Genomic DNA, 110,164 nt, shown 5'->3' on the forward strand with positions numbered 1-110,164 from the left:
AAATTATAACAAAACTTCCTCGGTACCTAGAGTAATCATTGGGAAAAAAGAAAAGAAAGAGGTTTAACAAGAGGTCTAACTTCTTTTCCCATCCCTTTATATCTAATTAATGTGTTTTTCTTATTAGAAATATTTTCTTTGTCAAAACCTTATTGCACCAAGTCTTACATTTCACGTGAAGATGTATTTTTAGAAAGAGAGATCTTCCTCACAGCTTCTCTCTGTGTTTCACTCTGTCAGGTCTCCAGCAGGAGGGAAAGACAAAAATCAGAGTGGAGCCTGGATTGTTTGAATGGACCAAGTGGGTTTCAGGCACATGTTTACCGACCTGGATCCCCCCAGCTGATCTGGCTGCTGCTAACCTAAGTGTGGACACAACATACAGGTACACAGCAACACCAACGCCATACGTTTTTATCTGTGATGCTGCAATTTTACAATAACCTTCTCTACCTATTGTTTTGTCCATAGACCTCATATTCCCATAAGTAAGTTGGCGGTGTCAGAGTCTTATGACACCTACATCAGCAGGAGCTTCCAAGTGACCCAAGAGATCCTGGCAGGGTGCAAGAGTCTGGGTAAAGTGGGACTGGCCTCATGTAGCAAAGGGTTTTGAATTAATACCAGTTTTCTTAAGCACAAAATGCTGTCAACATTGACTGGCTATATTGTCTACTTGCTTTTCAAGATGATTAAATTTTAAAGCTTCTTGTTAACTGATTTGAAATTGAATCTGTGGTGGCTACTGTACACTGAGCATGCTAGTAAAATTGAAATTAAACAATGGTAGCTACTCTACACAAAGAAAGTGTACCTGACTCCACAGACACACCCTAAAACCTTGAACTCGAAGAGGGTGACACAATTGTATAAAAATAATTGAGTTTTTGATAAGCACTTTGTTCTTGGCTTGCTGGCCTTCTTAGTCAAATGTTTACTTTGGATGTTGTCCCAGCCTCTATGTAAATGTGTTAAAGAGCCTGAACGCCTCAAGCTGCATATTATCAACTACTGAGTGTCCATAAACATTATAGCAAGCTAATGCTATCTGTGGAATGTGGTTCTATACTTCTTTCACACAGGAAACACAGTCCTGATTGTGGCCCATGCCTCTTCCCTGGAGGCCTGCACTCGCCAGATACAAGGCCTGAGCCCCCAAAACTCCAAGGACTTTGTCCAAGTTGTCCGAAAGGTCAGTCTGCTCCTTTAGTTACAACGCTTCTTTTAGTTTTATCTTCTACTTGTGTTTTTCTTTGATAATATTTACAGCTATCTCTTTTTTGTGCAGATTCCTTACTTGGGTTTTTGTGCTTGTGAAGAAATGGGAGAGACTGGGGTGTGGCAGCTGGTCGACCCACCCATCTTGCCTCTGACACATGGACCCAATCACAGTTTCAACTGGAGGGAAATGCTAATGCAAGACTGAAAGATTTGCTGTTTGGCTTTTGGCTGCCCTGAACTGCTGAAAAGTATTTATTTTTAACCCACACTGCTATAAATCCAGCCCAATTACCAAAAAAAAAAAGAAAAAAAGTCTGGCTTCCGTCAAAGACATCATGCAAAAAAAATGTGCATTCACTGATACAAATGTTTTCAGATGTACTGCTCAGGAAAGAGAAAATACCGTTTGTGTAGGGATCACAGCAGAAATGGGCTACAGATTGGGCAGCAGTTTGTTGAATTTCCCTCAACATTCCACTTCTTTTCCCAAAATGTGGAGGTGCTACGAGAAATCAGGATATTTCTTGATGGTTGCTGATGAATCAGGTTTTGTGCCTCGAGAAGGTGTGTCATTAAGCTCTGCCTGTGGTTCCTCCTCAGGTGGGGCAGTGAAGACTTTGTGTTCTGCTGCCTTCTCACACACTGTGACAAGAATTAGATGAGGAGACTTGTGCCACAGAAGTATTTTTCCACGTCAGAAAATATTATTTAATTTATAGCTATGACCCTCCTGCGAAAAAGCACAAAAGAAATGTTGACAATCAGACATGGGAGAACTGATATTCATTATTTCTGGTGCCGAGGTGGGTAGTTAATTATACATGTTTTATTCCTGTAAATGTCATATCATTAAGTGAGTCTTCTAATTTAACATTTATGTGCCCTCATGAATTCTTTTAAGCTTCCTGTAAGGCCATGGTCCACAGGCATTATGTGGAGGCAATGCAGTTTTTGATTACCACCACAGGAGCAACCAAGTCAATATAACAAAAGAAGATTATTATAATGAAATGGAGGCTGTTGTTGGGTTGTTAATTATGTCCAGGTGTATTGACTAAAACTTTTGCTTGTTTATCATGACCCTGAAACTTTGTAAGCCTGATAACCACACTGCTTTTCAAACACTTGTTGCATTTAATTTTTTTGGTTATCTCAGATGATTTACATGCTTACTGCCTATACCAGTTATTTGTTGTATGACTCAGAAAATCTATTGATACTCTCAAAAATGAATAAAGCATAGTCGGGGAGTTATGTAGGCACATATCACCCTGTGCCACGTGCTCTGTCAAAACATTACTTCTTCACGCTGGTTAGCAGTTGGTTGTTCTTAATTTTTGATTCTGTTTTACACAAACTGCAGCGAGGCTGTTCTCATTCAAAGAAAATAAGCATGAGTGGATATTGGAATGGACAGATAACAATTAAACAGTTACTCTCTGTCTTGCAGCAGTATTATTTTGCTGTTGATGCCATTTCCCCTTACAGTAAACTGGTCTGTAAGCACAAGTGAGAAAATATACATGCAGATATGTTTTATTGACTAAAACGTTTTACTTTACTTAGCCCCATTTGCAATATCTGCCACATGCAGTGCAAAATTGAAAAATAATTAGGGACAGGGAGCTTTTTGACTTGACATGGCAGGAAAAGCACAGGTGGAATAAATAACATAAAAGATGGCTCCATTCCATTAAGTGCCCCAGTAAGCTATCCCAGTGAGCCAGGAGGCACAGCACCGGGACCTCCACTAATTGGAATGCAGCCATCATTAAGCGTATTAAATACACCTGTGTTCGCCCTGCTGCGTGAGTCAGCATGGCTCCCTCGAAAAAAAAACATTTTAGTCCTGAGACTCTGGTAAGTAAATAATTAAATTAAAGAATTTAGATGTTTAAGATTAATTTCAGAATAGTGGCTAATTTCTTGGTATTGTGAGTGTTCATTTAAGTCTGACTGTTTTTCTGAGAATTTGGCCTCTTGTCAGACTTCTTTATATAGACATACTCACTAATGTCTCAACTAGCGCCATGAAGGAAAAGTGGCCGAAAAGGACCGTCTGGTTGAAGAAGCACTTTTGGATAGTTTGGATACTAAAGTGGAGTCATTGCTACTTTAATAAGTGTTCAATGCGTCACCGGGAAATAGAGAGCGGTTATAAATACTATATGAAGCACTGACTTGTGTGATAAAGTAGCAGACAAGCCTAATAGAGTAATGTAGTAACAGTTACTAGCTAAAAGCTAGTCAATGCTAGCTGGCTGTTTTTTTTCTTCTTATGCAAACACAGGTGAGACATTTTGTGTGTTTTTTTTTTTCAATCCTTAGATATGAGAATAAACTGCATATAACTAATGGCTGCAGTGAAAAGCAATATCTAATTGAGCCTCAATCATCGGTTAACGTAAGGTTTACCTTAAAGAAAATTTAGTTCAGTCTTTTATATCTTCACACCAAATACTAAGGGATACAACATCATTTCAAGATAGCAAGTGATGCCTTTAATACTTTTGATACTTTTATTTTGATGTTATTGCATTAGTGATTGTATATTATCACTTCAATGTATGTAAATCAAATAATAATTATAATGATAATACATTTTATTTATAAGCGCCTTTCAGGACACCCAAGGACACTTTACACAGCAAATAAAAAAATTCTGAAACATAAACAATGTATGAATGAAAGAATTATATACACACACGCACACACAGACACACACACACAGACACACACACACACACACACACACACACACACACACTGAGGATTTGAGAATTCTCTGACAGAGGATTTGAACCTTGGATCTCACTGTTTGTGGTAAACACAGATCATGTGATGAGTACAGAACTACATTTAGCACTGCCTTAATTTTGAACTTACAGTTGGTGCACTTTGCAGAATAATAGCTGCATAACACCAAACCATCCAAAAAATAGTAAATGATGAATTTCAAAGGTAATGCCTAGCCAAACTTAGATATGTCATTAATACTTTGCCTGAAATGCAACTTAATGTTGACAGTGTAAGCTGTAAAAAAAACAAAAAAAACCCAGAATCTCTCTTACAGGATTTGGAGTCCTCTAGAAAAAGGTAACTTTATGCTCTGATAGTATAATTTATTAAATTTTCTTATTTGGTAAGCAGGGTCCTTCGATAACAGTCGAATGAAAGCCAACTTAAGATATACAGTACTATATCTTACACTATATTAGTAACTATATTCGAACGTGTGTCTCAAAATAGTGTGAAAAGAAATAAAAGAGAATTAATTATCACCTACATAAATTGCCAACGGGCTTTTGATATTGAGACCGAGTGCCTTTGATGTTCAAAGATGTCTCACTCCCGAATTGGTACATTCTCAGACGCAGACCTAGTGTGAGACAAACACTAGATGGTGGTGTTTGATGGCCAATATCAGCAGCAGATATTCACAATGCAACCCAACACTTGGACTGTGGGTCAGCAGTTTCTGGTTTTCGTATTTCAATGTGCAATATGTCCACAAAATTTCTAGAGGTTCTTTATTTTATCAGCTTTTACCAAAACATATTTTATAAAACATTTAGACGCATTCCTCATAAATAGCATAAGTAAAAGAAGATGCTTGGTGTTTACAGATTGTGTTGGTTTATACTTTATCCAGGTATTTACCTGCGTGGTTCAGACTGCAGGGGCAGTGAAGTCCAGCATCCCTGCAGGTAGCAGGTAGGCCTTCAGTGACTCACTCGTCTATGTATTTGAACATTTTGAGGTTGGTTCTTGTCTCTGTTTCCACTGTTCTTGAGGAACAATGAAAGTTAAGAAATATGAAAAACACTGAAAATATGACAATTTTCTAGCATAGATTTATATTTACTCTATATTATATACTCTAAGTTAATGAACTTGAGAAATCTCAAATCTCATTTTATTAATTGATTAAATTGATTTGTAATTTCAGTTTCACTGTTCAATCTTTGAATTATAAATACATTTATATTTACAAATTTAATAAAATATTTTATTACATTTTCTTTTCAAAGTATAAAACTTTTTCCTCTGAAAAACTGTTTGTAGTTTCCCTTTTATCCACACTAAAAAATTTGAATATACCTTATTTCATTTTGAAGCTATCCAGCTACTCTGCCACGCTTAAAATTAAACAATCAATCCTCAGACAAGTAATTGGAGGAATCGTTGGCAGGCCATTATTTTCAATGTCATAGGATAGGACAAAAATAATCTTTCTTGTCTCCCCTCATGCACTTATTTTCTATCATCTGAGTCGTGGGCATTGAGCTTTGTGTCAGAGATCGACCAGGAGCTGTATTTAGCCCCAGTATTACTACTTAAAACCACAAATGTATGATTTTTTTTCTAAATCTGGCTTGTTAGTTTGTCGGTTTTTACTTTGGTTGCATAGGGAAACTGATACAGGAAGATGGCCCCCTCAGCCATGCAACTGTTTTGCAGTATGATCTACATTATAACCAATGTCGCTGTGCTCTGGCATTAAACCAAGGCCACTTTGGGGCAGTGGAGCATGCTGTTAACACATTCACGTTTATAAAGTTGATGGGTGACTGTAATACTAAACAGAAACAGATCAACACTAGCATTCATTTGAAGTCATGCTGCTCGATACCTGATGAATTTAAGTCCAATAATAATTTCACTTTTAGCTCTGTTTTAGTCTCCACCAACTCCTGTGGGAAGTATCTGGTTCTTTATTTGCTAGGTGCTTTACTATTTTCACTAGGAAGGTGCTTATTTTGTCTGTCTGCTGTTTGAGCAGGTAATGTACAGTGAGTTCAGTTTTTATGAACAGTTCTGAAAGCAGCTGACTGCTGTGGCAGGACACAAGATTGATGAGAACGGTGACAGTGAATCAAAACAACCATCTCAGAGACCTTAAAATCCTTTGTGGAGCTGAGGGGAACTGCAGAGTCCGGCAGTAATTCTGTTGTTTGAATGTTTCAGAAACTCTGACTTAGACCCATTGTCACCTTCTGAGGAGGGCTGAAACTCGGTTGTGGAGCCTTATCCATTGGGTCACAACAATTTTGAGTTGGGATGGCTTCTGTGTTCTGACAAAGCATATGGCTGCTGTCCCTTTGCTGAACCTTTGGAGGGTCTTCAGACACATTACAGAGCAGCTTGACAGTCTGAAAGTAAGAAGTATCTTAACTGTTGTGTAAGACTGCTACACTTTCTGTTGGGAATGACATCAACTAGGACACTCAGGGAACTGAAATCTTTCTTTCCTTTAAGGCCGTGTGGAAAGAGTCAGAGGTGTCACCTTACTCTACATAATGTTAAGGTCAGGTAATGGCAAAACCTAAATGACCCAAGTGGACCATAACGTAAAAGGTATGACCCAGCTGTCATGCAAGGGTTTGAGCTTTGTGTGATAGTTCTCAGGATAAGGAGACTGCTGTGAAACATGAACTTGTTTTGTTTCCTTCAAAGAGATTCAGCCATGTGGCAGTTTATGTGCACTCTCTCCTGAATTTGTGTGAATGCTGCACTTAATGTGGTAAAGTAATGTAAGGTGTAGGAAGTAATGAGGAGACATATATACAACAAGCTTGTAAACAACCCTGGAACTCTTAATTATGCCATCTCGTTGCGCCCTCTTCTTCTACAATGGCTTAATGGCTCCCAACTCGAGAATCAGCGCCACCAGCTGTCCTCAATGTGCTCAACTCCCAATATTTGCATAATGGCAGTGGATGGAAACACATTAATTTGCGTTTTCTTTTGCCAACAAAATTTGATTAAAATCTGCACTACATTTCGATGGGAAACTATGATTGAACTCTGATAGAAAACAGATTAATTCCATAAGGCTTTAAGATCGGAAGACAGTGCGTATTTCTAGAGTAAAAAGGCTCTTGAATGTTTAGATCATAAACTTTGCTTGACTGTGGCTATAGATAGAAAAATCTAGGATAGGATCAAGGCAAGCTGTTTGCTGACTTTAAAAATGCAACTGACTTACAGTAAAAATACTGTAGGGGGGGCAGCAGAGTCAAATTAATGGAACAAGGATTAGGCTACATTGATTGAATAATGTAGTAGTTTCTCATTTGGTCAAAGTTGATTTTTTTACTTACCTAATATCAAATATAAATATATGTAAAAATGGTCAAATGGTTTTAGATCGAGGGTTTCTTTGTAATTACACATTTAGCCTTTTCCCTTTAAACGACAGAGCTAATCATCCTGACCACTAATAGGGTTTGACAGAGTTGTCATGAGTTAATGAGGCTTCTACATAAACTGCATTATAGAAGTTGTACAATATAAACATTTTCAATACTGGAAAACATTTCAGTTCTGCTTTGGCCCCTGTAAACACTACTTGGTGTTTCTGAAATTAGAAAAGTGAGAGCTAGCATGAGCTGTTTGAGGCCAGCTTTTGCCCAAGGGAGGCACTGAGTGATGTTTCCAAAAGTCTCCTCGAACCCTCCCCCTTTCCTCTTTTTATGAAGCTGACATTTCAACACTATTGTTATAGGCATTCTTAGCCTGCCTTGCCAGGCTGACAGCCACTAACACATAGTTACTGTATTTATAATGAATTTCTTAATGAGGGTCAGTTAAATTAATGTATTCTTTAGAATTTGGCCATTGTGTATCAGGGCATTTTATGTGAAAGATATGACATTCAATGCTCACTGACCTTTGTTTGCATAGAACTACATTTTGCATTTCAGTTCTGTATAGGTTTGACTCTAAATGAGTCAGAAGGAGCATGCTTTCTAAATGGAACAGGTAAGCAAGTGTTTTGCAATGAAAACAACATCTAAACATCTTTATTGTGTTGCATAACTTAAATGTATATACATGTAAAAACATGTAAAAAATGAATGCTTTCATCTCCTTTCTAATATCTGTGCCACTGGCCTCAAAGATATTAGTAACAAGTAGCTGAAGGTCTTGTTATGGTTATGAATGGCTTATCTCTTGGACAGTGGAAAATACTAACTTGGTCTGAAATGCTTAATTTTGAAATGAGCTCCATGTGAAGAAAGAAATGCTATTGCTGTTGTTCTGTAAGTTATGCAAGCAAAAAGAAAAGCTTCTGTACTGTACTCACAGCTGTCCACAGGAAGAAGCAAGAAACAGCAACCTCTGAGTTGTCCTTTCTTTTCTGTTCTGTCTTGGAGCTGTTTGGGAGAGAGGGAGGGGAGGTGCAGGGAGGAGGAGGAGGAGGAGGAGGAGGAGGGAGGTGGAGAAAGGTTGGACACACAAGGGGAACCACTGGCAAAGGAGCCGTTTCATACTGTGCTCCTCTGAGCTGTCTGTGCCTCTCTCTGTTTGTATTCGCTGGGAGTCAGCATGCACCTGTGTTTCAGTGGTCTCTCTCATTCCAACTGGTTGTTTATGAATGCTGTCATGTTAGCAGCTCGTGCAGCAATCAGCAGGAGAGAAGCAGAACTGGACCTGGTAGACTCAAAATAACAAAAACTCAGAGCAAAGGAATTGTGTTTGGAGAGTTTCTGCCTCCATTTTGAGACAAAAGAAATCTGAGGAACAAACTTGCCTAGCTGGAATGAAGGACTGACAACAAGCAGACCTTTGTGGAAAGGGGTAAGTTACTCACAAACAGCTGAAGTTAGTCTAGGTTGTTTGGTTAAAACCAGGATCAGTATAAAAGTTTTTACCTTCTTGTACAACTGCTCGAAAACCCTTCTGTAAACTGTACAATATTGTAGCTGTGTGCACACGCGTGTGTGGGGGCGTGTTGTGTTTTTGAATTTCAACATGCGTTGGTTGGTCTGTGGTTCTTCTTTGGATTAGACTCAGCTGCTCTGGTTCTCTCAGGGTATGTCTTGTTTTCTCTTGTTCATTTGTTCAGACATCTCACATGTCCAGAAATAAACACGCGCACACTCTTTCATACACAGGAAGCAACTGGACAGTGTGATGTCTTCACTCTAGGCCAGACAGGATTTACTCCTGCTGGTTCAAATAACAGCAGTCTAGTTGTAAACCAATCATCTGTAGTACTTACTTCAGTTATAACAACATTGTAAACAACTCAGTCTGCAGTGTTGGTAGATTATCTCTGACTCTGGAGAGTTCAACATTGTGGGTGAGATTGCTAGTTTGTTACAGTCGTTCAATAAATTTGTGTTCATCATCAATCATTGCTTTATCCCATTCGTCGTCGTGTGTGATCAGAGCTACTGTCCTCGTACAAAATTCGAATATTTGTAAATATGAACAGAAAGCCACTCATGCACATTGGTGAATGTAGTAGAGAGAATTTTGTGCTTAATATGTTGCATAACTAGCCTGCTTACTAGGGCTGGGTGATATGGCCAAAAATGTTATCGCGATAACAATTTTCATATCAGTTGATATAGATAATTATTGATCATTTTTGATAAAGACCAGGAGAAAAATGTTGACTTCACCATTTTCTGAAGCCAGACTTTTCAACCACGCTGAGTGGTAGCATATCCTTAGCAATGTAGTAGGCTACTGTGTGTATTGTGTCCTTGTACCGTTTGGATGTTTTGTTATACGGTGTTGTTGCTGGGTAGAGAAGTGGAAGTGGCTAAGGTGATAAATACGTTTTGTTGTATTCCCGCTCTTGTTTGGGAAGGTTTTCCTGCACAGTTTACATATGATATAGGTTAGACTTAAAGAAACAAAAAAACTGCCATACTGGTGAGCTACCTGTCCTTTTTTGTGAACAATTTCCTCACTGGCTGCACTTATATTCTCACTCCACACTTGGTGCAACCAAACAACACACCTGTTAAATGATTGGCTGTTTGCGTTTCACTCGTAGCAACCTCCATTATCAAGGATATGATAGGCTGCATTCATGAGCCAGGGAGGAAGCAACCACGGGGTTTGTTCACGCAACCATGAGACTATCGGACTTCGTATCAAACTATTTTCTTATTGCTATTGATGACGTGTCTGTCACCGATACATATCGCTATTGTTTTATTGCTCCAGCCTACTGCTTGTTTGAGGGCAGTAATGTTGAACATTGCAACTGAAAGGATCAGTGTGTAGGATTTAGATTTAAAACAATATTCATAATTATGTTTTCATTAGTGCATAATCACTTGAAAATAAGAGTCATATCTAGGGAGGGAGGTTCTTTTCCACAGAGCCCATCATGTTGCACCGCCATGTTTCTGCAATAGCCAAGAACAGACAAACCAATCATTGGCTCTTGAGAGGGCCTTTCGCATTTTTACGTTACACACTTTTAAAAGGAGGGGTGAGGAGAGGGGTATTCAGTTGGTTACACTCGACAACCTCACTACGATGCCACTAAATCCTACACACTGGTCCTTGAAATGGAAGTTGACAAATGTGGGCAGAATTGGTCAATCTGGCTGGAAAAAAACAGCAGAATTAAATAAGCATCCTGGACTCTTTACATGAGCATCATGGATTTTTCATCTGTTCATGGTTTGAGTGTTCATCAGAACGAAACATAACATCATTTCCGATCAGAATGTTATCATTGGGACCCAGCAGCATCCACATACAACAAAATTTTACAGCCAATCGAAAAAAATCACTCAACCTACCAAACCCTGGTGTGCATAAATTAATTTCCTATAATAAAGAAATGTCCTTTACTCGGAATCAGTAATCTTTATCCGTAATATCTTACTTCTGTACAACATTTAGGTTGCATTAGTGAGGATTCGGACCAAAATCAGCCCCGTTGCGGGTGAAATACAATCCAGGAAGTTCAGTTTCAGTAACATTAATGTGTTTAAATGTTTATCAGATAGCAACACTCCACAGCGCTTTGTAATCCTCAAACGTAGGATTTTACAAAATAATCACAGTGAGGTATTTTATCTTTTGTTGTGATAATTGCAAGGTAAACAGTAGAAACACTAAGTTTACGTTACATTACGTTCCACCAAGAGTGTGGATGCACATTTATTTAATTGGATAACATTTTCTTGTGTTGCAGCAAAAGTTGAGTTTGGTTGAACTTTTTTGCGGGACAACCCTGCGTTGTTCGCTGGCACCTGCTGGTTTGGCTTCCCTGCTGTAGGTGGGTAAGTGGTTGCGTTTTTTCACACAGGGCTAAAGTCAGTCTGACCACAGCCTTATTCATCCAAAATGTAAAGAAGAGGTTGAAGTAAAATGGCTACAACTAATAAATAACCTTAAAACAGCTTTAATACATTTATAGCCACTAGTGGGCAGAAGAACCCAAAACAAGCTGACAGACACAATCTTTATATATTATTCACCTTAAATGGGGACTGTATTGGCAAACTATTGCCTGTTTACACAACTAGCAGACATGGAGCAACAGTAAGCATTTGCAAGCATTTGTAAGTGTTTCTTGTTAAGTGTCAAGGTCTGTTTTAGCCATGTTGTTGTCCCCACAAACTCCTGAGAAAAGCCTTTACACAAGAGCCTTTAGGTAACTAGATGTTTGGGTTTCTGCAAAAAGCGCTCACTAACTTTTTCTGTCTGCTGTTTGGTGCTGAAATTAAATTGACCGTTCTGTAGCACAACTAATTGCGTATATTCTGTATATAACTAACAAACCTTTGCCCTCCGTGGTTTTGTTGCTACAGTAGCTTTGTAATAAACAACCAATGTTTGGTATTTGGCAGATGGATGTCATTTTCTGGTATGCTTTCCTTGCAGTTTACAGATACAGTGCAGTATCTACATGAAATTGATACAGATACATGATACAGTGCTTACTTTTAGGTGCTTCACAAAGCCAGTTTATTTTTCTGAAAAAGATTTCTTCATCTTGTCTAATTGCAGTCTGTAGCTTCGTATTATGTACAGTTTAACAAAGCAAATGCCCATGATGTTAAACACAGTAACAATGGCGGACCATTCTTGGTGTGTGTGTGTGACTTGCATAAGGCAGTTAGGCAAAATCTACATGCTATCCTGCAGGGAAAAAGATTAAAATAGCTCTCCTATTTTCCACAGGTCTCTCCAATGATTACTGCTCTTGGAAATACTGACCAACATCATTATGACACCATATTTAGTGACCTAGCTCACGATGCTACAAACGTAGGAAGTTAAAAGTGAGGGACAGGCACAGCACAAGACGGGACATGGACATACAGAATAACGGCGTGACCTTAGTGTATGCTTCAAAACGTACGTTAATTTTAAATCAACAGTAGTGGAGGTAATGTATACTAATAGCACCAAAAATTATTTACAAAAAAAGTGGTGGGGGTTGTTGGGAAGAGAAAGGCATGTTTCAGACTCCACATGCTTCACATTCTTAGCTGCTGACCTCTATGGAAAATAACAACAGCCGGGGCTTGAAGGTCACTCTGCTGTGGCCAGTGGCTGAGTTTGATTCGTTACTGGTAGCAAACTTGATATTTGTAAGGTGCTGTTCTTCGCTGTAATTATATCATCTGTGAGGGGAGATATTGCAAACTGATGATAAAAATGATAGAAGCAGACCAGACCCAAGTGATGTAGGCGTTTGCTTCAAGTGTTATCAATTATTTTTGTCCTTATCACTCAGATTTACCGTCGAAGACTAAAGTGTTTGGGATGCTTGTGTGACTTTTTAATGTCCATCTCTAATATATGTTAATAGTGTGGACTATTACATTCACAATAGGATTTAAGTTATTGGGAGTTATTGTTGTTTGGCTGCAAAAGCACCATGAAGTGCTAAGAGTACTGTACCTGTTAATCCATATGGTATGTGGTTTGTTCAGAAGAGAGAAATATATTTCAGAGAATGACCAAGGTATAAATTACAGAAATATATGTTTGGTTGTGAGGTGTCATTAGTTTGAAGTGGATTATTGCAATCTGGAAATCAGACAGAAATGAAAGCGCTGAGGTCACTGACACAGGCTAAAGTTAATCTCAGGCAGCTGGTGAAGGGATGTGACAGAAAACTGTTTTCCTGCAGTAATTGGCATGAGGCTTAGGGCTGAAAAGACAGTATCATTGCAGTGATCACACACCATTCGACTAAACGGTTTAGAGTAATCCCTAAACAAACCAAAGACCAAGGCATTAGTGGCAGTGAAAACCTCGCTTGACTGATTACATATAAAAGAAATATCTCTTAATAAAAATATCCATGTTCTTCTTTGACAGAGGGTTTTTGAGTTGATGCCACTGCCATGGTGATGCACCCATGTGACAAAGTTCAGCCCAAACAGTACAATCAGATTTTGGTATGATGCTTTCACATGGATTTGAATATGTGTAGGCCTTGTGTCTGTACTGTTTTATGCACATTTATGCAACAAACTACTGGAGCATCATTGGAAGCAAAGTTTAATTTTAGTATCATCCACAATAGTACAATATAGCAGATACATAAACTATAATGCTTCTTTTTGTGAACATATGAGCTTAAATCAATATTTGTCAGTTAATATTTGCAGTAATTGTAGACATTTTATTACTGGATGACCTTTCACCCACTTGTCCCACTTTCCCTGCTCCTGGTGTTTCCTAATAACACAAAGTAATGTCCACATTTCCAAAGGAACTGCAGTAACTTGACCATTTCATATTTTCAGCTAAGGTGATTTGATTGTGGTATTTCATAGAGTTGTTTCATTTTCAAAATCTTTATAATAATTTCTTCTTTCATGTATGAAAATGGTGGTGGACAAAATATTAGAAAGTATCTGTGTCAAAACAACAAGACAGCATATTTTTGTTTGAAAAAATTAAATAGTTAGGGTAACAGTCTTATTTTTTCCAAATAGTGCAGCTTTATCATTAAACCAATAAGATTAAGAACATTATTAAGCAATATTTTTTGTTAAGATACCCTCAGCTGCTTTCAACTCCTTGTTCTAATTTACTGGTGTGTATCTTTTAATCCCACAGCTTAGTGTGGCAGTATAAGTTTATGCAAATCTGCTTGAAATTTAAGTGTTTACCTAACCACTTTATATAATTGAGCTGTGAACTGTTGGGTATAAAGTGATAAAGTCTGTGATATTTGCCTTCAAATGTGCTTGAAACCTGATGGCCCCCACATAAGTGTCATGCAGCCTTGTGACACATCGTATGAGTACATTTATCAGGATTTATGGGTATCTGTGCATCTTTACAGGTGGATCTGTGGTTCTGTGTGGATGGTATGGATAAGGTATCTGAGGAGAGAATCAGTATAGTGCTTTAAGGATCCATAGGGTAAAGACAGGGAGTAGAGATGACTGGTCTGAACCTGCTCAATTTTTTTTTTCCGGAAGGACAGTCCCTCGTAAATGAAATGACTGTAATAAACAAACTCCTGGTGCGCCTGCCAGACCGCACGCTTTCGGCTGTAAAATATGACCATGCTGCTTCCCTCTTTCTACCCTCTCTCTCTTTCTTCCTTTTCTGTCTGTTGCTGTTCGGCTTCTCTCTTCCTTTGTCAACAACCTGCCTGCCTTTACTGTAGGCTGTTGCACTGTCTTCCCTTTGTCTGGTTTCAGCACTATGTGTTATTGTTAACTAACATAAGGTCAATACTAGGGAAGTGTAATAGATGCCATACCTTAGCCTACATAAACCCAAATTTAAATCCAAAAGTTTTATTTATAATGGAAAGCAGAGGCTGGTCCTTGACACTTCAATCTATCATAATTTACACATTGAATAAGTAATTCAGCAATACATCCTTGCAGTAAAGTCATACTGTATTTAATATATTCAATTCATTCAATCATCTAGTGGCAAAAACAATAGATTGAGTGACTTTTGCACTTGAAGTCTGTTTTTTGACTCTCTACTCCTGTCAAACAGTCCTTCTGCCTGTAAAACCAGAATGCCCAATTGTGTAACAAAGTTGAAAATCCTCCACTACATAGTTAAATGATGATGTCAGTCAGGAGACAGCATGCATGAAGACTAATGAAACCATTTTTTACTTTGTCCCTCTAGAATGACTTTTAGTGATCCCCATCTCTGCACTGCTTCAAAGAAAACGACTGACCTTTTCTGTTTTCAGTACACTTACATTCAAGCTAGAAAAGCTTGCTGAGGGTAGATATTAATTTTTATATCTTTGGCAGTCAGGTTGAAGTCAGCTCCACAACCTGATTGTCACAGAAATAAAAACAGATATTGCATCACAGGAAAAACAGATAAATTTGGATGTTGTACTGAGGTCAACTGCTTTTCCTGGAATGCAAACAAAACTGCTGCACACAGAAAAAATGTCAGCTCATGATGTAGAATGAAGCAGGCATAAAGTGCCTTGACAAATATGCCTATTGACCGGTTGTTAACTTTTTATGGGAAAGATGGCTGTTTGCACTGTACTTGAAATGTGCTTCCATACCAGCCAGATCTTTTTCTACTTTGTAGGGCCTCACCGTGTCAATCCCAGTAACCTGGTGGTTGCTTCTAAGAAATCTGGCTATTGACCAGAGAACAGGACCAAAATAAACAACATACTGTGAGGGGATTAAGAGTGTTAGAGAGCTTCTAAAATTACAGCCCTCAGAACATATCCAGATGTTGCCTTTCTGATCCTCCTCAGGTAACACACGTGACAGAGCTGGAGTGTGCAGAGGAGTTAAGAGTGGCGCGAGTGGCTCATGTACAGCAACCCTCTGGGTGAACCTCTTAACATTCTTTTGCCGTCCTGGACTCCAGCCGGTGTGATCAACCTGCTAAAAAGGCAGAGGGTCTCACAGTATGGAGCCGGCTCTGTGTCTGCAGCAGATCCCGTACTGAGCCAGTGAGAGAAACACAGGAGAGGGCTTACTGTAAAGACAGGTTATTAACTTTAAGTCACTCACTTGTTCATCTTCACACAGTATTTAACCTTTAAAGTTATTGTGAGTTTTACTTTCACTTGTTAGAGAAAAGGATTAAAAAATGCAGGTGATGCTGCAATATTCTTTGTTTTTGTGTGCTTTCCTACAAAGCTAAGAAGCAGCAGGCAAATTTTAACCATTGCTTAAGATCAGATGCTTACTAAATACCTAAATTTGAAGCACTGTTGTAGTAACTAAGAAAAACATTAGACCTAAATCTTACAAGAAATTTTTTTTCAGTGCATGCATATAAATTTTTTTCCAAGTAAAACAAGTATACAACAACACTGACGTATAATATATATAAAAGTTGTAATCAAATATTCATTCATCAATTATATGTTTTCTAATATTTTGACCTATACATACATATTAAAAATACCTGTTCAAAAGTGTATGAATAATTGAAGACGCATTTCTTTTTTTATAATTTATTAGGGAAACCTGTAAGAGCCAGTTGTGCTTAGATCAGTAGGGGAAATTAGGCCGGTTTGTATAGCTGGGTGGCATAAAAATGAAAGGACAGCCTGTTAAGTTTGTAAAGAGGAATAAATTAACATGGAGAATGAATAGGACAGTCAGTCAGTACGTCAGTCTGCTTCTAACCCTGTAACAGGCGGTAGGAGACATGAGAAACGGCTGTATTCCCACAACATTGCCCAGCACCCTGCCGTGTACTGCCTCCAAAAAGCTCAGCCAATCAGCTGCTTATGTTAATGTTAGGGTTTGGGGTTGTGGTTGGAGTTTGGCTATGATAATTCTGGTAAAGGATTTATGGAGTTTTAAAGAATGTGTTTCCTTAGTGAATTGTAACATGGCAGCAAAATATCTTGTTCAGCAAAAAGGATTCGTTTGAAACATTTTCAGTGATTTTTATTAATTCAAAACTCTGCCAGATAGTTGAATGACAGCAATTAAGGGTTTGATTAATCTGGATTAAACACAGAAACCAGCAATAGTTTAAAGATGCAATTTTGAAGGTGAACTCCAGTGATTTTACACATCAACGTCTGTTTGCAGTTCTTGGGGAGTGCAAGTACAGATGTGGAAAAAAGTTGTATGTTGTAGTGTTCTGTGGATTCACAGGGAGTTCATTTTGTTTGGGTCTGAAAGTCTGACAATGAAAAAATAATTCTGGAGGTGTAGAAACGAGTGAGCATAGGTCTCTGTAACATACTCCTCATCTCTGTTTGAGGCTAGTAGCTTGAGGCTACATAAGCCACGTTTAGCTCAACACACCTGACTCTCTGTCCAAAGTGTCAGTGAGCAAGTTTCATTGTGGGCATGTAAGTGCCAGGTTTTTACAAGGAGAACAAGAATGCACAGTATAAAAAATATATCTGGTTCTTTTGCATCAATTTTGATTGTGTTTTTAAAATAAACTATCCACCATGAATCCGACAACATTATTGGAGTGTGTTGCTAAATTGTCAATGTAGGAAAAGCACAGGTTTTCGTAATAACATTAACAATGAATCCTTTCTGTTCATGTGTCCCAGTGAGCCATGATAGTGTGGTAGTGAGCCAGCATGCACAATAATAGACATTATTAATTTAGTCATTTATACCTTTGCATTTCCTGTGGTAGCAAACAACTGCTTTTGTACATATATGACCAAAAACAAAGCAACACCACATCTCATTTGAGTCCTTTGTCTTGGCAGTGGTTGAATGCAATTCTAAGAGTCACTGGCATTTTAGCTTTTCTCTTGGTTTTGTTTTTCTACCCCCTCTTGTGAACAGTAGTCTCTTCAGTGTGCTACATGTTGATCGCTCTTAACCAGCTTCATGTCTGTGTTGCTGCCTATGGTTTTAGGGGTTAGAAAACACAAAATAATAAGAATAGAACTTCAGCTTGGCCTCTTGATTGACAGTGGGATCAGTGGTACTTGCAAGTTTGTCATACTACAAGGACTGATTTAATTTGTTCTTCTGAAAAGGTTGACTGTAGGTTTAAAAATGTACAAACACAATATTTTCGAACATCTTTTAAACCTGATGTAATTCACGTTATCTAGTGTAGAAATAAGATTTTTGATGATCTTGTATTCTGAATGTGTGTACTGAATTAAAGCCTCACCAATACTGGACTTTACAGGCAGATACCGACAAAGACCAAGATATGTACTGAGCATAACTTTTGAATTTGAAAATATACTTGAGTCAGTCCACTCTGGTAGAAAAGCTATGCAATCAAACATATCAACTCTGTACTGTTTCTGAATATCTGTTGGCTGCTGATATATATCTGCAATATGCCAATATATTGGTCCATCTAATTTATCAGTCTAGCTCTATATTGTAACTCGTGTCTGCATGAAAATATACAGTATGGAAACATTTATATCAATGCATGGGATGACCATCTGTGAGTATGGAAACTAAACACTGGGTTTTGTGCAACCCTGCTTTTCCTCTTGCTCTCTATCATCCCATAAGGATGGCTGCATTCAATTATCCCGTCACTCATCTCTTCTTTCTGCTTTCCACTTGCACTGGTGGTAACCTTTACTGTTAACTCTGAAACAGAGTCAGTTTAATGATTATTAGAATAAAGATATATTTGCATGAATCATGTGTGATTGTTACAGTTAAACTGATAGACATAGGAGAGACAATTCCACTTTTTAAACTATTCACATTACCACCTGACAGAACCACTTTCTTTCAGCATAAGCACCATAATGTTTCCACAGTCACACCATGAATTTTCTGCAAATCCTCACTGGTACTTCTCATCCTAATCCCACTTCTGATCTACGACTCAATACGTATCCAGAGTTACTGCATCTGAATGACTAACTCAACTAACTTTCTGCACATCCAGCACTGGTTCAGAACACAGGTCTCAGCTAAGTGGATATCCAGATCAAAAGATGTTTGCAGTGTACACATGAAAGACAGAGAGGTATTCTTGAAAGTGATGGGGCCAAACCAAATATCAATATATTTATACTGTCCAAAGGATGGCATGTGTTTCTGTCTCAGGAGAATGAGATGCAGCAGCTTTGTGAAACTAGTGACGAAAATGATAAAGTTTTTATCCAACAGCGACAGCTAGGGCCAGAGGCATTACGTATTTGGGTTGTACGTACATTTGTCTGTTCGTCTATTCCTTTCTCATGAATGTGATATCTCAGTATCCCTTGAGGGAATTTCTTCAAATTTGGCATAAACATTCAGTTGGACTCAAGGATGAACTGTTTAGAATTTTGTGGTCAAAGGTCAGGATCAATGTTACCTCACAAAACTGCATAACGCAGAAATTCATACACTAATTATGACACAATGTAACACAAATGTCTAATAGGATAAAATGATGAAGTGATGACATTATATATCCAAATGATCAAAGGTCGACTTCACTGTGACATCATAATGTTCTGCAAAAACACTTTTGGTCATTATTCAATGGTGTAACTTAGGTATAAGCGGTAATTCTAGTTGGATATGTTTGTTTTCAGCATGTAGAATAGGCTTGTTAGTAAAATAAATTGTATGCATAATTGCATTTGAACATTTGGGGAACTAAGATTTCAGTGCAATCATAAAACTATGCATTTCCTCAGAAAAGCCCCACACAGAGACTAATGAGTGTCATCCAACTTGCATAAAAAAAAATTGCAGGGCAGGCATTTTTCACCAAAATACTGCCCTAGAAATGGACATTCCTCTCATTGAGTATCCTAAAATTTTGTCAAATGCCGCATATTTCTGGGACCGGGTAATTTATCATGGGCTGAAGTAAATATCTATCACATAAAGAAAGTTAAAGATCTGTGTAATCTAAGTATTACTGTGCGTCTTTTTGCCTTGAACCTCAGATTCCAGGGCTCCAGGTTATAAAATTTGATTTTTTTCCTCTTGCCTTTTCTATATTACTGCCAACAGTGCCAAGCATCCTTCTTTCTATCCTGCTATCCATTTCCCATAGAAGCCTCTACATTGTGGGCTGAATCAGCACCATGAGTGGAAATACAGACCCTTGGGCCAGAGAGAAGGCATTATATCTGCTTCCAGTATGTGAAATATCCTTGCTGAGCGTGCATTTTCTTTAGAGGCAAAAAGACAGAAGTGTACATTTCCCGAGTTTCTCCGTACCTTGGAGAATACCCATAGATGTTGCCAGATTTACTCTCAAATTCTTCATTCCTTATAATTGCAGTTTGATAGTTAAATAGGTTGCTGCTCAAATGAAGCAGAATATGAATAAAAGGCATGAAGCTAACAGTTACTTGTCTGCTTATTTGTTGTGATGGTGATCTGTCAGGCCAAACATGATGTCTGCACATCACACATCAACAGGTTAGACCTGTTCAAATGCTACGTCTGTCACAGGTAAAGTTATGGTAATTTGTGTTAGCAGAGACTCAATTTTGGATTGTAGTTAAATATACTTAACTCCTAAACTAAAGAATCAGTTACATAATTATCAAATAGGTTCAGTGTGGTCTTCTGTTGGAATTCAAACCAGGATGTTGCACTTATATGGTATGCGACCATCAGGACACCCCCTAACCATGCAGTTATTATAGTAACCCCTGTTCACTCATGCACACAAAAGCTTGCAATGGCAATCAAAAGTATTTTCAAGGTGCATGCTTTGACCAAAAAGGGGGTATTTGTGTGGTGTCTGGTTACCACATTATGTGAATCAGTGAGGCCTTTGATGAAGTAGACCTTGTCATTGCTCTAGTGTTTTTATGCATGACTATTGAGCCCCTTTTACACTGGACAAAAAACTTGACATCTGGCTTTTCACTCCTGGTCAAATGAATCTGCAGTAACAGGTAATCATCTTCAGCTCCGATTGGCAATGATGTAAACCTGGGTGAACACAGTAATTTTGCCCCTTTTCCATGCTGTGATGTCTTTAAGAGCACACAATCACTGTAAACAGATCTGCCACCTGCCCAGCATGGTGCTATTAAACCAGAAACACCATATCTACACCTTCCACTGACAGTGGTGTGCTTGGGGCTGCAATAGTGAGGGCAGCCCAGAAATAATTTTTTGAAACACACAATCACAGACTCAGGTACCTCACACAGATGCTCCGACACTTAGAGGAACCCGGGGAAACTAGCAGCTCACTTGTAACTGAGTCTGTGTGAGTGCACCGTAACTGCATGTGAAGATGTTGCTCCCTGCAGTTGTGTGTCTGTGTCCTCACAGTCTGAACAGATAGACAAACTCATCAGGTGGTGATGGCCTTTTTGTTTTATGAGTTTAAGCCACGTTTTAAAAAAAAAAAACCCAGTCATATGCAATCATTTTGGTGTAAAAAGGTACAGATTCCACAAGACATTTAGTTAAGTAGCCAATACTCAAATCAGTAATTTTGTCATGAATGTGTCAAAGTCACTGGAAGTAAGTGAATGAGAATTTATGTAGAATGTGACAGCTTGTTTTAGTCATTATCATAGTACCTTTACAATAACTGAATTAAGGGCAATACAGATGTTGCATTCCTTTTAGCATTGTTATGAAACATGGACAAAGACTGAAAATAAAATATACAGTATATATATATATATATATATATATATATATATATATATATATATATATATGTTTGTTTTTTTTTCACTGCCATGAAGCAAGTAAGGAGAAAATAATATAGGTCTACCTAGCTTACAACAAATAACTTTTTTACATTTTTGGATGTTTACAAGAGTCAAAGATAGTCGGAATGGATCAAAATGGAAGTAGTTGTCAATTTTCTAGTTTGTTTGTTTTTGTTTTTGTTTTCTTGTTTGCGTTAAAATCCGATTTTACTCGATCAGTTCAATGTGGAGATTCCAGATAATGTAATTCAGACACAGACAGTTGTTGTGTTTGTGTCTGACAGATAATTAAAAAAAAAAATGCAGAGATGCAAACCAAATTAACATTCCAGAAACATCCACAAATGCATTCTACTGTTTGTGCCTCAGGGCAACGCTCTACCCGTATCAACTGAAAACTGCATACTTCATGTCCCATACGCTGAAGACCATACTTTCATATCACTCTTTTCCACTTTGTTCTGCTTTAGCTGAACTTGTAATGCTGTAAACCACAAATTCAGTCTGCTACTAAATTAAGTCCACCTGGAATCACATTTAGTTATTAGTCAGAAATCATGTCAAAGTTATTTTTGAATTTATTGTTAATATGTTTTCATTGTTAAAAAGGAAGAAAAGTACTCCAGGGAAGTATCAGATCATTTTGCTCTTGACTGAAATGCTCACATGTCCTCTCCACTCACATACTGAGGCCTGTTAGGGGCAAGGAGAAACAAAGTACACAAACTTGTGCTGGGAAGTGTAGCTAACAAGCCATGGACATGTTTTTTTAGCAGTGGTATTGTTAGCAGTTGTATTGATGAGTAAAGCCCACACAGCATCAAGTTAACGGAAGAACCATTTGCAGTTTTTAGAAATGCTATCAATGTGGGTCTGTCCGGCCAGCTCTCCACATGTCTTCGATGGATTAGCATGACATTTTTGTACAAACATTCATGATCCCCAGAGAATGAATCGTAATGGCTTTGGTGATTTCCTGACCTTTCCTCTAGTGCCACCATGACATTTTCATTTTTGGTTTTTCATGTACTATCTTCAAAAATATTCAATGGATTGTCATAAAATTTGGTGCATGATAGTGTGCCATCATCATATCAAGCCTCAGCCTCAGGTGTACTTTGTGCTTAGAGATAATTAGCAAAAGTTAGCATGCTAGCATGTTAAAGAGGAACTTAACACCCCAGTTAAGCTTGAGCGCTACCTCACAGATTTCAGGTCTTTTAATGCCTAAATATATTGTCTGATTGTCACCTAGAATTCATAGAACCATAACCAACCAGAACCATCTATGCTGGCCCATAATAGCTTGGCTCCAAACTCTCCACTTTCTCTGATAGCTATGACGGTTCAGAGCTCATTGACATGCGAGTTGAGCCAAGTCAGGAGGCGACAGAGGTACCAACAGAGGTAGTGGAGAATGAATAGTACGAAGGCTGCAAATTTGTCACAAAACTTAAACACAGATCAACACTTTAATCTACTAGCTTACAAGTAGTAGAGGCAGTAATTCTACTACTGTACTATTGCTATTAATCCTACTCTCAGTTGCATGCTTGCAATCTTTCCATACGCCATCCTGTCCACACTGCTGACAGTTGACTGCTGTATTTATATGGTGGTGAGGTGCGTGAGGGATGCAGGTGGGGTTGAATGTGACATAGCCTTTTGGTTTTGGGGCAGTGTCCTGAAGTATGTCATTTCTCAGATTTTTTGGGGGGGTTTCAAGTGAACAGAATTACTAGTGTTTCTTTGAGAAAAGGAAAATAACATGGGTTGCAGTAAACACTATAAAATTGTTACTCTTTAAAGTAAGATTGCAAACATGTTGAGCATTACACTTGCTAAACATCGGCGTTATCAAAGTGAGCATGTAATCATGCTGACATAAGCATTTAGCACAATGATGTCATGTTGCTGCCTTTTTCCCTCTGCCTCCGTTCTTCATCTTTTCTCTTCAGTTTTAATGAGGCTCCTCCTCTGTGTATGAATATGGCTGACTAATGACTGGCAATCATCCTTATAATAGTTCACTCACAGCATAGTTTGATTAGTTTGGTTATAAGTTGTTTTGTCAGAGCCGTGTTTGCCAAATGTCTACACTGGCGGTGGCAAGTGCAAAGTTGTTATGACCCATAGTCACAATGGCCATAATTATGAGAACAAGACACAGGTTGAAAAATACCAGAATGTCCCTTCAAGAGAGCAACGTTGTACCTGATAAATTACCTTGCACTATTTGCATTTAATTGGCTGCAGCTGTTTCACACTCCACAGAAGATATGTGCCTCTTGTGTTCTGAATCTGTGTGTGTGTGTGTGTGTGTGTGTATGTGTGCACTTTTCATTCTGTGCTATGTGTACAGAGCTGAATCAAAAATCTCATCTTAGATTTCACCTTATTTCTTACAGATTTGTTTAAAATGCAATTGTCCATGTATATGCATTCTGCTTTTCCCCCACACATGTAAACAAATACATTTGAGCACACACATGCTTATGCACGCTCTACCTAAATAGCAGTAAATTGAACAGAGAATGGCCACCTGGTTCCTGAGTGTTTCAGAGAGCTTTACTTTTAGGGCGAGCCTCACTACATAGTTAAACAAAAGGGCCTCCGTGTTGGTCCTCTAGATAAACACACTTTCCTGAGAAAACATGGACATGGTTACACTTTAACTTTCTCAGGGAGGCCACAGCTACATCCTCCTGGACAGTTTAGGTCAGACTGGGCTAGAGTTCAGACCCGCAGCGAGAATCATGCGCTGCACGTGAAACCATGCTGGCCTGTCAAACAATGGAGCCTTTGACAGCCACAACCCCCCCACCCAGTCCACAGTACAGTCAGAGCACTGTCTCTCTAGGGCTTGGGTGTCACTCCCCATCTCTGTTGTGCTCCCCTGGAGCTGACCAGCTGGCTTGTAGGCTCTGGGATGTGAAAGCAGCAGCACAGAGGAGGTACAGTCAAAGTTCAGCCCAGATTAGCCCAGCAGAGAGGTCAGCAGCATCTCAGCCCAGCTATGTCCAAGCTATTCCTGCATAAATAACCTGATAAGATGGGCCAGTTTAGAGGTTTAACGGTTGAGCTGGTCTCAACTCTATTCTGGTTTATTTTGGCTAAAAGCGAAACATTTTTTTGTGCTGTGTATTTTGCATATATTTGAGTATACACAAGCAATGTGATTTCATAACATCTTTACAGAAATATATAAAATATCAGAATGGCTTTGAAAATAAAATAAAATAAAATGTATTTACTTATTGCAATAATAGTGTAGCCTTCTAGTACACGTATTGACAAGGGTACAACTGAAAGGTGAGATATTTGTTAGGGGTGCATTAAAGGTACTGCCAGCTATGTTTAGGTTGTACTGAGTTCATACAATCATATCAGAGGGTTTTACTCAGTATCTCTGTGCATGTAAAACACAAAGGAGAAAGAATGAACAGTTACGGTATATCACTATGCCTTTATCACCGCATAAACTAAGTGTTGACTGGTGATATGCAGAGACACAAATTCTGTTTCTTTGGCTAAGTCTACTCTGAGGCCATTGTGAGTGGTAGGATTTATGTACAGTAAAAATACATGGATTAAATGAAGTAAAAAGCCTGAACAATTGTCAACATTTGAAACAATGAAAAGGGATCGTTATCTCCCTGGTAGATGATGAACATAAATGCAAGCAATAAGTGTTATCTGATGGTGTAGTTATGCAGAACTGCCACCTCCCCCCAGCCCAGCGGCAGTCGTGTAAACAGACAGCGCTCTAGAGGAATGCTGGACTCTGTGACCTCCTGCCCCGAGTGCTGTTACAGTGCACTGAGTTCAGCTGAAACAGCCCGCCCCATGCTGCGCCTCCCCAAAGCTCCGCCTTGCCCTACCCCAGCCTGAGGCCCCTCAGGGTGGAAAAAAACACACCTCTTTCACCCAACACCACAGCCTCCTCACATACACACATATGTGAACATGAACAGACACACACACACACACACACACACAGGGACAAGTGCTCACGTGCTCCCTTTCTTTACCACCCCAGCTGTCAGAGCAGCAAGGTCTTGTAGTTTTGACAGTTTCACGTTTTCTTTGTTTGAAAGATCTCTAACAAGTTAATTTTTTTTACTGACCCCTTCTATAAGCATTTTATCTTGTTCAGTAAAGAACGATATGTATTGCTGTTTGAAATATTTTATGAGATTTAGACATTTTTCAGGGAAAACACATTATTTCAACCCATTGTGAATAAATTTGTGTCTGGCATTAAGAGGCGCCTTTACTTTCACTCTTTATTTTCTCTTGTCAGTCAGTATTTGATATTTGCTAACCTCCTGACATGCTGAGGTACTGAGCTTGGTTGTGGATGAAAAATAATAGCACACATGTTTTTAAGCACTTTTTTTTCATCATAAAAGTCAAATATGTGTTTTCTGAGAAATTCATCTATTTCACTGCTTAGAATGTTGTGGATATAGTTTGGGAGAGGCATAGTATAGTGTCAAGCAGACACTGCCCTCTGCTGGAGTGCAAACAGAGGAGAGAGGGCAGGTCAACAATGAAAGGAGCCCTAAGATGTGAGTTTCTGAAGTCACACACATTCACACTTTACAAAGTACAGAAAAAGAGCAGAGGCAAGGCAGAAGCTTCTCCAATAGTTGCATGCCAGCTGTAACCCCATTCACATCTCATGCATAAATCAACTAAGTCATTAGATGGAAGACCTATTTAAAACATAGCATGAAGTTGAGGTGCAGCTGCTTAGCTGTCATGGATTATGAATCTTAAGTGGATTTTGTCACTGATTGCGGTAAAGACACAGTAAACCAGACACTGCACTGATGATTATCACTTTGCTGCACCTCATCACATTAAACACAAGGGGCCTTACACATATTTGCATTGGTTGTGCACACAATTAGACATGTGGAGGCACACACACACGAACACAAACACACACACACATGTACATGCACGTGCACAGGCACACATGCACACACAGACACACAATCGCAGTTAGCCGTTGTCTGAGGAAACGAGGAACTGTCTGGTGCCATAGCAACCAATGCGGATATCCCACCCTTCTAGAGCAAGAAAGAAAAAAACAGAAGTGGCAATGACAGATTGACAAGACCCTAATGAGATCCTTGATACAGAGATGAACAGAGACTATCTATGTATTTATCTGTCTTTCTGTCTTTCTGTCCATCTGTCTGATTTATCTGTCTCTGTCTTTCTATCTGTCTGGCTGGTTGTCTGCCAGTTTGTCAGAATGAGACTAAATGGGGAAGTAGAAACATTAAAGTGTGGCAATGGTGACATCAGGGAATTTGAGAAAAGAAAATGTAAGAAAAAGAACAGCAGAGTGTGGGCGACAAAAGGGGAGAGCGCAAACTGATGGGGAAGAAGAGAAATGAAACGAGGCAAGAAGAAAAAGATTTAGACTACTCTCTGGGGCATGTCTGTTATGAGCACAGAGCCACAGCCTGAAAACACAGACACTGCCGCAGTCTGCATCAGCCTGCCTTTTACCACTGTGACTCCCATTTGAACTGCAATCTCATATGTAATACTATTATTCTGGCCCATATACCAGGTTACATAACACTCCGAGCCAAATCCTGACCTCATTCTGCAAAACAGCCACTCTTGCTCTGATCAAAATGTTAGACTCCATATCAGCACTGAAGTACGTGGAGCACCAGAACGACAACAAGTCAGACATTACAGCTTTGGTATTAGCCAATATCTGATGATTTGGACAGCTACTTGCTCTACATGTGATCTATTCATCATTGTTTTTTCTTCCTTAGGTGGCTGTATGAAGCTCTGTAATGGATGGAAAGCAGCAACCATGTTCCCACCGGTAAGTTGAGTCTTTACTTAGCCTCACTTCCTGGGCTGGCCTGCAGGTGGAAGTCACACCCACTGCTGTGTGCTCTACACACAGTACAATACCAGCACTAACACTGTTGGAAAAAAAAACCTCCACTCTCATTTCACCGTTTCTATCTGCCAAGTTTGGTGTGATGTGACAAAGCGACAGATTGTTGATGGTCACTTCACCTTAGTAGTACGCTGTGCATGTCTGTGTTTTTGTTTTGTCTGTTTGGTGTTGCTGCTGTTTATGTCAATGGTTTATGGCAGAAGACCACATGAAGTGACTCATAGCACTAGCGTGACCTAAATTTTTTTTTGGTCCTCCATGCTGGTGACAGCCGTGGCCAGAGGCTTTATGTTTTCGGGTTGTCTGTCCCATTTTTATGAACACGATATCTCAGGAACACCTTGACAGAATTTCTTCAAATTTGGCACAAACCTTCACTTGGACTCAAAGATGAACTGATTAGCTTTTGGTGGTCAAAGGTCACAGGTCAAGGTCACTGTGACCTCACGATCGTCCCATTCTTGTTACCTCGCCTGGAGGTAATTTCATTACATCTGGCACAAACATCCACTTAGACTCAAGGATTAAATGAATAGAATTTGGCGGTCAAAGGTCAAGGTCACTGTGACCTCGAAAAACATGTTTATCACCATAACTCAAGAATTCAAATGCTAATCATGATACAATTAAACACAAATATCGCATTGAATAAAATGATGAAATGACAGCATTTTATATAAAAAAGGTCAAAGTCAACTTCACTCTTGCATCATTATGTTATAAATAATACACGTAATCTCTTTTATTAAAGTGGCAATCGAGAAGATTTTTATTAAGTAAATGTAAAGTCACTATCTATCACACAATTAGCGAACACAATGGTGATTGAGCCTCTGGACCATGGATGAAAGTATTGCAATATTTATATTTTTTCAGTATTAAAAACTGGGTGTCTGTAGCGACATTCCCAGAAAAAATGCTGCATTAAGTTCCTGCTAATACAAACTGAACATTTCCTACTGCTGCAGCTTCACATTAAGAACATTTAACTAATACGAGTCTTTATGACGTACTCAAAGGAAATACAGTGAGTTGGTCAGTGAGCTCAGCACTTACCGCTATCATTCACCAAAAATACACCTACAAAACAAGACAACAGTCATGTTCTGCATTTTTTGACAGCGGATCAGTTTGGATTATTGCAGAGAGTAATGGAACAAGAAGGAGCTGCCACAATGAGCTGTTAGATGAAGAGCTGCAGGCTAAAGGCTGCACACCTCCAACTTCTCAGCTAGGTTACCAATTACTTTCACTGTGCCTTGCTGTTTGCAGACTCATGCTGTGGGCAGTATAAAATCAGACCATGGTTGCTCACAGAATGATGGAAAAGTCCAATTATTGCCTGATTTCTTTAATGAAACGACAATAATTTGTTTTCTGCCGCCAGAATTCTGTGACTTGTATTAAACCAAATTTGCTTTTACCACACGTAAGGTGTCACCAAATCAACCAGGACTGAAATCTAAGTGATTTTCACTTTACATTATTCCTTCAAAGTCTGCCCTTCATATGTTATATGAGTCTGGACAGACATGAATGTAAACTGCATGGATGTAAACATACAACGTGGTGTATGTGGGATACTAATGCTGTTGAGATTTGATGTGCTGTTCTGATGTGAGCTTCGAATGACGGTTGAATGAGACTCGAGAGAGCTCACGACTCTATCTTTATAGATTCTAGTCTGTGATCATCATAAAGCACATAACCTTTCATATAAGTCGAAATGAACAGCTTTTTTATAAATCCCTTTTCCTTGAAATACTTTTCCTTTAGAATTTTTCACTCTGGGTGAATGCAGCCCTGCATAAACTAAAACAGGTGCATTAGTCCTCCATTGCATCCCTGCACTCTGCCCTCTGTGAATGAAAATTTATCAAGGGCAGTGAAAAGCATCCAGTTGCTCCACTGTCCCCATGCTGGTGCTCTGTTACCTTGGGTGGCCTCGAGTGCCTCCTCCTCCTCCTCCCTAGGAGTGCAGCCCCACCTGATGCACGCATCTGCTTGCCTACTCATCTACGCCATGGCTTGAGGAGGTGGGTGGTTGGTGAGGGTGGAGTGGGGTTGGAGCATCAGCCAATAACACTCTTTATCCAGACAGCATTGAAGTGACTTGACACATGTATTCAACCAATCACAGAGCACTGCAGCAAAGAAAGCAGCAGTAGTAAAAAAAAAAAAAAAAAGAAAGAAAGAAAGAGTAAATACAGTGAGAATTTATTCAAAAGGGGCATCTTTGCTGTTCTGTATTTTCGCACAGTCACAGTGTTCTGTATTTAACTGAGATGACAAAATTAGCAGTTAATCCATTATTAGATGATAATTATTCATATAATTATGCAATTATTCCTTATTATAAGATATTCATAGTTAATATCATATATTAATATTCTTCTGTTCACTGTTAAGAAAAGACAAAAGAAGACAAATATGAGTGGGGTCCCTGTCTGAATACCATCTCCTTTGAATTTCAACTTTGGATTGCCCCTCAACTCACCTTGATCTGAAACAGGATCATATAATTGTTTGGTATAATAACTATGGGTCACAACAATTCATTAATACAAGATTAAAACAAGATAAATGTAACAACAATCAGTGCCTTTTATTGAGGAGAGGAAGAGTAGAGTTTTGTCTGGGCATTCTCAAAGAGGGAAGCTCTTTTTCTGTTCATACAGCCATAAACCTCCATATACCCCATTAGGTATATATACTTGCCACCTGCCTTGTTATCACTGTACTGAACTCCCACCTCAGCCCCTGTCAATTCTTAAAGAATCAACCCCCAGGATTTGGCTTGTCAGCTTCAGTGTCTGTCAAGTCAGTCACAGCAGAAAAACAGCCCATTACCTTGTCTGACACAGTGTGGCAGTACAATCTTAACGGCTGCAGATGTATGCCAGACATCAGTGGTCAGCCAGCACAGGACCTCTCTATCTGTGTCCACTTTACTATACTTGTCATCGTTCCCTTGGTGCTGTCATTTCTGTGTTTAATGAGTGAATTAGGGGAGAGCTTAGCTGAATGGTGAATGTCTACAGGTTTTACTTGCGGTGCTTGTTGTTGGTTGTGTTTTAATGACGTGTATCTGTCATTTTTCATGGTGTTGACGTCACAAAAAGCAAGTGGATACAAGTTTATATTTCACCATTATGATTCAAGTCGGATACAGTCTCTGGTTGGCAACCATCTTTCTGTCCATCTGTGGGTAGATGCACACTCTTGTAAATGTGCTAACTCATGAACAATACATGGCAAATACCTCATACAGCGATAGAGTAGATGATCTCAGCAGATGCCTGAGCTTTTAGGGTTACCTGAGAAATATACACATAAAAGAAAAAAAAGGACTTCTGCAGCATATAGTCTCAATGTTTATTTTCATACAGATCCTCATCCATCTGCTCATTAAACATTTCGAAACATTTGATCCTATTGAAATAAAAAAAAAAAAATTGCAGAATTTAGCAGAGATATGCTCCCTCTAAGAGCTCTGTAATGTTTATTACAATACGATGATGATGTCTAGCATTTTAAGCACCTTTTTAATCTCTGAAAAAAGTCCTTTCTGAAGAATCCGTCTTCAATTCAGCACAGAAGTAGCCACTTGGATAAAGGATTAAATTTTCTCAACTTCTCAAAAACCTGTTCACTGAATTTCCTTAAAATCCGGGGGAACCAATTTCTCTGAGGTAGGGTCCAATGCACTGGATTTAGTGTGTATTTGTAACATAACTTGACAAATAATCCACATATTTGTGTGTGAAGAAGTTGAAATGAAGAGTAAGGCTGTTGTGAAGTTGATGCCACTGCAATGATTACTCACCCGCATTATGTTTGGGCTTTCTACTGCCAAGACAAAGCCGAATATAATATAATGTCTGCAGTCCCCATAGTCTGTTCCTCAAATTATGGCAAAAACACAGACAGATTGATTGACATTATAGAGAAGACCATATCTCACTGTAAATATTGTCATTTCTGTCTCCAAAAAGCAACAGAAATTCATCATTTGGACTATTCTTTATGTTTGTACAAGTCTTTTATAGATCTTATATGATTTACTCTCAATGGAAGGTTCTAAAATTAAGCTTTGATGTTTTGAATAAGCAGTAATTTTAACTGATATTTTTACATGTACTGTAGTCGCACAAAAAATTATTTTTTTTAATTATTAATTTGGTAAAACTAAATTTTACATGTTTAACTGATTTATAACCATTGTTTTTATACATTAGTTACATTACAGTCAAATAATGTATTAATATATAGTGGCACGCACTGTATGCATTTGAGAACAATAACAACTTATTTCTGTACTTTTACAGTAGAATAACACAACTCTGCATGTTTTGCCCAGTAGTTGGTAAAGTTATAATAACTGTCAGTTTTTGAAGTGTGCATCATGATGCTGTACTTTCTGTCTGCATTTGATTCAATAATTTTAGTGTTGGTCAAGTCCCTGCTGGGATTGCAGCCACATACCTGAGATTCTTACTGTTTTTTTACTGGGCATGATAGGAATGTCTCTTAATTCTCATTTAACCACCTCAACGCACGAAGACCTGAACAAGTCAAAGAAAAAAGCCAACCACATATTCCCTCTAACCAAAGTTAAACTGAAACATGAGAAAATCTGCCTCTCAATCAGGATGAACTGGCATTACCTTTCACTTTACTATTTAAATCACTGAAATGGTTGGAGATGTGAAATTATACAGATGTCTGAAACTGGGAGATCTTGAATTGTAATTCAATAGATCTCTATTATTTTGAGTTGATCCGTTATGACGTAGCTTATATTTGTATTCTCTGGTCTTAAAATCTGCATTACAGATTTATTTTTTTTTAACCAATGTCAAGTTGTTTCAAGTAGTTTATGAATTTTTTTATTAAACACTCCATGCTCTGAGGCTGAGTGTGATGACAGTGTCATACAGGTCCATGCATAATGAGGGAATTAGGAATGTGACTGTCAGGTGCAACTTCTGTTGTAGCTACACTAAGGAGAGAGACTGACGTCTACCTGCTGTCTGTATCTGTCCCTCCCTCCCTCCCTCCCAGCTATAGTTCATGACTCACTAGATAGAGTTTGTACGTGCGTGCGTGTGTGTGTGTGTGTGGAAAGTCTAAGGAGGATACAGCACAGTGTAGACTTGGGTGGATCTCTGCTTCATAGTGATCGACTACTGCACAAAACTATGTGAAAGACATATATTCTTCATTATTCCAGATTGTGGGTGTGTGGGTGTGTGGGTGTGTGTGTGTGTGGTAGAGGATATGATTCAGTTTTGGTGGTGGAATTCTAGTTCTTACCGCAAGTGAAAGTGCAACTGAGTCATCAGAGAAACACAGACACAATAGTGCAGGAAACCACAGTGGTGTCTACACACCCTAGTGCCATAAACACACACTCACTTGATTGCAGGAACTTTTTGCTTGTTCATGATGGATTTCCACTGTTGTGAATCATGTCCCTATTGGTATTGGAAAGACACACCCAACAAAGTTGTTTGATTTATTGATTTTAAAACAAAAGCATTTATTCAACAGAGAGACACAGACAGTGTTGAGTCATCTGAACTACTGACCCAAAGTTGAAGAACAGTACAGTGACACTAATGGCGCTCTTTTCGTAGCGCAACTACAGTTGAATACATGTACACAAAGGACATGATTCCACAAGAATAAGGTGAATTTGTAGTATATGTATATATACTGTAAGTGAAACACACTATTACAGCATATGCTGTAATAGTTTTTCTGTTTAATATATTATTATTAATTACTTGTTGTTGAAAACGTAAAACTTGAACAGGCACTAAGACTAAGATTATTTGGTTAATTAATAAGGAAGCATTTGTTGTAATTAGCTTATAACTTGTATTTATTTAAGAGGGCTTTCTTGAATAGACTCTTCTCCCTTCCTTGTCTCCTTTTTAAGCTTTGTCTTTACAGAAACACATGCTGAAACTTGGTGGAATCCAGTGCAAATTATTCCACCAAGTCAGTTAGTGTTAAGTTATTTTTCACATTTGAATATCTCATCACTTATAGTAGTGATGGTCTTTTTGTTGTAAAAACATTCACAGGCGAACAGAAACAAACTGCAGATTCTGCAGTGTACCTAATTCTTGTGGAATATTAGAGCCTACTTTTAACAGAATTATCCTCTCAGCTTTGTTATACCAATTATACATCAAATCTCCTTATCCAGTGTTTGCAAACATTACAAAAGCAAATTCGCTGCTGTATTATATTACAACTGAGCTCTATAATTTTCCCACACTCCAAAGAAAACTTCTAACCAGAATTAAAAAAGAAAATAATTACCAAACTTACCATGGATCACAATGAGAAAAGATAAAGGGGGCCCAGCTCATGTTATGCCCTGTCTCGAGGTGCCTGAGCTGCGATATGAAATAGACCCATCTTCCCCAAGGTCCCAAACGACCACAGGGACAGATTGCAGAATATATTGTATTTATTTATGATGTCATTGAAAAAGAGATAGAGCTAAGTTTGGCTTCAGGGTGGTCAAGACCAAAACAACTAACAAAACAAAAAATTAAATAAAGAAAATCAAAGAAAGCAAATGAAAACAACTTAACCTTGCCAACTAATATATATATATAAAAAATTATATTAACAAAACTGGCATCCCACTCCTAAACTCCATAAGGACAGAGGCATCAGCAGGAAAGAGAGTATAGCTTACAAATCACAGGTAGAATGCAAACAAGTTTGGCTGGTTGGGGACAGAGGGGGATGAGTGTTGCACTGATGCCATTTCTGCGTTTTATAAAGTTCGTTTACATGTGGGAGGAGAAATCACCTGTGGAAGCCGTCATCCTGTTGATCAATAGCATTTGCGGCCTGTTAACCTCCTCATATCGGCTTCAGTCACCATATCTCCTTGGTGATGCATTTAAGGGATAATGGCCTTTACTGCACCTCATCAAGAATCTGAGGCTCAGACATATGTAAATTTTTAGAATTAATAACTAAATGAAATCAACATTGCTAGTGAGCCTGCCACTGACTGTTTGCATGATGTAGGTACAGTAGCTCAAGTCAATGAACTGTTATTGCCTGAGAAAAGCTTGTTGCAAACTTTAATTGCCACTTGTTTGCTGTTGCTGACTGCGACTCATTCTTTCAAACTAATTACTGCCATCTCTCAGATTCAGATGATTGGCTGTCCTGTTCCTCCTCCACAGCAGACATGTGTAACAGTCTAGTAATGTCGGTGTAATGTTTGGTATTTTCCAAACCAGAGAGCTCCGTAAATGACTTCAAGAAAGCGATGTCCAAAATGAAAAAGAAGAACTTGTTAGAGGTGAAGGGTGTGACCACAGACTGTAGACACTACAAGGATACAGTGTCTGTGACATCACCCACAGGTTTTCTGAAGGGAGGTTTTCAAGCCTGGGTTTGGGTTTGCCAATCCAAATTTGGGCAAAGGAGAGGTGGTCTGCTGTGAAAAGCAAGTGTAAACTATCATGACTTACTGTGAGAGGCTGAGAGGCCTGTCAATCAAACAAAGACATTCTCAAACAAGGGATCCTGCTGTGGATTGCTTAGCTTCCAGTAATCTTCATTAAAATAAGGAAAGTGTTTTAAATGTGTGTGACAGCTCAACAGCTCTGCATTAAGAAAATATAACCTCACCTTTCCTTTGATGGTTTCCTGTAATACTGTATATTGTATCTTGGATACTGGCTGATTGTGTAATTAACTGTATATTTGTGGAGCGAGTTCCTGTGGATCTGTTATGGCAGTCTTCACTTTCTTGGACCAGCTTTGGGAACATTGCCGCTGTTCTATGGCTTCACCACTTAGCAGTATTGGTTGTTGTTTGGGCTTTTTACCTGTAATTATGATTTTGCGGTTCACATGATAATTTTTTATAATTTTTACTTTAAGATTATGATTTCATGCAATTACATACTATTAGAAACTACAGTGGATAACTATGGTGTTGTAGTTGTGCTATCTTTTCCTTCTCTGCTTTGCTTCATTTCATTATTATTACTTTTAAGCGTTGCCCGGATAGCCCTCAGTTGCACAAACTTTCTGCATGATTCACTGAGATGTTAATGGAAATCAAATCGTGGCAAAATATGCCCCCTAAAATAGTAGTTGAACAGACCAATCCAAATTCAATCACAGTTCAACCATACTTTGCACACAGATGGAATGGCCTCTCCCTCACATGCTTGGTTCGTTGGCTGCTTTTCCTGCTGAGGTCCTGCAGCAATAATCACATCCAAATGGAGCAAACAGAACAGTCTTTTGAATGACCTGCAACTTTAAAAAAAAAAAAATGTTGTGCTTCAATAACCGACAGAGCTGACAGTACACAAAATTTTGTGCAACTGGATATAACAGAGCCCCTCCTTCAGTGTCTTAATTAGATACAGGTATACATGTATGGGCAAAGCTTCACTATATTTACCTTGCAGTCAGTTCATATTAATTCAAATGACAAATTATGGCCTTATAAATTGGAAAAGTGCATCACATTTTGCTCAAATTTTATTATTTTTGTATGCCTCCTTTTCTCAGAGAAGATTTGATCATTCTACACAATAATATTGTTCATTTAAAAATAAATCAAACAATTTAAATGTCTTTTGAGATGCTTTTGTAGACTATCCCTTGTCAGCTGAAGACTATCTATTAGGCCAGCCTCTCTGTAAAGCTGGCATGGGTCTTGCGGCCAAGCACACCATTAACTGGGGAATTAGAAACCCTGAGAAGTTGTTAATCACCACAGTCATTCACATTCCACATAGACTCTACTCTGCTCAGGACCTCTATGAGCTGCGGAAGGGGCATGGTCTGGGGGAAGCTGGGCCAATGCTATTGGACCCAGTGGTCTTTAATTAGAGGGAGAGCTTGGCAGGGACTGATGGAGGAGAAAGGCTCTCAGGATGTGAGTCCAGGGTGAGAGGGTTCACACACAAAACACTGGCTTTTCATCACTGCATGACTCACTCAGTTTGTGTGTAAAGTGTGGTGGATGTGTGTGTGTGTGTGTGTAAGGCAGAAAAAGTGAGAAAATGTGTGTGCACTCGTACTGTATGCTTGTGTGTGTGTGTGTGTGTGTGTGTGTGTGTGTGTGTGTGTGTGTGTGTGTGTGTGCACGTGACTGTGCGCGCATGTGTTTCTTACCTCACTGCTCAGGCATTCCAGTAGAGAAAGTGGTGTGAAGTGAAAGAGCGGCTCTCACAGTGTGGGTATTCATGGATCTGGCCCCCGTGGGCCGGTCCGGGCTCCAGTGTTCACAGACAAAGCCTCTCCAGCAGGACCCAGACACACTCACACAGAAAGGGGAGCAACAGAAGGAGAGGAACGCAGGAGAGGGGGAGACAAGGTAACAAGGGGAGAAGAAAATGGAGAAGGGTTGGGAGAGGGCAGTAGGAGGAGGTCTGTGTGGCAGCTCCCATTCCTCCAAGAATGCAGGTGTGATGAGTTGTCATGTATAACTGGAGAACCCAAACCTGCTCTGCTTTGATCCAGAATCTGGAGTTTTGTTTGAAAATCCTGATGACACTTGTATATTAAGGCCTTATCTTTCAGACTTGTCGGTTGCTAATAGAGATTCTTTGTAGTGCCTCTCATCTGTACTGTAACTTTACAATAAGAAAATGTCATGTTTGAATACACTTGTGAATCCCCACCCCCCACGGCCTTTATTCTTTTTTCTCCTTACTGCTGGCAGAGTCCATGAATCTATCCTACTCTCCTCCTGGGGAACAGGCCCCTCCCTCTCTTTTTACATCAGCCAATCCCGTCTCTCTCTTCCAGCGCTCTCTACTCCCTCTAGCATTAAGCCAGCAGCTTGAGCTCTTAGGATTCCATGAGAATTTCTTCCACTTGGCCGTCCCGTCACTGTTCCCCCTGCCTGGCCCCTTCCCTAGATCGGGTAGCCTGGTTCACTGTGTCCTTAAACAACCCGTGTGCATGTACAGGAAAGGGGCCCCAAAGTGGGGAGGCCCATCTCTAACCCTTAGTTTTCGAAGAGACAGACTCGCACTGGAAAATCTCTTTACCAGCCTTTCTTTATTGATGAACTCAAGGGTGTCATAAATACCACAGTCTTGATTGATATCAATATATAGACATACATAGTGTATGTACATATACTGTATGTATTCAAAAAGTTTACAGTATGTGTCATAGGTTCTCAGCAATAGACAGAAAGCTTTTAAAAAAGTAATAGACTAATATAAAAAAACATTCATATCCTAAAGATTAGCATTTCAGGGTATTATCTGGGATATGTGGATGTACAGCTTTGGTGATTTTGACAATATTTATTATAATCTTACCTTCGTGGGGTATTTTCTTTTTGCACAGTTTGAGAGAATTTAGTGAAGTACTTAATTCTGAAGTCTTTGTCTAATTGAAAAATATTTGTGATACTTGGTGAAAATATGTTGACCATTAAAGATTTTGTATTGTTATAAGGCCCTGCTGCGTCACTGGGTAGGTACACTGGATTCTTTATTGAGTTTTGCACTTAGGTTTGGCAGATAACAATGGGTTTATGAAGTGGACTAATTGTAAATGTTCTATTTTACAAGTATCTTAAATAGTAGCACTCTTTATTCAGATACAAGTTAACTCATGTAGAACTTGGGCCTCCTATCCCTCTCTCTATAGATAATGTGCTCCTTAACATGGAGCACCTGTCTGTTTTAAGATGGATGGGTGGGTGGATGGATGAAATTGATGGCCTGCGCCTGAAGGTGCAGTCAATAGGCAAGATTGTGCAGCAGCCAAGAAATGGACAGAAGACGAATTATGTCCCTTTTGAAGTTAAATTAATGTTTTAGGTAGCAATGTGCATAGTTGGTTTTACACTGAAAGGAAGCAAGTCACAAAGTAACTGCAGATACAACTGACTCCTTTTTAATTATTGATAATTCCCTGCAATGTCTATATAAATCAAATACATTTTTTTTCAGTTTTCTATTTGTTAAGAATCGTGTAAAATTAAAAAAATATTCATATTCAATATTCTGAATGTGACTTGATTTTGCAAACCAAAACCATGAAAGCAGAGGTTAATATGTAGTAAGACCTGATCTAAAGAAAAGGAGGCACAAGCTTCATATTTTCTACTGAAATACACTGAAGTGCACCTGATTTGTTAGAATTCCTCTCTAGTGGAGTTTCTCCCTCCATTTCCACACAAGTAATGTCTCTGTGAGCCATGAAATTACCAAACTTGTGCAGGCAAAAAAAGAAGAGAGAAACCATTTCACCAAGGTCACCACACTGGCACAAATTAAGATTTACAATCTTATATTACAGTACATGTTGCAGCTTACCTCTGTGCTCACTTTCTCCACCAATCCAACAGTATGTTTGCATCCTAAAAGTTATATTTACTGATATAAGTACAATAGAGGTTTACAACAACACATGTATATAAAGCAGATATGGCTTATTTTGCAACAAGTGCACAGGAGAGTCAGTGAACACGCCGATTGTAAAGAAAGATTGTGACACTTATACAAGTTATAAAGAAAAAAAACACAAAGCCCAGTTAGCAGTAGAAGGTGATACTAGGGCAGCAGCTGAATGATGTATTTGTCCCCAGTCTGATGGCTTTGTAAAATTCATTTTTCAAGATGACAGTGATAAATGTCTTGGCTATACTCTGTCACTAGATTGTCCCACAATTTTCCTTAGAAAGTAAGTAAAAAATAAATATGGCCAACATGTTCTTAATTTATCTGTAGATATGTACATTATCTGCTTAGTCCCCCTGCTGCTTGAAAACTCTCAAAATCATTTCTAAAGGCTGAATCTCAAATTAAGTGCATGAAGCTCTAAAATGAGTCAAAGAGCACCTTGATTGAGTTTGATTTGCAGATGTTTTGCACTGATTAGATTTAGTCTAGTCTTTGGTAAGTAATGCATGTTTCAGTGAAGCTGGATATTTTCAGAATGGCAATGCAGCTATTCGAAAGGGTGCATGTTTAGTAGACATGTACTTGGCATGGTATTTAATACTCTGTTATATCCTGTTTATAGTTGAATACCGGTACCATAAAATAGATTATATCATATTTAAATAATCTTCCCGGTATGAATGTGCTTCACTGACTTGAAAAATCTGTAAATGATGACCATACATGTTGTGGCTCCGTCTTCATTCTTAACATATCTCAGTCAGCCAACTCACATGGAATGGATTTAATATAATGATACAGTTTAGAGTTTACTTTGGCTCTGACCTACTCTCACTAAACTAAGCAAAAGTCAGAATGGGGATTGAAAGGGGGAGAACTTAACACAGAGCTCACAGGTGGATGTAGGGGTGGAGGTAGGGTTTATGAAATCCTTGCTTGAGCGGCTACAGCAGCACTGGTGGTGGTGCATGCAAACAAGCAATGGATACATAGGATATTTGTCACAGTAAGTAATGTAAGGTATTCTCTGCCTGAACTAGAAAGTATTGCTACACTCAATATTTAAAGATGCATTGTATAAATTTAGGAAAGCCTGAAACCATGACTATAAATCATTCATCTGTCACTGTTGGACAACTCTGCAAACTGCAGATGAACTATTGTAGGTCAATAACCCCCCCCCCCCCCCCCCCCCAGGATAATCTGCTTTCTACACTTTTAACTGGATCATGAATGAATGGCTCTTGAATATGAGGATATTGAAAGGACATTATACACACTGTCATATAGCTTTATGATCCCTTTGAATCCTGATCCTCTCAAATCCCCGCTGACCTCAAGGCCACGACCCCAGCATCTGCCAACAGTGGCAGGAGGAGAAGCGAGCTACAACTGTCAGAGTCCCACCTAGACAGATGCTCTGTACGTTTTTCAGTGAACCTGCCCTGAAGGTCTCATAGGGCAAGATGAGTCATTAGACATTGATCCTGACTTGTAGCAGACACTTTAGATGTTAGGAACGCCCAATTAAGATTATGTTTGGTCTAAAACTGTAATGAAATGTGTGTCAGTGTAAGATATGAAAAGTCCAAAGCCAAACACCTTAATCCTTCAGTGTTTGCTTAATATTGGCTCATAAAGGATGCCATTTAAAAGTCAGTAACAACATTATTTGTTGTTGTTGTGTGTGAACTTACACCAGAGTCAAAATTCTGTCACTGTGTACAATCAAGTGCCTGCAACTACCTCAAGGGGACATGGTGACTTGGCCTTTCAACACACCATTGTGCAAGTACTTGTGAGTCCAGATGTGATTTTGTGGAAGATTTTGTTGATATTGGCGCCAACATTCAAAATTTACTGTAATTGATAGTGTATGTGTCACAGATGGAAGTATCAAGCCCAATAAGTATCATGCTCATACTTAACGATACTTGAAGTGATAAGGACCAGAAGTTGCACTGTGCAAAGTCCTGAAAAATGCAAAATCGCAGGGGTGAGTAGTAAACCCAAACCCATGCTTCAAAACATCCCTTCACAAACCTACTGGTGTCTTAGGCGCTATGTCCATGTTTTTAATGGTTTGTCAGTTCATCTTGTTGGGTTGGTCAGGCTTCATGTACCTGGCTTTAGAAAAATAAATCCTAATCATAAAATGCCTCTAAATGGCCAATAACAATTGAAATTACACTGCCACAGGTTATTGATCAAAAGGGAAAATCAAAAATACCAAACACAAGACAAATCTGATACCTGGTGGCACCCGTTACATATAAATGTATAAATAACTTGATAATAATAATACTAGATAAAGTTTTCTTTGTGAATAATGTCTTATAATGTCTTACATATGTCTACAGCTTCCTCAAGCAGCGTTCTTTTATTATTTTTTCAAATATTTATGACAACATACCATCATAATTTGCAGTGTCATTGGTGACACTTTTTTGCAACCGAGTTTGGTTTCTACTCGCTCACTGCTCATCTCTTTATCCCTGAAAAACACATTTTCAGTCACGTCCACTAGAATTTAGATGATTTTGGTCTTTTGAGGAATGTTCAATTAAAGATTCAATTTCTTCGTCTTAATAGGATCTATATTTAATCTCCAGATCCTTGGATTTGATAAATAGGTAACAGTAACTGTAGACATTATTGCTGGAATGTTTCACGTGTTCTTTGATCATCTTAACCTTTTAATACAATTCTGGTGCTGCAGCTACACTGACTTGTACACTGTATGTAGGCTGGGTTTATAACAGTGGTTAAATATAGTGCACATTTCTCCGTGTACTATTTATGTGAGTTAGTATTGGATTTATTTGTTTGTGCTCTTATTGTGTGCAGCGGTGCATGAATGCGAGCTAAGTTTGATGTATGTAAGTGAAGCTGTTTGCCTCTTTCCTTCCTGTGTGTTCTGAAATCTCCTTTGCTGCAGACAGTCTGGGGTGCAGAGATGGTGGGTGGTGTAGGGTGTGGGGTGTGGGGGAGGTAGGCAGCGGACATGGCGGCAGGCCAGAATCAATTGGCAGTGTAATGAGATGGCCTGGTGCCAGGTAACCATGGAGCTACCCTCTTTGCCTGTCTACCAGTGCAGAGTTCAATATTAAACTGAATGAATGAGAGAGAGAGGAGGGAGGGGAACGAGGGCAGGAAAATAAGGGTCTTAAATGGCAGGAGTGGAGGGTGAGAGAAAGAAAGAAATGGCAAGAGAGGAGGGTGGCTGATGAGGCGCTGTGGGCTATTTCTAAGCACTGCTGCAGAATTTCACTTGAGAAGGAAGATGGCAGGAGTAAACTCAAGATCCACCCAGGGTTTTTGTACTCTGGAATATCTGGAAATATTGTGTCTATCCATCCACATCTGTCCGTGCACTGCCACATAAAAGAAGACAGTTAAGACAAAAAATAAGTGCACTTCACAAAGAAGGAAAAAAACTCCCTGAGTTTTCTTCCTTTATGTCGACGTTGAGCTGCTTCATTGCTTTAATTTCCATGTAAATCTCTGCATATTTCTTCATCCCCATTCTCCTCGACCCGCACTCTTCCTCCTGTCACGGAAGATGTGTTAATATTGAGTATTTGGCCGCATTCTTAAAGTGATTAGTACAAGCCAGTGGATCCTGTAGATGAATAGAAATTAAGTAATTAATACAGTAATTAGATCTTTTTCTCCTTCCTAGAGCCTTACCCCTGCTATGTCATTGTGCTGCCTCCTTGCTCAGCTCATTCTGCAAAGCATCTTTAAGAAGCTGTTGTACTGAAGCTGTTAAGTTGTACTTTGTTCTTTGTCTGTGGTTGATGAATACTATTTACTGGTATGTTGTCAAACACTGCAGTACAGTCTAGCCATGATTAGTAATACTTAAAGCAAAGCATCAGATTAAGATTATAATAATGATGAAAGAAAATATGTAACATTTCAGATGATTAAAAGTTTATAAATTGAATATATCAATAATTTACATAATTTAAGTGTGTGAAGAGGAAACCAACAGTTAACTTAAATGTTTATTGATATGGTTGAAGTGAGATTAAAACGGACTGAAGCAGGCTTTTTTGTGGTGCTTTTTCTGTAGTGGTGAAAGTAAATGTTAAACATGGCTGAACATACAGGTTGCATACTGTGTTGTGTGAGTAACGATTGAAGTCCTGCGTATCCTGATATGACCTTTGCTTTGACTAGGATGCTGTCTTACTCTTCTTAATCAGTGGTGTTAAGAGGGAGGGAGAGTGTGATATATTACCCGTCTGTACAGTAACAAGAATGTTCAGCAGTGGGCCTCATGGCCTGTGAAAAATGCTCAGGCACTCTCTGCTGAAACGGCCCAGACTTTGAGAGTTTTGAGTGCACGTTAAGAGAGAGACGAGACAGTGGGCCAAGATGTCTGTGGTGTGGATTAATGGGGAGGACTGGAGAAAGGGTGCCGCAGTTGTGCGTGAGCAGAATATTTGATGGGGGAAGCGAGAGGAGGGAACAGTGAGGGACAAGCAACTGCAAGAGATGGGTGAGATGAAAGGAGGAAAAGAGATAAAAATGGACTGAAACATCAAGAAGCAAAGATGTATGAGCGTGAATGAAAATGTACAGTAATAAATACTGCTGCTGTCTCGTGTCTCCCACTGGCGCTTTATCCTGCTCTCTTGTCTGATTGCAGTCTACAGTGCAGGCTTTTTACACATTCATTCTGTTACACTGGGCTGAATATCTACATGAAGGCCTTCTTCACAGACAACTGAAACACCTCAATCAAGTTCAGTTAAAGATATCTCCAAAGACAACACATGTAGGACACAAAACCAGGGAGAGAATGAACAAAGCAAGTGAATGTTTATGTGAGCACACTGAGGTCAGTCAAGTATGCTTTAGTGAGTATGCAAAGACAATTGTTTACAATTACAGGCAATTTTACTTTCTTATATGATACTTCAAGTCCCAATGAGACAAACTGTCGGCACACCTGTACCCATTAGAAAGTCAGTTTCTTATTTTATGTGACTCGTGCTTCTTCTCTTTTTGTTCCTCTAGCAAGTCCCTGGCAGACAGATGGGTACATCTAATGTCCTTATGTCTGCTTTTGGTTGGAGTGAGCAGCAACATTTGAGTAGACAAAAACATTAATCGGTAGATGAAATGTTCCAGCGGCTTTAAATATACACCATTACTTAGATGTTAATGCTTTCATGATCCTGAATGTACAGTATGTAATGTGGTGCTGTAATTAAGCAAACTGAGCAACTGAAGATTAATGTCCCAGTATTGAGTCATTTAAATATGAACTACTAACCACTATCCAGCATATATGTTTTACAGCTTTTACCTACATCCAGTCTTTGTGTTTCTGAGCTCTGAACAATGGTGGATTTCAGAGGTGTTACTGTAGGTTTAAGTTGCTTACGCAAGTTCCTCAGATAATATAGCAGACAGGCGTGACTGTGGGCAGTTATGTCATGTTTTGACTGCTGTATCCAAACAATTAAAATCAGCCATTTTCAGTACCTGTCCCCTGGGATGCTAAATTTTGCCTCTGGGTAGCTACTCAGAAAAGGATTTAGATTTTCATTAAAATGCAACTAGACAAGAGCCATGTCTGAAAGAGGAACATAACTGGACATATTTGTACTATGAGAAGCACCAACTGTCCAGCAGTCACTTGGTACCAATGGCTTCCAATGACAGCATAAACACAAATAATGAATTACCAAAGAAGTAAAATAATTGATCAATAATTGAGGAGGGTAAATTATTGCTTCTGGTTGTCTTCCTTGTATGAATATCAATATAATTTTTCCTTTAGGCATTTGAACATGTATTATACATAATATACTTAGTTGTACTAAATACTTTAATGTCCACATACAAATTAAGACATTTGTGGGTTTTAATCCAATATTGTAATGAAGATTTAAAAGTATTAGCAGTATTGTTCAAGTTCAAATGTACACTTTATTCCAAATTTAAAAATGACAATTGAAATGAAAATTTTCTTTCTTCAATCGAGATTTTAATAACAGACAAAACATGAAAGCATCTCATTTGTATGATTGCATCAAAATCCTGAGTGCTATAACAGATCTGGGTAATAAATTAATCATGTGAAACAACAGTGTGAAGACATTTAAGTTACTTTATTAGGTTTAGTGTACCTAGTCTGGTGATGAGATTGAACTCCCACAGTCTGTTATGTGTCTGTCTAAAGAACGCGACAGACCCACATATGGGCAAAGACTGAACCCACAAAATAGGGTTTGCCTCACAGAAAAACAAGCAAGGTGAGATTTTGTGTGCAAAGTTGTGCTGCAGTGACACCTCATTGATAATGCTGAACAATGTTTTAAGACCATTTCATGTCAAGAAATGCAACAATATTATATCATCTGACACTTGCTTTAAAAGGTCATTTTGCACCAATAAAGGTCAATTCCTAGAATGTCTCTCACGCATCAATCAGACAAAAAGGCGTGGGTGGATTTTTAATACAGCCTGCCATTAAAGGTGGTTCTCAAATGTAAGATTTAGGCCACCACACTGATGGGAGGAGTTAACATTTCATTTCTTTGCCAACAACTGTAACAGTGACACTGCAGTAATAAATCTTTCACTCGAACACTAGTATATCCCAGGAATTTACACCGAAATTTTGTTAGTGAGCATAAGGAGGAGATAATCCATGTTTATGATTGGGTAGATGTACAATACTTATACTGTGAGGCCCAAAATGGACAATAATGAGGACACATTCTGTAAGAAGATAGTAAACAAACCAAAAAATATAACTAGAACAATCAAATACAATGATAACCTATGTAACTCAGGCCTGAATTTTTCAGCTCAGTTGTCACTGCATTTTCTTATGTTATGTTACTGTACGAAAAAATGTGGTACTGATTTTTACCCATTGTTGGCAGCCCACTTTTTCTTCTACACTTTCCCAGGCTCTGAGAGTGGCTTTAAGGGGTTACCTTGTTAGAGGTTTGGGGTTATGCCCATGTTGGTCACTCTGTTTTCTTCAACCTTCTGTTTTTGTAGAGGCCCTTCTCTGTGTCGGCACTGTGACAGGGTTCTTGGCAATATCCTGAAAGTCAAATCTGTTCATTTAGATTCAAGTGGTGACCATGGAGCAGACAGCAGCCCATTGGCATGCTGTGGCAAAACTAGTATCCAGGGCACTTAATATCCTGAACCCAACATTTGTTCTTTTTCATAACACTAACAAGCTGATATACATGGACAAATCTGTGTGTGAAGGCCGTTCTTATTTCTAAAATATAGCACATACTGTGGCTTCTTGCGCAGTTTGTAACTGCTTATAATTTGCTTATAAATGAGCTTATAGTTCTTCCAGGAATGAGAAGTCAGGGTTAGAAAGAGCAACACGCTGATGGGGATTTTCATGTCTTGCTTAAGGACACTTTAGTTGGCCAACTGCTTACTGGTACGTGGTTACAGTTGAACTGCACAAGTGTGTTTTGAACAACAACTTCAACATCTGAAATAATGGCCTCGCTGGTGGGTTAATTTGTCTGATTAAGAATTGGATAAGGAAATATTTTGTAAATTATATGTTTTGTGTGAAAACTGTGGAAACCCACATCTGAATTTTTTTAACAGAACCAAGTAGTGCACTGTATAAAACAAAAGGCTTATTGCCGTAAAGGAGGAACAACAGGATCAAGTGTATGGAAGTGGATTTCCCCCACCCTTGGGTTTTTGCAATGGGAAAAACCAGGATGGGCTCATGTAAAATAATCTCGCCCAGTTGCGTCACTTCTTTATTATATGGGAGTTTAAAAAATAAATTCCTTACACTTCTGAATGTTGCCATTTGTCTTTTAGCCCATTGTTGCTTTTTGTGGTTGAATCAATCAGTGGTGGTATTAGAGCAGAAGCACTACATTTCCTTATACAATGCAGTACACAGTCCTTATATCAATGATGTGTCAATTTAGGAATAGTACACACATTTTATTGCTTTTTTAAAGCTTTTTAGTGTGCAGTGTTTGGTCATATCTCAAATCTGCAGAGCTTTTCAAGGGACATGTGGGCAAAGAGACATTTAACAGAATCGGCCCGTGGATAGAGCCTTGAGATGCTCCACTATATAAGGATGTAGTACTACTGACTGCAGCGGCGCGGCTATTGAACTACGTACTGTACTGTTGTGATGTCAGAAGTGGTGCTGAGGTTAAATACAGAGAGAAGGACACATACTAAAGGAGTCCATTCAAATAATTTAGCCTTCATGATAAACATTGTACAATGATTTTGATAGAGAAGTTTATATATACAGTGTACATAATTGAGGACAACATGGCTATGCAAAGGACAACAAAGTGAGGACATTATTTACTGAAAAACCAAGGCACAGTTTGCAAGAATGGTAAACAGGAAATTTGAAATTGTAATGTTGACATACCATGCTGAAAATAAGCCACACAAAGATAAAATAATAATTCCTCAATCATGGATTTAAATTATTTTTTCTGTTTTGAAATACAAAATATATCATGGTCAAACAAGAGTCCTTTATCCTGTAATGCATTCTAGGCACATTAAGAAAAAAAACATAAAACATAGAGCATCAGGAGGACGACACATTAACACAGACGACAGTGGAGAACATCAGGATGTGGGCATATGGGAGACACACAATAAGCCATATCAGCCTTACTCGTTTACAGTTGTAGTCTTCCCCTGCATGGTGGGCCAAGTAGAGTTTCTTATGGACTGACAACACAGCTGTACACCATTTGTCCGGTCTGAAAGACGGCTAATGGGACAAAGGGCATGAGTGAGGAGAGGGAGACGAGGGAGAGATGCTCGCTGAATCGCCCAGCCCTCCCCTGAGCAGGACGGGGAGCACCACTCTTCCTCTCTGCTCAAAGCTGCTTTCCCCCGGCCCTCAGCCATTTTGGAGAGAGGAAAAAGTGGCTGCTTTCTCTCTCCCTCTCTCACTACGTGGCATATCTTTGGAAAGGCTTCGGCTGCTGTGTTGTAGCAGCAGAGAAGGCACACTTTGCAGCTCGCACTTGGGAGATAATATGTTTGCAGAGAAAAAATTCTGATGCGAAACAACCTTCTTCCATCTTGACTTTTTTTTTTTTTTTTTTTTTCTAATGAATTTTTTGTGTCCCTTGCACTCAACTGCTAAGCCTCTCTCCTCTTTGCTGTGCACTTTCACTCATGCTGTGTCCTTTTCTTCAATAACTTGCGCTTTAGTTTTGGTGACCGGTCCTTTCCCCTTGTCTCTTTTAAGTAATATCTTTTCTCATCTCTCAATTTGATTTTATGCAACAAAGTTTAAGACAAAGGGATATGTCCAAATTTTGGCAGCACTAAGAAGAGACAGAGCTGCAGCCAAGGATCCTGCTGAGATCCAAAAAAGCCAAGCAGAATGAAGCACCAAAAAAAAAAGAAAACACCACCCTTTCCTTTGCTTGTCACAAATTCCACTTTCTCTGTAGCCAGCCCTGCGCTGCGACTCCTCCTCATCCACATCTTACCGCATTCAACCTTTTGCCATTTCTCTCTTGCCGTACCTTTTTTTGAAAGGCGATTTGAGGTTTTTGTACCCCGGAAAATGGGGACTGGACAACGGGTTAGGAGGGCGTAACTGGGAGAGAACGAAGGGTTGTTATCTTCTTACTTTTGAATGTTATTTAGCTGTTTTTTTGTTTTTTTTACTGTTACTGTTATTGAATCGCTGTTGTAGTGCCTGTAGTTTTTAGTCTGTGTTTTAAGGGTGTGCTTGGATTACCACGTGTTTGTAAGAGTGTGGTGTTAGGAATGTGTGTACGGGTGTCTCATCTGTGAATGTTAGACTGTTCTCACTGTTCACAGTCAGTTTGTGATTATTTGTATTTTTGTTTTTATAGGTTTCTTGATTTATGCTGAAGCATTGGCCTACGCTAACCCTCAAGCCTGACTCCATTTGATTCCAGAGGATGTCTGACCATGAGATCCAGCATGTACCCCACTGGTATGTTGGCGATTTATAATATGTTTTTTCTCTGTTAGCTTGGTTCGATGTAGTTTCTAATCCGCACTTTATGATGTGTACTTGGTGACTTTTTTTCCTAGTGCATGTTTTTTTGACGGTGTTCGCTGTTCACACCAAATATTTGCTTGAGTTTATGGCAGGTCTTAAGGTCAAGAGAAACAGTGTTATTACACATTATGGAAATGCACAGATTATCAGATAATCGCACAGAAAGTATTTATATACGACCGCTTTTCTTTTCAAAATAAAACTGGTGTCATTTTATGTATCCATACAGGTGCAATTTACATATGATTTAACAGTATCACTTAGTCTTAGTTTAAAATATTTACCCAGAAATGTCAGATTTTATTGTGTACTTGTCCTTGGTCCTTTAGTTAAGACTACACATGGTTTCGTGATGGTCTTTGAACATTTTATTCATATTGTGGTATTTCATAAAAAAAAAAAAAAAAAAAAAAAAACTCATGCTAAAATGGTATTTTATACAGCACAAATTTATTTTCTAAAATCAAGTCATTCATTAGTAGCTGGCATTTTGCTTTTTTCTCTTCCAGATGTGAAACAACGTACAGTATATTTATTATTCTGTCTGACATTTCAAAAATAAATGTTGACCTCAAAAGAATGTGATCAGTAGGTTACACAAACACCACGTCCATCTCACAGTCATGTGCTCTGGCCTGCTCAGTGCACCATGGTTTAATTTCAAGGCTCACCTCGGTAAGATACAGAAACAGGAAATATGTTTTAAAGCCACACTGAAAATGTTTAATTAGATATAAAACATGAACAATATATGAAAGGATCACTTTTTTATTTTACTGTTCGGTACTATCAGGCAAAGATTTATTCCTTAAATATTATGAAGACAAAAGTTAAAGTGGACTGAACTCTTAGAAGATTCGACATAAATGTACAAAGTTATGAACATGATCAACTCTGGTTCTTGATAAATACAGTGTTCATTGTGATGCATTTGCTGAATGCCCACTGAGATGAGTTGGGTTTACAGGTTCAGACAGTAGACTGATTTGCTGTTTCCATGTTATGTGGGTTTCTGCTTCCTTATTTGCTCTTGAAGGGGTAATGCCAGCTGCCACAAACCCGTAGATCCGAACTTGTGGTGACTGGCTGCACAAGCTCGTATCTATAGGTATGTGTCTTCCTGGCAAACACAGCACCTGCCCTGTGCCAGTAAGAAAAATGACTAGCTCAGTGTAATTATCTTCAAAGCAGGTTTTGACTGGAAAGACATAAAGACGGGAACTGTCAGACTTCTTTAAACTCTTGTCTATAAAGTCATTTATAGCACCATGCTCTCCTTGCCTGTTTTCCCATGATTAAACGACACTGACCCTATCTGACCCTGAATCCTTGGATACACCATATTCTCTACCAAACCTATCCCACGTGTCCCTTCTTTACGCAGTGACCCCACCCAAACTAGTAAGGTTGGGCTGTATGACTATATGACATGAGATTACGAAAGTCCCTTTAATATTTCTGGCTGAATTAGGCCATTTGGTCAAACTAATGAACAGGACTGCTTCAAAGCAATGTTTGAATTTGCATAATATTGATTTGTCAGGTATGTAATTCGATGGATAATGGGTAAACGCATGTTCGCATCTGGTTATTTTAGCTGTAAACTTTTACTTAAATTTATGTACGAATTTCCAGATATCATAACATACATTGTTTGCTATCAGAGTGTACTGTAAAATTGCTTTAACCATGGTAGATTTGATCCACATGCCCACACCTACTAAACAGCCATCCTTCAGTCTCCTGCAGTGTTCCGCAGGTTGAGGTAGTAGGTTGTATAGTTCAGAGTGACACCACAGGAGATAACTGTACAGCCTCCTAGCTTTCCCTGAGGAAACACTACACACTCTGGACTCTGATGGATTTTTTTTTTTTTTACCAAACACCAACTCTTATGCTGTATTAGAATGGGATTGGAGTTTATCAGTTGGATGTAAATAAACTGTCTTTATAATCGGGTGGTTTTGTATCTGACCCTAAAATATTGATTTTGAATTTTCACAGATTCTTTTGTTTCGAACAGCGTTTCACATTTATAGTCAGAGGTAAACTCGCATGAACATGGTAAAATTGCCTTTCTGCCTTTCATACAGTATGACATTATTTGTAGCATAAATTAAAACCATCACAGAGTAGAAAACAATGATTGGGAAATTGTTTCAGATTTGTGGAGAAAGCTCCAAAATGCTGCAGCTAGGTCTGTGGCCCGCTCTAATGAAAGAGATGCCACTGTAGGGAAACACCATACAGCCGCAGGGGGAAGAACACGGTCTTGGCAGCCAATTATGTACAAAGTTCAGTTTCACTTAACCAAAACGATATATTTCCTCTGCACAGCCATGTGGTAAAGACACTGCTGTGATCAAAACAGCCAGTAACAACTTTCACTGCTTCAAACTTGGACCCTGACAGCAATGTAAAATACCCTGATTTATCGCTTTATTTGAGGCATATTCTAATGATTCTTTTGTGACTTTTAACTGCTCTTCTCAGGAACATTTTAGTTGCATAGTTTTGATCTCTGTTGGAGTCTACATTTTTCAAACCTCAGTTGAAGGTGTTGGAATTTCAGTTATGAGCTCCCATCAAAAGATGCTACTGCTGAATGTGGCATACAAATGAAATCAATGTTAAGCAAAAAAATAGATTTTCTTTTTGATAGATTGCATTATTTGTACGGGTTTTGATTAAAATGGAACATTATCAGCAATTTGCAGTAATTTATATCAGTTGCATTTCCTCCTTATTTCCCAAAGTAACTCACATGAAAATTTTTGTTCCTGCTACATCTTTTTTTAGTACGGCAATGTAACTATGTTCCTTATACAGTTTGTAGTCTGAACTAATCTTTGAAATAAAATGAGACAGTGGATACAGTCCTGTTAGGGATAGATGGTATCCCCGTAGTGTGGTGTGCTGCTGTGTGCAGATGTGTAGAGCAGGGAGTGGTGTGATGATGAAAGACTGTTTCCACTTAAACTCTTCGCTCTCTGTCCCAAGGCCACCGGGTTCGATGGAGGTGGGGTAAGGAGCTCTGTGGGCCAGAATGAATTAGGGGCCCTTGGTACGGGGCAGCTTCAGCAGTACAAGAGAGCGAGCAGTCAGATACAGTAGATACAACATGTTTCTACTGTGTTTTTTTCCCTTCTCATTGCATATTAGACTTGCTAGTCTGGTTTTTCCTGATACAAGAAAAGTGTTTTTTATTTACATCAACGCCTGTGTTAAATGTTCTTTTTTGTGGCCGTGGGGTAGTGTGTTACAGTATACGGCAGGAGGCATACAGGAGCTCTCACTTGTGAACCCCCCAGCACACACACCCCCTCCTCCTTGTGGAATCTAAGTGTAGGTTTTTGTCTTCATTGAAAATTTCTATAAATAGTCCTGTTTAGCTGTTCTAATGTGAGTTCTGTGTGTGCCCGACTTAAAGTGTCAACGTTGCGGTAGAGGAAGTGGAAGTAAAGAAAGGAACTTTGTAAAACTGAGATTATATGAACGGACACTTGCGCTGCACTGAAGTGCATGTGATGTGTTAATAAAACACAGCATGTGATTTCTGTGACCCAGAGAAATTTATTTGTTTTTAAAAAGTGATGCTATACAGTCAAAAAAAGATGATACTCAGGTCAGTAATAAAGGAAAATGCAGATTAGGCGAAAGCCTTTGTTTCTGAGTTTCAAATGACCTAGAAATTCAAAAGAGAATACACGCTCAGAGAAATACATTTTAACCAGTGGAGGGAAAGAGGCTGGTAGTGTGGGACCACACAGGCCATTTTTCTGCTGTCACTGATCTCAGCCCATTGTGTGTTGTCCGTCAGAGGAACCCTGTTCCTCTAATTCCCTCTTCTCCCCATTTGTCGCGCTTTCCTACAATCTTGTCTCTCTTCCTTTTTCACAACGCTTTTCTGCTGCTTTACAGCAACTAATGCTGATAAAATATAAGACTACCACACCACTAGGCTTCCAGTTACATTTCCTTTACCGCTTACCGCTTGTTCCCACCCTCCTTCTCTCCATGAAATGCACGCTGTAATACCCAGTCACTCTCACTGACAGAGGGAGAGAGAGACAGGAACAGAATACCGGACTTGCCGACTGGGGAAGGATTTTTTTTTTCTTCTCTTAAATGAAAAGGAGCTTGAAAGGAGACACTGTAAGATGAAAATGTGATTGCCTATCTTTGCCTTCTTTCATTCTCTCTTCTGCAACTGTATGCTCTTGCTCTTTTTTCCACTTTCTCCCTCCCTCTCTACCTTTCCTTATCTCTCCTTCTCTGCATATAGCAGGCCTTTAGAGTCTAAGTGATTTCAGCTGTGGGAGGAAATGAATGGATGATATTTATTTCTCTTTCCCCGCTCTGCTACTGCTGTTTCAATGCTGTATGTAACAGGCAGAGAGCGGCAAGCAGAGGCTCTACAGTTTCTCTGCCCTGGGGACTTGAGCCTGCAATCCATGAAGCATGCAAGGCAGAGGAGGGAAAGAAAATACAGAGGCACAGACACAGACAGAGAGGTGTGATATAGCGAGACTAAAGCACCGAGCAAGAGCAGAAAGAAAATGTGAGACAGATGGATCCGGGAGACAGACAGACAGACAGACAGACAGGGGAAGAAAAAGATAGGTAGTAATGTCACATGGAGAAAGAAGGGTGAGTAGCAGCAGGCAAAGGGACCACAGCAACAGGCGTTACACATTTTTTCCTATTATTCACTCCTGTGGCTGGTTTGGCGCTCTGCGTCTGAGCCTGTTTTCAGCTTTTAACCGTATCTACAAAAACCTGATGATAACAAGAATTTTTTTAAGGTCTGATCTAAAGCTGTGATTCATATGGAAAACTTTAGGGAATGCTGAAATTGTGGGTATATATCTACTTTATTAGATTGTATGTGGCATGCATGTGTGTCTTAGCGTGGTTCATTTGAATGGGCTTTTATTTTACTTATAATCAGTAACACATCTTACCTTAACTTACCTTAGTACTGCTTTTCTTCCATTCTTTCAATCCTGTTTTTTTCATTCTTTCTATCTCTCTGTCATTTGTCCGTGCTCTCCTGCACTAGTGAGCATGCATGTAGCGGTACAGGCCCATTGATCTGCTCTTTTTTTCTGTGTGCTTCGTTTTTCTACTGATTTCCTCTATAGTGCATTGTGCTGCATTCTTATTTTGTGACAGGATTTAAACAGCATTTCCCTTTTTTTGTCTATATTTTCTGTTGCTGCTTTACATTTTTATATCGTGGCTTCTTTACTCCCTAGTTTCCACATTTACTGTTGTGTCAGTCATTGGGACTTCTTTTCTGTTTAAACCCATCTCCTTCTATTTTTTTTGTTCACCTACTTTAACCCTTTAACCTCACACCTGCCCTCCCTTTCATCTCTCTTTCTGTCACTGTATCTCTCTCTCTCTCTCTCTCTTTCGCTCCCCCTCTCTCACTCTCGCACTCACTCTCGTTCTCACTCTCGCTCTCTCTGGCTGCACATGGTATAGTCTTGCATGTCTGAGCAGCAGACGGCTAGACAGCAGCAATCTGCTACAGCAGCCTCATGTGCTAGTCCGAATGATCCATTCAACAAAGCCTGAGCTAGCAGCACTAAATTCTCTCCCTCTACTTCTCTCTCTAGCTTTCTGTTTTTCCCACAGATCTCTCTCTTTCCATTTTGTCTGGCCACATCCTCTCCTCCTCTGTGCTAGGCTGATCGGTGCAGACATACAGAGAGGACTGCGGCAGACTCCGCCACCACAGTCAGCTGGGTGAGTTTTTCTTCTTTCCTTCCCCCCTTTCCTCGCATCTCATCTCATCACCTTCCCAACCTCCTATTCCTCCTCCTCTTTCATCTGGCGGGCAGTCAGATCTCATTCTGTCCACCTGACGAATGCGCTTTCCCTCCATAAAATCAGAGCCGCATGATTGACAGGTGTGGTCTCAGAGGACTGACAAGCCTGGCGTGTCTGGAGATGGGATATCTCATGGGGAGAATGTAAGCGGTAAGGAGCTTTGGCTTTTTTAGTGATGGGGAGGGATTTTTATCTGAGTGAGACACTGACAGCCCATTTTCAGTCTCTGCTGCTGTCCTTGTCGTCTGACTGGTGCTGCTGCGCATGTGCACAGTGCGGGATTATGGCATTTTAAGTGAAAAATCTATGATGTTTTACTGTCGATTATCATACCATTGTTCAGCCGAGCCAAGCTGTGGCAGCGACAGACAGGCCAAAATACGCTGAGGCAGAGCCATTCTTATGAACATCATGTGATAATAAAAAAAAGTGCAGTCTGTCTGGGTGTGTATGGCCATTCAATGCTGACTACAGTACAAGTGTGTACAGTATGTGTGTGTTCACTTGCAATAAGATGATATGTGATCAGTATTAGAGTCTTGCGTGATGTGATGTGCTTGTGATTTTCGGCATGTATCGGTATTTGACTCATGCACTGAATTGCATGATTATCTCGTACAGTATAAAATGTTATGGATCAACTAATACATGTGCTGTGCAGTCGTGCAGACGCCGACTTCTCAAAACCAGAGTGGACTTAGTGGCAAAACTGAGACTTAGGGTACAGCACAGCACAAAGCCAGGAGGAGAGGAAGCTGCCATTGTCTGCTCTAGTCTCAGCCATGGCGCTCCACCAGCTGATGATCTACTGTATGTCGCATAGGCAAGGCCAGACAAAAAGCAATCTGTACCTCTCTCATTCCCTGAGACCCTAACTTGTGACGTTTTGCTGTGATGTGCACGGGTTGGGTTCTTGGGAGCTGCGAGGGGCACTCACACATCTCTGTAACCTAAAAAAAAGGAAAAGACTAACATGGCGGAAAGACAGACAGCGCAGCAAAGAAGGGACGGCTCTGCTTTTTTAGCTAGGCGCGGTGACAGTGAATGTTCATTTGATCCACCCACACAGCGAAAATAGAGATAGAGGGAAACGAAAAGGGGGAACATTGGGTTTTTTTCAGGATATGTAGGGGTTTGGACCCAGAGGCAGGCACAGCGTGTGGGGCGTTGGGTGGGGGAGCGGGGGAGATGGATAGAGGAATGTGGCTATGAAGGGCATGTGACTGGGATGGAGGGATGTCCAGACAAGGTGGGGTGATGTGGCAAAACGCTGTCACATTTACAGTATTCCCATTTATTTTGAGGCAGGTACAATGAATCAAGGGTGAATTTGTGACTATGGTTACACCCACAGTGACTAATGTTAAACATGCTGAAATAGACGAAAAGCACAAGGACCTCACTCAGTCTGTAAAAGACAGTTGCACACACACTACTCTGTGGGTGAAGTATAAACAGTCACTCGTATGCAGAAACACGAGGACAACAATATATCAGAAACACGTATTCATTTACATGCAATAGAAAAATGTTGTAGTACACATATGAAGCACAAATCACATTTTTACGCTTTACTATATTACATTTCCCTCATTAAAAAGAGAAAAGAAGTTAAAATTCATCATGATTCTCCTTAATCCTGCCACTCAGGCTGTCCACGGGCTCTTCATGCCTTATCTTGAGAGCAGCACAAAGTACTGGTGAGAGCGTGACACTGAGAGCTCAGTACACTTGTGTTTGACCTCATGAAAATTCTCATCTTTCTTTTTCTATACCTGGTGTGTTTGCGTCTTTGTTACATGTGAATGTACTGAATACTGAACTGAATAGAGAAACTCAGTGCAGAGGTGAATGAGAATTGTAAGATACTTGAACATGTGCAGGAGGATGCCTCCCCCCTATGGGTGGCAAGTTATTAAACTTTGGATGATAGCAGGATTACAGCGAAATGAAAATGTTGTTATAAGGCAGAATGATTGTTTTTGTTCTTGTGTTGGGCCAATGCAGGTCCTCAGTTGCTGATGACCATACTATCATGTTAAGGACTGTCGTGTCAGTGCTCACAGTTCTCCTAAAACTACTGTTCAGTGTGTTGAAATGTGTCTGGTCTGTTACTATAATTGGTCGGTGATCTGTGATCACAGTAACGGCTTCATTTCTAGCGATCCCCTCCCTTTATCCACACCTACAGTTTGTAACCCTTTGCATGTCTCCTTTTCTTCTTCTTCAGCTACTCTGAAGTTGCTATCCGTCTTTCAAGGAGCTTCAACAGCATTTGAACAGCGATACTGTTTGATGTTTTGTCCTCATTCTTTCATTAGTTGGGATTGAATGTGATTATGCAGTTGAAGGACAGGTAGCTTTGAGCTCTGATTCTATTTTCAGCTTTGATTTGAAGGCATTTTTAGCCATATCAGATGAATGGTTGAAGAAACGGCTGCCATTTTGGTACGTTCTCTCCATGCTTAAGGAATTTAGAGATTCATTAAATAGGCATTTTTACAATGTGGTCAATTGCTTCTAATGAGCAATGACTTCTGTAAATCTGCAACTCATTTACATTGTCACGCACTTCATATCTTATTGGGAGCTTTGCTCCCCAGTCTGCTGCAGCTGTAAGAAAGGTTGTCTCAGAATGACTTCAGCAGCACATAATGCAGGTTAGCCAAATTGAGAGTAAAGAAGCATATCACATCTTAAATTGTCTCTAAACCTCCTGATCCTGCAGCAGAGCTTAATGAAAAACTGGAATCCACATTTTGTGTTGGCCTTGATCTTTGCATTGCCATGGTAAGAAATACTTATTGTTATTTTAATACTATCTTTCCATCTATCAGATTTGCATCTTAAATGCAATCAGTGATAGAAAGCAGGTGTTGTCAGTCAAATTACATTATCTGAACTTTTCTAATTTGTCATGCATCTACATACAGAGGGAAAAAATTCCTTGTTATTTTACATTCAGGTATTTGGTGGTAAAATATAAATGTAGTTGTGTTGTCTCAGTTCAGTGGGGTTTCCTACCCAGAGCAGCAGGTCTGAAGCAGTAGGTCATGGTGTCAGTGTTAGCCTTGTTCATCAAAACATGCAGAGACAGAGTACATCCAGACAGATTGAAAGGAAGAAGAAAGGAACATGAAATGTACTGAATATTTGTAGAGTGATCGCAGATATGATTTCTCTTTGGTTTTGAAATATCATTCTCTGCTCTGACAAAAGAAAAGTAATGACTCATTAACTTCCACATGTGCGATTCAATTCAAGCATTCACACTGTACTTTTATTTGTGTGTGTGTGTGTGTGTGTGTGTGTGCGTGTGTGCGCAACATTATTAAGACCTCCCACCACAGCCTTACCCCCCCGGCCTCTGCTGGATTTTTTCCAACCTGTGAAATGGCCGACCATTGAGAGAACTATAGATCTTTCAGGTCTCTCACTGACATCTTGCTTGGTGCTTGGTGCGGATGTTTTTTGTACAGGGTTACACTGTACACTCGGGTGTAGTGTACACAGCTGTACTTATAGTGGTGGAAATGACTTTGGATACGAGAATCTTTTGAATGGCAGTAACCAAGCAGATTAGAAACATCCAATTTTTAGGGGTGAAGGAAAAAATAGACTGCAGTACACCATTCTTATTATTTTTTCCTGTTTACTTATTTAGATCAATTAACCTCACAGTTAAGTGTATGTGCAGTAGTTTATTGCTGTCAGTCAATTGTGGACTCACCTGTGCCCATTATTTTCATTTAATTAAAAACAGATTTAAACAGGTTTCATTATAGGTTTTATAAATCTGTTTATATTATAAATTTGATCAGAAAACGTGACACTGTAACAGAAGATAACATGTCCTGGAGTTGAATATACATTTGATATACTAAACGAAGAGGTTATTCTAAAAAACACAAAGCAACCATCAGTGATTTTCCACATTTTCCACATTTAAGATGCAGCTTCTTTCTATATTATTTTTCATGTCTAAATGCATGAATAAACTCATCTGTGTTTTGTGAGTGTACAGCATATATCAGTGAGTGTGGTTTTGTCTTTGTCTCTTCCCCTGTGCTGTGATCTCACTCATGCTCTCACAGAGTCCTGAGATGCCCTCTGATCGCTGGATGAGAGGCTGGACTCGTGCTTGAATCCAGCTCAGGCTGTTGCAGTCTCTGTTGCTCCAGCGGCAGAAGCAGGTGTGTCTACCTCCTGTGCCACCCTCTCTGCCCCCTCCTTCCTGTTCCCTTATCACTGCAGTACGGCAGCTCTGTCTGGGAGGCAGCCATTCCATTGTTCTCGCGCCCCCCCTCACCTATCAATGCTCGTGTGGGTGCTGGCGCCGCTCTGCCCGACCCAACCCCTGGAAAGGACTGGCTCCAAATTACTGTGATACTTGGCACCTAGGTGCCCTGAGCGGGTTACGCTTATGGCTTTCTGACTCGTCTCTCCCTGGACAGAGCTCACTACACTCTCTGCTGCAGACCGCCGCCATCTTGTTACTGCTTGTGCTGCCGGTCTGCCTGCCTCTGCTGCACTCAAACCAAATCATCTTAACACAGCCTCAAGTGTTTGCCAGCATCTCTCCCCTGCTTCTCTCGGATCTTGCCTTAGCATAGCTTTATCGCAACACTTCCCCGCAGCCAGCGCATGGACACATATTATCGCTGCACAGAGGCAGACACACCTGGAACTTTGAGCAGTGCATTATACCTGAATGGATGTCATAGAGGTTGCAAACACTGTGATCAAGATCTCATGGCAAATTTATCCATATTTGTACCAATAGGATGCAGACTGTGTGGTCTCAACCAGATTAGGAAAACCAAGACGAAAACCTCAATGCTATTGTCACCAAAATAACTCATCTTAACTATAATAATTGACCAAATTATTTCATACTATGCCATACAATACCATACCATACAATACAATTAAAAGAAGCAAACTCTTTGTCATTTTACTGATTTACAAATTCTGTTATGAAAACGTGGCTTCTTCTTTTGGATATGATATATTTTGCTTTTCAATGGTGAATATGAACCACAGTCTGTCCTTGATCCTGCAGGCGTTTATGTATAGACAAGATGAGTGCATATATTTGCTATCTTCGTGTGTGTGTGTATGATATGTGTTGTAGACACAGAGAGAGAGAGAGGGAGAGAGGGAGAGAGAGAGAGAGAGAGAGAGAGAGAGGGTGGGAGAGAGAAATTGAGCAGTGGTAAGAAAGTCCTCCTAATTCTGTTTGGCAGGAACTGTGCCGTTTGACCATATGTCCTCAGAGCAGACTTCAAACATCATGAAATGACTGCTTCACACTCACTCACACTATTTTCACAGGACACGTACACATTACTGTACAGTGTAATTTTTCTTCATAGATAAAGGTATGAGTGAAGTACTTTTGCAGTGAGAGTGAAAGCAAAGGCTAAGAATTCAGAAAGCATATTTCAACTTATGGAAATCTTACTGCTGTATTGAACTGTGCTTTGGTGAAAAGCAAATGGATGTGTGTAGGTGGAGGCCAAAGATATATAGCTGTAAATTCAGAAGGTCTTCCATTCTCTCAGACACTCTGCCAGGAAGAAACTATTCTAATTAAATGATAAAGAACGTGAAGAAACAAAGTGTCCCTCGAGAACATATCCTTATATCTGAGGTTGCCAGTTTTATTTTTTTTACTTGTGTCTGTGGACGTATGTACACCGTACCTTTGCTGTGATACTGCATATGCAAGGTCAATGGCTGCCTTGCTTCAGGGTTAAATGTTGTCAGCTTTTATCTGATGTTCCCCTTTTTCAGGTCAGTGGAGATGGCCCTCTGTCGCACCAGCTGTTAGTCAGTCACAGAGCTATCCAATCACAGCTACTAGAATTATGCTAATCACAAGCATATTTAGTCTGAATGTGATGTGGGTCAAGAGGAAGCAAAGAAAAATGGACAGAATTTAACCCATTCTAGCCAGTTTTGTAAAAGCAATCAATCCTTCATTTACTTAAAATGCACAAGCTAAAAACATAAAATGTTGACTAATCATTTATACGCTTCCTATGAAAAATTTTCTTTGATTAAACCCTTATTCTGTACTGCTATTAACAAGTACTTGTGATTATTAACAGATGATATACAGTTATATTTTACCGACAGCTGAAATAATGTTGGGCATTTTTCTTTAGAGGGCAAATTATTGAGGCAGTACACACAACAATAAAACAAATAATGGTAAGACAGATACAAAATAATATGAGGTACTTATGATATAAAGCCAGCAAAACAACAAATGCTGCATTTAAAAGCCTCATAAATTAATTGACAGTACAGTCAATAAAAAGCAAGCACAAGCTTTAGAAATGTATTTTGATTATATTATATTGTACTATAAAGTATCCCTGTTTTGTCCGCTCCATGATGTACAGGAACTTACCTAATGGGGATTGAAATGTCAGTCTATTGGTCGGTTCGTCAGTTTACCACTTTGCTCCAGACTTAAATATCTCAACAATTATTGGACTGATTGCCATGAACTTTTGTGGAGACATTCATGGTCCCCAGACGATGAATCATAATGACAAATGACCCCCACACTAATTTTAAACCTATCCGGTGAAATATCAAATATGTCAGACAAACTGGCACAAAACTTACTACAGATGTTCATGGTACCTAGACGATATATCCTTATGACTTTTCATCTAATCTTTCCTATAGTGCCACCATGAGATTGATATTTGTGGTTTTCATGTAAATTTCTCAAGAACTACTGAATGGATGCCCTGAAATTTGGTGCAAACATTCATATCCTTTAGCGATTCACTAACATCAGAGTCAAAGTTTTAATTGTTCAGTACTTGGTTTGTAGTTAATCATCTATAAAACTAATGACATTTCCATCACTTTGTGATATATGCTTATTAGCAAACGTTAGTATGCTAAGACAGCAAACATATTTGCTAAACATCAGCATTTTAGCTATGTCAGTGCGAGCCTGTTAGCATGCTCATGTTAGCATTTAGCTCCTGCTGTGCCTACATACAGCCTCACAGAGCTGCTAGCATAACTATAGAGTCTATTTCTGTAGTGGCTAGGAAACTGAACTGTTTCACTGCACAAACATACTTCTGTTAACAGTTGATTTCATATTGAGCTGACAGCACTTGTACAAAACACTGCAAGAAAATATTGTTTTTTTAAATGTTGTATTGTTTTTTCATGTATATTGTCACATTTATCTGAAAAGTAGTGTAGTGCCTTTATGTGATATTCCACTGATACAGGTGACTAGAGAATACATCTCTGATGTAACTGTGACTCTACTGGGATTGTTTTTTTATTTGTTTTCTATTGTGTATGTTTCTTTTTATGCTCATACTGCATATTAGTTTGCCCTTGGTGATAATAAATTTATTCAATCAAAAGAGAAATTTTGTTATAAATGTGGAAAACATGCAGGAATGAACTATAATAACACTGCACAGCTATTTGACTGGTCACTGACATGTTCAAAGTACAACAAGCTATCCATTATCAAACGATTAATAGTTGCTACCTGTACTTTTACTGTAACTGTTATTGAGCTGCATTACTGTGATACTGTAGTCAGGAATAAGAGTGTAGTGAATTATTTTCACAGCAGCAGCAGAGTGGACATAGATTGCATGACATGGTGCAGTTTGCACATGGAATGTAGAAAGATTTCGGGCACTCTGTGATGAAGGCCAGATGTTTGAGTTATGCATAGGAAGTCAATTGTCTACAGTTGCTACTGGGTATGACAGTGATGCAGCCAGCACTGGTATCTGCTGCATAATCAAATTTAAGAAGGCCCCCTCACATATTACAGCTTGTATATAACCAGCACATGTGCTCAGTTTGAAAAACAGTCCTCAAAGAACATCATGTATACAGAAGTGCATAAATAAAAATAGAAACGGTATATGAGTGAGTAAGTAAGAGGAGTTGGTCATGAATTCCCTGGTTACAGTCTACATAGCAACTTATCCTGTTGCTCATACTGTAAAGCAATACTTTCTAAACCTTAACAGAGTCAGAGAGTGGTCGACAAGGGTGTTGATCACAGTGATTGGTTAAAAACTGAAAGAAAAGGAAGCATCATAATACTAATGCCAGGCAAAATAACATCGCTCAGATTCAGTTTTTTTTTTATATTCATGGAGTATGTTTCTTCATGGGGAAGGTTCCACAGTCGGTTGGCTCTTTAAAACTCTTTACACAAGCCGAGGAACAAAGAAAAGAAGGTTGATTTGCATGAAAATGTTTTGGATGGATAAAGTTTTCACCACAAAACAGTGATAGGAAATCAATCAACTGCTGAATTCTTCAAATGTTTTTGAATTTTGGAGGACATGGGGGTTACAATTTGCTTGAAGAGAAATGCAAATCTGTACACAGCAGGCAACAGCCCATTTATACTGAAACTCATCTCCTTCTACTGTAGCCCTTTTCCCTTGTTCCTTCTCCCTGCTTTTTTTCCTCCTCATCTTACACACAGTTACACACACACACACACTCCCAGCCTGTCTCTGTGTCTCACACAGGCACACACATACACACACCATCTTTTGTTTGGAGTCAGACGGCATTGAAGGCAGATCCTGTGGCCCTTCTGAGGAGAATGTTAATATGCCCGCTCTGGTCTCTCTGGGGACGCAGAGAATGGACTCTGGCTGCTAATGCACTGTCACACTAACCCTGCTCACTTTTCTCACACAGTTAGCAACAGCAGCTCTACTGCCAACACTGAAACACTATAATGTATTTAACTATACTCACAACTTAGTGGATCATTAAGAGTTACTCTAACTAAACTCTAACTACAGACAGCTGCTGGTGAGGAAGCAGTTCACCATGCTTTCTACACCTGATCTAAACACCATGTTTATGTTGGATGTTTTTGTGGGCATGTTACCATACAAGACAGTTCCTCCACAATTAATTCATGTATATTATAAAAACATTTTTACAATTATAAAATATTGAGTCACCAGAGTTGAAGTTGGCAAATGAATTTACCAAACCAAACTGGTCTGTGTATCATCTGTTCTCTTCATTCTTTCATTCAGGCTGGAAAATGGTTAAAAAAAACAACAAAAAAAACAAAAACAAAAACAGATCAATTTCCTCTTTCTGCTTTTTGTGTGTATCCAAAAATGGAAAATGCATCTTAAAGTGGGTTTCATAGTGAAGAAGAAAACTCTTATTTTCTAGCTCCTCATGAACAGATCCACTAATGGTTGAAGGTGAGGTTTTGTTTTGGAAAGCCCTTCAGAGTTGGTCATTCAACTCTCTCACCCTGTGATCAGTCATACAATAAGATCCAAATTATGTTAAAGGTGTTAAACAGAAGTACTTTGATGGTTTGTGGATACTGAATGTTTTTCATTAATATTTCAATTTTTTAGACATTGCAGTAATTCAACAAAATGGAAAAAACTCTTAACTCTATGAACTGTAAAACAATGAGTTCAAGCTTTGTAATATTGTTTCACAAACTGAATGTCTCTGTGTCTGCTTTCTTAATTAGCTACACGCATTTACTGTATTGTACTGTACATCTGTAGCTATAGGGCAAGTGAACACAGCTATTTATATAAACAGACTTTAATTCCCAGATGATCCTCCTGGGGTTGAGTACAAGAAATTAATGTGTACAAAAATTTTACCAAACAATCCCAAGTCAAGGTCCACTTACTTGCTTGTTCTGGAGCTTTGGACTGTATCACACAGTTTTCATCAGCAGTGGGTCAGGATATGCCAATATCCAGTGTCAACCAGCATCAGTATGCGCTCAACGCTTTACAAAAGCAGCAACATTTGCTCCCAGAATCTGTACACCTTGGTTCCAGGTTACTGAGGATTTCTCCATTTTGTCCGGTGTGTGTTTCACTTACTGTAATACTGTACTGTTGTTTTTCTAAAACAAATTAATGTGAAATAAAAACATGCAGAAGATTGTATTACAAAAACAGTTTGTGGAGGTGGATTTTTTTTGCATGGTTCCACCATAGTCATGGATTTTATTTAAGTATGGCTAATTATTATTCATGCAAAATCAAGGATCATTTTAAATTTCCTCTCAATTATTTTTGTAAAATATACCATTGGAAGAAAGAGAGTGTGGTTTTACAAAGTTAGCACTGAGCTACGGTCAAAAGTAGAGAGAAAGTGAGGCAGACAATCGACTTTCCTGCTGAAACAGGAAAAATAACACAATTTTAAACGTGCACAACCTTGCTGCTTCCCAAAATACAAAAATTGTCGAGCACAGATGACATTAAAGCACTAGCCACACAAAAGAATGCACATGTGGCCAACACTTCCTGCAGAGTTAAGATGCAGGGAATTTTCAAAGTACCCGGTAACAGTTCTGAAATTTGCATTGTCATTCAAATATACTTGTTCAGCAACATTTCACTGTCTTGAATTATCTATTTTATAATCTCTTGACTTATATTTAAATCCCTTGCATTAATAAACTGTTATACTGTAAGAGTCATTGAACTTTGCTGCACTATGCTGCATAGTGGAGTTTTTCCTTTTACTCATTCATTTCTCCTCAGTTTCCCAGCTGTGAGCAGGGGAAATGCACCGCACAGTCCTCAGCTGAAGTCTTTTCATAATGAATGGCAAGGTACGATAATGGCCTTCAGGTTGCCATAGAAATGAGACAGGGGCCCTGTATGTGATTTTTTTTTCTTTTTTTATCCAAGCGTAAATGACACAGGACTGTGTGGCAAACTCTTCTCCCCCACCCTCCCAGGCAGCTCTGCACTTGGCTCCCATATTTTCCTCTCCTCACATCTTTTCTTAATCAGCATTTCTTCTTTCTTCTACACCTCTTTCCACCTCATCTGATTAGTTGTGTTAATATAAGAATCATGACAGCTCAAAGAGATTAAGTTACCTTAAATTGAATAAAACAGAAAACTCAAGTGTATGATAATAATTTCAGTCCTGCACCATGCAGTGTTTGTTCATTCACATATCACTGATGCCACAACCAATCCATTCTAAGCTCTGAGGTGACTTGTGGTCAGTCCATGCACAATTAGATCACAAACAACTTTTCAAAATTAGTCTGATGCTTAACAACGATCCAAGATTTGAGGGAGCAGATGGAGCTTTATTACCACACGCGGCATCCGCCCAACTCAGGTCTCCTCCCTGCACTGAGCATCTCAGGGCAGCTGCTGGCATAGCCGTCTCAGTTCCCCGCTAACAGCTGCTCTCAAGCTAAACAAAGTATTGATCCACTCTATCATTTTCACACTTGTGTGTCTGAAGGTTGATGATGTTGGTGATGTGTTTATGTCATGTTTGTGGTGTCAAGAAATGGCTTGGTGAAAGTTATATGTGCTAGTACATGTGCATATTTCTCAAATACACAGTATGTGCACCTGTGAATATGTATGTTCTATATCAGTAATGAACTTTTAGCCATAAGCCAGTGTTGATTTGAACACACTGCAGAAATGTTAAATATCTGCAAATGCAAATACAGAAGTGTTGAAACTACAAGTTGATTATTGGCTTAAGTAAGTGACAGAAAATTAATCACCAATGAATTTGATAATTGTTTATCAAGCAAAAATACCAAACATTTGCTTTTTCTGGCTACTCGAATACGATGTTTTGACTCTTTTCCCGTATAGCTTTGTAACAAACTGTAACAAAGAGCAGCTGGTTTGTGGTACAGTGGAATCAATACATACCATCAGAGCATTGACATCCATACTGATTTGTTACAGCAAAAGCAGAATAGAGATATGTTAATATTTAAGACATAAACAATTTGCTAAAATAAATGTTACCGCCCCCTCTTTCACAGCGAACAAGTCTGATGCAACTTAAAACCCCTGAATGCTGTTCAGTTGTTTATGATTTCTCTTTAAGATTAAATATTCACAAAGTTGATGAACTGATGAACACCAAATTTTCTTTTTTTTTTGGCTGCTAGCTATAGCAGCTTCAGAAAGGAAGCTAAGACCATCAAAACAGAGTTATCCAGTTATCAGATTTTCTTTTTTTTTTTTTTTTTTTTTTTTTTTTTTTTTTTTTTGTTGTTGGTGTCTCTAGGCAGAGAAAAAGTTAGAAGTTCATAACCAGGCAGTAAACTAATCAGAACTTATAAAAAATGTTGTTTTGATCTGTGGAACCTTATGGACTAAAGGACTATAAATAACCGAGGAATAGACAGTCAACAGAAAGACTTCATGACCACTTTCAAGGTAGGGATCATCACCATTTAGCTGTCATGCTGGTTTACATGGCAGTAAATCTGAATTGATAACATACAATTTTAGACTTGTGGTATCTGTAAAATGAACTGAACAGTTGAATCATGGAGAATTTATCCGAGCTAACAACGTGTAACATCGAGCTAATGATGTCAAGCTAACAATGTTCAGTGTATTTCTATCTTTATGGTTGTTGTAAAGCTGCTTTGCATAAATGGTCTCCAGCGACCAGGTGGTTTTTAAGTGGACTCAGCCCCCTCAGTTGTATTCTTTGTTCCCTTACGCTCCCTGTAGAAAAATAGCAAAAAAACAACAAAATTATTGGCCGAGATACATTGTGCATGAGTCAGGACCACAATGTGCATTCTCTGTTTGGGTAGTGGATCAGGCTGAGGGAGAACAGGAGGGTTTCATTTTGTCTTACACAAATCGAGTTTTAAGAGTGTTACCAGTAATATACAGTATATCTTCTATAGGTTTGCACTGAACTGCGTCTCAAAAATAGGATACAAAGCACTTCCCTTATCAGTTCAATATGGAACTTGTGTTTTAGTTTCCAATAATGGGATGATTCTGTATTTTGCGGGACACTTTTATCCGTGAGTCTTCAACATAGTTTAATACAGGACAACAATTACCATGGTCCATGGATCTTTATTGACAAAACAGTTGATTGATTGAAAAATAGTGGCCAGATCAATCTATTATGCATGTTATCAGTTGCAGCCCCAGTTTGGTCCATTTGCTTGTTCTGCTGTGCATTGAGGTCTCCTCGAAGCTTCAATGCTCCTTAATTGAAGTGCAGTACTGTAGAAAGTGTTGTGCCAGTTCACACTTAAAAAGAAGTAGTTCAAAGTTCAGTTCATACAGATGAAAATTAACTAGTTCACCTTCATAGTTCATTTTTTTTAAATTTTTGAACTATGTTCACAGTTCCAAAAATGAACTAGTTCATATTCATTTGTTTGTTTTTTTTTTTTTTTAAATAAATAGGCTGCTTTTCTTTTTCAATAGAACCTCCTTCTACCCATCCATCACAAGCCCCAAATCATTGCCAATCCCAAACTAAATGGATTATTGTATACCACTGAAGAATCACAGACATGAGTTACATTTAAAATCCGTAAATATAATAGTCTTCACAAGTCTTCACTTGTTTGTTCATAAAACTGCTTCAACTTTTCAAACAAACTGGCTTCAGCAGTAGTAGATGCGTCTATCATCTGTACCATCTGTACCGCTAGCATCAGTCATGCTGGGCCGTGTTTATGAAGACGTCATGTGGCATGCTGTATAACTGTCGTGAAATGTGAGCAGCGTTCACGTTCATCTTCATCATTTGTAAACTGATTCATTCAGTTCAGTGTTCACGCTCAACACTGACTGTAGGAGTACTGTGGTCAATGCATTATACACTAATGCTGTAATGTCATCCACTGAGTATTTAATTCTCTTTACCTTGTAGATTATTATGTCTCCTAATCAATCCATAACAGATTTCACCCAGACAACTGGTGAAAATAGAAAATGTTTCTGGTAAAGTCTAGTAAATGTATATCTCTCAACAGCGTGCACTGTTGTGCAGTTAGATCTTGATGATGATGATGTTTGTTGATACACCACCACACAAGAGTTTAGAATTATACCAAATTGTTCAAATGTCAGTTGTTAATTTATCAACTTGTTTCTCTCATTAGTAAAGTCCCAATTCCAGGTTTTGATTCTATAGTTTTTCTGAATAAAATGTCACATTGATTTGGATCTGTGGTGTGACCACAAGTCTCACTGTGTCCACACCACAGCAGCTGTGAAACTGTTGCCCACATGATTCTCCTGTCACCTTTTGAAAAAGATGGGTTCATCCTCAGTGCTGCCAGCACCTGTTTCTTTCTTTTCTTTATATTCACGTCTCATCTTGTTTTTAAGTTAACCACTAAGTCCAGTCATTTACAGGATGCCCCTTCACTTTGCCCTGTAGTCTTTCCAGTGGTAGCTTTAAGATTCATTGCAATTTCACTGCTCAGTAGCAGTCTCAGTATCCTTTATGTTTTGTATGAAATAAGCAAACAGATAAGCAAAGTAATTAATTCATCTACTGTAGCAAGGTGAAGTATCCTTGATTATTTTCTGGCTCCAAGTTGAAGTGTCCCCTCTTTACAGCCACAAATAATTTTACTCTGAGTGAGTAAATGTCAGTTTCTTTGGTGGCTGGTGGTGTCTGTTTCTGACATTTCTTGATGAACTCTGTGGGATTGAAGGAAACTGTCTCCTGAAAGAACCGAAATAAAAGAAGAACTTAAATGTTTTCCATTTCTCTGATAAATCCCCTCTTTTACTAATGAGTTATCTTAAAGAAAAAAAAAACATATATACATACATATATATATATACAAATATATATATATATATATATATATATATATATATATATATATGTATGTATATGTATTTTTTTCTTTTATATATATATATATATAGCCTACATCAACAGATCATTTTTTCATATCCTCTCAGTAAAGTTTGCAGAGCACATTAGTGTTAATTTAGCTGTTCATTTTATAGAATGACTGAAAGCATTGATTGGCTGACAGTACTGATCGGTGTTGTGAAACTCTGCTCCCCTGCTTGCTGGAATTGGATGTTGGCTAAACAGCAGTGATCAGTCAAGTGAGCTGCAATCTGGTTTTCAAACAGGAAAAAAACAGACAGAAACTTTGATGTAATTTCACCTTAACAATCCACTAAAAACTCTTTCTGAAAATATTAGATTTTCTTTCATTTTTTATTTTTTGGCAGTTTTGTCTTATGTGACAGCCAATAGAGAGAGACAGGAAATATGGGGGTAGAGAGGGGTATGACATGCAACAAATGTCCCCCGGCTGAGAACTGAACTGTGGACATTGCGGTTATATGTGACTTAACCATTAAGTGACTTTTAAAATAAAATATTTTAAAACTAATGTAAGTCTTACTGACCTTACTGTTCTGTAATTACAGAAAGCAAAAGAAACATAATGCGAGTAGACATGAAGAAAACCAGTAGAAATCCAAATGTGTAAGACAAGGCTCATAAGGTTTTGGGCAAATGTTTGCCAGATAACAACCACAGGTTTGCCACATAATTGATTTGTGTTTGAAAATATGCATTTGCTGTAACGCTGCCAGAGCAACACTGAGGTTTGCCGCAACAGTTTGTCTGTGGGTCTGGATTTTAGCAATGCTGATTGTAATTGTAACTGCTGTGCTATATAGATCTGCACTATAAACATTTTACTGCCTTAGTGAGCCTTACTGAGCAGAATGACACATCTTTATATTATCATCTTATTCAGCCTCAACCAAGGCTGAAATATCTTCCATGTCGAGGTTCATCCTTTTGATAATTCGTCACCTCTTTGTAAACTCTGTTGCATGCTTTTTATTCATATGCCACAGTCGATGAAAACCAGAGAATTTAGATGAATGTAGTATGATGTAAAAATGAAATAAATAGAAGAATTTAGTCTGTGAATGTCTCACAGTACAAATGTCCAGTCTTTACCACGTCTTTTTATTCACCTAAACTATTTGTCTGAAACAAACTGTTTTGTGAAGGACTGTCACAAAAGAGAAGGTGGTTGAACACAAAAAAACACACAGGCAACTTCAGCCTTGAATATGCTACTTGCACAGAAAGTAGCCAGTTCACTTGAATAGAGGCAAAACTTGGATGTTTGTCAGTGATCAAGTGGTTGGCCTGTCATGCTGTTTGTTATTAAGTCTTATTACACAATCAGATGAGCATAGGCTTAGAAAAGTTCTATATTTTGTGTGTCTGTGTTGATAAAAACCTAAAGCTGCTTAAGTTTCAAAGGGGCTTAAACTGTTGCGACTGCTCAGCTTGAATCTCTGTATTTTAAGGATTAGATCACACTTCAGGTGTTCAGTGCATCTTTCTTTGATGGAAGTTTATTCATTGTTAAATAATGGTATGGTGTATTGTATGCTTTCCTGGATGATATTTTTATATGTTTGTTCTTAAATGGCATTATACAATTTGATTAGCTTCTTGTCATTTTCTTTTTAATACCCAGTGTAATAAATCATATGTCCTGTAAGTCAATTTTATGTCACAACTCATTTAGATCTCTGTGCAAAGATTTACACACACAGCTTGTAGCTGCACAAATACATTAACAACTGAGTGGGATGGCAGCATAGGAAAAAGATATTCAAACCGATCCTCCCTTAATCCTCTTCCTGCAAGGTCATGCTCATGTGTGGTCTCCTGACCTCAACCTGAAATGTAAAATAAGTCTGTGAAAATAACCCCAGTGCAGTGCGTTTGTCTTTTTTTTTTTTTTTTTTTATCAATATTTTTTTTTAAAGCTGACAAGTTTATAAAAGTTCATCAGGCTAATTAAGACATTTGTTTCAAGCAAGGAAATAAAAAGCTTCACACCTACACTCCACACATTTTACTGAAAAGAAGTCATGAAAACCTTGACCAGCAGTTTGCATTTGATACGTTTTCATCTTTTAGTTCTTTACTTTGCACTTAAATTTATGTAAACATTATTGAAAGACTTTTGAAAGATACTGAAGGACAGTAAACATTGAAGAACTTTTATTCTCCAATTTATTAAATGTCACTGTCAAACAATTAATACGATAAACTTGCCCCCATGAAACAGGTGAATCAGGTACAAGACAACCATTCCTTCTGTCACTGTCCACTTGACTAGCTGGCTAGCTAACATTAAGACGACCGCACTGAGGAGTGTCCATCTTTCTGTCATGGACCTGTTTTTCGCAGGTCTCTGTGGCCAGTGTAACCAAAGGCTTTTTTGGCCAAAGTCCACGTGGCACAAAAAGGCCGCGGCATTCCTGATGTCTGTGGCTAATCTGTGGTGTCAGCTTGTGTTAACGCCGCACCGCCAAATTTGAGGGCACACAGTGCCGGGGAATATTAAAAACTCCCATCAGCAGCATTCCTCCAGAGGAGGGCGGGTCTGATGAGAGCAAGGGTCACCTAAGGTTGAACAGTGGTTGTGTGTTAGAGCCGCTCGTACTGTAACGGTCTGATCCACTGGACAGGAGGTGGGGCCGGAGCAGAACGGAGGGAACACACTTCAAAGAGAGTGCGCTTTTTCCTTGTCTATCCTCATTGAAACTGGGCTAAATGAGCTTTGTGGGGGCTTTTGTTCCTGCTGTTAGACAATTCAGAGACTGGACGGAAGATGCCGAAAAGGACAGGAGGTCATATGGGCAGTTAATTATCTGCTTCTCAACCTGCCAGACGCTTTCTACATGCCACCCCGATTGACCTATAATGACCATGAGATATTGTTCTGCTAAATTTGAGAAGTCTAGCAAGTGTAAGGTCAGACTGTTCCTACAATTGCCACATGTCAAATTTCACACAGCCATGAGACAGAGACTTTGTACTTGAGTGCAGGCATTTCTCTTCAGATATCCAACCCTGCAACATCCTACTCTAAATTGAGTACACTAATATGCAGAGTGAGACAGCTAGATAGATTGCTTAGAAGCTCACAAAGACATAAAACATGGCTGCAAACGTGCTGTTTTTTTGCTTTACCACAGCAAACTGCGACCGTACCTGAGCTCACTGTGAGCAATATGATAGCCGAAAAATTCAGCATATTTCTGGTTGTCTCAGGCTGCTGTGCAGACAAGTAACATGTGCTCCACTCTCCCCAAGTCCCAGAGGGGCAAGGACAGGAATGCATTCAGGGTCAGGGGTCGGACAGCCATGTGCACGTGCACTGGTGTAGCCTGGCAACAGGTGCTGTGCAAGGGCCAGAGCAAAAAGTCATCTAAGATCGCAGCAAATCTTCAATCAAGCTACATTTTCCTCTATTTTATCTAACAGGACATTCCCATACTACTGCCTTTCGCCCGTTGTTTTTGTAATGTCTCTTTTAAAAGAGTACTGCATCTTATAATAGCCTACTTTTTTATTATAGTTTTGTTTTAAACTGTTAGATATTAAACAAGCTGAGCTGCGAGTGGAACATCTGCACAGGGAGAGAGAGAGGCTCATAGCTGAGAGGTTGGTAGTGTCTCGGGGAAATGATAGCTCTGTGCCAAGGTATTCCTTCTCCCTCCTGAGAGAGGCCCCGCCATTCAGCACTGTGAGGTCAACAAGTACAGACCATTACCCACAATGCCCCTGAACAGGAAAAAAAAGGAAAACTTAAATATGCAGGGCTGTTCCTTTAAGATGGTAAGACAGGAGCTGCCTGAATGCACTCAGAGACAGAGCTGCAGCCAAGATGGAGAGGAGGAGGGAGAGGGAGAGAACAGGCGGACAGAAAACAGATCTTCTAGTGATGTGCAGAAGAATAAACTTGTGTTTCCCTGCTTCTGCTGAAAAGCTGTTAAGTTGCAATTATTCATATCCTAAAATTATGGGTGTCAGTTTGCTGATTGCACCGCTCAGAGAAAAGGAGTCTTGTTGCTAGGAGAGGAGAGATTCAGCCTGCTCTTATTGGCCACTAGGATGCGTAAGATGGCCCAATGAGAGCCCTCCCCCTAACAGCAGCGCAATAGTAGAGCTACCCCCACATGCAGACCTGATTAATATGTCAGACATGTTTTATGGGTTAACGTGAATCGGGCTAGATGAATCGAAAAGACTGCAGCAGGGAGTTAGAGTGTGGATACTGTATGTGTATGTAAGTCTATACAGTATGCATGCCAGGGGACATATCACACACAGTACTTTGAGGTCAAACGATGCTCTCGATTCTGAAGAAGGCTTACATACACACATAAGCAGCTCTCGCACTGTAGTAGTGAACTAACTCAAAACAGACTAGTGTAGAGTTGAAATAGGAAATAGGATTCCTCACATGTACATGATTATCACGAGAATGCAGCGCACAAAAGAGAAACAGAAGCTAAAAACTTGACTCAGCTTTAGTAGTCTGATGTTACTTCAAAGAGGACTCATGTGCTGCATTATATTTAAAACATGCTGTACACACTGTAGTTGTTAACATGCTGCGGATCTTACAACAAATCTGTCAGAGATTTTTGATATACTTCGTGTCCGAAAGCTTTGCCACAGTGAGTCAAACTTCTCTGTATCTTTAAAGATTTGCTGTTTGTTGTTTTCCATTTTACCTGCTGTCAGAGAAGATTGACATCAGTTCCATCACGTCTTGTTCACTGTAGAGATGAAGTCCAGGACTAGTTTGGCCTTGCTAAGTTCAAAGACTGGAAAAACAGGGGTAAACATCTCACCTGTCAGATGTGAAAAATACCTTCAAAGTAGCTAGCTCGTATCTGCAAGCTGGTCAACAGTACAGTCACGATTCACCTCAGTTTGGTTTACAAAAATAAGGAAATACTTTTATTCACTGTTTTGTTGGGGCTTACATGAGAAGATCGATACCAGTCTCATATTTGTCTGCTACCTACTGACCTATAGCTAGGAGTTGATTAGCCTAGCTTAGCATAAAGAACAAAAAGAAATGCAAAAACAACATTTAACGTGGAAAAGAAGCAAATAAGTGTATTTTCCCAAATATCAAACTATTCCTTTAATATGAGAGGTATACAATCAGTTTGGGCAATCGGCAAACATTTTTTTTAGCGCTATTCTTTTGACATAGATTCACTGTATTGCTGTATATTCCACCATAGACCTTAGCTGCTGTAATGTACCTGACCTCTGATAGTGTCACAGTGAACCAACATGCACAATACCAGGACCCTGAAACCAGAGCAGCTAATTGGAATTCAGCCATCATTAATTTTTATTATTTAGACTTGTGCTGTTTCTACTCTGACATGCCTAAATGTCTTCTATTTAAATCATTAGGCCTCAGGTTAAGCCGGCAACAGTAAATGCTATCACATGCCAATAGTAGTCAGTAGATGTCTTTAAGTTTTTTTTTATCTTAATATTTGATGTGCAGACTTTATTCCAGAGGTTCAAGACTAAAACAAATCATATCATATATTAAGCTTCTGGGGCACCCAAATGAGCAAGTTGGATCTGTCTAAAAAGGACAATTTCAATGAATTACAATTGTGTGTTTATCTTACCCTACTGGCCAATGCCAGGGCAGTACATCATTTGTACAAGGAAACTGCTGCAATATAATTGTGTCTTAATTTCTGTCTGTGAAACACAATCACTCCTGCTTAAATTATTTTGTGGACTTACTGCCGTCTCTGCTATTAACTATCCTGGTGCAGACTGAGGCACAGTATGCTTTTGCATGCTATAAATTAAGTTGATTATTTCCCCATTTAAATGTGCTTTATGTTTCGATTACTGTCCGCAGAGTGGATTTTCCACACGGCCATGTTACAGTCAGCCACACAGGTGTTTTCACTTTCACTCATTAGACCTCTCATCAGGACTGTGTGGGTGTGTGCAGACTGCTTCACTGAAACGTCCCTCACTCCCCTGTTTGTTTCCTTGCAACTGTGAGGAGTCTGCGCTTTTACTTGAAAAGTGAATTAACTTTTGTGCAACTCTGTGCATGTCACAGCTCTTGTCAATCTAATGTATTTGTATTTTCATTTTGAATTTTATTTAATACTTCATCTTTGTTTGAGTAATTATCTTTGGGGAGGGGGGCTCACATTATTCTTGTCTTAGCTCCACCTTCTGTCAACCTGAGCAGATGTCCAATCAAGCCAGTATAATTGAAAACACCTGTGTGGGTGTGCAGGGACAATTAAGGTTTCATGTATATTAGCTCAATGAGGGAAAATATCAAATTAGATTAGGAGGGTAAATAATTTTGGTGGAGTGCCAGATTTGGCACATGGTGGCTGGTTTATGACCTCTGGTAGAGAATTTATATTTCCTGTAAGGTATGTTAAATTTATGTTTTCTTTAATGTCTCATTTTCTGATTTAATATAGACTGAGCTGACTCTGTGCTAATGATAATGGTGACCTACTGCACTGGATAGCACCTTTGTGTCTAATAGTTAAAGCTGCTCTAATCAATATTTTCATTAACAATGGATCTATTGACTGTGCAATGTGAAAGATTTGTCTGGTAGTGACAAACCATCGAGAACTTAAAGTGATGTTCACAAGTAATTCCAAAGTTTGTAGTTGTAAATTAACTTTTGTAAACCAGTTAAATACAGCTGCATGAGAAATGCACATGTAGAAAAGATTAGTATTATTATTTGTTCACTGTATTTTTTTTTTTTTTTTTGCAAATCTTTTCTACACGTTCAAAGTGTACATACAAATTTGAATTTCTGAATTATTTTACAGGTTTATAAAAGTTAAGTTACATCTACAAACAGATTTGTGAACATCACTTTAAAGGCTCAAAATCTTTATGACCTTAATTTGAGCCCATATACTTTTTACATTTTTAGTCTTTCAGCTCGTCGTTTTGGTTTGTGGTTTCCTGTTTTTGGTGAAAAGCTCCGAAGGCCCACCTTGCACTACCTGCTCAGCACCAAACAACAGAAAGGTAAAGTTGTGGAAAGCAAACCAGAGTGACTTTTTTCGACTAATCAGGTGGACACAAAATCTAAATGAATGCTAATGCTGCTCTATGTCTACTTGATGTGTAAAAACTTTCTCTATCAACTTTTAAATTGTGATATTAGGTCAGTGTTGTGCCCCCAAGTGGCTGACAGTCAATAATCGCAGGCTAGGAGCTCAGCTGTTAGCTTAAGGTGAATACAAGCAAGTAAGTAGTGCAGGCTCAATAACCAACTGCAGTGCCCTATTTATTGTTGCTAGAAAATTGTTCTGCCACTCTTCATTGAAGCTGAACTGAAAAGCAGAACATTTTAGAGTGGAGGTCTGCTGTCTGCTGTTAGCCTATATCTAGTATAAACAAATGTACCAGTATCAAAAGTATAATTCAATTTCACCATAATATAATATGTCTTAGCAGGGCACTGGTGACTGTGGCAGTACAGAAGTTCTCCATGGTTTCTGACTTCAAACCTTTCCTGAATTTACAAAAACAGGCAGCAGCTTTCAGAACTATTCATACCGCTAACAAGAAACAAACTAAAAATAAATGTGGTGCTTCTTATGCCACATCTGATCACAAACTATCATCCTGCCAAAAATTCCCAATTCCTGACCCGAGACACAGCTGACTGCTTCAATAGATATAACACAACTGCTTCCACAGAGCCTGTGCTAAATATGAAAATTAAAGCAGTGATGAGTAGTCCATGTGAAAATGGTTGTTCATACATCACTTCCTGCCTGGTACATGTTTATATTGTAGGTGGCTAAAATTAATTAAGCAAATAATTTAAAAAACAAATACAAATCTCTCGGTATATTTGGCATAAAAAAACAGCATATTCTGAATTGATAATAACAGGGATGTGTTTGCTTCCAAATTTGCTACAGGGAAGATACTTTTATCCGTCAGAATAAATAAATAACAAAAGAATCAGCTGGTGGATTCATCTTCAATGTTCTAACTGAAGTGGTTCAATGTAAAATCATAACAAATGACTGACTGATCAGAAATATTATTATTTTGATAGGTTTGCTTTGTCTTGTCCTGCCACATTCCTTCAGTTGGAGTATATCAGTATACTAATGATTGTGCAGCTTCCCTGTAGAGAATAAAGCACGCTCAAAGGCCGGTGATGCGTACTTGAAAGTTTCAGACAGAGAAAACAAGTGTACGGTTGTATTGTTCTTGAAATCCTTTTTGATTTTTTTTTTTTTTTTTTTAGAAATCACCATTGTTCTAACAAAAAGTACCATCTGCAGTCTGAGTTGTAACCATTACGAATTCATGTTCTGTACTGCAAAAGTATCCCTAAAAGTTTAAAAACTTAAATTGGCTAGAAAAAAACTGTTAGATTTAGAGGTTTCCTTTTAAGAGTTTGGTTCCTGTTGCTTTAACCGGCTGTAAGGAACACAGAGAGAGTTTTTTTCTTTTCCCCTTTGTTCACTCCTCTATGGAAATGCACATCTGTTCTGTGGCCACACACGCAGCCTAAAAAGTGAAATGGCAAGCTGCAGTTAGTCTTCTGCTTGAATCCACTGTTTTGATTTTGATTTATTCCAAGTCTTTATATTTTTTTGTTTCATTGTTGAATGAAGGTGTTCCTTTTCCTTTTCCTTTTTTTTTTTTTTTTTTTTTTTTTTTTTTTTTTTTTTTTTTTTTTTTTTTTTTTTTTTTTTCTTGCATCTTGTATTTTCTCTTTTTTTTTTTTCCAGTGGAGGCACTCGGTTTCAAGTGCCCTATAAATGCTGTTGTTAAGGTCACAGACTTGGAAATAACCCGTCTGAGATTCAAAGTCAGGCTTCTCTAGTGTTTGCAGTACGTTTTTGATGAGGCAGGGTTGGCTGGCGGTTAGAGACTGTCCCATTGTCAGAGGGTCACAGGTTTGATCCTTCTTATAGCCAATGTGGTTGTTTTGAGCCCGCCTCCTTCAGAGACGTTACTGCTGCCTCACTCCTTTGTTGAAACGGTTGTATGAGCCAGAAAGTGGATCCGTTAAGATTCACAAGCACACAACTGAAAGCAGAGAGCTTCTGCTCACAAGGGTTACAATACAGAGTACAACACGGTCACGTTGTATTGTTGCTGCTCACAAGCCCAAACGTCTGACTGTTGTCCAGTCTCACACAAATACAAGACAACATGCAAGAGACTTTCTTTCTGTCCTTTATTCATTCAGGGAAATTTTTATCAACAATTTCTGGTCAGGTAGTGACTTCAGGTCCTGACTCTGCATATTCATTATAGACTGAAGGTGCTCACAGTAAATGGCATCATGTGCTGCCCTCTGGTGGAAAATGTCAGAATTTCTTACGGCAGACAAAAAACCTGAGTCACAGCCATTTAGCATGTACTTTAGCATGTTTTTGTTGGCTTGGGGTCAAATAAAACAAGTGCAGCACTGGACTCAAATTTAAAATCAAAAGCTGGGAATACAATTACTTAGTGGAGATTTTAATAATAAACTCTTATATGAGAAAAATTAAGTACCTATGAAGTTTCCATGTGTGCATTACATTATATTGGCAGGCAGTTCTTTCTCTGTGACCACTGAGAGCATTAAAAGTTAATAATATTTACATTGATTTATGATCTGCTGCAGAGCCCATTTCTAGGCTTACAGCAGGAAAACCCATGTTGTAAAACAGAACAATTCCTTGCATGTGTTTTAACACTTAACCTGTGACACCCTTCATAATGAAAACACAATTATTTGCTCTGCTCTGAGCACTGACAATTTACAGATCATTTTTGTGAGACAAATCTAATAGGGTGAAATTGGATTTTATGACCTTTTTTCTGTCTTGATTGGAAGACTGGAGTTAGATAATTGAGAAAATTGCTAAGATTTATGGTGAGGCTGATCACTTTAGCTTTACACTTGTAAAAGTGTAAAGTACAAATATAAAACTTGATATAAATTAGTGTTAAAAAATAGCATGGAAAACCATCCAGAGCTATCCTGAACTTCAAAACATAATATATTGCTATCCATTGATATATTTTAATTATAAACCTATATATAAAATCATGTCAGCATATGAAACAGCTGTTTTAATATCTGAGCATATTTCTGAACATGACCTCGGAGATGTGTATTAAAGATGCACAAACAATGTAAATACTTGGCAGTTCACAGAAGTAAAAGTTTAATGGCAAACAGATTGTATAAAACACATCCAGCTTTTGAAAAATACTGTCAAAGAAAAAAAAAAAAAGAGTACAAAAGACTAGAGACCATCTTGTGATGGGATTACATCAGCTTCAATGCCCGTCAACATGTTGACGTTCTGACCCATGAGTACTCAGTAGTCAGACTACACCCATCTTCATACTCGACTCGTACCAACTGTATGTTTCACAGTTGCAGTTATGGTGGTGACACAATCTGTCCACAGACAGACAGACATAAACACCTGCCAAAGTATCCAAAACTGGCTCAGTGGTAGTTCCCTCTACAGTAAGTGTCTGGACCACATTTTGCTATGATGACACACATACACACACGCACACAGGCTCACAAGGTGAAAATAGTACCAGTCACGCTGTCACGACTGGTAAAAATGTTCATTTGGCACTTGTGGTGGTCTGAGAGTTGGAGCATCCTTCAACCTAAATATAACAGGCTGAATGCCGAGAGTACAATAACGCATGTACGATTAACACTGCATTTAGCATTCTTTGTATAATGTTATATATCAGAAACAGAATTAGATTTATGCCGAGGCATTAAAGGTACCATGGAAGCCATAAGGTATGTTAACAGGAACGTTGGCTCTTCCCAGCTCTTCAAATGTCTTGGCATCCAAAACCAGGAGGAATGTTCCTTTATCCTGGAGAGACAAATGTGGTGGAATTATTATTAAAAGCCAACGTGAACAACTTCCAAACCAGCTCCTGTGTGCTTCAGAGATACATGGTGTATTTGTTTCGAAGAGCAGCTCTGACAACAATGAAATCATGCTTTCAAGTGAAGTTGAAGTGAAATGCATGTGCCACAGAGTACCAAACATATCTTCGTTGACAGTTTGACACAAGTGGTGAGACAAATAAAGAAAGTGATAAATAAATATATAATTAAATCCATTTAGGAAATTTAATTTGCCATGTTAGATTAGACTTTCCATTTACATTGCACTCTCTGAAAGTCTTCCACAGTTGATTGACAGAATATATCAAACTGCTGCTGGTCACGACACAGTTTAATTTTAGCTTTAATTGTCCTTCAGCATCTCATTTGCTTCACAGCAACAGCACAGCTAAGAGAAAGGAGGAAATTAATAATATAGTGTAGCACAACTTAGACTCAAGATGCCAGAAATGGTGTCAGGAAGGAGCATAACAACACCTCAAGACAGTTCAAACTCTTCTCTCCTGTGCATCTTAAAGTAGAAATAACAGGATTTAACTCCAATTTCAATTAGAGGTGTGAAATATGTAGAACTAACTCATTTGCTGTAATTATTTCAGATGTCAAAAGCCCTGTTTGGAAAAAATGTCAGACATTGTAGTTCACATTAAAAAATTAAAGTTTTTACCTAAATCATAAACCCAAAGTAGCATTTGTTTTTGCTCCTATTTCCAATGAAAATCCCATGGACACAAATCTTTGTAAACTATAATTGTGTAATTCTATACATAGTATGTATTGTAATCCTCTTTTGATATACTTTATACCAGATATTGTTCACGTTACTGGCACCACTGACATGGCCAGAAACACATTTATTGCCATTAGGCTTCTACACTTGAGAAAGGTTTTATTTTCCTGTGTGTAATTTGAAACTTTCACTTCGTGTAAATTCATCGATGAATATTTATAACTCTGCTCATCTCACTTTATGCATATTTATGATGGATTATGTTCCCAGTTGATAAAAGACTTGGAAGAGACAATGAACTGAGCTCAGGTCAACTTACAGGCCAGCTGCATGGTGGTAACTAAAACTCAAGAGAGCCTCCACCAAAGACAACGATACAACAACCTGCAGTAGTTACACAGTGATGTGCAGATTATAAATGATTATTTCAGAGGCAAACGTAGATTAACTGAGACAGATGCTTGTTTCTCCAAAATTTCTCCAAAATGATTGATTACTGAACAACACTTTTACTGCTAAACCTTTGAAAAAATATTGTTTTCTTTTCACATCATGTGGGCTGTCCTACACCTCCTGCATATCCTTCAGTCTTTAATTAACAGTTTTACCTGTGAGGGGGTGAGAACCACAGAGAGGATGACACCATCATCTTCCTCCACGGCATCAGGTGACGGCACGAACACAGGCTCTGATGGGTAGAAACCCTTCTGGTACCAGACCTGCCAGATATCATATTCACAAATAGCAGCTTAGTGCTTCAGCATTTTACATTTACTACTGATTTATTTTAAAAGTAATCAGTGCAGTTCTTCAAGTCATGTCTCTTCATTACAAAGGACCTTAAAATGGAAATTGTATTTTGTACCAACTATTTCTAACTAAGTAACACTGTGCACACATTTTGGTAAATGTGCTTTTTCTGTTTTCTTGCCAAGAGTTACTTGAGATCAATACCTATCTCATGTCTTTAGGTAAACTAATGCCAGCAGCTGGTTAGCTTAGCATAAAGACTGCAAATGGGGGAACGGGTAGCTTGTCTCTGTCCCCACCAAGAAATAGTCTGGCACATAAAATGTATTTAGTGAGCTTTAGAGGCACTGCTAGGTGGATTTTGTTACCTTTGGACAAAGCTACACTAGCTGTTTAACTAGCATTCTTAATGCTAAGCTAAGCCAACCAGCTGTTGACTGCAGCCTTGTTGAACTACACCTTATATACTGGTTAAATGTGGTCAAAGTCAAGTTGTATTGTAATGCAGAAATAGAGAAGCTACATTAAGGCAGACAAAGAGGATGTTGACTAATTCTGACAAAAAAAAAAAAATACTGTTTCAGGATTATTATCCTCGAAATCAAAATAACAGTGGTAGCAGCTGTTTTTATTCACATGTCACACGTAAACCACACACACCTTGAGGGTCTTGTCCTTAAGATCCATCTTGAGCAGAGAGTCTCCCACCAGGTGTCTGAAGCCACAGCCGTAGAAATAACGATACGGTCGTGTGTTACATCTGCCGTAGTTGATCTGAGGGAACTCCAGGCCGCCGTACTCATGCAGGTCATCTCCATGGAGATCCTCATGCTGGCAGAACACCTGTTGACAAAGGGAGGATCAGAAGTCTATTGTTACTTATCGTCAACAGTTTTTGTCATCCAGCTCATCCGTTCACTGGGCATCAGTTTTAGTTTGGGATGCTCATGTGAAAAGGAAGAATTTTATCAGAGGCTGGCAGCAACTCTAAAATGTTTCCTATGATAGAGGAATTGTTAAAACTTGTCTTAAGGCTATGCTGCACAAGTGGCCTTTTTATACAACCCTGCAGAGGACAAGTAAACATGCTGACATTCCCAGACTTTTCTATCTCTGAATTTTGGAACATTTTAACTGGCAGAAAATTATTCCCATCCCTACAGTCTTTTTTGAAATGCACCAGTAACTCCCCTTTGCATATTATTCATACATCTCTGGAGAATGGAGTTAGTCCTGATGCCTTCAAAACAGCTGTTGTAAAGCCACTATCGAAGAGATCAAACCTAGAATCCAGAGTCTTAAATACTACAGACCCATATTCATTTTTACTGTTCATCAGAAAAATCCTTTAAAGAGTACTTTATAATCAGGTTAATAATGTCCTGGACAAATTTCTGTCTGGCTTCTGAGCCAACAACAGCACGGAAACTGTTCATGCCAAAATAGTGAGTGATTTAAGACTGAAGAAAGAAGAAATGTGCTATTTGAGAAACTCTGTAATCTGACGGCTCTGGTCAAATCAGAGGTAACAAGCCTTAGAGTCATGTTAGACCCTGATTTGAATTTTAAACATCATATAGACAAGGTGACCAAAACTTCTCTTTTAGTCTTAGGAATATCACAAGGGTACGGCCTACTTTGAGAAACTAATTCATGCCTTTATCTCTATAGCCGACTTGACTATTTTAATGCTTTTTTCATGGGTCTCCTTAAAAAAATTATTGATCCAGAATTCAACTTCCATGCCCATAACTAAAACACAGTACAGAGGACATACAGTTACTCCAGTCTTAGCTTCTCTGCACTGATTCCCATTTTCTTCTAGAATTAATTTTAAAGTGCCTTTACATGTTTTTTATACTATTAATGTGTTAGCACCACATTTCGACATATTATTGTCCCCCATGAGCCATTAGGTGGAGATTGACCAGCCACAACAATGAAATGCTGCTTACACATCAGTGCATCTGTAATATCAATTCAAAAATAATTATACAATTATACAACAGCAACTGGGGTCATTTTTTTACATTATGGTTTTGTTACTTCTATTCAAGTGAAGGAAAAGAGTACTTCCACCACATTTAAAATTAATATAGATTGATGTTATGTTTGTTGGGACTCAATCATTCAATAGACCAAATGTTTCTTTGCTCCACTGGACCGCTGAGACCACACTAGGTGGTCTCAGCGGTCATTTTAGAAGTTTCTTTGTTTACCGCCATCTTGTGTAGTCTTCTTAGTTCAGGTCATGTGGTCACAGTGACCACTTTGAGTCAGCCATCTTGCCTTTGTCTGTGTCTCCACAGACACACACACACACACACACACACACAAACACACACACACACACACACACACACACACACACACACACCTGTATATACTAGATTAGACATTGTATTTTACTCTGCTCCATTGTAAATAAATGCCTTTTTAAGTAACTACTGGTGTGTTTAATGTTGCACAAGCGTGAATATTGCCAACCTCTACTCGGTAGAATTCCAATCCTTCAACTGTAACTTAGTGTTGATTTGGTAATTTGGTAATAGTTAGTAAGCTAATGGTTAATCAGAGTTCCAGATTAATGGTAATAAATTGAGACTAAACCCATATTGGCTATTTTGCCTATTAGTTTAGGCTGGTGCCCCGTGAACTTTAATTCATTTTAAAGTTATTATTTAATATTAATATTTTTAATATTAATATTTTCTTAATTTATGATAGCCAATAAATTGATAAACAAACGTAATTTAACATATTTGGTGTCCAGCTCATGAGGTAGAGCTCAGACCCAACATGTTACACAGTCTCTTCTGATCTCCTGTAGAAAATGAATCTTAAGAGGTTATCATGTACAATTCATTTTCCAACTCACCTTATCTTTGCTGATTTTGACACACTTCGCTTCACTGGAGGGCCGTGTGTTCAGGGCCTGGTCTATTGGTGTTTCATTGGTCACATTAATGGGCAAAACAAAGCGCCTGGGGAAAACCCTGCACATGGTGTTGTACACCTGGGAGGTACAGGAACAATACAGTATGAGGGCATTTAATAAATTAATCTCACATAGCATGTCTTTTTTGTCTCTGGGTGCAAATAGACTGAAAACACGATATGCAAAAAGCAACAGTACCCTTGAAAATATGATTGATTATTTGATAAACAAATCTATGCACAAGGCAACACATTTTATAGCAGCTATTTATTACCCAAGACAAACTGAGTAAAAATAGATGCATTAGAAAGCTGAAGCCCAATGGGGAACGTTAAATGATCAAATCTATGTAACTGCTTAATAGTATCTGAGGGTGGATGTGTCCCTTAATAACTACACAGAGAGTGTTAATTTGTGTGTGTGTGAGTAATTCATTTCTGACCTCATCTAATGCGTCTCCTGACTTGCGTAAGTTCTGGATGAGATAGTTGTTGATGGCTTGGCCGTCATCTGAGCAGCACATGTCAAGCATCAAGAATCCATCTTCCTCGAAGGCGTTGATCTGGTGGAAGGTGGAGATGGCTTTGGTGTGGTACTTCACTGAGCTGACCTGTGGAACAGAGTGCATGATTAGACCACCCAAGATCTACGCATAATTTCCATGATGTTTTCTAGTGTAGATGGAAGTAAATCCTCACCCCTAACCGCCACTGTCACCCACCTCGCCTGTGTGCTTGTCGACAAGATGGAAGACAGTTTCCTGCTTAGGATCCCAGTAGATGCCCTCACTCAAAGCCTTCCCCCTTAGCTTACATGTCACTATCTTCAACAGGTCCATCTTAATCGGCTGCTCAATGAACACCACGTAGTTCTCAGACATGGCTGGAAGCAAGAGAAAAGTATCACTTGACTTTGTAGTTGAGGGCAACAGATTGAGGATACAGACCCCTCTAATGGTGAATCATATCCAGGAGAGCTGGCTTACCAAAGCTGTGGTAGTAGGAGGGATGGGACTTGTTTGCAGGCACAATTGAGCAGAGTATTTTGGCACCCTGTAGGGTTTCTTTGGCATCTGTCCTCTCAGGAGGCACTCTGATGATGTTGTACAGGGCTCCTGAAATAGCCGAGATTACAATGCATCTTTTAACACCTTTTATACACATTTGCTCTGAGATGACATGCAAGCAAAGTGATGGCAGGCTATGCAATGATCACAATTTAGTTGCTATCATAACGGAGCATGAGAAATGAATAATTCAGCTGGGAACCAAAATGAGGGTCTTGTGGGTGACGAGACAAAACCTTTGCTTCCATAGGAGTTGCCCATATTGTAGGTGGTACCGTCAGGGTCGTAGTGTGGGTGTGCAGTGGCTCCATTTACAGCAATGAACTTGCTCCAGTCCACCTACAAAACACAGCAGAGAATGAGAAGAGTCAGTGTGTGTTGACGCCGCTGTCAGAGTACAAATATGATGAGAATGACTGATTTAACTGGACTAATAGAAGAAAGAATAAACGTGTAATTAATGAAACTGATTTTAATATTAACATCTGTTACTCCATGACGATCATGTTTGTACCTTTTCCAATGTTTCTAGACTCTCTGGGTTCACTCTGTGCATGAAGTTTGTCTCTGTGCTGACATAATAGTCACCTTTGTATTTCACAAAGCTCACACTTGCATTGTCCGTGGGCTCTGTGACAAAGTAAAACACAGGATTACTGAGGCCCTTTAAATGACTGAAAGCATTTTTCTTTTAGAGAAAATTGTGTAAACCATTCTGCTTCATCATTTAAAGCTTGTAGTTACACTAAGTTGTTGGAAATGCTGGCTTCCCTCTCTGGTTCCCCCCTGTAGCTCATGTTGTTATGTAATCTTTGTGTATATTGAGTTCCACCCCTGGCCTCGTGACATAATTTAACAAAACAAAGTTTGAACACTGTGTTCTTTTCTCCCTCCAGTTGGACCTGGCTCTTCTGCTCCTTCTCAAATGACCAATCTGGTCAAACTGCATCACAAAGTCTGCTTGTTGTTGTTTTATTTATACTTCAGATCAAGACGGACATAGAACAAAACAACATTCATGTAGAATGAGTTGACAAGCCAACTTCTGATGATTGCCATGAGACCTCCTCTTTGTCAGACATTATCCATATTCTTCCACCCCTTCCTACTCACCCATCATCTCAAATCGAGAAAGGAAGCGTTGAAAGAAGTTTTTGCAGGGGTCGGGCATGGCGAGGGTACCGAATTCTGACATCATAATGCGGTTCCTTTCACTGTTCTTCTTGTAGGCATCACTGTGCAGGAACCGACTCATGTATGTCACCTGGCCTTTGTCCATCTTGAACTGGTGTAGCATAGCCATCCCGTCGAACCAGTGGTTGTAGCTGTAATGGTGAAGAACACACGTTAAGGCTTAATCCCATCCCCTTGGAAACGTTTTTGTTTGCGCTGTGCAGCAGTACATAGAGGTGTCTCCAAACTCACTGGGTGTTTCCAAACTCAAACTTCCCCGGGCCGTTGCGGAGGAGGTTGCCATTGATCCAGGAGGGAATGGTACCTTGTACTTCGGTAGAGATTGGCTCAGGGGTCTCTTCTACAGAGCCCACCAAAGGAGCAATTGTCTCCAGCCCCTTCAGTAGTGTGTTGATGCATTCCTTGACCTTGCCATTGTCAACAGGCTTGTTATCATCTGTGGGGAATATGTACATACACAGTATATGATACACAAATTGCTTTTACCTTGACAGACATTAGAGAGATGGCTGTCTACGGTGATGTTGCTCATTTTTTGGCTGCTGAGCCAGGGTCAGCTCTGGAAAAGGGTAATTTTTTCTTGTCTGATAAGAAAACAGGCAGCAACCTAAAAATTCCAATCAAAGGTTTTTACCATACCTCCGTTTAACCGCACTCTGAACGTTGCACCCAGTGTTATGTTTTACATTTGAAGAATATTTCTTAGAGCTGAGCAGCTTTTCTGAGGTAATTGGATGAGGCCCTGCGGCTTGTGGCAAAAAGAGGAAAGACGTATCTCTTGGAAGGTTTGAGCTGAGAGCAGCCTCGTCATAAACCTCTACTCAGGGAGTGTTGACATAAAAAAGGCTGGATATGATTAGTTTTTTTAAAAGATTACTTCTACACAGTTTCATGTCTAATATGTTCAAAAGTACAAGATGGTGATCAAATGCAACTTTCAACCTGGTCTTTGTTCATACATTTATTTAAAAATTTGCTTGTAACAAAAAAATCCTCTCTAAGCTTTACTTGCTGCTAATGGGCCAAACTGATACATTTAAAAAAAAAAAACAATCCTATCATGGTTTAGAGGGAATGGATACCAACATGAATTTTAATTAAAAAAACATTTGGGAACAGATCCTGATAAACAATGGAGGCCACAATAATTTGCAGTAATATACTTTGTATATTAGTAAGATTAGACTAAAAGTGGATGACTCCAACAAACACAATCAAAATTGTGAAAAAAAATCTGGTAATTAAATGAAGGAATTATGTTTGCTCAAAAAGAAAAGAAAAAAAGAAATAAAAAAAAGAAATCTCCAGCTATTTCACTTGGCTCTGAAGCAGTGCCTTGCAGCAAGCTTACATTTGGGGAAAAGTTTGACTGTGCTAAAGTTCAGTTCCTCAGTTGAAAAAAAAAAAATTCCTGCACACCGGCAGCTGGTCACAGTAACTGTGCTGTTTGATGTCACTGCAGTGTTTTACTGACTCGACCCTCTCTATAATTTGAAACATAGAACTGGAATGAATGGTGACTGCTCCCAAATGAGTCCAGTGTGTTTAAAGGCATCTGACTTAAATTATTGTCAACAGTCAGCTCCTGTTACCATGGACTGACGCCCTTCATTTACCCCAGCACTGCTGACAGGGAGTGGTTGTTTTTCTTAAAAAAAAATAGTGTTAAACGAATACATGGTATTTTTCAGGGAAAGGGACAAATATACAGATGTTTAGAAATGTTTAGTTTGATATGATAATCCAATTCCAAATAATTATCAGCATAATAATGAGTTTTCAATGAGGAAGAAGCAGTACATTTTTAATTAATTTTTAAGGTAGCCTAACTGTTTTTTTTTATTTTAATTTTTTTGTAAATATAGTACATAATATAAAATATCATATAATATAAAATACTACAGCGTATTATTTATAGTAGAGTATTTCTTTATGTCTTATAACATGCCTGATAGGGAAGTTTAAGTTCTTAACACAACACAAAGGTAATTACATCATGTCAACTAAGATATAATTTTTGTTTAAGAATAATGCAGTTTCCACGCCTTGTATATCACAATTACACTCAGGTATAAGTAATTAACCATCTGTGGAGCAACCTCTTCCGGTACCGGTAGCTGTGTGTGATACTCATGGCGTTGCGACTGTAGTTCAACAGTATTTAATCCTGCAAATGCAACCCTTTATTATAGTTGCTGAATAACAAAATAATCACTGCAGTCTTGTTCCTATGCAAAACAGATGTAGCCTGAAACCACACAGCAGGAGTTGAGCTGAAAGAACAGTTTGTACTGCCATCACACATCAGGCTTCCTCGCCCATCATCGCACTGTCAACTCCACCGCAACCAGCAGTCAACCCACACAGTAAACATGCATGAACAATCTAGTTCCAGCGCTTCGGCTACAGTATATCGTGCTTTTAAAGCGCACACGGCTCTGACAGTGTGCCCTTCGCTGCCCGCAGTAAGTGCTGCAGACATCAGCAGGTGAATGACGAACTGTTTCCTCTGTACAGTAAAACACCCTCAGAATGGAGGAGGGGGCTTACCTGAACTCTCGAGCTTCACAGGAGACATGGCAGCGGCTAACGTGGATGGATATAGCTCCTGCTATCTACATCTGCGTCCAGCTCCTGCGGTACGGCCAGCCTCCACTTCGTAAAACACGGTCAAGCCAACCGCATCTGTGTTTTGTGGTACGCTTTTTTACCAGCGATTACGGTAAGAAATTGAACTACTTGATTTCAAAATAAAAGCGACCTTCCCATTATCGTTTCCCCATTCACCTATTCATGATCAAATTAAAAACACAACATAACGAAATTATATAATATTAAATAATGATGATATTGAATTTCTGAATTAAAGTTCTCCAAAAAGTCATAAATTAAGAGGTTTCCCTATGATTTCAAATTAAAAGGAAACTAGCTGTTTCCACAGACTCATTTCATTTCAGAGTGATAGTACACAACCTCAGGATGACACTCACAAAATGTCAGGCCATTCTATTGTTGAATTTCTGAATTAAAGCCCTCTTAAATGTCACAAATGAGGAGTTTTCCCTATGATTTCAGATTGATACTAAAAGGAAACTACCTGTTTTGTGACATTTCAGAGGGCTTTGATTTACACATTCAATATCATCATTGTTATTTCATATTTATTCAATATTACGTTGTGTTTTTAATTTGACTAAGTGACTGCGAAAACGATAATGGGAAGGTCGCTTTTATTTTGAAATCAAGTCTTTCAAGCATTGCCCGTAATCGCTGGTAAAAAGCGTACCACAAAACACAGAGGCGGTAAACGCTCACCAGTGAACATGAAACCGCCACTAGAGCTGAGCGCAGCAGCGCTGTTATACAACCCGGTTATGTAATACAGTATGGACCGAAGAAAGAAAGAGAGAGCGGGAGGGAGGGAGTTAAGGAGAGAGAGAGAGAGAGAGAAAGAGAGAGGAGAGTAATGATAATAATAATCTTATAATTAAATCGTAGCTAATGCTTTGGTAATACACGTGGGATCAATAAAACATGCACTGCATAGACTTTGATTAAAATTTGAGAAAGAGAAATATAGAGATACATAGATAGATAGAGAGAGAGAGCGAGGGAAAGAGGGGGCGGGCTAACAGATGAAAAAAAGTTGTTTGCTTTTCCGTTGCGTTGTGTAAGAAATGTGGCACGAATGTAATCTTTCCCTATAGAACAGGCACTTATACCAGGCTCTGGTAACAACTGAGCAGTAGGCTGTCATAATAGATTCTTCTTTTTCTTCTTCTTCTTCTCCTTCTAAAATTATTAATCATCAATAAATAATGATAATAATAATTTATTTTATTTATTTCTCTTCATATTTGTACATTTAGATTTGTTTATTACTGTATTTCTACATTCATTGTTTTATTCATCACCAAATTTCTTCATTTAATATTTCTGTTTGTATAGGGATGGGTTTATTCTAATGATGTAGGAGTTAGAGAGTGAGCTAACTCTAAAGCAGGACCAGTCAGCTGGACAAACCAAGCAGAATAATGCAACCAATTTTCAAAGATATTAGTAACTTACTACCTTCTGCTGTACCTCAACTGAAGGTACAAGCACTACAAGGACAAAAAAATCAGAAAACAGGACAATGATGATGACATCAAATCTGGACACTCATTACCTGCTACACCTTGGGAACCTTTTTTTAAAATCAAGTATTCATGTACCCTATCCTCATTCTATCATATCGGTATTTTTTTGTGTTGTTTTGCCCCCCCCACCACCCCCACAAACTCCATGTGTTAACGTTTTAGTGTTGGGATGTCTGTCTTGTTGGCAGCTCAAGTGCACACCTAACAGCTAGTTATCTCTACATACGGGCTGTGTGTATCTAGCTTGACTGGCAGACTGATCCAGATAATCTTTGCTGGAGGATTAAAGCAGTGTCCCAGAGGAGGAGGACGTCCCATATGGCTTGTTTTCGTGCTATAAAGCTCCAATAACAACCTTTTGGGTAATGTATGCTTTACTGTCTCCTTGCTGGCTTTACAATGGGGATAAATATTCCTAATATATGCAGTCCCATGTCAGAACAACATAGACTACAGAGGACCTATGCTAGGTGTACATTAGCACAATCTGTGACCTCATCTTAGGGCTGTAGGTTTACATTAGGTTTGTAAACAGTTTTTCAAGTGGCATTTCTCTTAAGCTTTAGTCGAAGTGGCTAAAAAAACAATAAAGCAGTTTGATTATTTTAAGTACTTGTACTTGTGTTTTTCCATTTTCTGCTACTTCATGTACTTCACTATATTTCAGATGCAATTATTGTAGCCTAGCCCACGTCTTACTTCACTGCATTTATCTGATAACTTTAGCTACTAGTTACTTTGGCTATTAATGATACAAAAATATAATCAACATATATGTTAAGATGTATTATTATTATGTTATTAAGACTTGAGCTTGACTTGATTTACTAGCTGCAACATTAAACTAATGTACATATGAATGCATCAATAATTACATTCCAATAATACAATGTACTTTATTCTGAAATGGGCCGTTCCACCTTTTCCATTGTGATTATTAATGTTTTTGCTTGTTTATTTTGTTGTAAACTGAATATCTTAAAGCTTTAGACAGTTGTTTGGACAAAAAATGATTTTTTTTTTTGTCTTTTTGCTTTTTCTAACATTTTACCAACCAAATGACTAAACAGTAAATCAAGAAAATAGCCAGATTTATTAATAGTGAAAATATTTCTAACTTACAGCCCTGAACAATAGTGAAAATCTCATCAATATACTGAAACATTGTGCAACTAAGTTTTTGCACCCAAGAATTTCAACTGGCTTTGTCATATGATGATTTAAGCACTGTTGTTTGGGTATTATTTATTTATATTAGGTTTATAAAGCAATTAATGAAAGCAATCCAAAGCAACAATGTCTTATTCCTATTGCTTGTTATGTAACATCATGTGGCAATGTATTTTTTGAACAGGACACATTTCACCTGCTGACTGTGATGCCTTCCTCAAAGAGCTCTAATCACTGGACTTTATCAGAGTTATTTGGGCAGCGGCGACTCCTAGGGCTCGGAGCTCTGCTGGCATGGCTTGTCCTTTTCCATCTCCTTGTGAACGTTTGGCTTCTCTGCATCTTCACCAGTCTTTTGGTGGTCCTCGGGGGTTGGCTCGGGTCCCGTGCCGTACTGGATGCAAACAGCCTTCTCCACTTGGAACATTTCTTGCCTCTTGGCCCAATTAATCCCCCTCTGTTTTCACCTGAACATGAGTGGAGGTTGAACCATGAGATCGACAGTGCCGTCCACAAAGCAGTGCGTGACTTTGTGTCCTCATGGTATCGTACTCTGCTGCCAGAGGTGGAGGGGGAGTTTGAACGTGCAGTGCGTAATTCAATGTTGGAGTCAGTGATGGAGCTGAAGGAGCGTGCGCGGCGAGTGGACAGAAAAGCACTGGTTCAAAGGCTGTTGGAGCTGTACGGCCGTCACCTGCAGAGCTACATGACGGCAAGACAGATACAGTCAACACAGAGAGAGGGCATTAGTCTGTGGCAGCTGTACAGTGAAGTAGATGCCCCTCACCCAGCTGTGAGTAGTGCAGCCGCTGAGCTCAGCTGCTCAAGAGCTCTAGTTAACCTGGTCTTACATGTGCTTGTACCATACCCTCAGATGGAAACCAGGACTGGAGGTTACATGGTTACAGAACTAATCACGTGCAATGTGCTGTTGCCGCTCATAAGCAGGGTGTCTGATCCTGACTGGCTGAACCAGACCATTGTAGACATATTCACCAGGTCCAGAGAACCACAAGAAATCAATGTGAATGAGCACCAGGCAGCTGCACTGTACAGATGTCAGATCCAGCAGGAGTCCTGGACCACCTGCAGGTCCCTGTCGTCCTCTGAACAAGCAGGCCTCTCCAGCCAAAGCACCTCTGACCTTGATGATCTGCAGAGCAAGAGTCCGACCAGTGACAGAGACTCCTCACAGAGCAGCATGGTTAGCCTGACGTCTGTGGAGAAGTTAGAAAGTTGCCACCCAGGTTTGCTCACACCATGCAAAGTGAACTGCTGTTCACTCACATCTGGCCATTACTCCCAGTCGTCAGAGTCCAAAAGGATTTCATTGGACTCCCTAATTCAATCAGACTCGGAAGATGACCTGACAGGAGGCTTTTGTGACTGTGGTCCTCCAACAAACTTCTGTAACAGGAGCACTTTAAAGGACGACGAGGTCTTCGGCTGCTTTGGTCCTCTGAAAAATATTGGGCCGAAAGTGGTTGTGCCTGAGGACTCCCAGTGGCCGGCAGGTATAGCACAAGAGAAATCCCCATCTTGTCCTCAGAGAAGACTTTGTCTAACATCTTACAACTTTGATACTCCCAGCAACCAATCTTCACCTGTGCATATCCAGAATGTGCAAATTTCTGGTACCGTCACTGCAAAGGAGCAGCGTGGCACTGGCACACACCCCTATACTCTCTACACTGTAAAGGTAACACCACCTCCTACTGCCTTTTATGTTTGAATCTGTCCTATCGATCGTCACACGTTGCCCTCCACTTTCTGTTTTACAGTTTGAGACAGTGGCTGAAGCAGAGAACACTGCCTCTCTGCAATCTGCGGCCTGTCACGCCGTCAACCGGAGATACAGCGAGTTCCTCAACCTGCAGACACGTTTAGAGGAGAAGCCTGAAGTTAAGAAATTAATCAAGAGTAAGAAATTATAGTTTCTTTTAAAAGACAATTGAACTTTATTGTATCAAGACAGACACGTTGTTGAAAAACTCAACGTTCTGCATTTCAGATGTCAAAGGCCCGAAGAAAATGTTTCCTGACCTTCCATTTGGCAACGCAGACAGCGAGCGAGTTGAAGCTCGTAAAAGCCAACTGGATACGTTTCTTAAAGTAGGTGTTAGGATCGTAGCTTGACTCTGTACGATCGCTTATGTTTAGTGTGCTCCTGTAATTTTATTGATTTTTCTAGCAATTAAACAGCATTCCTGAGACGGCCAACAGTGAGGACATGCAGGAGTTCCTGTCGGTCAACACAGAGGTTTGCACATATTTTGGAAGAAAGCCTTTTGTCAAGTCAAGAATTGATAAGGTGAGAATACATCTGCATAATGTAGCTCTTATGAACACCATGTATTATGATTGTGAGAAAGTTTTAATGTAATTTTTAAGCATTTCTTTGATAACATGAGAAAAAAATTTACATAATCCAGATAAAACGAATCAAATCTTAAAGGAATCATTTTGGAAAATACACTTATTTGCTTTGAGTGTTAGATTAGAAAATTGGTACCTTGTCTATACACTAAATATGGAGCCGAAGCAAGCAGCCATTTAGCTTAGCTTAGCATAAAGCTCACTGATTAACACTGTGGAAAATATTGGGTGTTTGGTATTTTTTTCAATAAGGACGATTTAATTACCTTTTGTGTTCTCCAATTCTTGTCAATAAAGATGATGGAAAATGCATTAGACACATTGAAGACAGCTTTCCCTCATCCTGAGCCCCTCAGTCCAACAGAGGACCTTGAGGGAGATGTTGATGGAAGAACGATGGACAACAGGAAGTACAGGTGAGGGCTCTATATCAGCCCAACGCAGAGGTTACCAAAATGTTTGTCCTGTGGCCCCTCAATAACGAGTTTGCATTTGTATATGAGCAGTGCACAGTTCAACCAAAGAGCAATTTTCCCTTCTTAGACTGATTCATCAAGTACAACTAAAAGGAGGTAAAATGATCCAAGATTTAAAAAGAAAATAAATAAATAGAAAGACATTTGCCAAAAATAAATCAAATTTTGTGCAGCAGGAATGTTTGTCCTTTTGTTTTATTCCTTTAATGGTCTCATGACCCCTTAGATTTGGTTTGAGATCACTTGGGGGCTCCCAAACACACAGGCCCCTGATCATGCTTCTGCGTCTCTTATGATTAAACAGTCAGTTCAGTACAGTGTGAATCAGTGCAGGTTGTTCTGGTGCTCTGGTTTGTTTTTTGATTGTATGTGTAGACTTCTGGTTTTGTGTTTCATGCAACAGGAGGCTTATGTTCCCAAGCAAAATTTCCCCATCTCTCAATATACCTGACCTACATCCTAAGGTGACATACTGCTTCAGTGAAGGCAGCGCTGTAAGTTACTGGGTTACACCAGTTACAGTGTTTATCTTCTCTGATTGATTGATTGTTTTTGAAATGGGCACAGTTGACATTTTCACTTTGCTCATTGTGACTCTTTAGGTCCTCAATGGTATGTCTCTGTCTGGCCTGGAGAGCTTCGTCAAAGAGCAAGAGAGCCTTTTATGTGCGCAGAATGGGAAAGAAACGGCCAAGCGGAGCTGTGAGCAGCATGACAAAGACAAGAAGGCTTCAGGGAAAACTCACGGGACAGGTTGAGATTTACACAACACTTATGTCTCAGTTAGTTTTATCCTGTGTTGCATTCCAAGCGACTCTAGAGACGGAACATACAGTTACATAGCATCACCACTTGGGTGCAGCATAACTCCACTGTTTGTTAAAGCACAAGCTGAGGAGTCCTAGTAGTCACTCTCCAGCATTGATGGACTTGTATTTCATGTGTTTTTTGAGGCATCCATCTGTTCCCATTATTGTGTTATTCATTTATTGTTGATGTTTTTTTTATGTGTACTGCAGACACAGCTGTTGCAGATGTTGCTTTGAACATCTTGTGTCTGCTGATGAAGGACCAGTGGAGTTGGCTGTGCACTGAGAATATTCAGAAGACCATCAGACTGCTCTTTGGCACCTTCATTGAGAGGTCGCTGTTTCTTCCATCTTCTGTGTAGCAAGTATTTTCCTACTGCAGCTGTAACATGTAAATGACTGTGTGATGATAGGAATTGGTACATGGGGATAATACATTTATTTATATACATTTAAGTATGCATAAATGTATTTCCCAAACTATTCCTTTAAAACACAAATGTGCCTCAGTGTTCAGGTTAACTAAAAACATTAATCCATTATAATAGAGACACAGTTACACATAAATTGCAACTGATACTACTTATATATGAAAGTATGTGACTTCAGACTTGAGTTTCACTGGCAGGTGATATTGTGGCACTCAATTATTTTTCCTTCATACAGCTGAACATCCAGACGCTTGGTCCTTCTAGTATTAGGGGCGGCTTCATGAGGTACTAAATGGTTTGCAGCAAATGATCGCTGCATGAGATTCTCTCAGATTGCCCTTCAAAAAATGATTTTTCTTTTCCTCAAATGTTTATGTTTTACTGTGAACACAACTTTAAACAAAAACTTCTCTAGAATTACCACTGGCTTTGCTTCGCCACACAGTCTGTGGGAACTGTGCTTGTCTAATCTCTAGTGTTCTGCGGTCATTAACTGATTATACTGGCCTCCATTTTTGGACTTGACATATGCCTCTGGGAGTTTTATGGTTCACAAAGCATGTCAGTAAATAATGTTCATGTTTATGTTTCTTCCCCTTGTGTGCACATCTTTCACTCTGTCCTAATCAATTAGCATGTTTGCATGTATATGCAGTTATTTTCATTTGTTTCTTATACACAGGGGCTTTTATAAGCAGACAGTGTTGCACTAAAATACTGACTTTTGTCTCAGATGGTTGGACGTAGGAGTTGCCCACCTTACCAGTGCCCCCTGCTGGGTGATTTACCTGCAAGTGCTGCAGGAAGCTGTGTGGCCAGGAGGCACGCTACCTGCTCAACCAAGACCGGAGCGGAGTGCTGCAGAAAGAGAGGAAACTAAGGAGCAATGCCTGGACTGTCTAATACAGCTGCTTCCCGGTACGTAACATCTGTTAGATTCAGACCGTAGCTGTTTGATTGCGTGAAAAAAAAAATGCTGTTTTGATTTGCAATGCTCCTGAAATGATCTTGACCTTTTTGGTTTGTTTCATTATGTGTACTTGAACAGAGCTCATCACTGACATGCTGGGCAGTGAGAAGTACAGGCTGAGCTTGGAGACCATGCTGGAGTCTTTGCAGGACCATCAGATAAACAAGTGAGTCAACAACCAAAGTGTCGAGTAAATATATGTCTCATGCTGCTATTTTAAGATGGCAACAAACAATGAAACCAAGAGCTGAGAGCAGTGTGTCACTACTTACTGTGATTCTAACTGTAACTATACTATAATACACTACAATAAAAATAAAACGTTAATGTTCAAGATGGAAATGAATACATCTGCTGTATGAAATACTTTTCATATTTAAGCACCTATTTTAATAACAGTTGATGTCAGTCTGTCATTGACCCTGTTTGTATGATTATGTGCAGGCATCTGATCTACTGCATCTGTGACCTGCTGCTGGAGTTTCTGGTCCCTGAGTCGTGTGACGAGGCCTTCCAGAGGTCTCTGCTGCAGAGCCTGGCTAAAGACACAGAGAGGGACAATCCTCACATGAGATCAGCACGTGATTGACACTCTGGTGCGTCAGAGTTGGAGGCAATTGCTAGATGATATGCAATGCACCGCACGTATATCAGTGTTGTGATGAATTCATAATGGTCAGTAGTAAGTGGAAACTATGGGACGATGGCATAGAAAATCATTACCCAGTTGGTCAGCAGTAAAAGGCTGCCTGTTAGTCACGTGTCATGTGTCGATTATGTGCCTTACCTTGTGACTTACTGCAATAAAGATGTGATGATGTGTAGATTTCTGAAACATCCGGAGGAGACAGATCAGGAGGAAAATGAAGAATGGGCTCACAGTTATGATGTGAGCATCAGCAAACCGTCAATAGCACAATCAAATATCAGCTGTTGTTCTAATGAGCTGTTATCTAACGAGGTCAAACCAGATCAAATGTTAATAAATAGGCAATTAGGAAACCAGTACTTACATGCAACAGGCATGTGCTCTGTAACTATTGCTTGCTTATTATTTTTATTAATGCAATTATCAATTCACTGATTCAGATCTTTTTTCAAATGTTGCACAGGCTTTCCATAGAGCCTGGTCAAAATATATGTAACATATCTGTTTATGATTTTCTATCTTAAATATATATATTTTAAACTTTGTAGATTATCATGTTGAAGTATTTTGATGTATACTGTATATACACACGCACACACACACACACACACACATGCATATATATATATAAATATATACTGTATATATGTGTGTATTCAGAAGTGTGTTTGAAGTAGGGGAGGCTGGGTATGGTTGTACATGGGGAGAGTTGTAACACCACCATATGTCATATTGTCATATGATTATTTCAGTGTTTACCCACTTCCTCCCCAATCCCACATGGTGGTTGTCAAAGCTGGAAACAGGCTCATTCAGATTCTATTGAGAAAAAACTAATTTTGAAGTAAGAAATTACATTTTTTGCCCAAGACTATATTTTGTTTAGTACTTATGCTATTGCAGGTAAATTCACATGGTTGTGACAAATCTTTGAAAAGTGCTACGACAATCCTTTAACATACAAGAGATGTACAGAGTATATGGATTTAAAGTATCTGAAAATACAAACAGAAATAAATAACCATGAATGGGTATGCAGAGGCATATTATTTTACTAAATACTAAACTAAATAATTCCTAAATTCTCAAATTCCTTCCACTAGCACATTAGGAGATCTGACAGCATCTCCTGGCATCACACATTTGGGAAATAAGGCATAAAGATGACCACAGTTTATTTTTTTGAAACACAGCACTGCAAAAATCAAACATCAGGTAGCTGCACTCCACCTTGTCCAACTTTCTACATGGTAACATGCAAAGAAATGAGTAGCACTGCACCAGCAAAAGGCAGGGAAGAAGAAAAGATGAAATGACGTGTGGATCATCAGACAGAGAATGATGAGAATTTGTCAAATTAAAAGGGATGTTTTGTAGAAAACATGTTTCCTCAATCTAATATATATATAAAAAAGTTAATTTGACACCAGTAATGAAAAATGTCAAGCTTTTGAAACTACTATCACCTGATATAAACATGGATGTAAACAACCAGTTTATCAAAAAAATTCTGAATAATGGCTTTAGAAATGGTTTATGATGAAGAAAATGCATTTGGCTGATGTTCAGCCTAAACGATACACACGATACAACAAGCAGTCATTTGAAGTTGCAAGAGCCTTTTGAAGGCCTGCCTATGTCAACTCAAATTGAAATCAATCATGAATTCTTAACAGCCATTTACAAGCAAAATGTGGACATAGAACATTGTTATCTGATGAAGTCCATTCTTTAGTTTCAGTTCTCAAGATTTAAAAATGGAATTAAATAATGCTGCCATAAATTTCCAAGAAAAACGCTCTTTTTATGTTAATTATGTGATTTGCCTGAGGTCATTTACTACATGTCAGGTATCAGCCCCTCTGACAGGCGGCAATAAGGCCTTACTTGAAATGTGCAAACCTTCTGGAGAATAAGTTTAGTGAATGGGGATGTGATTGCGAGGCGAACACGTGCTGATTAGCCGTTGATGACCTCCACTCCCCTCAATTCAGCATCACTGTGAGCTGCGTTTGACTGGTGTCTGAATAGTCACATACTGTAACTCTGCACTCACTGTCTGAATGGCCAGTGATGAGCGGGAGCTTGAGATTCAAGTGTGCTGATTAGAAAATGTCACATGAGTGCCAGCCTAATCATAATCTATACCCTCTTCACATTCTAATCATGATACCCGATGATACCTGTGAAGATGGAGTATGTTCAACACCAAGTCTGACTCACACATTTGAATATTAATCAGAAATCTTGCATGGATTCTGAACATGGCCAGGATATAAAATAATTCAGCTGTAGTTCACCTGTAGCCAGTCACTATGTTACTGACATTATATTTTATTAAGGTTTCCATCCCTGCTGAAGCCTGGATGCTCCACACATATTAAGCATTTCAGACTTGATTATCTGAAGCTAAATTGCATAATGGAAAATGGGTGTTTTAAATGTTCAGTTTAAAGGTTCAGTTTTTCGGTCTTGGTTCCAGTATTGTCAATATGTGAAATCATATTTCGCACATTCGACGTGCAACGTCACCATGACGTCAATCGTAGAACATCGCCCGCATGGTCAGAATATATGCAATATAATGACATAATTGAGAGCTGTTATTAAACTAACATTGGAAAATAACAATATAGTATGTTGAGCTTGTGGAGTGTACTTCTTCTTCTTCTTCTTCTTCCTTTGTTTTGTAATATTTTACCACAAAACCACAAGGGACCTCAACTTGATATGGAACAAGAAGCAGATGGCAGGGCCTGACTGATTTACAGAGACATTGTTCTGGATTGTTCTTTTGTTTCAGTAAACCTCTTTCTGAAGCATATGCCATGGTGTGGCCTCTGTTTTTGCTTCTTCTGTCTAATTGTTACAATTTACCCCAGCATGTGCTACTGGGGTAGGTTGTAACAAAGGAACACCATGTATTTGACATGAACACACCCACCAGCTCTTTGATATTCTTACAGATGTTTGAACTGGTGCCATTTGTAGTAAACAAATGTGGAGACTTTGTATAAAAGTTGGAGATTTCTAGCTCAAAAATTCAGTGAATTACAGGTGTTAGCAATAGTGAAGCAATATATAATTACATACATATATACATATGTATTTGTGTGTGCGTGCGTGTGTGTGAGGATTTTTCCTGTGCTTTGTTTCTCTTCATCTCATGATTGGTATCTCACACTTCTCAATGCAGTCAGTGAAATCAGCTGTGTGACGGGGGGATTGAAGTTATAAATGGTTTCGATCCTGTTTGTTTCACCTCTGATGAAGGTCTGTTGGGACTGAGACTTTAGACTGATGTGCTCATTCAAAGACTGGTGTTCAGAATTTCTTCAAGACCCATACATACAATAGTCGTAAGATCTTACATTTAGCTCCTCCCTGGATGTGTTTTATCTCCATTTCCATCAAATTATGAGTATTTCCAACCAGGTCCAGCTTTTATGAGCAGCTTTAGGCCAGGATTCGTGTCTGTACACCGTCTGGTTCAGTTTATACCTTCTCTGAGAAACCAGCCTCAGGGTGTTGGTTGTACTGCAACTTTTAACATATGGTTTAAAGTTTGATTGACATGAAGGAAACTTTGTATGATGACAGCTCTGAGGACAAGACAATCAGGGTAATAAGTTACAATATATGGGTTTTGAGTAGACACAATAATACATTAATTTATGTTGAGCAACCAACGTTGAGGCGGTGTTTTATGTTTTATGGTAACATTGTGTGTAGTGTAGCTTTAAAGTAAAACTTGAAAACTGGATTGTCATAATAAGAGCATGTACTGACACTGGCAGTGATGTTTCCAAAAACAACGAACCACCGCCACAACATGACAGTAAAAACCTTGCTTTCACATGATAGTCTATGGGAACTATATTTGAATGAATAAGTAAGTCGGACCATGATAGTAAGAGATTTGGCAGATGTACTTTCAATGATTCACCCAAGATCCCAGACGGATATTTCATTGATAAAAGTGATTTCACAAGAGTTAGTGCAGACAGTGTTGTAGTCTTCCCATGATCTTTTGATCCTAACCAGCCTTTGAAAAACGCTCACTGCTTCACAGACGATTTCTTTGATGAGGCTATAATAGCCTGAAAGATTAACACCTTACTGCATGACTGATGAAACCACAGTGAAAATGTTCCTTTTATATTTGACCTAAATGGCAAATTAAGAAAAATGAGGAACAAAATCACCAGCATCTATAAAGTGTTTCCACATGACAACATAACATTTTTGCCCACAAAATATGAAGTATTTCGTTCTTGTGAATCTGTTAAACGTTTTTCTCAAATTCATCAAATTCAAATCAATGTATTTTTGTCACATTAAAGCAAAAGCAAAACCTTAAGTGTTATCATCAGAGATTATAGTCAACATACTGCTGGTATTTATTCATAGTCTGTATACTGTATAGTCAGGTTTGATATTATGGTTGTGAAGCAGTGCATCTCATGTAAAACTATGTCAGACTTGAGCGGTTATCAGAGAAATGACCTTTTAAACTCTGCAGACACAAATCCCTCTGGATTGCACTAAACACTGCAGTGTCTCACTGTGTGTCCTGTCCAGGGATGTGATGATGTGCCAGAGATCAGCACAGTGCAAACACTGATCTTTCTAGTGTGAAAAATTGGGATTTACCCTTTAGTGAGACTGAAGTGCACTAATATTTCCCCTGTGCTCTGTCTTCTCCTGTAGGCATCTCATATACTACTATACTATACATGGGCTGTACCACAACGTGTAGACCTCTTAACGGGAAGATTTGATTACTTCAAGGCTCCAAGTAAATACTGATAGAAAACTGGTTCTTCTGACAGAATCAGTCCCTTTTTACAAATGGGCTCAAAATATTCCGACATAATTAAAGGGCCCATATTTCACACTTTTCTGGTGCTAAATGTTGATATCCATAAGAAGATGTATTTGTGGTTTTAAGAGCCGCAAACCATCTCAATGCAATTTTATATCTTCTCTCTCAGGCTCCTCTCTGAAGCTCTAGCAACCACAGGTCATTCAACCCATCAGAAGAGAGGCTCTGAACCTCCCTTCTGATTGGCTGACTGTTTTCTGAGTGATTCTATACAAATATAACAGATTTCAGGTAAACACTTGGCGAAATCAAATCCTGCAAGGTTGAATGCTGGATCCAGGGGCAGTGCTGGGGGCATGGCTGAGGGTACTGACTTTTTTGTTGTGACATCACAAAGAAGTCCAGACGGCTTGTTTTTAAGACGCAGTTTCTGAATATAGGCATTTCTCTATGAGACCGAGCACTTTGATACTTTCACAGTATTAATACAGCACCTAGACCTGCTTTATAATCCAAAAAAGACATGGACATCTCATGTTCTACAATTTGGAACCTTTAAACCTCAGAGGCTTTTCGTCTGCACTGCTGACCACCACAAATAACACGCTGTAGAGCCAAAAGCATCATCTACTTATCACTTACCTCTAATCAAAGAGAATTTATAAATTTCGGGTTAAATGCAGAACATTTTTCTTTCAGTTTATTGATTTTACAGTTGTGATTCAGTTCTTGACAGCAGGATTCAATATATGCTTTTTGCAATAGAAATACAAGAGGACACAACATACAATTGAATGTAATCTGTGTACAATTCACTAAAATCATGATAATAATACAATATCTTTGTGATGCTTTAAGATGACAGAGCGTCTAAAATGTGACGTTGTGTAGGAGGTGGACACAATAGCAGGAATACCTGACGACACAACACAGGAACTTGTGTAAGACGTCAGTGGGTAAATCCGCTCCCTTTGTTTCCACGTGTAGTTAAGAAAGACTTTATAAACTGGATCTTAGGAACATTTATCACAGCTCGCTTCCTTTCTCATGATATCATGGGCTGATACTGGCGGGCTCCCACCTCCTGTCTCATGCTTTGGGACTTCACTGGCAGCCAGAGGAGACAAAAACACTCAAGCTGCATTGATGGTGGCCCCATACGTCTCAAAGTTAAAGCAGCTGTAATTTCACCACAAATCTCTTTATGGGACAAACATCTGTGAAATTTCACAACTACTCTCTGACTGACACATGGAATGCTACAATCTCAAATTCACCAACTCATTTGTTCACTCATTTCAACTGTGTTTATAAATGTATATAATATAAATATATAATGGATTTGATTAATTTCACTGAGCAATGAAACTACTTGAAATAGTTTCTCTTCATCATAGTACTTGAATGTGGAGAATGAAGTATGCTTTGTGTATATAAAGACACTACAATTACAAAACAAGACTATCTTCTTAGACTAGTTGCTGGTTTGTTTAAAAAACTAGCATTTCAACACATCTAGAGATCTTATGTTACATCCTGGCAGATGCTTTTGTCCAAAGCAACAACAAGTGCACTCAAATCACACAGGAGCCAACGCTAGATCTCAAGCAAAATCACATTTGGGAGTTTTTCAAACAAATAACCAAAAGCCTGTTTACTGCTACAGTACAAATGTTTAGAATTTTTGTGTCCGCAAATAAATTACAGATTATTTTTAGACAGCACGAATAAACTTTCTGTTGTGAAGTCAGCCTGTGATGAACAGTTAGATGTTTCCAGTTTGTCCGTGTTAACCTTCAGGCCTTTTCTCCTATTTACTGTATCCATAGCAGAGATGCTCACGAAATGTAACATACACTTTAAATCCCTGCATTCGAAGACAATTAGGAGTTATTTTACATTACATCTTTTTTAGCTGTTCAGGTACTGGTTAATACCATGATCATTATCTTGTAGCCTCACCATGAGGTTGACATTTGTAGTTTTGACTGAAATCTCTCAATAACTATTACACAGATTTCCATGAAATCTGGTGCACACACTTATGTCCCCCTATGGATTAATTGTAATAACATTGTTGATCCCTTAACCTTTCATCTACCACCATCAAGTACCTGCAGGACTTATGAGCTGCGCTTTGTGTTTAGTGCTGATTAGAAAATAATTAGGTAGCATTAGAATGTTTGATCGTGAATATGGTAGACATTATATCAGCTTAGCATCAGCATGTTAGCAATTTCATGGTGGGTGTGTTAGCATACTGATGTTAGATCACGGCACCGCTGTGTCTACACACTGCTGCTCTTGTTTTATCATTATTTGACTATTTCCCCTCAATTTTCAACATCTTTGGTCCAACATATTTACAGACATCCACACTCTACAAGTCTGTCACAGCTTGTTACTTCTCTGTGTATTACGGGGATTTTTATTCTTCATTGTGCAATTCACTTGCCATGCTTTTAAACATGCAGAAAAAAACAGCACAGAAATACCAATGAAAGTAGTGTAATGACTGCAACCAGTGCCATGTAGCTGTTATAATTTGTTTTTTGATTTGACATTGTTTTACAGATGTTCGTCATTAATGAGTCACTAGTCTGAAGTGTCGCTGGGTGTGTACTCGACCCCTGATCCAGACAGATGTTGATGATGCCTATTTATTCACAGTATCGTTTGTCTGTATTCGGGGCACTGGGGATGATGTTTATTGCTACTGTTTTAAGATTTGGTAAAGTAATTAGCAAAAGCCATTGAAGCACGAGGAAGTGAGGATGAAGAATTATACACCTGATGACTCCTCATGGTGCCAAACAACAGTCCTGTATATGTGTGCAGTATTTGGGGTGCCAGCCAGATTTCACACTTTGCTCACTGACTGCAGTGAGTCGCACCTTTAAACCACAACACTGACAGTCCAAGTAAAGCAGAACAACAGCTGCAGTATCATGAAGAGCATAAGTTTTATGGGGGAATTCCATCTTTAAAAGATGAATGTACATTCTCATGCACATTTGTGCACACACTTCCAGATGTAGCGATTACTCAGAGCAGAGTAGTATCACCAGTTGAGGATAACAAGTGTGTCTGTGCTACATCTGAATTTTGAGGTATACCTCTACTTTTTCCAATCTCGCCGTTATTACCACACATTGTGATTAAAAACAGGATAGTTGAATCTTTGCAGTTCACAAGTGTTGTCATTTACAATAACATCCAACAACAACTTCAGAATATGACGTATGCAAGAAACGCACCAACATCTCCTGGCGTAAGCGTAAGCGTAGTGTAAGCGTGCCTAACTGCTGATTCTAGCATCTGACCTTTAGATCAAGTGAATCTGGTTCCTGTTAGTGGTGTGTCCTCTGCTGCACAGTGCAGATGTGCACTGAGGCCTTTAAGGAACTCTGACACCCCGCCTCAGTGCCCTACTTCCATCTACTTAGACTGGAAAAAAAATCAGATGACCAAGTTTTTTGGAAGACAACAACATATTTTGATCACGATATGACTTTATCCAATTGCAATCCTCCCCTCCTCTACTCCACCCCTGCCCTATTTCAGCCGACTGTTTGGCCATTAGTTAACGTCAAAGACAGGAGGTAGCGTGAGGGCAGACAGAGAGGTAGGCAACTGTGCTGTGAGTGGATTTGTGTGTAATGAGATTCAAAAATTCAACAGTAATAAGCAGAGGGAGACTCATGATACCTCGGAGCTGGGAATAGTAAAAAAGGGTGATGCTGACCATCGCATGACCCCACCTTGGGACAACTGTCTGAGTCAAACCATCAGTCACTCTCAGTTCTGGTAACTGTCTACTTCTAATGACTCTTGACCTCTCGGCAAGTTCCCCTTAGGTTCATCAGGAGTCTCTGCTAGGTCAGCGCAACATTTTCAAGCCTGTTTTGCAGTTGATTGAAAAGAATTTACAGCCTCCCAATTTGTTTTTAATACTCTTTATAACTAAAAACAAAGGTTTATGTTTACAGACAATACTGACATAATATGTTGCTTTAGTTTCCTGCACATACAGTAAGTTTGAATAAACAGAAATGTTTGCTAACAGAGAACATGAGATCCAGCTGAAATATAGTCAAATTGAGGCCTGAAGTAGTCTACCAGCCCACAACTACTAAAAGGTGAACTTGCACCACAGAAAAATTAGGTTGATTAGGTTTTATTTATTTATTTTTATTTATTTTCTTAATCAGCACAGCAGGTTACAGGCCTGTGGTTTAAGTGTTGGTAAGAAAATCCTTTTAATTCCATTTTGAGTGTATATTACCAGTTCTTGCATGACAGAACTCACAGTAAGCTCATAAAACCTGATGCATTGTTGAGTTTAAATTAACCTCTTGCACAATGTGTGAGCACTGTCACAATGCAGAATATGAAAACAGATATTCTTTAGAATGAGTACTTGATGGTACTGCTCATGTTCACCATATGTCTTTACAATATTTGACACATAAATAATTAAACTTTGAGTTGAGGCTGCAGTTTGGTCAGAGATGCCTTTTGTCTTTTCTGCGTTTTTCTGCTATGAAAACGTGCATATCAAAATGCGAAGGTCATTCTAATGACGATGATCTGATGTGGTGTAGTGTAGTTAAAGTCCTTTGTCATGTGTTGTTTCCATTATTTTGTCCAACTCTATATAATACTGTATTCATTACTGTTAGTATACCACTAGTTTTTGAGACCTGGGAGGTAAAGCTTGACCCAAAGAATGTCCAAAGACCAAGTGCTTTTTGCTTCATCCCCTGAAGGAATACTTCTCTTATTTTTCTTTTCGCTCTCAGGTCAGCAAGTGCAGAGTTGCCCTGGAGCTGCTGAGGAGTCAGTGTCTTGCCCAGTGACACTTCAGCAGGATGAATGTGTGCAGCCACAGGCTGCTGAGTGGAAACAAACTTTACTTTCTGCCGCTCTCTACTGTTCCATCCGATCAAAACAGACTGAGACGTTTTGACAGGCATCTCCCACTGAGGTCAAGGTGCTCTGTTGGGTATGTGTTTCAAGGGTGGCATGTATTTTGTCTTTACCACAAATTACCGTGTTGAAGATCTCAAAATAGTGCAAGCCCCTGCAAGTTTGGTAAAAATGTTTGGAGATTACTATCTGTATCTTTACTGCTCACTCTGTACTGTGTAATTAGTGGCTGTCATTGGGCAGGCTGCTGAGCTCTGTCACCAACATGATGCACTCCCACCGTCCAACTTACACAACAGGCTTGTGCCAGAGACTGACTTCAGGTGCCTTTGTGGAAAAACTAAACTACTTGTTCCCAATTTTTTTACCTTGTTACCATATGTAACCCTGTCACAGGTTACGTACTGTATGTCGATGAAGCTCAACCAAAGATTGATATTTCCTTCTCGGATTGATAGATAGTCCTGAAGAAGCTAAACTCTACAGTATCTCACAAAAGGAACACATAAGAAGATCAACAGTCCTATAATAAACTTAAACCTGTTCTGGGCCAAAGACAGGGGACATGTATTCATTTCTTCGAAGAAAAACACAGTTTTATGTTTTCATAGTGAGTAATACTGACTCACTGCCAAAATAGTTACACAAAATAACAATTGGCAATTTTATTTCTTATGTCTGTGTAGTTTCTTACAGATGTGATTTTGCAGTTTGCAGGCGTGTGAACGTGCTGAAGAGGGGACTTTCTCTCTGTTTTTGTTTTTGCGGAACAGTTTTATAGCTCCTCTTAAGAGCTCTTTACTCTTTATGATTTGTGAAGGAATGCATTGCATTTTTCCAAGCTCAAAAACTAAAGATCTTAACTCTGAGTCTGAGTGCAAACAATATGCTGTTTTTGTAATCTCAATAATTCAGTGCAGAACTTTAATGAGCCATATTAGGTCAAACCTGCTCTTTTTGTGGACTGACATATTTGTGCTAATGCTACTCTTCTATTGTTTCTCATCTGCCAACACACATTATGCGTACGTTTCATAGGTGAATAAATATAGCTATAGTTGTACAAATATTCTGTGTGCGGAGATAGTTTTGCCCTTTAGACAGCAACTGTCTCAAGGTGATGAAACAAAGCATGTCAGTGTGAATTCTCTTTTTCACCTGCGAACGGACGATAGAGGAGAGGGGTGCCCCTTGAAATTCAACATTATGCAACATGCTTGTAAAGCTCTTTCCTCCCTCTCACTACACTTTCTTTACATGACAGTAGTTACAGGCCTTACCTCAAAGGAAGTGTAAAAAGTGACACCACCTGTCATTTTAATAACTAGCCTTTGTAAGCCCTGGGCAAAGGCTCACACTCTTCTTCTCTGTTTAAACAGGTACGACATGGCTGCCACAGGACTCCTGGTTTGATCTCTACTACAAACTCTACAGGGCTCTACTGGATGATCAACAGCATAAATCATAATGATTTTAAACAACTCCATGCAGCATAAGAACACCGATCTGCGTGACTGTTTTAATACAAAAACCGAGTAGAGCAGATACAGTATAAGGACAGAAAGTAGCATTGCTGCTAATTCTTAATGGATGTATGTGTTGAAATTTGCTCTATAATCTACTAGACTTGCTCACTGTAGGCAAGATACACTTACCATATCAGTGATGCAAAGTTGAGAAGTTGTTAGAGGGCACATTGGGTCATTTTTTCCTGCAGTGTATGAGGATGTATGAGTGAGGATTGTGGACACAGTAGATACTGTATCAGGCTCTGGGAAGGTAGTCATATTTGACTTCTGTCCAGGAATTACACCAAGCCGTCATTAGTTATCCTGACCTCTACATGGGCAGAGAGCAGACAGAGGTATGTGAACAGTGCTACAGTATGTGTGTGTAAATCAGTCCTGTCACGGTAACGTCATGGAAGAATGCAGCTTTCCACTGAGCCAGTTTAGAGACTTGATATTAGCAACATGTGGTGCAGGATAAGTAATGAGTAAATGCTCCACAGTGCTGGCAGAGGTTAAGATATGTACAGTTTGGCTTGATGATGAAATACCATTGTGGTTCTCAAAGTTTTAAAAGACATACTCTCTGCAAGCGTTGCGCTTCCAGAGCTTTTACATTTCTGCTCCAAATCTGCTTTGAAAGGCATCTGGGTGCATCACACTGTCATGGCCCACAGCCAATTCAGTCAGTAGTCTGCTGGAGACAGGTATGGTTCTGATATATGGTCCTGATACAGTCCAGTTTCCTCTCTTAACAGTGTTGTGCCATTACACTGTACTTACTGAGCAGACATGAAGGTACAA

At 39.0% G+C, this 110,164-nt stretch overlaps 3 protein-coding genes and 1 long non-coding RNA gene across 4 annotated transcripts in view; 3 read left to right on the top strand and 1 right to left on the bottom strand.

The window, feature by feature from the left end:
- Positions 1 to 2,663, top strand: part of ubash3ba (ubiquitin associated and SH3 domain containing Ba) — a 22,190-nt gene extending 19,527 nt beyond the window's left edge. Inside the window, exons 8-12 of the mRNA XM_087178059.1 lie at positions 51 to 73; positions 182 to 385; positions 472 to 578; positions 1,083 to 1,192; positions 1,289 to 2,663. Coding sequence (XP_087034185.1) covers positions 51 to 73; positions 182 to 385; positions 472 to 578; positions 1,083 to 1,192; positions 1,289 to 1,426 — 582 coding nt within the window. The 3' untranslated portion in view covers positions 1,427 to 2,663. The remainder of the gene's footprint in view (positions 1 to 50; positions 74 to 181; positions 386 to 471; positions 579 to 1,082; positions 1,193 to 1,288) is intronic.
- Positions 2,664 to 8,479: 5,816 nt separating this feature from the next.
- LOC111666258 (uncharacterized) lies at positions 8,480 to 64,783 on the top strand. The gene is made up of 4 exons (XR_002761571.2): positions 8,480 to 8,805; positions 27,358 to 27,410; positions 48,796 to 48,899; positions 58,901 to 64,783. It is a non-coding gene; the product is annotated as an uncharacterized LOC111666258 (long non-coding RNA).
- Positions 64,784 to 79,651: 14,868 nt separating this feature from the next.
- On the bottom strand, positions 79,652 to 89,781 carry LOC111666238 (carotenoid-cleaving dioxygenase, mitochondrial-like). Its single transcript, XM_023421517.2, has 12 exons — positions 89,629 to 89,781; positions 87,310 to 87,514; positions 86,998 to 87,209; positions 86,399 to 86,514; positions 86,121 to 86,223; positions 85,804 to 85,932; positions 85,540 to 85,700; positions 85,261 to 85,428; positions 84,759 to 84,896; positions 82,541 to 82,723; positions 81,739 to 81,849; positions 79,652 to 80,362 (listed from the first exon to the last, which is right to left on the bottom strand). Exons 1-12 carry the CDS (start codon positions 89,654 to 89,656, stop codon positions 80,246 to 80,248), a joined length of 1,671 nt encoding a protein of 556 aa, XP_023277285.1. The 5' UTR covers positions 89,657 to 89,781; the 3' UTR covers positions 79,652 to 80,245.
- Positions 89,782 to 91,434: 1,653 nt separating this feature from the next.
- Positions 91,435 to 98,743, top strand: snx19a (sorting nexin 19a). The gene is made up of 12 exons (XM_023421385.2): positions 91,435 to 91,579; positions 92,572 to 94,086; positions 94,169 to 94,307; positions 94,399 to 94,499; positions 94,579 to 94,698; positions 95,061 to 95,179; positions 95,643 to 95,733; positions 95,842 to 95,992; positions 96,259 to 96,382; positions 97,213 to 97,397; positions 97,528 to 97,615; positions 97,894 to 98,743. The coding sequence occupies exons 2-12, from the start codon at positions 92,596 to 92,598 to the stop codon at positions 98,036 to 98,038; spliced, it is 2,754 nt and encodes a 917-aa protein (XP_023277153.1). The 5' UTR covers positions 91,435 to 91,579; positions 92,572 to 92,595; the 3' UTR covers positions 98,039 to 98,743.
- Positions 98,744 to 110,164: the final 11,421 nt, after the last annotated feature.

Source organism: Seriola lalandi, unplaced genomic scaffold (assembly GCF_002814215.2).
Source record: "Seriola lalandi dorsalis isolate HSWRI2012SDOR001 ecotype SW California unplaced genomic scaffold, Sedor1 jcf7180002054672, whole genome shotgun sequence".
In the NCBI taxonomy this organism is placed as follows: domain Eukaryota; kingdom Metazoa; phylum Chordata; class Actinopteri; order Carangiformes; family Carangidae; genus Seriola; species Seriola lalandi.

What these genes read in the sequence shown, in the direction of transcription:
- LOC111666238 (XM_023421517.2), bottom strand. Translation starts at nt 89,656, where the DNA reads ATGTCTCCTGTGAAGCTCGAGAGTTCAG. An exon ending in TTCTCGATTTGAGATGATGG is followed by an intron (nt 86,515 to 86,997) that starts GTGAGTAGGAAG and finishes ACTTTGTCACAG; the next exon opens with AGCCCACGGACAATGCAAGT. An exon ending in CAGGAGACGCATTAGATGAG is followed by an intron (nt 84,897 to 85,260) that starts GTCAGAAATGAA and finishes TGTACCTCCCAG; the next exon opens with GTGTACAACACCATGTGCAG.
- snx19a (XM_023421385.2), top strand. Translation starts at nt 92,596, where the DNA reads ATGCCTTCCTCAAAGAGCTCTAATCACTGGACTTTATCAGAGTTATTT. An exon ending in AGTTAAGAAATTAATCAAGA is followed by an intron (nt 94,308 to 94,398) that starts GTAAGAAATTAT and finishes TCTGCATTTCAG; the next exon opens with ATGTCAAAGGCCCGAAGAAA. An exon ending in TTTGGCACCTTCATTGAGAG is followed by an intron (nt 96,383 to 97,212) that starts GTCGCTGTTTCT and finishes CTTTTGTCTCAG; the next exon opens with ATGGTTGGACGTAGGAGTTG.